The sequence below is a fragment of the Sorex araneus genome, chromosome 6, assembly GCF_027595985.1.
Source record: "Sorex araneus isolate mSorAra2 chromosome 6, mSorAra2.pri, whole genome shotgun sequence".
Taxonomy (NCBI): Eukaryota; Metazoa; Chordata; class Mammalia; order Eulipotyphla; family Soricidae; genus Sorex; species Sorex araneus.
Genome location: NC_073307.1, coordinates 124562062 through 124706240, shown reverse-complemented (window position 1 = coordinate 124706240; position 144179 = coordinate 124562062). Strand labels below are relative to the sequence as shown.

Genomic DNA, 144179 nt, shown 5'->3' with positions numbered 1-144179 from the left:
CTTAGATGCTGTCAGTCATAAAATGTAGCATGAAGTATATCACTTAGCTTATCCATTTTTATTTTCCAGAATCCAATTCCAAGTTATTCGAAGCCTACAAAAAGAGGTACAGAAATTTTATTTAAAAAATTGAGGGTCAATCTACAAAGAAAACTATAAAAAGCGACTCCATGAAATAAAAGAGGACATGAGAAACTGGAAACAATACCTGCTCATGGTTAGGGAGAATCAATATTGTCAAAATGGCAATACTCCCCAAAGCACTATACAGATTCAACGCGATTCCTATAAGGATACCCATGACATTCTTCAAAGAAATGGATCAAGCAATCCTAAAATTCATATGGAACAACAAATGCCCATGGATAGCTAAAACAATCCTTGGGAAAAAGACGATGGGAGGCATCACCCTCCCCAACCTCAAACTTTATTACAGAGCAGCAACAATTAAAACAGCATGGTACTGGAACATAGGAAGAGCTGCAGACCAATGGAAGAGGGTGGAATATCCCTACACACAACCCCAAATGTATGATCATCTAATCTTTGATAAGGGAGCAAGAGATGTGAAGTGGAGCAAGGAAAGCCTCTTTAACAAATGGTGCTGGCACAACTGGACAACCACATGCAAAAGAATGGGCTTAGACCTAGACCTGACACCATGCACAAAAGTCAGATCAAAATGGATTAAAGACCTCAATATCAGACCACAAACCATAAGTTACATTGAAGACAAGGTCGGCAAAACCCTCCACAATATTGAAGATAAAAATATCTTCAAAGATGACATGCAACTGGCCAACCAAATGGAAACAGAGATCAACAAATGGGACTGCATTAAACTAAAAAGCTTCTGCACTGCAAAAGATACAGTGACCAGAATACAAAGACTATTTACAGAATGGGAAAGGATATTTACACAATACCCACCAGATAAGGGTTTGATATCAATGGTATATAAAGCACTGGTTGAACTCTACAAGAAGAAAACATCCAACCCCATCAGAAAATGGGGTGAAGAAATGAACAGAAACTTTCCCAAGGAAGAGATACGAATGGCCAAAAGGCACATGAAAAAGTGCTCTGCATCACTAATCATCAGAGAGATGCAGATCAAAACAACCATGAGATACCACCTCACACCACAGAGACTAGCACACATCCAAAAGAACAAAAGCAACCACTGTTGGAGAGGATGTGGGGAGAAAGGGACCCTTCTACACTGCTGGTGGGAATGCCGACTAGTTTAGCCCTTTTGGAAAACAGTATGGACGATTCTCAAAAAACTAGAGGTTGAGCTCCCATTTGACCCAGCAATACCACTGCTGGGAATATATCCCAGAGGAGCAAAAAAGTATAGTCGAAATGACATCTGCACTTATATGTTTATCGCAGCACTGCTTACAATAGCCAGAATCTGGAAAAAACCCGAGTGCCCTAGAACAGATGACTGGTTGAAGAAACTTTGGTACATCTATACAATGGAATACTATACAGCTGTTAGAAAAAATGAGGTCATGAAGTTTGCATATAAGTGATCGGCATGGAAAGTATCATGCTAAGTGAAATGAGTCAGAAAGAGAGAGACAGACATAGAAATATTGCACTCATCTGTGGAATATAAAATAACAGAGTAGGAGACTAACACCCAAGAATAGTAGAAATAAGTACCAGGAGGTTGACTCCATGGCTTGGAGGCTGGTCTCTCATTCTGGGCAACTCAGAGAAGGGAACACCAAGTAAAATGTGGTCGGAAGTCATGTGGGGGAAGGGTGATGTGTGCTGAATGTAGACTAGAGACTGAACACAATGGCCGCTCAACACCTTTATTGCAAACCACAACACCTAATTAGAGAGAGAGAACAAAAGGGAATACCCTGCCACAGTGGCAGTGTGGGGTGGGGGGAGATGGGATTGGGGAGGGTAGGAGGGATGCTGGGTTTACTGGTGGTAGAGAATGGGCACTGGTGAAGGGATGGGTTCTCCAACTTTGTATGGGGGAAACATCAGCACAAAAATGTATAAATCTGTAACTGTACCTTTACGGTGATTCACTAATTAAAAATGAATAATTTTTTTAAAAATTGAGGGTCAAAAGAATAGTACGGCAGATAGGGCACTTGCCTTGCACACAGCTGACCTGGCTTCAATCCCAGCAATTACCCTGAGCCCCAGCTGAAGTGATCCCTGAGTACAGAGCCAGGAGTAATCCCTGAGCACTGCCAAGTGTGGCCCCCAAATTTAAAATAAAAAAAAATAAAATATATGGGATCAAGTTCTCCTTATATCAGCATGATAATTTTTATGGTATTAAACAGTGCTCAGAGACCCCTGGACAATTCCTATAAATCCAGAAATTTTGACAACCAGGCCATAGTTCAATTCTAGAGCCCTAGGGCCCAGGAATGTAGACTTGTTTGGACACTGTGGTTGGTACCTTGGTACCAGAGATTACCCTGGCTCCCAGTACAAGTACTTTAGGGAAAGATGCTTCTTCTCATGATTCCAGTGAATTTATATAAGATTTGTTTTTCTGGACTTCTCATATCTTTTAATATTATTATATGCATTATCTATCTTAAGATATTTAGATATTTAGATATTAAGAGTCTCTTGCCCGCGCGCCTGGCTGTCTTCCCCGGGGCCTCCTTGGAAGGGATGGGCTCCAGCTTCCTTCCTTGCCCCGAGCAGAGCTCCTGGTGGCCAAAGACCTCTGGGGCCTAGCCACAGCCATTCTCAATGCCCCTCTCCACACGTTAGGATGAGCCTCACGCATAAAGGAAACGGCAGAGGAACCCAGGTGTGTGGGACCCAAGGCTGAGACCTCCAAGCCTGCTCAGATCAGGACTGGGCCTCCCCTGCCCAGATTTCTCCTCTCCCAGTAGCTAGACGGTCACACCCAGGGACTGCTCCTGGTGCCATATAATCCTGTCAATGGCCAGCATCCAGAGACTTAAAAGCAAGCTCCCAGAAGTGTGCTATCTTATAGCCCACTTCTCCCTCTGGGAGAACCTGGTAAACCACTGGGAGTTTCCTGCCCCCATGGGAGAGCCTCGCAAGGCCCACATGGTGTATTAATTTGCCAAAACCAGTAACAAGCTGGGTCTCATTCCCCTGACTCTGAAAGAGCCTCCAGTATGGCGTCATTGGAAGGACGAGTAGAGAGAGGCTTCTAAAATCTCAGGGCTTGGACGAATGGAGACGTTACTGAGACCACTCGAGAAATTCGACAATCAATGGGATGATGATGATAATGTTGAAGATATTTAGTATACACATTGGCCTAATTTAACTAATTAGGGACTCTCATTTTAGAGTTTAGAGTTTTGGGTAATGGAAATGGGGGTTTGGCATCACACAGAATGGCAGAAAAAGTCATTTTAAAAAGAACAACTTGATGAAAATTTTATACACAGAATATATTGTAAAACTCATACCCAGAAATACTTTTTTGTGTTTATTTTTCTTTAAATTTATTTTATTGAATCACCATGTGGAAAGTTACAAACTTCTCAGGCTTATGTCTCAGTTATACAATGCTCAAACACCCGTCCTTTCACCAGTGCCCATATTCCACCACCAAAAAATCCTAGTATACCTCCCCCCCACCCCCCCATCCCCGCCTGCATAACTGATAAATTTCACTTCATTTTCTCTTTACCTTGATTACATTCTATATTTCAACACAAAACTCACTATTGTTTTTGGAGTTTCAACACACAACTCACTATTGTTGTTGGAGTTTACACCCCCCCCCAAATACGGCCCTACTGACAAGGAAGCATTTGATAATTAGTTTTCCATTGATGAGAATGAAGATATATGAAGTCGTGCGGATGCTATATACAGATGTTTAGGATTTCTGTATTTTAGTAATTAAGTCCAGGGAGATTTATGTTGGAAATTGCATCATTTCCCTTCCTGGGGCAGCATGGGGTTGAGGCTTAGTTCACAGTCTAGAGACATAGCTGCAAGCACTTGCTGGGACCAGAAGTAGTGTAGCTGGCCTTTGTATCTTGGTCATTCAGCGGCAAAGCGGCCATGCAAAAGCATGGCCACCCCGGTTGAATCTCGCCAGAGTGCGAGCCGGTATCAGCCCTGGCCCGTGACTGCCCAAGCATCCCACTGTTTCAAGTTCAAAACACATTTTTTTTCCTCCTTCCCGCTCCACCAAGTTTATACCTGCTTAAAAGGCCCATAATATGGCGGACACCATGCCGCTTCTTCCCACAAAGGGAAGAAAAACCGAGGAAGAAGGATATTTCCCCTCCTCGGCCGGCGTGGGGCAAAGGCTTAGTTCACAGTCTAGAGACATGGCTGCAAGCACTTGCTGGAACCAGAAGTAGTGTAGCTGGCCTCTGGATTTTGTCGTTCAGCAGCAAAGCGGCCATGCAAAAGCATGGCCACCCACCATACCCAGAAATATTTTAACTTAAAAATGTAATAGACACCAATTTCTGTTTTTCTTTCTGGACTTGTATTTTCCATATACTACATGATCATCTTTCAAAGAGTAGATAAGTGTGAGTCACATCAATGCTTCCTCTTATTTCTTATTCTTTGTACCCAACTAAAAAATAACCCAAATTAAAAATATATACAATTTAGTGATGCCTCGTATTAGACTAATGCCTTTTATTCTTCATAGTCCATTGTAAGTTATTCAGATCCTTATGCCAAGAATCTTGGGAAAAGCTCACAATGCTATTTTTGGTTCCTGAACCATAACAGCTAATTCATGCTTTTAAGTCACTTTATGATTTCCAATGCAAAACCATAACCAAACTAATTTCACCTAAGTTTGTGATACAGATACTCTGGTTTTGCTGACTTTGGTATATTAGGGAATACAGTCCCTACCCCAAACTTGTTTAGCTATTGTTAAAATTCCAGTCTTTCAGTTGGTCTAAACCTACCATTACAACTTGTCTCCAAGGGCTTGCTTTGATTTTTGTCTCTATTTTTTTTTCTTTTTGCTGACACCTGGCAATGCTCAAGGGTTACTCCTGGGTCTGCACTGAGGAATTACTCCTGGTGGTGCTCAGGGACCATATGGGACGACAGGAATTGAAACTGGGTCGGCAAATGCCTTACCCACTGTATTATTGCTCCAGCATTGCTTTGATTTTTGATTAATTGAGTCATCAATTGCATTGATGACTAGTGACAATGGGATATATCAAAAGTAGCAGCAATAATATGTGTTACTAGGATTGTGGAAAAAAGAACTTTCATCCACTGCTGGTGGGAATGTTTTTTGGCACAATGCCTGTGGAAAACATTATGAAGAGTTCTCAGTTAACTGAGAACTGAACTCTCATATTACCCCCCTGTTGCACTTTTGAGCATCTATCCGCAGGACATAAAAACTCTCTCTCACAAGGATGTATAGACACTACTACTTGTTGCTGCACTCAGCTGAGATAGGGAACCAACTTAAGTGTCCAAAAGAGATGAATTGAGTCATTAATTGCATGGATTAATTACACGAATGGGTTATGAAGATGTGATCTATATGTACACAATGGAATACTATGTAGCTGTAAGGAACAATGAAATCATGCAGTTTGCTGCAACATGACTGGAACTAAAAGATATCATGTTGAGTGAAATAAACCAGAAGGAAAAAGACAAACACAAGATGATCTCACTTAACTGAGTAATATATAATCATCATCATCATCATCCTGTTGATCATCAAATTTCTTGAGCTGTCTCAGTAATGTCTCCATTCATCCTAGCCCTGATATTTTAGAAGCCTCTTTTTACACGTCCTTTCCAATGGTGCCACATTGGAGACTCTTTCAGGGTCAGGGGAATGAGATTCATCACTGTTAATGATTTTGGCATATGAATACACCATGGGGAGTTTGCCAGGCTCTCCCATTCTGGCAGGAAACTCTCGGTCGCTTGCCAGGTTCTTCCAGAGAGAGAACTAGGCTATAAGATGTCTCTCACTTCCAGGAGCTTAGTGTTATAGTCTCTGGATATTGGCTATTGGTGGGATTACATGGCACCGGGGGCAGTCCCTGGGTGGGACCACCTAGCTACTGGAGAATGGGGAATGTGGGAAGAAGAGGCCCAGTCCCAATCCAAGCAAGCTTGGAGGTCTCAGCCCCGAGTCCCACACACCTGGGTTCCTCTGCTGGTTCCTTCATGTGTGAGGCTTGTCTGAACATGTGCAGAGGGTCCTTGAGCATGGATGTGGCTAGGCTCCGGAGGTCTTTGGCCATAGGAGCCTAGCCACAGGGTGGGCTCAGGGTGGGGAGGGAAGTTGAGGTCCACCCCCTCCGAGGGGCCTCTGGGGAAGACAGCCAGGCACGGGGGCAAGAGATTCTGTCAGAAGACGTATTATAGTAAAAGGGGGGTGCCTAGATCATCCTTGACTCCAGTGTCTATAGAGGAGGTAGACAGAGAAGGAAAGAAAGGTAGGAGGAGGAATAAGAGAATGAGAAGTAATGGGTGAACAGGTATTGGGGTTTCAGTTATACCAGTGATTTCTATTCAAAACACAGACTCAACAGAACTGAAAACATGAGGGATCTAAGCAGCAAGCACAGAAACTTTGTTATATGTGTGTTGTTGATAGGTGAGGCTGGAGTGAAGGTTGGGCTGGGGATGGAAACTGGGAGCACTGATGGGAGAAATTTGAAACTGGTGGAGGGATTGGTGTTGAAACTAAAATTCAGCTATCAGTAACTTTGTAAATCGTGGCTCCTTAAAAAAATTATTTAGAAGTTAAAAGTCAATAAAAGAGTGACATTTGAGCTGATTCTGTGCCTATGGAGAATTTTTGCCTCTTTTAGGTGGCAGCACTGAGAATCAACTCATGAGATAAGTAAACATCAAAAAAGCAAGTAACATTCTGTTGAATGTTACTCTCGTAAAATCTTTCTCTGTGCTCCTTTTCACAGTTGTAGCAAGTAGGCACTGTTTTATTCTTCCATGGTTAAATGGGACATATAGTCTTATTATAATTTGGGGAGAATTTCTAATTATTACTGTCATTCAACATTAGAATGGGTTAAGTTGACTGATTGTGGAGGAACAACCTCCATTTTTGTTTGATTTTTGTGGGCTACATATGGTCATGATTAGGACTTACTATGGGTTCTGTGTCCAGGGATTACTCTTGGTAGTGCTCAGGGTACCATATATGGTACCAGAGACTGAAGCTAGATATGCTACATGTAAGGCAAGTGTCCAACCCACTGTAATATTTATTGTTCTAGCCACAGGGCAACATCTCTATCATCAGAAGCTTTAAAGAAGAGGTATAGATCATCCATCAGCAATGTTATAGAAAAGAAGGGAACTGAGCTAGTGAACCTATTATCTGCCATAATTCATTCTGAAGTTCTGTATTTCTGTGATACCTTCTGGCTTTTCTTTTAAACGTAAACAACCTCAAGATTAAATAGATGTTTAGTTATTGATCAACAAAGCATAGTTGCTAGGCAGTACAACATTTTTACTATAAAAATCTATGATTGTGACACTGGGTGTGGATTAACTGGTGATTCCCCAAAACAGAAGGGTATACATTATCTTACAGAACATGTGAATGTGGAGTTTTGGGATGTAGCCTTAAATGGAAAATCTTGAAATGAGATCATCCTGATTATCCAGATGGGCCCTAAATCCAATGACCAGGTGAAGCAGACATAGACAGAGGAGAGAGTGCTGTTAAGACAGAGTCAGAGATTTGAGATCCATCACTATAGCCAAGGAGAGCCTGGAATGACCAGAATCTGGAGAACAAAAGTAGAGATTCTCCCATTGCACTATTGGAAGTATGTCACCTGGCTGATATTTTGATTTCAGATTTCTGGCTTCCAGATCCATGAGCAAAGAAGCTTCTGTTGTCATAAGAAATCACATTGTTTCCATTTATTGTCACAATCTCAAAAAGTAGACATACATTATTACATGTATTTTAACATTTTAATCAGGAATGACAATTGGTTATCATTTTCTGGAAAATACAACAGAAACTCTTAGGAGCTAGAGTGGAGCTATGTGCCACTAGATTAAGTCAGTCCTGATACTTAGATTTAATAAATCATTTCTAGATTGTCATGTGCTTCCATCAAAGAAGGTTGGGAATTCCCAAGGTTGGTTGGAAAATTGAAGCTGTTCAAATATATATATATATATATATATATATATATATATATGAAGAAGCTCAAAATTTACCTGAACATAAAGGAAAATGGAGCAAAAGCAACAAAATACAACATTTAAATATTGTGTTATTTAACAAAATGTAGGCCTTCCTTTTTCACTCCACAGTTATAAGTTATTATATACAAAAAAAAACCTAACTTGATTATCAGCAGAACATTCTTATCATTTTCACTCATGCATACCAGGTTTTCCTATAAATATTCATGGAAAAATTTTCCCTTTAACACATTCAAAACTCTTCTTGATGGTCTAGTCTTAGATTTTTTTGGCAACTGTTCAGTGTCAAGGGCACTGCAGTTTTTACAGAACAAAACATCCTGGCTATCTGCAGAAATGCAGCTGGAGATACAGAATTCACAGTCAGATGAAAAAGGCCAAGCTTTGATAGAATCCCGCAAATTTGAAGACACAGATACACACAGCTACTGTCCTCTCCCTACTTCAGGCCCTCCTTACTCCCCACAACATTCCCTCTCCCAGGCTTTGATAACTTTCCTTATTATTATTGTGGTTATCTTACATATGTAAATAGCCACAGTGTATATCTACTACACATCACACTGAAAATATTCACAAATATTTATTCAAATAACATGTGATACTTTCAAACAGAGACAAATTTTAAGTAAGTGGCACTTCTATTTATTGTCATCTAAATGACTCACCTTCTTTTTGCTTGGGCATGGTCAGTTGCCAATTCTCAATAGCAATGACCTATTCAGTATAACTCCATTTCTTCAGAGGGCAATGAGAGACATTAACAACATCATGTAGTATGACCAAGCAAAAGTCCTAAGAAATCTTGATCTCTACTGGATTAAGACATTGAATGAATGAATAAATGAATGAGTGAGTGAATGAATGAATGAGGACACAACCCAGGGCCTCCTATGTTACTTTCATGGAAGACATCAAAGCAAGTTAATTGATTCATTGTCTCATTAATAAAGTAGAAAAATAGGCAAGATCACTGAGATATTTTTCCCTAAGAACCGTGAATCTGAAAGTTGGCATCTGTCATTCTGCTGAGCATAAATCTCTTTAAATAAAAATGCTATTCCCTCATCTATTACTGTATGTTAGGAAGAAGTTGCTAGTTAATGTATATATCTGTGTGTTCCGCATATCTTGAAACTTTCTTGAAGTATTGTTTTGATGATAAAAACAAACAAGTATTGTTTTTCTGGTCTCTGTAGCTTCATGGTATATACAGAAGCAATATCATTTTTCTTTGATTCAAGTTTTTCATTGAATTTTCAGTAATTCTCACACACTGTAATAATCCATATAAAGAAAAAGCATCAGGATAATGGAAATGAATGTAGAGGTAATGCATAAAGGTGAAAGATGAATGAGAGTGCCCCGGTCAGTCTTAAAAAGCAGGGGGTTGATATTGGAAATAATTTAATCTGGTGATGGCCACAGATGTGGTAATGAGAAAAGAAGAGGATAAGTAAGGAACTGACCCAAGGAGAAAATTCTTTTTTTTTTTTTTATTTTAAATTTATTTATTTTTAATTAGAGAATCACCGTGAGGGTACAGTTACAGATTTATACACTTTTGTGCTTATACTTCCCTCATACAAAGTTTGGAACCCATCCCTTCACCAGTGCCCATTCTCCACCACCCGTAAACCCAGTGTCCCTCCCACCCTCCCCAATCCCATCTCCCCCCCACCCCACCCTGCCACTGTGGCAAGGCATTCCCTTCTGTTTTCTCTCTCTAATTAGCTGTTGTGGTTTGCAATAAAGGTGTTCAGTGGCCGCTGTGCTCAGTCTCTAGCCCTCATTCAGCCCGCAACTCCCTTCCCCCACATGGCCTTCGACTACAATGTAGTTGGTGATCGCTTCTCTGAGTTGACCTTTCCCCGGAACGTGAGGCCAGCCTCGAAGCCATGGAGTCAACCTCCTGGTACTTATTTCTACAGTTCTTGGGTGTTAGTCTCCCACTCTGTTATTCTATATACCATAGATGAGTGCAATCTTTCTATGTCTGTCTCTCTCTTTCTGACTCATTTCACTCAGCATGAAACTTTTCATGCCCATCCACTTGACTACAAAATTCTTGACCTCCTTTTTTCTAACAGCTGCATAGTATTCCATTGTATAGATGTACCAAAGTTTCCTCAACCAGTCATCCGTTCTGGGGCATTCGGGTTTTTTCCAGATTCTGACTATTGTAAACAGTGCTGCGATGAACATACATGTGCAGATGTTGTTTCGATTGTACTTTTTTGCCTCTCTGGGATATATTCCCAGCAGTGGTATTGCTGGGTCAAATGGGAATTCAATATCTAATTTTTTGAGAGTCGTCCATATTGTTTTCCAGAAGGGCTGAACCAGTCGGCATTCCCACCAGCAGTGAAGAAGGGTCCCTTTCTCCCCACATCCTCTCCAACAGCGGTTGCTTTTGTTCTTTTGGATGTGTGCTAGTCTCTGTGGTGTGAGGTGGTATCTCAAAGTTGTTTTGATCTGCATCTCTCTGATGATTAGTGATGCAGAGCACTTTTTCATGTGCCTTTTGGCCATTCGTATTTCTTCCTTGGTAAAGTTTCTGTTCATTTCTTCGCCCCATTTTTTGATGGGGTTGGATGTTTTCTTCTTGTAGAGTTCAACCAGTGCTTTATATACCATTGATATCAACCCCTTATCTGATGGGTATTGTGTAAATATCCTTTCCCATTCTGTGGATAGTCTTTGGATTCTGGTCACTGTATCTCTTGCGGTGCAGAAGCTTTTTAGCTTAATGTAGTCCCATTTGTTGACCTCTGTTTTTACTAGATTGCTTAGTTCCGTGTCACGTTTGAAGATACCTTTATCTTCAATATCGTGGAGGGTTTCGCCGACCTTGTCTTCAATGTACCTTATGGTTTGTGGTCTAATGTTGAGGTCTTTAATCCATTTTGATCTGACTTTTGTGCATGGTGTCAGGTCAAGGTCTAAACCCATTTTTTTGCATGTGGTTGTCCAGTTGTGCCAGCACCATTTGTTAAAGAGGCTTTCCTTGCTCCACTTCACATCTCTTGCTCCCTTATCAAAGATTAGATGGTCATACATTTGGGGTTGTGTGTAGGGATATTCCACCCTGTTCCATTGGTCTACGGCTCTGCCTTTGTTCCAGTACCATGCTGTTTTAATTGTTACTGCTTTGTAGTAAAGTTTGAGGTTGGGGATGGTGATGCCTCCCATCATCTTTTTCCCAAGAATTGTTTTAGCTATCCTTGGACGTTTGTTATTCCATATGAATTTTAGGATTGCTTGATCCATTTCTTTGAAGAATGTCATGGGTATACTTATAGGGATCGCATTGAATCTGTATAATGCTTTAGGGAGTATTGCCATTTTGACAACATTGATTCTCCCTATCCACGAGCAGGGTATATGTTTCCATTTCCTCATGTCCTCTTTGATTTCATGGAGTAGCGTTATGTAGTTTTCTTTGTAAAGGTCTTTTACTTCCTTGGTTAAGCTGATTCCGAGGTACCTGACCATATGATCATATCAATAGATGCAGAGAAAGCATTTGACAAGATCCAACATCCTTTCATGATGAAAACACTCGCCAAAATGGGGTTTGGAGGAACTTTCCTCAAGATAGTCGAAGCCATCTATCACAAGCCTACGGCAAGCATTATCCTCAACGGGGAAAAACTAAGGGCCTTTCCTCTGAGATCAGGCACAAGACAAGGATGCCCACTCTCACCACTGCTCTTCAATATAGTACTGGAAGTACTTGCGATAGCTATTAGACAAGAAAAAGAGATTAAGGGCATCCAGATAGGAAGGGAAGAAATCAAACTCTCACTATTTGCAGACGACATGATACTATATCTAGAGAAGCCTAAAACCTCTACTAAGAAACTCTTAGAAACAATAGACTTATACAGTAAAGTTGCAGGCTACAAAATCAATACCCAAAAATCCATGGCCTTCATATATGCAAACAATGAGGCAGAGGAAAGGGACATGAAAAAAGCAATCCCATTCACAATCGTGCCCCAAGGAGAAAATTCTTGACAGCCAGTAGAGTCTCAATGGAGTGGCCTTGAGCAACGACCTAGGAGGAGGTGACTGAGTGCCAGAAAGGATGAAGAAATAAAATACAGGAGCTAATGGGGTCTAGAGATGAAAAAGCTTAACCTCTTCATCCAGGAAACACAAATAAATTTAGTCTATTATAGGTTAGGAATGTGATGAGCAGAAATTACAGGACTCTGACCCTGACTCTTACCCTGACAGTCAAGCAGTGGAAGAATAGAGGTAAGCAAATAGAATGGGTAAATGAGTTATTCCAGGTAAGGTAGCTTGTCTTTGTCACTATGAGTTCTAGAATTGCGGTCTCTGGAAATTTTGGAACAACTGCCACTAGCTATTGGGCAAGATAGCTTATGAGTCAATGTCACTGTAGCACTGTAGCACTGTCATCCCGTTGTTCATCGATATGCTTGAGTGGGCACCAGTAACATCTCCATTGTGAAACTTGTTACTGTTTTTGACATATCAAATACACCACAGGTAGCTTGCCAGGCTCTGCCATGTAGGCGGGATACTCTTGGCAACTTGCCGGGCTCTCCGAGAGGGGTGGAGAGAGATCGAACCTGGATCGACCACGTGCAAGGCAAATGCCCTGCCTTCTGTGCTATTCCTCCAGTCCAAGTCAATGTCATGTAGCTAAAATTCAATGCTTTGTCTTTCCATCTGAATAAATTGGTGACCTAGGGCATCCCCCAAACTCACTCTTCTATCACAGCTTTTGTACTGAAGGAGCATGCGTTTCCAATCCTTGTGTAAAGAGGACAGACTGAGCAACTCCGGATCAAAGCAGTTTTCTGAAAACTGTCTCAGAATTTAGCTTGCCTAATGAACTCCCAACTATTTACCCTAAGTTTTCTGATGGTTGACTAATGTTTATTTCTAACAGAGGTACTATATTCGGCAAGGTACATTTATATTGATTAAATGAAGATATTTTTGCAAAAGGTGTAAGGTCAATTAATATATTTGATTTATAAAACATTCCAGATCAAGTGTTGGAAGTCATTTACCTCCAACCATCTCCATCTTTGACTGTGAAAGTTTGTATGTGTTTATTGGGAACGTAAGAAGTGTAAACCTTTTCTAAATTATATTTATCATAGATTATAAAAATTTAAAAAACAAATTAAAACATCTTCACAATTGTCTTGTCTCATACAGGAATAGCACCCTATAAAATGTTTAAAGGGCAATCAGTAGCTGGACTAAGGCAGTAAGCAGATAATCTGATTCTGAGCCCAGTGTTTATTCCATGATTATTTCCTATTGCATTTTAATATGAAATTTCATGCTGTCTCATAAATTTAATTCATTTTTTTCACACCAAATTGACTGCAAGAAAGATAACTCGCATTAAGGCTATATGTTGATGTGATGTGCTTCTCAATTTTCATTGCTGAACACCAACGCCTTTACTGAACATGTGACACTGAAGCTGCAATTTGTGTTTCTTGCCATCTGGCAGCTTCGGTTACAGTGCTCTGGTCTGTTGAATGGCACCAAACTGAAGTGTAATATGAAATTTTGGCAACAACAACAACAACAAAAAAAGCATTTTTGTTGCTACAGTCTGCCTGAGGGAACACTCAAGTGTGAGCCATTCGTGGAACACCCCATCCATGAGTATGTTCTATGGGTGTGTGGTAAGTCACTGTATTAAGCATAGATCTAGTTCTTTACTGGGAAATTCACTAAATTAAAATTTAACAGAGGTATTGACTTTTTAATTTGCATTCAAACAATAGAACTTTTGAAAAGAACAGAGCACATACATAACTGAGTTATAATGCCAGCCATTAATAGATATTCAGTACATTTAATTATTAAAAATATTGAAAATTTAAACCACAATAGATCAAAAAGAGACCTGTAGAAAGGAGGAAGCAGCATGATATGGTGAAAAGCACCAAGAGCTTCTATTGTCAAGTTTTGAAGGTTAGGTTACTTAATTGGTACAAAACTGGGTTTCTTCAGTAACAAAATTCAGGTGATCAAACCTCTCTTTTTAGCACAATTCAAGACAATAATTAAAATGATATTTTAAAGTCTTTGTTCTCAATTAAGGGACAAGGACAAATGCCAGATGATTTATTCAAGAGAGAGACACAAAACAAAAGAGTAGACAACTGCTGAACAACATCTAGCCCTTGGTCTTGAATTGCAAAAAGTAATTTACCAAATTGTGGAGGCCAGGAGATGGGGGAAATGAAGAGGTGGACTAGAGGTGGCGTAGGGACAGTGGGGGAGGGTCTTAGGTACATCGGTGGTGATGGGGAGCAGTAACTTTGTCTATCAGGACCATAAACTTTAACATCATTGTACTTATGTTATCTGGATTACAAAATAACACAGTGAAAATAGTAAACAAGTAAATGCATAATGAAATTTGTCAGTCTCATGTTTCACCTCCAGAACTTGGTAAATATAAATTCTTTGTTTTTTTTTCTCCAAAAAATTTTGTATTCACTGTCATATCACTGTCATCCCATTGTTCATCGATTTGTTCGAGCGGGCACCAGTAACGTCTCTCATTAAGAGACTTGTTACTGTTTTTGGCATATCCAATACACACAAGTAGCTTGCCAGGCTCTGCCATGCAGGCAAGATACTCTCGGTAGCTTGCTGGGCTCTCCGAGAGGGGAGGAGGAATCGAACACTGGTCGGCCACCTGAAAGGCTAACGCCCAACTGCTGTGCTATTGTTCCGGCACAATTTTGTATTAATATCCTGAAAAGGATGCCTTGGAATTTAAAATATTGTCTGTAGCATTTGCATATGTAGTCCCATTTTAGAGATTCTGATACTATTATGGATACTTTAATTTCAGTGTTTAAATTAAAATTAAAATTCAACATTAAAATAAAAATTCAACAAAATTGTTTAATGTCTGAAACATGGTTGCCAAATTGAGACCAAGTGAAATTATAAGGCACAATAAATACATTTTGCCAGTTACATAAAAATGTAATTTCTATTGGAAGGATACTTATACCTTAGTTAAGCACAATGAGGTTTTAAAGTTACCTAAAGTTAGTTCATTCCATGATACAAATTATTGTGGTGAGTTTGGCCTAGGAACGAAACACTAGAGAATTTTAGGTTTCTTCCTGTTTTAATGTTATAATCCTGAGCTCTCCCAACATTGGGGTGGGAAGATTTTAAAATAATAAAAACCTATAAAATAAAACCATAATACCCATCAATGGAGAAGAAAATTACGATTTACAGTCTATTAAAATGAGGATGGCAAAAATCTATAAAATTTACTCAAAAGACATATGCGCATTGCTGACAGCCAGAGGCTCTATCATCAGCTACTTGCTCTGTGAGCTATTAACTACGAAGCATCCCAACATTAGTGGGTAATTGCCTTAGAAAACCTAGTCTGGCATCACTTGAATGTGTCTAGTTCCTACTCATGACCCATCATTTGAAAAAGATACATCAGGTAAAGCATAAGCATAAAACATAAACTCCATAGTCCAATGAAATGACTCGTTTATCAAAATTATAATTGTGTCTTAAATCTATACAAAGTGGCAGAGAAGGTGGCAGGATGATATCCATATCCATGCAACTGCTTTGGCTTGCATTTTTCTAAATTTACCACCTGATTCCTTTATCCCTCTAGGGAAATGTGGACTGTGATAAGGGACATAATGACTTAGATAACACAGGGTGTCTTGTCATATCCCTTTAATCCAATTAGAAATTCATTCAGAGGCCCTGTGTGAGATATCTGTTGCAATCACTTTTCTCAGTCAATTTATGCTCAAACCCTTCAGCTGCACTTAATGTGCACTGCTCTTCAGGGACAGTCATGATTTTCTCTTTTCTCTTAATCTTTCAAACACCATACACATCAACAAGGCAACATACCTACCATCACCCAGATAAGTCTATCTCTTAATAAGCATTTTTAAACCAATTTCCTTCCTTGCCATTTTTGTTTGTTTGTTTCTCTCCCCCCCCCCTTTTCCTCTTTCTCTTCCTCTTCCACTTGTAGGAAAGAGAAGAGTTGAGAAGAGTTTCTCTAGTTGAGCCTTCATTGAAAGTCATCAAAATTTAGAAAGTTGACAAATCTAAATCACTTTCCAAGTCTTTTGGGAAAAATTTTATGTGGTTTCTTGAACTGGTAACAAGAGACAGTAAATTGACTTCCTTAACTGGTTACTTGCTGTTCAGTAGATTGACTAACAAGTTTGACTGCTATAGATTGAGGGTAGAAGTTCAGTTTTATTCATAATCTCACCTTTAAATGAGTTCTAAAATAACAGTGAAAAGTGGTGTTTCCGCATTTATCAATACTCTTCGTGTTACTATTAGTTTACTATGACTTAAGTCCTCTTTTTTTGTCAGGCCACTACCTTATCTATCTATAAATCCTGTACCATTGCTGAAATTTAAATAGGAAACATTTTTTTCCCAGAAAGGCAAATAGAGGTGTATTACTGTATCACTGTCATCCTGTTGCTCATCGATTTGCTCAAGCGGTCACCAGTAACGTCTCCATTGTGAGACTTGTTGTTGCTGTTTTTGGCATATTGAATATGCTATGGGTAGCTTGCCAGGCTCTGCCGTGCAGGCGAGATAACTTTTGGTAGATTGCCCGGCTCTTCGAGAGGGGCAAAGGAATCAAACCCGGGTCAGCCACGTGCAAGATGAATGCCCTACCCCCTGAGCTATTGCTCCAGCCCAAATAGAGGTGTGAATAAATGGTTCCCTTTGCCACCTTCCCAGCTTAATTTGGAATGGAAACCTTGACCAATAGTATCTGGTAGACTGCCTACTGCTAAGACTGTTCCCACAGACTCCATGCATCGCTGTTTCTGACTGCTGGAGATGTGCAAGGGAACAGCCTTCCGTGTAAGGATTTTGACTCACCACTTTAGCTGTGTCTTCTGATGTCATAGGACAGGGCATAGATTCTTCCCCCAGCACACTGTCTTTATCTGTTTCTCCTTGTCTCTCTCTCTTTTAATGGACCAACACAAAAGGCACTTGTCATCCTGAATACAAAATTGTTATCCAATGAACAATTAGCAGCAGTAGAGAGTTGGAAAAACAGGAGGGTGAAACACAGAAAAAGTGAGTAGGGTCCTTGAGAGGGATGGCTCACAAATCTGCTCTTTCTTAACTACTGTGATCTTAATTGTTTTTGGTATGTTAATATCAGGACATGTAAGTCACCAAGTGGCACTTAGGTTTCTCATACTGGTATAAATTGGCACTCTTTGATTCACTTTCTGAGACTATTCACGCCATAAGAGTCCCCACTGCTGTTTTGTAATTAGATGCATGAAAGAGACTCCAAACATACATGAGGTTCTAATACATACGTGAGGTTGTCCCATCAAAGTAGTTATGCTGGTGTTATGTTTTAACCAGTTCTGCACACATGGCTTTGAGGACATGAATGATAGATTGTAAAAAACTAAAGCTCGCCGAGGGGCGAGTGCACTCGCTGGCTCTCCGGGCGTCTCTGTCTCACCGCTCGCGTTGGGTGCCCTGGAACCGCAGTGTGTGGACTGGATCGGGATGGCCGGTGGTCAAGGACAGGCGAAGGAAGAACGAGGACCAAGCTGGTTGCTGATTAGTTACCGTTTATTCAATCTTCCATCTTTCTCATCTCCCGCAGTCCTAGCTCCGGCCTCTCTCTGGATCAACTGCTGCTTCTTTCTGGCTTCTCTGTCTCTCCCCCTACTTGTCTCTCCCACCTTGCCTTCTAGGCTACACCCAGCCAGGTAGCAAAATCAACATAAGAAAGCCCTTCCTGAGGGCAGGGCATTCCAAAGCCCTTCCTCACTCTTAAGGTTTTTTTCTTTTCCTTAGTCCAGGAACTTATTAACATTTTAATACTAATTATTTTTGTATGGACCTAGCAAGGGATACATTGAGGCTTGCAAGGCAGCTCTCCTGGCAACATCTTGCCACAGGCTCAGACCACAGCACTCAGTCCAGATTAATCATTCCTCACCCTAGCAGGGTCCGAATCTAGTATCACTGTTTGGATCATGACAGCATTTGTCCATGATCAAGCTGTTAACTTATAGTTAACCATTAGGCACTTTGGCCAGGCCCATCTCGATGCCAGGGTAGCACACAACTCACCGCTTGCCCTGGGTCCTTCTTGTCCCACGTCGTCGGGACCCTGCTTTGGGGATGGTAGGAAGTAAGGGCAGCTGAGGCTTAGGTCAAGAGAACAGATGCCCTGGAGGAAAATATCATGTAGAGTCAAATGACTCCCAGGTTACAAAAGCATAACATTTGTTAAGTCTTCCTGTGTCCATACAAAAAGGACTTGCTCTGAATAAACTATGCAAAGGACTCAAGGAGAAGAGAAAAACATTATTTACAAGTCAACAGAACACTAAGAAAGAAGCTACAAATAAACAAAGAGGAATAGGAGCACTGTAATGGGAGTAACTCAATAAGCCTAAACTACGTGAGGCTATGTTATCCTACACTAGATAATGGCTTCTCTCTGTGTTTCCATACAGGCTGAAAAGCGTGATGCTAGTTTAGCAGTTTGGTAGAATATGTGGCTTAACTTTGGGCAAGATTTGCAGGTGTCATTGAGACATTCTAGTCACTCCTGGACAGGATATGTCCATAATATTAGTATTTACTGTTTTATTGGCATATTGTCTACTTCAAAGATTGCACAATTTTTAATTATGTATTCTGATTTTATTGCAAGGTGTATAATGAACTCTGAGTTTACTTTAGTGTAAAATATATGTTTCCAGTTCCTTCTTCTCTCCTTCCTTCCTTCATTCTCTTCTTCCTTCATTCCTTCCTTCCTCATTCATTCATGTGATGATCCATTTCAAGCCATTAATTAAAGAGACATCCCATGGTCCACTTCATATACACAGTCCCTTCCTTTTATATTAAGTGTCAATAAATCTGAGTGTTTATCTCTGGGGTCTCAATCCTATCAGTTGGTCTGAGAGTCTATCCTTTTCCAGTACCACATAATCTTGATTACTTTAGCCATATGAGATAATTCAAAGAGAGGAAATTCTATTGCTTTTATCTTCTTTGTCTCAGAATTGCTTTGACAATTTAAAGAGTTTTATGATTTCATACAGAATTTCAGAGAATCTTTTCTATGCCTTTGAAGAATATCATAAAAATATTAATGCACATAGCATATACAATGCTGTAAGTTGGATGGCCATTTTGACTTTTAGTTTTTCTATCCATTAACATGGACTCTTTTCCATTTCCTGGTGTCATCTTTCACATCCTTAGTTGAGCTATTTCCTGAGTGTCTGATGTCTTGAGAAACTATTTTAAATGCGGCTGTGTTTTTAATTTCTTCTAGTTCATCATTTGCATATTGAAGTGCAACAGATGTTTTTGCATTGATAATGTAGCCAGCTACTTTGTTGTATTGATTTATTACTTCTGGGATTTTTTAAATAGAGTCTTCAGTATTTTCTATTTATATTATCAAGTCATCTACAAATAGTAAGAGTTCAACTTCTTTTCAAGTTTGTATGTCTTTCAATTATTTTTTTTTGCCTAATTGTTAGGTAAGAATTTTCAAAATCTATGTTGAATAAAAAGTAGAAAAAGTAGACATCTTTGCCCTGTCACTGACCTTGGATGGGATGTAAGGCTTTTGTTTTTCACTGTTCAGTATGGTGTTGATGATAGTTTTGTTGTAGATCAAACACTCCTGAAATTTATATGGGTTAACAAGCCTCCCAGAATAGCCAAACAAATCTTAGGGAAAAAGAAGATTGGAACACAGTTCTTCTCAACTTTCAACTTTACGACAAAACTGTAGTTATTAAAACAACATAGTACTGGTATGATTCTCAGATCAGTGAAATAAAATTGAAAATCCAGAGACAGATTCACAGGTATTGAACAGATAATTTTTGAAAAATGATCACAAATCACGGATCACGAAAGTCCATTAATCGTTGATTTCTCGAGCGGGCTCAGTAACCTCTCATTCGTCCTTTCCCTGAGATCTTAGAAGTCTCTCTCGACTCAGCCCTCCCAAGATGTCACACTGGAGGCTCTTTCAGGGCCAGGGGAATGAGATCCAGCTTGTTACTGGATTTAGCATATGAATACACCATGGGAAGCTTGCAAGGCTGTCCCATGTGAGCAGGAAACTCTCAGAAGCTTGCCAGTTTCTCCCAGAGAGAGAAGCAGGCTACAAGATATCACCTGGCCGCAAAATGTGGCCGTGTGCTTCTGGGAGCTTGCTTTTAAGTCTCTGGATGTTGGCCATTGATGGGATTACACACACCTGGGTCCTCTGCCAGTACCTTCATGCGTGAGGCCTGTCTGAACGTGTGGAGAGGGGCCTCCAGCATGACTGTAGATAGTTCCGGTGGTCTTCGGCCACCGGGAGCTCTGCTCGGGGTGGGGACAGAAGCTGGAGCCCATCACCTCCATGAGGCACCAGGGAAGACAGCCAGGTGTGCAGGCAAGAGATGATAAAAAATAAATTAAAGTGGTGCAGGGGTAGCCTCTTCAGCAATGTTGTTTGGAGTACTAGTCAGTTACATACCAAAAAAAAAAAGAATTAAAAAACTCAATGTTAGACCTGAATTAAAGAACTTGATATCAGACCTGAATTAAAGAACTGATATCAGACCTGAATCTATTAGTAACATTGAGAAAAACGCAGGCAGAACTTACTATGACATTGAAATTAGAGGCATCTTTAAGGAATCAAAATCTTTATGATAATCAAACCTTTAATTAAGAAGATAAATGAAACGACATGGAAGTAAACAACAGTGCTACATTAAATTAAGGAGCTTATCTGCCTCAAGGAAAGTAGTGACCAAAATATAAGGATACTCCACAGACAGGAAGAAATTATTTGCCCATCACTCCTCTGATAATGGGATAATATACAAAATATATAAAGCACTGATTGGACTATGCAAAAATGGAAACATCCAACCTCATGAAAAAAAATGGGAAAAAAGGATGAACAGAAACTTCCTAAAGAAGACATGCAAATGCCCAAAGTCATGAGGAAGATGCAAATAAAAGCAATAGTGAGATATCATTTCACACTACGAAGATTGGCACACATCAAAAAAAAGCTGTCACTATCCTTTTGTTGTTAATTTTTTAAAGTAAGAAGCTATGATTTAAAGTTACTGACAGTTGAGTTTTAAGCGTACATTAAGTTAACACCAATCCCTCCACCAGTATTAACTTCCCTCCACCAGTGGTCGCAGATTTCTTCCCAACCCCCATCCCAACCCTCACTCCACCACCGCCTGTCAATTTGACAGGCATATTTCAATGGTTTCTGCTTAGATCTCATGATTTTAGCTTTTTTTTAAACTTTCAGAAATATGGCTATACCTCTCACTCATATCACTGTTGCTATCTTGAGATATGTCCCTTTCATGCCTGTTTTGGTAAAAGTTATTATAAATAAAAGCGGAGTCAACAAAAGATATTTCTGCATCTACTGAAATGACCTTATCAGTTTTGTCTTTCCTTTTGTTAGTATGATATAATGCATTACCTAATTTGCATATATTGAACCATTCTTAAATCCCTGGGATAAAACCCACTTGTTCATGGTTTGTGATCCTTTTGATATATTATTTGTTACAATTCTCTAAAAGTTTTAGTTAAGATTGACTAAAATCTACTTATGACTGATATTATGCCTATCAAATTGACAGGCAGGGCTGAAGTGAAGGTTAGAGTTGGGAGGTTCTGGTGGGGGGAAGATGATACTAATGGAGGGATTGGTGTTGAATAATTGTATGCCTAAAACTCAACTATCAATAACTGTATGTAAGTTATAGCTATTTTAGTTAAAAAACATAACAAAAAAGGATAGTAACAGCTTTCCCCACCTAAATAAAAGTATAGCCAGGTAATGTTTTAAGGTACTTGACATTATATACAATTTCCTTCTGCCTTAAATTGTTTTCCCCCATTTATGCTTAGTTATTTGGCAGAATTAATTTCATGAAAGAACTTTCTTTTCTTCAGCCAAAAGTTTTTGGTCTTCTAATGTCCTTTTTCTTATTTTCATCTTTTAGCCTATTTTCCTGGCAAAATCCAGGGTTTGATCCTGGATAAACAGAAATCAGAAAGAAATCAAATATTGTTCAAATTTTTTATTCATTAACGCTGATTGTGTGTAGTATAAGGATTGCATTTATAATCACAAAAGTTTGTAATTTTTCCTCAATTACAACCATGTAGGAAAGTTCAACCTTGGTTGTGCATACCCTTTTCTGAGACCAGCAATTTTTGGAGGAGGGGGGCAGACCCAGCAGTGCTCATGGGCTTCCCCTGGCTCAGAATCAGGAATAACTCCTGGCAGTGCTCTGAGAACCACGTGGGAAGTCCAGGATCAAACTAGGTCAGCTGCAAGCAAGTCAAGTGCCCAATCAGCTGTACTACCTCTGTGGCTCTAAGACCACCAATTTTAAGCCCGACTTCCCAGGCAGCCAACTTTGCTTCTGAAGCTGGCACCTTGGGTGAAATATTTTATTAGAGTCACAGCAGCTTCCTCCTTCACTGATGGATGGACTTGTGTGTTGTTTAGGGTGTTATTCAAGTCAGCAAAAATTCTCTAACTGCTCCTAAGTGGATGCATCCTATTGTATAAAAACACAAATGAGTGTGCTCCTAAGAGAAGTGCTCTTCTTTCTTGAATATTTGGTTGAAAGCACTAAAACAATGAAAAAAATGAAGGAAAATGCATGATTTTATCATTCCTTACAGCTAAGTAGGATTCCATTGTGTGTGTGTGTGTGTGTGTGTGTGTGTTGCAGTGTGAATCGAACTGGAAGATATCATGTTAAATGAAGTAAATAAAAAACAAATACAGGGTGAAATACAAATATCAAATATTACTTACGAGTGTTATTTAGAGTAACCAGATGCGTAAATGTAATGGTTTAAGGGGGGATGTCTAGATTACTCCTGGCTTTGGGACACAGGGAATAAGAGACAATAGAGTGAAGGAGAAGGGAAGAAGAGATAGAAGTAACAGAAGGGGTAAAGGGAATTCAAGTACATCAGGGATGTTAAGGAATGAAAGAGCTAAATTGCTAAACCACAGAGTCAACAACACCGAAATCATGAGACCCACACTTGAATAATTTAATTAAATTATAAAGGTGCCTGCTAAGAGGGAAGTTTGGTACTGAGGGTTGTCAGATGGGGAGAGGGAGGAGTGGAGAAGAAACCTTTGAATACTGCTGGAGGGAAGTTAACACTGGTAGTGGGATTGTTGAGGTAATATTGTCAGAGCCCTACTATGAGTAAGTTTGCCATTCACAGTGATTTAATAAAATAAAAAAACTTGGGGGGGAGAAAATAAAAGAATAAGGGAAATCAATTATATGAACAGAGAGGGGGGAAAAAGGTCCAGATAGTTCCCCCAATTACATTAGATCTTTGAAGCAGATTTCAGAACAATAATCTTAGCAATATTTAGAGACCTGAAAATATTATCTCAGCAGACAATCAATGAACTTAAAAGAGCCTGATCCCTTTTGCTGGGATTAATTGCCCAAATCTTGACCATGACCATGAAACAGTCTTTGCTAATAAAAAATTAAGTGCTTATTATAAAAAGAAAAATACAGAGAAATAGGAAAGCTACCAATCTTCCTTACACTAGACTTGGGAAGGAAGGAAATGCATTTTTTTCCCACTAGATTTTGGTTTCCTTGATTTTAGACATAAACATGACAATAAATATAATTGCCTCCAGGCACATTTTATAAAAAATCCCATTTACAGAGGTTAGTGGTCATATTGCAATTTGAGTAAAGTTCATAAATAATGTATTGACTTGGTGTTCTGTGTACTTGTTTTATTTTGAAAATAAATTAGCCACTGTTTTCAGTTCCTAATTGGAGCTTTATGTTTCCAGGGAAACATTATTTCTTTTCTTATTATTACATTCTATTAAATAAATTCTTTTCCCTTTTCATATTTCTAATTTAGAAAAAACTATTCTAAAATTTTCAAGTGGTTATAAAAATAAAATCAACAATATAAGAAGCTAGCTCCCAGACCAAACATTTTATTTATTTTCACAATTCATTTCTCTTTCTATTCATTTTTCACTTTTATAGCATTTTATTTATTTGCTTATTTGTTTGATCTCCATCCCTCTTGGAGAGCCCGGCAAGCTACCGAGAGTATCTTGCCCGCATGAGCAGTGCTGTCGAGCTGCCCTTGGCGTATTGGATATGCTAAAAACAGTAACAACAAGTCTCACAATGGAGACATTACTAGTGCCCGCTCGAGCAAATCGATGAGCAACAGATGACAGTGATATAGTAATCCAGTGATTTCTTTGATAGCCACATTGTGTGTTCAGGACTTAGTCCTGACTCTATGCTGGGGATCACTTCTGGCAATAGTTGGGGCACCATATGTATTGCTTGGTGGATCATATGTGGTGTGAGGGATTGAGGCAGAGTTGATTGCATGCAAGGAAACTACCTTAATACTGTACTATCTGTCTAGTTCCTATTGAAGCATTTTAAAAGAAATCCAAGAGGCGTTATTTCAACTTTTAGGGTTCAATATCTACTACAAAACCCTATGGGTAAGTCCTTGCATCACAATAATGCCTTTATCAAAACTAATGAATTTAACACTAATCCTTGACACCATCGAATCTTGATACCTAGTTCAGAATCAAACTGTACCTGTTATTTTATTTTTGTTACTTAGGTTAGTTATTTTGGGGATCACGCCTGGTGGTGCTCAAGAATTATTTCTTGCTTCATGTTCAGGGATCATTCTTGGCAGGCTTGGGTGCCACATGGGCTACTAGAGATCGAACCTGGGTTGCCCATGTGCAAAGCCAGCACCTTCTTCACTATTCTATTGCTCCAGCTTCTATTTTCTTAGTGTGAGCTGTATAAATTAGAATCTAGATCAGATCTAGATCAGTACCCCTCCCACCTCACACCCATTAGCTAAGATAATACTAAATCCAAGCCTCTACAATGTTGGTAAATATATACCATCTTACGTTCATTTACTTTAACTTTTTTCACAGTAATTATTGTTAAAAAAGGGAGAGAAAGAGGCAGTATAAGGTTAAAGGAGTGCGAAGCATGAAACCACCTATGGTTTGATCCCTAGTAATGCACCTGGTCCTCAAGCACCTCCAGGAGTGATCACTGGATGTTATCAAGATTAAGTCCTGAGCACAAAGTCAGGACTAGGTCCTGAGTACTGCTTGGGTGAGGCTCCAACTCCTATTTATAAAAATCTCATATATGATGACCTAATGTATATTCCAATAATAGATGCATTATTTTTTTACTTATTCCATATTTATAATTATCTTTTAAGTAGGAGTAATCTCCAGGGACTGTCTCCCCATTAAAATCAGGCTTAAACCTGCCTCATGAGCTGGGGAGAAGGCAGCTGGAATAAAGATGGGATCACTAAGTCAATGATGGTTGGAGAGATCATTTGCGATGGGAGATGAGTGCTGAAAATAGAGAAAGGACCAAATGTGATAGCCTCTCACTGTCTATATTGCAAACTAGTATGCCCCAAAGTAGAGAGAGCATGGGGGGAATTGTTTGCCATAGAGGCAGGGGGAGTTTGGAATGGGGGTGGGGAATGCCTGGGACATTAGTGATGGAAAATGTGCACTGGTGAAGGGATGGGTGTTCAATCATGCCTCCATTCCCTACTTTTGATCTTCTTTAAACTTTGTTAACTTTTAAAGCTCTTTTGTGAGAACTAGGAAATATGCATTTGAGAGAAAAACAATGAGCTTATTCTAATACATTTATGCCAAATTTTCTGCCATGACTTTTATTAGTTTTCTGTTTAAATTTATTTTTGTATCACTTGTATCAGTTGTCATCCCATTGCTCATCAATTTGCTCAAGTGGGCATCAGTAACATCTCCACTTGTCCCTGTTGCATGCTGGTGTAGCCCAATGGTGTCTGCTCACTCCAGGAACATGAACACGAAGAGCCTCAAACCATTCGTTTAGGGTCTTGACAAAGAAGTCTGATCATCTTGTAGGTGGGCAGCCATGGGTTCTTTTGACATCCGGTGGAATCCACTGGGTAACAGCTCTATTCCAGCTGTCATCTCCAAATCACATTACGTGTCCGACCCATCTGACTTTTGACACCTTGGCAAATGAGACAGTGTCCCTGATTCTGGATAGTCAATGGAGGTCAGAACTTTGGATTCCTTCTCTCATTTGAGTGAAACATGATATTCCAAGCAAAGATCTTTCAATTCCTCTTTGGGAGACCCGGATAGTATTCTCATCCTATTTTTGTAGGGCCCAGGTCTCTGAGGCATATGTTAGTGCAGGAAAAACAGTGGAGTCAAAAAGATGTGCCTGGAGCCGGAGGTTCTTCGTCTTCTTAACAACTTTTTCGACGCTCTTGGAAGCACTCCATGCTGTTCTCTTACTCCTGCGCATCACAAGTGCCAGGTCATTTGTCATGTTGAGTTCTCAACCCAGGGAAATTGATAAATGTTAGACAGAGCAGCATCTTGAACTCTCGTGAAACCTCAATGAGGTTGGTCACTGTGTGGATATGGTCAATCGTGCTGAATCCAAAATCAATATAGACACTAATACTCAAGTCAAATAGAGACACACTACCTGGCTTGCTCACATGGCTGTCCTTCATCTAGTGTTCTGCCAATCCTATTCAGGATGACTCGAGTGAGTAACTTGTAGACGACGGACAACAGGCAGTTTGGGCAATAGTTGCCGATGTTATGGATGTCTCACTTCTTATACAACAGACTGGTCTTGCTGGTTTTCCATTGGGACGGAACCTTGCATTCAGACAGGTAGTGTGTGAAGAGCCAAGCCAGTGTATTGATGAGTTTTGGAGGCAAATTCTTCAGGTGTTTGTGTCTGACCTTGTCTGGACTGGGTGCTGTATGCTTCTTTACCAAGGAAATGGTGTGTCAAATTTTGGAAGGAAGAACATTAGGAACAACGACAACATATCCACCCTGTGGAATTTGGTATGTGGGCAGGTGCATGTGGCTATCGAAGAGATCTGAATAGAAGTCATGGATAACCTTCTCCATTGCCTTTCTGGAAGATGTGATAGATCCATCAGGATGACATAGGGCAGTCATCTTGGTCTTATAGTTGGTGAAGGACAGGCGGGAGTTGCGAATACTTTTCCCGGCTGCTGCCACATCGGTGAACACTACTGTACTCTCTTTGAGGCCTTCCTTTATCGCTTCTCTGCTCAGCTTTGCAAGCTCAGATGTTAGCTTGTGATTGCCAAACTACGCTGGTAAATGAGCTCGAGAGTTTCCAAAGACAGGCATCTTTTTATGGCTTTCTCTCTCTCAGCATTTCTCTCACAATCATGGAGATGCTGAACCCGTCGATGGTATTTCTCATCAATGTTTTCAACGATGGCATCTTCCTATATTGCTGCAATGTGCCAAAGAGCTCCCAGTTGGTGGTAGTTCTGGGAGTTCTCGTAAACTTTGCAGCCCTTTTTCACCTCTCCGTGAATTAGAATTTTGCCTAAATGAGACAGTTGTCTGATTCCATTTGGAATTTTGGGACAATAGCAATGTGGGCCAGGCAAAACCATCAATTGAATATGATGTAGTCAATTTTATTGTGAAACTGTCCACCAGGAGATTCCCATGTCCTGCATTTAGATTAGGCCTTCTGGAACTGTGAGTTACCATGGATGGTCTTGGTCAATATGATGAACTGAGACAGTCTCTCACCCTGTTCATTCCATTCTAGTCTGTGGGTCCCGATGTGGAGTTCTTTGGGCAGCCTTCTTGGTCCTATCTTTGCATTAAAACCATAAAAAAACCATAAAGACCTTGTATGTTTGATGGTTCACCCCTTGATGGTTCAGCACCTCCTCCCTCAATGGTTTAGTGCCTCATTGTGGCAAGGGGGTGGCAACTGTCACTATCCAAGAACAAACCAACAGATAATGCCCAGAGATGCAGGCAGGTGCAGGGCTGAACTCCTTTTATCGACTGTGTCTATCTGGCCAGTACTTTCTGTACATGAGCAGCACATCCATGCACTAGGTGTGTGGTATGTTTGTCAGCATGCAGATCATTACAACATGCCACCCACACAGCAGAGCCTGGCAAGCTACCGTGGAGCCCCTAATACAGCAGCATTGAAAAGGATGAGCAAGGAGAGTCTGCTAAAATCTCAAGGTCGAACGTAGGCTGCCAAAGCAAAGAAAGACTAATATGACTGTCTGCACTTTTAATGCACATGTACTGGCATCAGAAGCATCCATCAAAGACCTGATGGTACAAGTGCAGAAGATCAAGTACAATATCATTGGAATGACTGAGATGAGAAGGCATCAATCACATCACACCGTTTTTGACACTAGAGAAGAACTGTTCCTCGGAACTGTTCCTCGGGATAGTAGAGGCATTGGTGCTGTCCTTGTCCCCAACAACACGAACTTGGCCATAAGCATTGATTCGTTTGAATACCTAACAACCCAAATCGGACGATTACATTTGAATAGATGTGGCTCATTGCTGGCGGTTTCTATCTTCATCGTCTATGCACCAACATCCAACTACGATGAAGAAGAAATTGAGAAGTTCTACATGGAGCTGGAGAAGTTCTATAAAGAAGACCACACCTTCTACAAATTTATTTTTAATTTGTATTATTTATTTTTCTTCTGTTTGGGAGGCACAGACACCGCAATATTCAAGGGTTATTCCTAGCTCTGCATCCAGGAATTACTTCTGTCTGTGTTCAGGAGACTCTATGGGGTATCAGATACGAAACCTGGGTAGGCTGCATGCAATACAAGTGTGCCCTATGCACTACATGATTGCTCAGGCCCCTGATTTATTTCAGTTTTAGCCTTAAATGGATAGAAATTTTAACACATTGCTGGTACAGCCTACCATGTTTGTTATTAAAATCTTTATCTTAATTTTTGGGGTCACACCCAGTGATGCATCAGATGCAGATGCTCCTGGCTCTGCACTTAGGAATTACTCTTGACAGATCTTGGGGGACCATATGGGGTGCCGGGGATTGAACTCAGGTCAGCCACTTACAAGCAAACACTCTACCCACTGTTCTGTTGCTCTGGCCCCTTGATATTAAAATTAAAACTTCTGTTTTTTTCATTCACATTTTAAGTTTTGCCTTTATCTTTTTTTACGTTTAGCTTTTAAAAAATATGATTTGTATTATCTGCGTCTTTTGTGTTTAAAAAATGTAGTATGTGCATTTGCTAACCAAACTAAGTTTATTTATTTTAATAAATTCCATTTAAATTTAAGGTTTTACATTATATTTAATATGAACCCTCACACATTTTAAATATTCTATTGTATTATTTCACAGTTATCTACTGATATCTATATTTTTAGTATTTTTTCATCCTGGTAATTTTTTCACCAATGCTTTCTTTAAATAGGAATTGGGGTTCCAGCAAGTGCTTGCACCCATGTATGGAGACTGTGAACTAAGCTTTTGCCCCACGCCGGCTAACGGAGGAAATAACCTTCCTTCTTGGTCTCTCTCCCCTCTGGGAGAAGGCGTGGTGTCCGACATTTTGTGGGTCCGTTGAGAAGGTATGAACTTTGGCGAGGAAAAAAAAAAAAAAATGTGTGCTTTGAACTTGAAACAGCCGCGGGATACAGGGCCAGCCCCAGTCGGGGCCACGCGGCCGCTACCGCGGCTGCGCGACATTTTATCTCTTCATTCACATCAATGGAAAACTTATTATCAAATATTTCCCTATTAATAGAGCTGTATTCTTAGGGGATAAATTCCAAGAATAGTGAGTCTGTTTTGAAACTCTAAGAACAATAGTGAGTTATGTGTTGAAATCTGGAATTTAATCAAGGTAAAGAGAAAAGGAAGTGAAATTATCACTCACCTATGGGGTGGGTTGGGGGGTGAGGGGTGGTCTGTATACTGTTTTTTCTTTTGTTTGTTTGTCTGTTTTGTTTTTGCTTTTGTTTTTGTTTATATTGGTGGTGGAATATGGGCACTGGTTAAGGGATGGGTGTTTGAGCATTGTGTAACTGAGATATAAGCCTGAGAAGTTTGTAACTTTCCACTTGGTGATTCAATAAAATAAAATAAATAAATAAATAAATAAATAAATAAAATGTAAAAAAAAAAAGATTATTTTTTATGCTTTTTTGGTTGATATTGTCTAGTAGTTTATTAAACTAAGCAACAAAGATGACTTTCTTCTTTTTACCTTCACCTCTTCCATTACCCAGTTTTAATTGTAGATATTTCATTCAAAACTCCTTTTGCAATCTTAAAAGTGTCTGTATTTTTTCTTCTTTATTTTTCTTGAGGTTGACACCGCTGATACAATAAGCCAACATATTTCACTTTTATCTACTTTCTTTTTCTTAATTATATAAACTGCTAGTTTTACCAAAGTATATGAAATATACAAACTATTTTTTGCCAGTCAATTATATTATCCTGATTTGAAAGTTAATTTCTGGATTTGCTATAGCCTAGTCACATGGCACTTAAAACTTATCTTCTAATATTTTCTTTAAGGAGATTTATACAGGGCCAATATTTTTTAAGTGATAGGAAGGATTCTACAGTAATGAGGGAAGCAGATTATTCTGAGACGTCCTAGAATAAGTACGTATCAGATATCAACAGTGTCAAGCCCATATAGCAGGCAATTTAGAGAAAATTAAAGGTTCTTGTTCTTTAGAAGTTTACAGCTTTTTTAATGCACTGCTATTTGGCACAACAAATATCAGGGTTATGCTAAGGCAATGCATGCTCCAGCCATTTTTACCTATATTTCTGAACACCGAATTTCAGATCCTTTAAGACCAATTTCTTTCTATCTGGTCTATTGCCCACCATATGGGAAAGAGTTGTAATAACACAAGTGAGAATTGATGTTAGGACTAGAGAAAATTAATTGTTGCCATAAAAGCCTACTGAGCCATACTAAACCATTTTTATAAAAATCCCAAATCTACCCTCGATCATATAGCAATTCTTTAAATAAACAAATTTCTTTTTAGAAGTTTTCTAGTGCTCTGCCAGGTAAATTATACTCTCAACTATTAGCATTACTCTCTTTCTAACATAAAAATGGACTTGATCTTTGTTCCTCTTAGTATCTGTCTTTGTTCTTAATGGCTCATTATTTATTAGGTGAGATTAGGGAAAAATCTATATCTATCTGTCTACCTAATACTTCCAAGCTGTTATATTAAATTATAATTAATATATGATACTATTTTAGTATTAGGCATACAACAGAATGATTTCACATTTGTGCTCATAGAGAAATTATCACCTCCAAAGTTAACATCTTTTCTTAGCGACCTCCAAATTTGAAATGTCATATTATTGATAATAGTGTTCAGATTGTGTATCATATCTCCTTGATTTACATTTTTTAATGCAACTGAAATTTTATATTGCTTGATCCACATCACAACTTTCACCCAACATCCAAACATTCCCCAATCTAATAGACGTTACTCTATTTTCTGCCTCAATCAGTTTACTTTTGCTTTGTATTATTGTTTCTTTTAAATTTTATTTTCCATTTCCACATACTAGGGAACCATACAGTATGTGTCTCTCTCTGACATGTTTTACTCACCACAATTCTATCAAGGTCCACTGATGAGAGATGGTGATGTCACAGAGAGCAACATTTTATTCTCCTTTTTTTTTTGTTTTTTTAAGCCACACCCTGATATACTTGGGGCTTACTCCTGGCTCTGGATTCAGGGATCACTCCTGGCAGGGCTCAGGCGACCATATGAGGACCAAATTTGGGTCAACATTATGCAAGACAAACGCCCTACCTACTGTGTCAAGGTTGCAGCTCCTTTTCCTTTATTTTGAGTAGTATTCTACTGTGTACCTATAACACATCTTTATTAGTTCATAGTTGTTGGACACAGGTTGGTTCCTATATCCTGGTTACTGTAAATAATGCCCTAGTGAATGCAAGGATGCATACATATATGTTTTCAAGTGGTTTTCTGGAGGTCCAGGAGGTCCCCACTGACAATCCTCTGTCAACCAGGTTGGTGGTTTGCTACAAAGTCCCAAGGGTGAATGCTGCTTGGCAAACCCCAAGGTGCCAGGGATTATTAGGAGTCTACTGAACAATGGGACGACAGTGCTACTGTGCTACTTGGTGGTGTTGAGGGCTTCCTGGGCTTATTTCAGTGATGTTTGGGAGATTACAGTAATTGCATACTAGATTTGTTTCCTAATCATTGTACATTCTCCCAGCCCTACAACAAGTATTGTAGGATAACATTGCCAGAGGGAGCTTAGGTTTATTGGGTTACTCCCATCACAGTACTCCCATTCCTATGTTTTTGGGGTTTTTTTGTGACCTCTTTCTTTGTGTTCTGTTATCTTGTAAATATTGCTTTTCTCTTCTCCTTAAGTCATTTGCACAGTTAATTCAGAGCAATGTTCTTTTTATATAGACACAGGAAAATAGTTGATGCTATGCTTTTGTAACTTGGGAGTTGATTGACTCTGAATGATATTCACCCCTAGGCATCTGTTCTCTCAACTTAAGTCTCAGTTGCCCTTACTTCTTAGCACCCCAAAACCAGGGTCCTGATGAAGAAATGGACAGACCCAGGACAAGCAGTGAGCTACCCTGGCATCAAAATGGGCCAAAACAAACCACCAATTTAATACATAACTGTAAGTGAAGAGCTTAGTCATGGACAAATTATGTCATGATTCAAAGAGTAATAACTAGAGAAGGACCCTGCTAGGGTTTGGAATGATTAATCTGGCCTGAGCACTGTAGTCTGAGATCTATAGTGAGATGTCTCTAGTAGAGGCACCCTACAAGCTCAATGTATCTCTTACTGTGTCCATACAAAATAACTAATATTAGGAAGTAGAACTAACATGTTAATTAAGATGTTAATTAAGTTATTGGACTAAGGAGAGGAGAAACACCCACAGTTGGTATTTCTGCCCTTGAGCCTTATGGATGATCAGAAGGGCTTTTGACATGTTGATTGTGATACCAGATGAGGTGCGGTGTCTATCCCCATTGCACGGAGTTGGCGGGAGAGACTAGAGAGAGACCAGAACAGCAAGATGGAGCATGGAGAGACTAGCAAGGGGGACAGAGAGAGAAAAATGAAAAGGAAGAATTCAGGAGCAGGTGCAAGGAGAGACGAGAAAACTGGCTGCGAGAGGGAGCACAGAGATGAGCGGGAGAGACAGGAGGAGACAGGAATGTGGGGCAATGTGAGACTAGACTGGGGAACTTAGAGAGATTGGAAGAGGTGCGTGGGGAGGATGGAATAAATAGCAACTGATCACCAACCAGCCTGGCAGCTTCGTCTCCTCCTTAGTCTGCCCAGGACATCAGCCATCCTGGGAGGGAAAGTGGGCTGAGACCACTGAACAAGGGCCGTGAGAGAGAGATGCGTGGTGTCTCCCAAGCCACCTGGCGATTACACAGAGGATATTAATGCAGACTCCTATTTTTGACAATATTTAGGTGATATATATTTCTGGTTGATGAAAATACCATTATCAGGATACCATAGATATAATGAACTCATTTAATGGCAGTAATTAAATCGAGCAGTCTAGGTTCTGTGTATTCAGAGATAAAAAGCATATTAACTTTATAACTTAATTTAATGATGAAAATAAACAGACTAATAAATGATTACAATATAATGTCATTATAAGAGGTTTGCACATTTATTTTGGGAGCACTGAGAAGCTCTCATTTAGAAAGGATTATGAGAGTATTCTAGAGCTGACTTTTAAAGAATAAATAGAAGTCAGTGAATCACAGAATGTTGATGGAGGGGTTTTTGTTTTGTTTTTGAAAGACTACGTAACACATGTATCGAAGTCACCAAAGTAGGATATGACACGAAGTGCTGGTAAAAGTGGCTGTTCTCTGCAGTGTAGATGGAGCATGTGTAGTATGAATGCAGCTGTTTGGGAACTGAGATTTAGAGAGATGGGTGCAAACGTGCACCTCTGCCAACTTCCACACATTTTTATAATCTTCAGTAAGATTATTTTCCCCCACAAAAATATTTGGGCTGGAGAGATAGCACAGCGGTTGGGCGTTCGCCTTTCACGCAACTGACCCAAGTTCGACTCTTCCGCCCCTCCCTGAGAGCCCGGCAAGCTACCGAGAGTATCGAGCCCACGCGGCAGAGCCTGGCAAGCTACCCGTGCATATTGGATAGGCCAAAAACAGTAACAATAAGTCTCTCAGTGAGAGACGTTAGTGGTGCCTGCTCGAACAAATCGATGAGCAACAGAATGACAGTGACAGTGACAAAAATATTTAAACTGAAAATTCAAGGAGAATTTCAGAGATGGCTCAAGTGGTAGAATACTATCACTGTCATTGTCATCCCATTGCTCATCGATTTGCTTGAGTGGGCACCAGTAATGTCTCTGTTGTGAGACTTGTTTGTTACTGTTTTGGGCATGTTGAATATGCCACCGGTAGCTTGCCAGGCTCTGCCATGCGGGCAAGATACTCTTGGTAGCTTGCCGGTAGAATACGAGCCTGGAATATTGTAGTTCAATACTAGGACCATTAGGACCTCAGTTCAATTACTAGGACCACACAGTCAGATGTGGCCTTGACTTCCAGGTACTGTAGTGACTCCATGAAACCAAACTTGAAATTCAATAACCGATTACATTTTATTTTATTTGGGGAGGAAGGTGGAGGCAGTGTTTATGGCTTACTCATAGCTCTGCATTCAGGGATCACTCTTCTCTGATCTCAGTGGACCATATGCGGTTCCAGGGATTGAACCTGGGTCGGTCACAAGAAAGTGCCCTACACAATGTACTTTTGCTTCAGACTCTCAAACTACTCATAAATTTTTTTATGGAACGGAAAGGGTGTCGGGGCCCTTGAGTAGAGTGAGGATGGTACACTGGTGAGAGGTGTGGTGTTGGAATTATGTACATAAAAAATTGTCATTGACAATATTATAAATTACAATAAATAATGTTAATATTTAATATTAAATATATCTAATATAAACATATTATGCAATATATGGTTAATATGTATATTATTTAACAAGTTTATTATATTAACTATTTATCAAAGAATTATAAGTTTCCAATAAGTATCATGAATTCTGTTGCGCACTCAGGAGACAGTATTTAATAAAAACAATTATGCTTCCTCCTTATTACAATTGTAAGGCCAATTTATATTCTCTAGCATTTATATTCTAGAACCCAATCTCTATAATGAATTTGTTCATGCCTTATTGCACTGGTTTGCCCTAGTTGGCCTGGAAACACTTTTAAATATACCTCAATCTTAAAAAAAAAAAATTAAAGGTAATTCTCCCTTTTAAATGCATCATTTTCTACAGCTGAATTCCCTTGTTTCTCTTCACCAAAACATCTTCCTTCTTTCTCCTATTTCCCCCTTCGAAACTCTCTTATTCTGATTTCACTAGCGCAGTTTTGCTCAAGGTTGCAGTCTTCACCTTGATAAACATATGATAAATTCTCATTTCTCCTTCTATTCAACCTCATAACTGCAACTGGGCAGGAGTGTAGGACTCAAGACATAGTTACTTGACCTATGTTCAGTCACTTCCTCTCCCTCTTAACTCTTTCTATTATCTAACTGGCTACATGTCATGTAGGTGAGATTTAAAATGACCACTTGTATTTAACTAGATTACCAGGTGTCCTACTCAGTACTCTTATTTTGATTATAATGAAGTAGAGTTTGTTGACTATATCAGTAGTATGAAAGAAGTAGAAAAGGGGGCAATCTCATTTTTTTAAAAATAGTTATGCCATAGGGCATACATATCTTTGACCTCACTGGCTGCAACGTGATTATATAGTGACAGCTAACTAACTATACGATATTATAAAAAATGCGCTACTCTTTTTCTTGATTGCCTTTTAGATAATCCCTAAAATTTGGAGCTTTGTTACTAAAGAGAGTGCTGATACTGGTATAAGTAAGTAGGGCTCTCTTCTATTATGTAATCATCCATACATTTCTATCTTTTCCTTTTAATCCAAAGCATTAGAATATGGGACAGTATATATAAGCTGGGATAATGTATATTGAATTATTTCAGAAAATCTGTATTTCTTTGGGTTCTTGAGAGTAAGTAATATTACCACCGTGACTACCAGAGGTATTTAGTGTCACAATTTTGTTTTGCAACTCAGGAGCAACAGGAACCTCTGTGTCCCAGGTAACCTCAGTTCCTAAGCACATTGCACTCCTTTCCTTTCCCAGAAGATCAGAAAAACATCCAGACCAGAAAAACCTACACTTGTATTGATAGTGTATCCCTTCCTTGCTGTCTGATTGATTTCCTCTTACATAAACAAGGATTTGCAGAACTGAACACAAGGATGTATATTCCCTATGCACACACAGTTTTCTAACCAATTAAACAACATATGTAAATAAGGGACTAATTGAAAGTTTGATTTTTTGGGGAACTTTCTGTTTATTTCCTCTATTAAAGAATCACTGTATACCCAGCACATAGAACATGGCCTAATGCTCCATAGACATTTCAATGAACAATTCATCCTGGGAAGTAAACAATACAGTTTTGGTGGGGATATCAGTTTTAGGAAAATAGGTAATGTTTCAAGTGGTTGAGGAGAATGTGAGAGAACTACCAACTTTGGAGTGTAGTGTTAGTAACCCATTTGATATCAGTTAATATACATTTTATGGGTTAAGTATATTAATTATTTTTCACCAAAAGTGACTGATTACTAATATTCAGTCACAATAAATAATAAGCAGAGTTTATCTTATGTTCAAAATTTAGAATGTTTTTAAAATTATTATTAAAGGCATGGGACATTTTTGCTTTGGGGGTTCATTACACAAAGGAGAATGAAACTAATTACTTTTAGTGTCTTGAATTAAAAAATATAAAGGAAATGTGTGTTAGAATCGAATAATTACAATTTCAAGCACTGTCTTTTTGATATGGAGTGGTGGCAGCAATTTCTTATGTAAATCTCATTTAATTTTCATGAGTATATAATTAAAAATAGCATGTGAAACTTGCAAAGATGTTACTATGCTTATCTTAGAAGTGATAATATTAAAACTTAAGGAGTTTAATGACTTCCCTAAACATTGAAAGAAAAGTAGAGAAAAAGTAGAACAGGATTTTAAATTGCATTATTCATCTAATGTTCTAAAAAGGAAAGAAAAAGTACATCTGGATATTCTCAATTCCATTAATTAACATAATTTAGATTACCATAATAATATTAGGAAAAAATTTTCATCTCATTTCATTTAACTCAGAGGAAGAAATCAGTAGGTGTTTGTATTTTGTTAGTAATGTTTTCTTTAACTCCAGCTGCCTACACTAAGTAAACCATAACTTCAGGTAGGTGATGTCCTGAATTCACATAAATAATAGATACAAAATAAATTTATTAAAGGAATAACATTTTGCTTTGGAAAATAATAGGTGCATTTTAGTGTGACTCGAATATCAACCAAGTTTCAAGCAGCAAGGTGTGGTAGAAAAAGTCTGGGTACTGAAACACACAAATCAGAAACTGGTTCTAGCCTTCTCTGAAAATTAGTTTTGTCATTCACAGTATAGAAATGATAATGAATTCTTCATATTGTGGTTGAGAGCACTCAGGATAGACTCGCACTAGGAATTAAATGTATCTGACTGAAAATGACACACTTTTGATCAAATTTCACAAATTTTAGCAGACTATAACAAGATCTATCTAGCAGAAAGGAGAGAGAAAATTTATTTGTGGATCTGAAAGGAGAATGAGAAGTATTGGTTAATACCCTCATATAGCATAGTAACTGAAAATTAACTAGAGCCATATAAAGAGTTAAAACAAATAAAATACCAGTAATTTTGAAAGCATATTTTCCAGAATACTCAGAAGAATATTGGTAGGTATTTTCAGAAAATTTCACTAGTCAGATAAATTTTAAGAAATATTAAAGTTTTCAATGTTAAGGTTTTTTTTCTATAAGATTTCAATAGCCTACAAAAATATATCATGGATTTCCAAAGAGAGAGCTGGAAATTAAGATATGTACCATTTTTCAGTGTTGTAAATTCTACAATTTTTTTTTACTTGTTTGTTTACTTTTTAAGAACCAGTGTTAGTAATTCTAGAATTATTATTTGGTAGCTAGTAAGAAATAAGGGAGGGTTGCTATTTTTAAGTCTGAATGAAAATACAAAGACTTCAAGGTTGTTAGTAACACTCTTCTAAACTTCATAAAAGCAAAATAGGTAGATACTACAGTTTGGGGTTTTTCTGTCATTGATAACACAGTGTAGTGAGTTAAAATGTTTAGAAATAAAGTCACTCATGAGAAAGATGCTCACTAAAATTAACAGTAAATGCCATTGTCCAATGAGTGTTAAATGCATATAGCTGTAGGAAGTGAAAGAGCTGGTCTTGGAGAAGAGACTGAGGTCGTTATACCACAGTTGAGGCTGAGTTGCTAGAACCATCTTTCTCCTGGTATAATGATTTCACTCTCTTATTCAATTAATATTTCATTTCTAATGACACTAATAAATAGTTCACTCTAAATGCTGTGTCATAAGGTTGATCTCATAAAAGGGAGAATGGAGAAGGTACTGGTTCAGATGCAACTGCTTTTTATGGATCTGTACCTGGGAAAAAGGTCACAAGAGGATGAAATGATATCCTAACTGGTACTTTGCTGATTATTATCAAAAGGGTTGTAAAGGTCATCTATTCATGATTTATAAGCAAGGCATAATAATTGTTGAATATAAAACTACCTGGATGAGCAAAAGGCTGTCAAGACACATAGACCAGACTCATATTAAGTTTATTATATTTAGAATTTATCTAAATCTGAATATAAGTGAGTCACATCAAATCAGATTTTACTTGGATGTTGTTTTATGTTTTTTTAAAGCATAGATAGGTGGAAAAATATATATCTTAAACCATGTTATATGTGAGGTTCAGATTGTAGCTATCTTAAAATTAAGTAGACTTACATTTTGAACAGTGATTCTGAGATTACTGGAATTCACAATTTAAATGCATTATACAACTACATTTAAACTTAGCTGTATGTGCTTATACAAATACTTTGGACAGATTATGACTGACACACAATATTTTTATGAGTGACTGGAACGATAGCACAGTGAATAGGGTGTTTGCCTTGCATGCGGTTGACTTGGGTTCGATTCCTCCATCCCTCTCAGAGAGCCCGGCAAACTACCAAGGGTATCCTGCCCGCACTGCAGAGCCTGGAAAGCTACTCATGCATATTCGATATACCAAAAACAGTAACAACAAGTCTCACAATGGAGATGTTATTAGTGCCAGTTCGAGCAAATCAATGAACAATGGGGACGACAGTGCTACAGTAGAGATGATAATTTTCTCAGTATTGATTAATATTTTTTTGATCATTTAACTTCATGTTCTTCAAAGGCAAGTAGTAAGATAATATTTCTTTTTTTCTAAATTTTATTTTTATAAAGTAGTTCACAGCACTTGATTATATATTTTTTTAAATTTTATTTTAATGAATCACCATGAGAAACAGTTATATACTTACAAACTCTCATGATTACATTTCATCATACAATGTTCAAGAACCAGTGCCCATTCTACACATTTGATTACATTTAATGTTCAAACACCAATTCCATCACCATTACACCTTCCCACCACCATATTTTGGATGTTTCAATCCTGAACTCCAATACCTGCCCCAAAGCAGAACCAAAATAATTTATTTTGTATATTTTTTGGGGCAGAGAGTCTCTTGCCTGCACGCCTGGCTGTCTTCCCTGGGGCCCCTCGGAGGGGATGGGCTCCAGCTTCCCTCCCCACCCCGAGCAGAGCTCCCTGCAGCCGAAAACCACTGGAACCTAGCTACAGCCATGCTCGAGGCACCTCTCCACATGTTAGAGCAGGCCTCATGCATGAAGGTACCGGCAGAGGAACCCAGGTGTGTGTAATACCATCAATGGAAAAAATCCAGAGAGAGACTTAAAAGCAAGCTCTCAGAAGCGCGAGGAGGCTTTTTGGCCATGTGATATCATGTAGCCTGCTTCTCCCTCTGGGAGAAACTGGCAATCTTCTGAGAGTTTCCTGCCCACATGGGACAGCCTTGCAAGCTTCCCATGGTGTATTCATATGCTAAATCCAGTAACAAGCTGGATCTCATGCCCCTGACCCTGAAAGAGCCCCCAGTGTGACATTGTTCAAAGGGGGAGGGCAGAGTGGAGATAGCCTTCTAAGATCTCAGGGAAAGGACAAAATGAGAGGTTACTGAGCCCACCCGAGAAATCGGTGATTAAAGGGATTTTCGTGACTCGTGATTTTTTTGTTATGAATATTTCACCTAAAATGCTTCAGAAAAGCTTTCCTTAGGGGAGAGTGTGTGAAGATTGTTGTATTTCACCTAGGGGCCACTACATGCCCATCTATAAGAGATTACTAATATGTTGTTAAAGGTTGAGCCATATATATATATATATACATATATATATATACATATATATATATTTCAGTCTAAAAACGTAGAATTCTGACTGGTCATGTGACTCAGTGGTAAAGCACATGCCTCACACAGGAGAACTGAGTTCAATCCTGGGCATCACAAAAAATACCGTAGATTATAAAAACATAATTTTCTATCTTATTTTATTGGAAAGTAGATAATTTTCAGTTACATATTTCAAACTCATTTATTAGATCTTGTTAATTTTTACTAGATGGTAGTCATAAATATCAATGTTCCTTAACTTATATCACAATTTATAATTAGAAATGTTCATTTTTTATATTGATTTTGTTGATATTTTTGAATTCTTTATATATCTTGGAGAGTAAAACTTTATCTGATATGATGACTGTGGATATTATCTTCCATCCACTTGAGTCTCTTAGTTTTATCCTGTTTTTTTTACCATGTTTATTGAAAAAATATTTATTAATAGTATATAATAAATATTTAAATTAATGTAGTCTCATTTATTTTTGTTTCTTTTGCTTTTTTCTGGTGCCATCATAACATTGAAAAGACCATTTCAGAAGTTAAAAATCTTGATGTATTCTGCTTATATTTTCCAGTATGTACTTTATATATTTTGGTCTAATCTCAAGATCTTAATCCACTTTGAGTTTCTTTTTGTGTAAGTTGTGAGTTATAAACCCGACTTCATTTTTTTTAAAACATATAGTTGTACAGTTTTCCTACCACCATTTGTTGAAGAAGCTACCTTTACTCCACGTAGTACACCCAGCTCATTTGTCAAATATAAGTTGAGCAGAGATCTTGAGATTTGTCTGAGTACTCAATTCTAATTCCTGGATCAGAGTCTATCCTTATTTTAGTATCATGCTATTTTGATCATTACAGCTTTGATAGTATAGCTTTAAGTTTGATAATGAGATACATTCCAATTTTTAATTTCTTAGTATGGCTTTGCTATTCAGGTGCTTTATGATTTTGTGAAATTTGCTATTGATTTTTCTAAGTACTGGAGAATGTCATCTGAATTTGAATAGGAGTTGAATTAAATTTATATAAAATTTTGGAGCAATAATCATTTTTACAATATTGTTCTTTCCAATCCAGGCAGGAACATTGAATATTTTTTCTATTTCCTAAAGTCATCATATATCTTTTTCTTAAGTAATTTAGATATTTTAAGATAATTCCAAGTACTTTATAGCTTGAGACACTATTTTGAATGGAGTAGAATCTTTTAAAAATCTCTCTTGTAGTTCATTATTTGCATAAATGAATATGACAGGTTTGTTGTGTTGCCTTTGTAGCTATTCTAAAAATACACTCTGTTCTATTGACTATTTCTAGATGTCTTCCAGTAGCCTCTTTGAGGTTTGTATGCATATTATAAAGTTATCTGAAAAGATTAATAGTTTGGCTTATTCTCTTCTTATTTGGGTCCTTTAGGTATTTATTTATTTATTTATTTATTTTTATTTTATTGAATCACCATGTGGAAAGTTACAAAGCTTTCAGGCTTAAGTCTCAGTAATACAATGCTCGAACACCCATCCCTTCACCAGTGCACATATTCTACCACCAAGAACCACGGTAAACCTCCCCTCTACCCCCCCACCAGCAGTGAAAAAGAGTCCCTTTCTCCCCACATCCATGCCAACACCAGTTGTTTTTGTTTTTTTGGATGTGGGCCAGTTTCTGTGGTGTGAGATGGTACCTCATTGCTGTTTTGATCTGCATCTCCCTGATGATTAGTGATGTCCAGCATTTTCTCATGTGTCTCTCAGCCATTCGGATTTCTTCTTTGGGGAAGTTTCTGTTCATTTCATCACCCCATTTTTTTGATTGGGTCGGCAGCTTTCTTCTTGTGGAGTTCTACCAGTGCCTTGTGCATCCTTAATATCAACCCCTTATCGGATGGGTATTGGGTAAATATCCTTTCCCATTCTGTAGGCTGTCTTTGTACTTTGGTCACTGTATCTTTTGAGATGCAGAAGCTTCTTAGTTTAAGATCTCCACCTATCACCATGTACAAAAGTCAGATCAAAATGGATTAAAGACCTCAACATCAGACCACAATCCCTAAGGTACATTAAAGACAAGGTCAGCAAAACCCTCCACGACATTGTAGCCAACGGTATCTTCAAAGATGACACGCCACTGGCCAAGCAAGTGAAAATAGAGATAAATAAATGGGACTAGCTTAAACTAAGAAGCTTCTGCACCTTTTGATTAGTTTTTATTGACTAATTGTTGTTGCTGGTGTTTCTAATACTGTATTTAATAAAAGTGGAGACAGTGAGGGCTGCAGTGATAATACAGCAGGTTGGGTGATTGCCTTGCACGCAGCCAACCTGGGTTCAATTCCCAATATCCCATATGGTCCCCTGAACACTGCCAGGAATAATTCCTGAGTGCAAAGCCAGGAGTAACCCCTGAGCCTTGCATTGTGTTTGATCTCAGAGGGAATGCTTTGAGCTTTTCATCTTTAAAAATGATACTGGGGGACGGTGGGCAGAGGTGGTAGGACAATTGTCTTGCACAGAGGCAACCTGTGTTCAATTCCTGGCACCCAGGATGGTCACTGAGGTCCACTGGAAGTGATCCCAGAGCAGACAGTAAGGGGTAAACTCTAAGCACTACTGGATAAAACCAAACCAAACCAAACAAAAAATGACACTGACTTTGTGTTTGTTACAGAAGATTACTAATATTTTAAGAAAAATTCCTACCCTCACCATTTTTCTGAGTTCTTTTTTTATAATCATGGATAAATATTAATCTGGACAAAAGATTTCTTTGAATCTCTTGCTACGATCATGTATTGATATCCCTTTGTTGATATTGTGTATTAGGTTAATTAATTTCAATGTTAAATCATCCTTGCATGACTGGGATAATTTCAAATTGATCATGGTATATAATTTGCTTAATACATAGTTGAATTAAGTTCACCAAAATTTTGTTGAGGAATTTTTAATTGATGTTCATCAGGTCTGAAGTTATATATTTTTTATAGTGTGTCTCTATTTGACTTGAGTATTAGTGTCTATATTGATTTTGGATTCAGCACGACTACCCATATCCACATGGAGACCAAGGTCAACTGAAGTTTTGCAAGAATTCAAGATGCTGCTCTGTCTAACGTTCATCAATTTAAAGAAAGCTTTTGATTCTGTTGAGACTGAAGCAGTCATTGAAGCCCTAGCCAAACAGAGTGTTCAAACTCAGTACATCAGGATCATCTGTGAGCTATATTACAGATTCATTGCCAGGATCTCACCATTCTACAAGGAAGTGATCATTGATGTGAAGAGAGGGGCACAGCAAACAATAGCATTTCATCGAAACTCTTCAGTGCTGCCCTTGAGAATATCATGCGGTGACTGGAATGGGAAGGAATGGGAGTGAAGATAGACAGTTGGCAACTACACCACCTCTGCTTCGATGATGACATCGTTCTCATAACACCAAATATTAGCCAAGTGGCACAAATGCTGGCCGACTTTGACCAAGAATGTGAAAAGGTCAGACTGCAGCTGAATCTCACGAAGACAATGATCATGAGAAACGGACTAGTTCCTGATGTTCCATTTGCTCTCAACAGAATGAACATCTCCGAATGTAGCAGTTATGTGTACATAGGTTGAGAACTCAACATGACAAACGACCTGGCACCCGAGCTAGCAGGAGGAAGAGAGCGGTGTGGATCACCTTCACGAACCTTGAAGAAGTTGTTAAGAAGATGAAGAACGTCCAGTTCCAGGCACATGTTTTCGACTCCACTGTTCTTCCTGCACTAACATATGTCTCAGAGACCAGGGCCCTATGAAAACAGGATGAGAACACTATTCGGGTCACCCAAAGAGGAATCGAAACAGCTATGCTTGGAGTATCACATTTCACTCAAATGAGAGAAGGAATCTGGAGTTCCTATCTCCATCGACGATTGAGGATCAGGGACGCTGCCCTGTTTTTCAAGGCTTCGAAAATCAGATGGGCCAGACATGTAATGTAATTTGGAGATGACCGCTGGACTAGAGCTGTTACCGACTGGATTCCACGGAATGTCAAAAGAACACCTGCCACCCACCTACGAGATGGTCAGTTTTTTTCATCAAAATCCTGAATGAAGAGTTTGAGGCTCTTTGTGTTCCTGGAGCAAGCAGACGCCATTGGGCTACACTAGCACTCGACAGGGACAAATGAAGACATTACTGTTGCCTGCTCGAGGAAATCGATAAGCGGGATGACAAGTGACAAGTAATAAGTAGCTTCATGGAAGTTATTAGAAATGATTTCTGTTTCTTCAACGTTTTGAAAGAGCTTAAATTACAAAGGTATTAAGTCTCAAAGATTTAATAGAACTCACCAGTGACCCTAACTGATACAGGACTATTGTTTTGGAGGAGGTATTTTAATTACTGTTTCAATTTCCTTGTTTGTGACTGACTTGTTCAGACTGTCAACTTCTTCTTCATTCAGTTCTGGGATACTATATGATTCTAAGAACATGTTTATTTCTTCTAGGTTCTCTAACTTAACATTGTCAAGTTGTTCATAATATCTTGAACTTCTGAAGGTTAGAAGCCAAAGTTTTGTCTATTTTGTTTACTTTTTTGAAGAACCATGTCTTGGTTTCATTAAATCTTTACATTGATTCCTGCAGTAATTTCTATTTCATTGCTTATATTACTTTTGGGAATAATATTTTTTTCTACCAAGTATTTAAGATGTACATTTAGGTTGTGATTTGAGCTTTATCCTCTTTCCTAATTTTACCTGGTGTTTCTCTGAATTTCCCCTTAGCATAGTTTCTGCTGTGTCCAATAGATTATCATTAGCTTTAAGGAATTTTTAATATCTTCCTTGATTTTTCTTCTTTGATCCATTTGTTATTTAGCAGTGTGTTTTTCAGTCTCTCAGTGTTGGCGTTTTCTCACATAATTTTTTATGGTTAAATTCTATCTTGATGGTATTGTAGTCTGATAGGATGCATGGTATGATTTTATATTAATAAATTTATGTCTGTGTTATTCCTTAATATATGATCTATACTGGAGAATGTTCCATGTGCACAGAGAATTGTATTTGGCTTTTTGAGGATGAAAGACCCTGTGTATGTCCACTAATCCCAGTTCTTCTAGTTTAGGGCTCTTAAATCTTAAATCAAGACAGAAAACCAACTGATATTCTGTCTTTTTGATCTATCTAGTGGTTAAAGTGGAGTGTTAAATATTAAAATCTCCTACTACTATTGTGTTTCTGTTGATATGTTATAAAGTTTGTTAACTCTATATTTGTTGATTTAGTAATACTTCGTCTATTCTCTTAACTAGTTAGCAGTATCCATACCTATATCTAATTGCCTTCTTTAAATTGAGTGCTATTTTATACCTATATCTAATTGCCTTCCTTAGATTGAATGCATTTGGTCTAAGTATGCTATCTCATATTAGTGAGCCTATCATTGGCTTTTATGATTCTTTTCTATACTTTCACACTGAGCCTGTATTTATTCTGTGAAATTATGTGTCTTTCCTGTAAGCAGCAAGTAAATGGATTTCATTTCTTGACTATCCAGACACTCTATGCTTTGTGATGGGAGAATTTAATCTTTTGATTTTAAAAGAAATTATTGTGATAAAGAATTGTTGCCATTTTTCTGTGAAGGGTTTAGTTGTTTCTGAAATTGGCCTTTTTTTAGAGGTGGCTTTTCAGTCATTTATTCCTTAAATTTGATTCTTGCAAAACATTAAACAAAATTTTACTATTCAGTGATAAATATGTCATTTGTTTTATTATTGCATTGCTGGTCAGAGAAATGCTAGAGCGATGAAGTATGTCAATGTTGAATCAACCAAAATCCTCATTTTTACATTAATCTAAAATGAAATAATTTCAACATAAACCAACTAGCCCAACACAATACTCATAGTATTCTTTAGGTTGAAATGCCCACAAAAAATTTCTTCTATAGGGCATTTTACTACATCAATTATAGTTCTTATTTTGTTTTGTTTTGGTTTTGATTTGCGGGCCACATCCAGCAATGCTCAGGGCTTACTCCTGGCTCTGCACTCAAGAATCCCTGTTTGTGGTCAGGGATCATTTGGGATGCTGAGGATCAAACACTGTTGGTCATGTGCAAGATAAGAACCCTACCCACTGAGCCATCTCCCTGGCTCCAAGAAATTATAGTTCTTTTTTTTATATAGTGTAAGAGTACTGATATTTATTCAACCTTTGATTAAGCTGATTGAATTGGGCATGAACTACACATTACTATTTTTTTATTCTGAATGTTAATTTTATTATTTTATTATTATTTCCCCCATTTTTTGACTCACCATGAGATACAGTTACAAAACTTTCATGTTTGACCTTGGTTCATACAATCATCAAACACCCATCCCTTCATTAGTGCACATTTTCTACCACCAAAATCCCCAGTACTTCCCCTCCATGCCCTGTTCCAACCCTTTCCCTGCATGTGTGGCAGACATAAATTATAGTTCTTAAGTTTTAGGATTCACCCCAAATTGTATGAGATGCATCACACTAAAATCTCTAACGCTATTAGGATATCCTTCACACATCTTCATCATCCGATGTGTCATTGTTACTTGCTTCAGTGTCATCATTCTCAATAGTGGGTTTGAAAGTGCCTGTTTCCAGGGTCTACACTGAAAGTTACAGATCATTTTTCAAAATACCACATTTCCTCAGGCCATTCTTCTGTAACTGTTCACTAATAACTTGGAATTCTCTCATTTCATCCTCAGTTAAAGGAGCATACGTTTCATCATTTCACTGTCTTCTTGCCAGCCTATCACTTTTAACAATCTGTGTTCTACTTCCAGTGAACTTGAAAGAACATCAGTTTGTGGGAAAGTACAAGAAATGACTAGACTATTAGATATCACTGTGGCATTGCTACTCTCTTGTGGAATTTCACTTTCATCAAAGTTTTGGTTGATATCACTTTCTCTTTGAGTACTATTGCTATTATGCAAATTAAGTGAGTCATTCTTCTCTGAGCAGTATGAGTTTGATCTCTTCTACTCTATCCCTCTTCAATACTTTAAAAAATTTACTCTTTGAATCAGTGTGCATACAGATGAATTTGGTTAGCCATGTCTACTGATTAAGTTTGTCAACATGTGAAATGGAATTTGAGCAATTATACTTTTTACTGAAGTTGTGATTGGACTAAAATGCTTGGTAACTTAATTAAAAGCATTAAAATTGCCAACACTCTATGTAGACTCATAAAAGAAAGAATTCCTGACTATTTTTCTTTAGTTTGGCTTTTTCATTGTGTAGGTTTTATAGGGGGAGCAGCAGTTTTGGAATTAGGCCTTTATAAATATTTGGACTAGTCACATTCTAACTGTGTTGGCTATAGATTTCTGAAAACTGGGAATTCAGAGAGTTGCAAGTCTTTTGAATTACCTTTATTAATAACCAGCACCATGAGGCTCTGGATTTGGGATTTGGAAGCTCTTCTAAGAGAGGAGCTTGAGAGGTATTTTTTTTTTTTTTTTTTTTTTTGCAGAGGGGGCGTTGTGAGGCCAGTTTGGTATCTGTGTGTCTGATCATGTAGTTAACATACACTTGATTAAAAATTTATTCTGGTTTGGTTCTCTCATACTCAAGATTTGAAGTTGGAGAATCCTCAACCTTGAACAGTTTTCCTTCTCTCTTTCCTTCTCATTCCATTGTCATTGATGCTGTTTTCACACGGTCTTTAGCTTTTTACAGGATGGAAAATACTACTATGAGACTGGAAACTTCCACTATGATACATCCCTTGATGACTTAGATTGTCTGTAACATTTCTTCCATATGATGTCATCCAGTTTTTTTTATTTCCTTCCAAAACTGCCTCTAACTCTGGTTTCTCTTCAGAGTACATAAATCTATCACTTTCACAAAATGACCTCCAGTATGATCTCCAATATCAGAATCAGAGATATCTAAAGAGTTGTGTCATTGATTGTTCACATAATAATGATTTTCTTTTCATGAAAAAAATCTAGAATGCATCTTAAAATTCCTGGTGACTTTGTTGACAATGGAGGAGGTGGGAAATTAAGCTGAGCTGTTGCAAAGTCATGCTGTGCTATGTAGGTCCAGTCTCTCTGGCTCAGTGAGACAAGCTTCAGTGCTTCATGGCAGTCCAAAGTCCCATAGAACTGCACAGGAAGGTATGGGATTTTTCTCTGTAATCTTTCTGCTTTCCACTTTTGTTTATTTTCTATGTTGGAAATAATATGCAAGTTCATTGAAGACACTTAACATATGACTGTTTGAAATAGTTACTTCAAGGCAGCTACCCATATTTCAGTTTTGAAATCTTCATATGGCAGTTATGGATAGATAGTACAGCATGTAGGGTGCTTGACTTACACACAGCCAACCCAGGTTTGGTATTCAGCATCTCATATGGTCCCCTGATCCCCAAGTCAGGAGAGGTTCCTGAATGCAATGCCAGGAGTAATCCCTGAGGACCACTGGTTATGGCACAGAAAGAACAACAAAAATGTCTTCATACAACAATCTTCAGAATTAACCTAGTTCCTTTCTTTGTATTTAAGATTATAAAGTTTCTTTGATTGTTTTATGCTCTTATTGCAGTTGTAATTATCCAGTCCAGATGAAGCATCCAGGAGCCAAAAAGAAAAAAAAAGGGGAAAAAGAAAGAAAGAAAAGAAGAAAGGAAAAAAGAAAGAAACTCATGTCTGAAAAGTATTTCTAAACATCAGCATAGGCAGAGACACATAGCTTTATTCAATACTATTGTGCTGTTAGGAAGCTACAACATCTTAACCCCTACTTAAATGAAAGATAAAAGAAATATATTGTATTATTTCCATTTTTTAGAAAACCTGTATTATTATGATATGAAAAAGGGCTGAGGTAAAAAAATATTCTAAATTTTTAATAAAGGTAAAAGTAAACAGCCATGAAAGGGGTCTCTTTTCAAGCAGCCTATAGAATTGTTCACTATATACAACACATTTCCAAGATGATTCTTGCTAATCTTAAAAGTCTGGATCAAAACTATATAAAACATTGCAATTCCAAAATATGTACTTAAAAAATCCAGGGCCTTTTATGCAAAACCTAGGAGATGATCTTAATTTCTGAGTAATTCAGTCACATTCTATCACATCAGAGGTGTTCCTGCTATGTGGGTGCTGCTACACTTGATCTGGGGAGAATGTTTTCGATCCTTTGAATAAATCCTCTTTGGGTAATTTTCCTTTCCCCACAACTAGTTTCAGTCCCCATTTTTTGCTTTTTTGAAAATCATATTCAGCCTGCCATGGCAGGCTTGCTGGACAACTTTTTGTTATGTTTTGTTTTGGTTTCAATTTGTTCTGGGGTCACACCAGGCAGTGTTCAGGGCTTACTCCTAACTTTGTGAAAAGCGCTCACTCATAGAGATGTTCAGGGGCATATAATGTGGTAATGAGGGTCGAACTCTGGTTGGCAACGTGCAAGGCAAGCTCCCTGCTCACTGTATTATCTTGCCATCCCACAGCCCCTTTCGTAATTCTTGCAGGGTTGATATATAGCAAATGTCACCAGAGCTTATTTTTCTGAGTGTTTTTCATTCATCCTCAAATCTAAATGACAGCTTTTCAAGGCAGTGGACAATGGATTAAAAGGGTTTTTTTTGTACTACAGACTTTGAATATGTCAGTTTACTCCTTTCTTGCTTGCATGGCGTCATAGGAGAGATCTTTTTTCATTCTTACTTTGTTTTCTTTATATTTGAGGGTTTTTTCTCTCTTGATGCTTTAAGTAGCCTTTATCTTTTTTTTTTTTTTTTGCCATTTTGATTACAAGCATGCCTTTGTGTTGCTCTGTTTTAGTTTGTTTTATTTGGTTCTCTGGGTCTCTTGAAGTGTATGAAAGCTTCCCTCCAGAGACTGGAAAAACTATTGTCTCCTCCACCAGTAATTCTGCAACTTTCTCTTTTCCTTCTCCTCCTAGTACTCCAATGATTTGGAGACTTTTCTAACACCACTTCAGTATTGCTGCACGCTTGCATATTTGCCTTCGCATTTGCTGATATGGTTTTCCACATCGAAAATTCTATTACTATGACTTGTTTTATTCTTTAGCTCATTCAGTTCCATCTGTATAGATTATTTCATATTGTGAAGCAACTCTTCTTTGAGTTTATTGAATTTTTCTTCTAGTTATTGCTTAAATTTCATTTCAAGTGATTGCTTAATTTCCATTTCCATTGCAGAAAGTGTTGCTTTGAAGTCTTTATCAACCAGGATTCAGTGTTTTGATGAGCTGAGGACCTACCAAAACTTTTGTGCCTTTCTGGCAGTGCAACTAAGTTCCTTTATTTTCTCATTGCTCTGTTCTGTTGAGTCTTTATGGGTGCTAACAGTGGAATTTTGATTCTTGGTTACCTGAGTGATGATCATTTATACTAAATGGGCTACTGTTATTCAGATTATTTTCATTACATGAAATGAAATGAAGGTATTTTTCTGAAGGTTTAGATCTAGTACTTCCATTTTAGTTCCCAAGGCATGAGTATGTGTATTCTTTCACAGGATTAGGACAGTGTAGTTTCCTATCAGTGCATAGATTGTCGGTGCTATGTGAAGTAATTACAGCTGGGAAGATTGGAGGAACCAATGCCACAGATCACACTATTCTGAGTTTATATGTGGCCACTCATGCTAGGGAAAGTGGCCCTGGTTGCTGGGCTGAAAGGATGGGTGGCTTCTTAATTCTCTTCATCACATCTAGTTGAGAGGTTTTAAATTGATATCAGCTGACACAAACCCCTATGCTGGGGAATGGGCAGATGCAGACACAGATGCTGGCAGGTCTGTCTCTCTTTTATTAGACATTTTATAAGTAGACACTCAAATTACATGTTTTATTTAACATCATAAATATAAAACTATAAGAGGTATTCACACATTTATGAAGCATGTTAAAATCTTTAAAGATTCTCAGATAAAATCTTTGATCTTTTAAAAATGACTATTTCAATTATTTCTAAGTGGCTAGGTTTCAATCTGAAACACAGACCAATTTTCCTAATATACAATTATAATCTGGATGTCATCTTCAACAGATTTTGCTGATGTATCTCCTTCACAATTGCTGCTAGAAGGTTGTTATTGATTGCTTCGCGAGACTACTAATATTTGTTTTGGTTTGCTTAGGGCAATGCTCAGGGGTTACTTCTGGGTCTTCACTCAGGAATTACTCCTGGCGTTGCTTGGGGACTTCATTCAAAGTCAGTGCCCAATCTGCTGTAATATCACTTCAGTCCCGATATTGGAAAGTTACCCGTGACATATTAGATATGACAAAAGCAGTAACAAGTCTCACAATTTGTTGTCAGATGTTACTGGTGCCCACTTGAGCAAATTGATGAATAATGGGAGGACAGTGCTACTAGACAGTGCTACCCTACCTCTTTGCCTATACAGTGATTTAAAATACCACTTATGATATATTTGGATGTATAATATATGTATATATAATGGGTTTTTGTTTGTTTGGGGTTTTGGCCACACCCATCTGTGTTCAGAGTTTACTAGTGGGTCTGTGCTTAGGGATCACTCCAGGTATGTTCAGGAGATCATATGGAGTGCCAGGGATTGAACCATGGTTAGCCATATACACGGCAAGTACCCTTCCTGCTGTACTATCTCTCCAGCCCCATTTTTCTGTTCTGTTTTTTGTATTGTCAAATCTGATGGTGATATAAGTGATAGAGGAATCACGTGTGTTCAGAGGTTCAGGGAACAATATGTAATACTCAAGTCAAGCACATTACCAGTTTTAGTATCTCTCCATACTCTATTCTGATATTTTTAAATAAAGATGTGAAAAATAACTTGAATATATTAACTTACCCTGAATGTGATATAAAACTGTCTTCATTAAAAATTTATTTTATTTTGCAAATTTATTTTACAGTTTATGTAACAATTTAAAGTTTTGCTCACCAATCTCTCCTGAAATAAGATTTAAGCCTGAAGTAACTTTATTAACATTTTTATTAGTGTTCTTTTCACATAATTAGTGTAATGAATACATTAATACTTCATATGATATATGTGATCACAAATCTAAAACAATGGGATATTTTTGCAACTCTGCAGGAATTAAAAAATAAATTTTCCTAGATATTTCATGATACTCTATTTTGGTTCTATTTCATAACTCAGACATAAGTAATTAAGATTATATATCTTTGAACAAAGATAAGTTAGACAATAGATTTATTATTAGAATGTGAGAAATAGTCTAAAAACTATATTTTGCACTGTGTAAAAATTAAGTTGATGGAAACAAAGAGTAAGATGGGGTTCTTTTATACAACAACATAGAATAAAATGAGAAATAACTGATTAGATTTGATGCTGACAGAGATGAAAATATTCTCAGAGATGATTATCTTTTCTTCACTGTAGACATAAGCTCATTGAGCAACATTGTTCAGCATTTACTTTGTTATATATAAAAAAAAAAAAGATATACCGAGTCTCGGGCCAGGGCTGGTGCCAGCTCGAGCTCTGCCGAGATTCGACCCGGGTGGCCATGCCTTTGCACAGCCGCTTTGCTGCTGAACGACCAGGATCCAGAGCCAGCTATATGACTTGGGGTCCCAGAGAGTGCTTGCAGCCATATCTCCAGACTGAACTAAGCTTTTGCTCTATGCTGCTCCAGGAAGGGAAATGATGCAATTTCCAGCTTATATCTCCCTGGACTTAATTACTAAAATACAGAAATCCTAAATCGCGTGGCCACTACCGCGGCCGTGTGACTTTATATCTCTTCATTCTTATTAGTGGAAAACTAATTACCAAATGTTTCCTTGTCAATAGGGCCGTATTCTTGGGGGATAAACTCCAACAAGAATAGTGAGTTCTGTGTTGAAACTCCAACAACAATAGTGAGTTTTGTGTTGAAATATGGAATGTAATCAAGGCAAAGAGAAAAGGAAGTGAAATTTATCAGTTATGCAGGGCGGGTAGGTGGTTGGGTGGGGGGTGGGAGGTATACTGGGGGTTTTTTGGGGTTTTTTTTTGGGGGGGTGGAATATGGGCACTGGTGAAAGGATGGGTGTTTGAGCATTGTATAACTGAGACGTAAGCCTGAGAACTTTATAACTTTCCACATGATGATTCAATAAAATAAATTTTTTTTTAAAAAAGAAAAAATATACCAGGGATGGATCAATAGCACAGAGGGTTGGGCATATGCCTTGCACATGGCCAAACACAGGTTTAATTCTTCCGTCCCTCTTGGAGAGTCCAGCAAGCTACCAAGATTATCCCACCCATACGATAGAGCCTGGAAAGCCACCCGTGGTGTATTCAATATACCCAAAACAGTAAGAACAAGTCTCACAATGGAGACATTAGTGGTGCTCACTTGAGCAAATTGATAAACAATGGGATGATACTGCTACAATGCTACAATACCAGGGATGAAATTAGGAGTTTCTTCATCAAGACATAAACTCAGTGTGCCTATATTTGAGTGATGGTTTTATTTGTTTCAGGATCTCATTAATTTACTTTAAAATTGACAGTATTCCCAGTACTTTATTGAACAGAAGTGGAGAGAGTGGGCATCCTTGTCATATCCCTGATCTTAGAAGGAAGGCTCTTAGTTTTTCCCCATTGAGGATGATGCTTGCCATAGACTTGTAGTAGATGGCTTTGACTATTTTGAGAAAAGTCCCTTCTGTACCCATTTTGGCAAGAGTTTTTTTTATTATATACAGGTGTTAGATCTTGTCAAATGCTTTCTTTGCATCTATTGATATGATCATATGATTTTTATCTTTTTTGTTGATATGATGGATTATGTTGATTGATTTACAAGTGTTAAACTATCTTTGCATCCCTGGGGTGAATCCCACATGGCTGTGGTATATGATCATTTTTGATGAGTTGTTGAATTCTGTCTGCTAATATTTTGTTGAGAATCTTCAAATTTATGTTCACCAGAGACATCGGCCTGTAGTTTTCTTTTTTTTGTGGTGTTTCTCTTTGCTTTTGGTATTAGGGAGATGTGAGCCTCATAGAAACTGTTTGGGACAATTTCTGTTTCTTCAATTTCCTGGAAAAGCTTGAGAAGAACTGGCAATAGGTCCTCTTTAAATGTTTGGAAAAATTCATTAGTGAATCCATCTGGACCTGAGCTTTTGCTTTTGGGAAGACTTGATTACAATTTCAATTTCCATGATGTTAATAGGACTATTCAGGTATTCCAGATCTTCTTGATTCAACCTTGAGAGATTATAGGAATCCAGGAATTTATCCATTTCTTCTAGGTTCTCTCATTTTGTGGCATACAGACTTCAAAGTAATCTATGATGATCTTTTGAATTTCTGTGGTTCCTGTTGTGATATCCCCCTTATTAGGGTTCTCTCTCTTTCTTTGTGAGTCTTGCTAGTGGTTTATCAATTTTTTTAAATTTCTTTTAAATTTTACTGAATCACCATGAGATAGTTACAAGTTTTCATGTTTGGGTTACAATCTCACAATGATCAAACATCCATCCCTCCACCAGTGCACATTCCCCACCACCAATATCCTGGGTATACTCCCCTTTCCTACTCTCCCCCAGCCTCTATGGCAGATAATATTCCCCATACTCTCTTTACTTTTGGGCATTATAGCTTGCAACACAGACACTGAGAGGTTATCATGTTTGGTCCATTATGTACTTTCGGCATGCATCTCCTATCCCAACTGGTTCCTCCAGCCATCATTTTCTTAGTGTTCCCTTCTCTATTCCATCTGCTTTCTCCCCTCTGCTCATGAAGCCATCTTCCAGCTATAGGGAAATCCCCCTGGCCCTTGTATCTACTGTCCTTGGGTATCAGCCTCATGTGATGTTATTCTATACTCCATAAATGAGTACAGTCCTTCTATGTCTGTCCCTCACTTTCTGACTCATTTCACGTAGCATGATAGTCTCCATGTCTATCCACTTTTAAGCAAACTTCATGACTTCATCTCTCCTAACAACTGCATAGTATTACATTTTGTAGATGTACCAAAGTTTCTTTAATTAGTCATCTGTTTTAGGGCACTCGGGTTGTTTCCATATTATATTGTTTATCAATCTTGTTTATTTTCTCAAAGAACCAGTTCTTGGTTTCATTGATATTTCGTATTTTTTAAGTTATTTATTTTATTGAATCACCATGTGGAAAGTTACAAAGTTCTCAGACTTATGTCTCAGTTATATAATACTCAAACACCCATCCCTTCACCAGTGCCCATATTCCACCACCAAAAACCCCAGTATACCTCCCACGCCTGCTTGCGTAACCAATACATTTCACTTCATTTTCTCTTTACCTTGATTACATTCCATATTTCAACACAAAACTCACTATTGTTGTTGGAGTTTCCCCCAAAAAAGACAGCCCTACTGCCAAGGAAGCATTTGATAATTAGTTTTCCATTGCTGAGAATGAAGAGATATGACGTCCCGCTGTTCCAAGTACAAAACTCTTTTTTTTTTCTCCTTCCTGTGCCACCAAGTTCATGCCTGCTTAATAGTCCTCATAATATGGTGAACACCACGCTGCTTCTCCCCAAAAAGGGAAAAAAATACCTAGAAAGAAGGATATTTTCCCTCCTCAGCCGGCATGGGGCTATGGCTTAGTTCACAGTCTAGAGACATGGCTGCAAGCAGTTTCTGGGACCAAAAGTAGTCTAGCTGGCCTATGGATCCTGATTGATCAGCAGCAAAGCGGCCGCACAAAAGTGTGGCCACCCAGGTCAAATCTCGGTGGAGAGTGCACCGGTATCGACCCTGGCCCAAGACTGCCAAAGTGTCCCGCTGTTCCAAGTACGTATATTTTTTTTCTCCTTCTCGCGCCACCAAGTTCATACCTGCTTAATAGACCTCATAATATGGCGAACGCCACGCCGCTTCTACTTGAAAAGGGAAAAAAAAATGAGAAAGGATATTTCCTCTCCTTGACCGGCGTGGAGCTATAGCTTAGTTCACAGTCATGGCTGAGGCATGGCTGCTACTTTGAGTACCTTCAATATTTCAACAAAAAACTCACTATTATTGTTTGGAGTTTACCCCCAAAGTCAGACTTGCTAAAAAGGAACCATTTCACATTGCTGACAATTAAGAGATATTAGGTCATGTGGCCACTATCATGGCCATGCGGTTTTGGAATTCTGTATAAAGTCCAGGGAAAATTCTGCCAGCAATTGCATCACTTAAAGCTTTTACTTCCCTATTGTGGTGCTCATAAGATGGAAAAGCCTGGAGAGAGAAACCCTTCCCTCCTGGCGCTGCATGCAGCAGTGGCTCAGTTCACGGTCTAGAGGCATTTCTGCAAGCCGCTGGTGTCCAAAGTAGTCTAGTTGGTCTCTGGGATCATGCTCATACAGCAGTGAAAAGGCCTCGGATTGTTTTTTTTTGGGTTTCCATGTCATTAATTTCTGTTTCAAGTTTTATTATCTGTTTTCTTCTGTCTGGCTTGCGCTGCTTTTGTTAATCCTTTTCTAAGATCTTGAGCTGTGAATTCAAGTTATTTATTTGGGATCTTTCTTCCTTCCTGAGAAATGCTTGCAGAGCTATAAATTTTCCGCTTAACACGACTTTAGCTCTGTCCCACAGGTTCTGGTAGCTCATGTCTCCATTCTCATTTGTTTCCAGTTATCTTTTGATTTATTCCTTGATTTCCTTCCTGACCCACTCACAGAAACTTTCTCAAAGAAGAAATCTGAATGGCTAAAAGGCACATGAGAAAATGCCCTACATCACTAATCATCAGGAAGATGCAGATCAAAACAACAGTAAGATATCATCTTACACCACAGAGACTGACTCACATCCAAAAGAACAGAAGCAACCAGTGTTGGCATGGATGTGGAGAGAAAGGAACTCTCCTTCACTGCTGGTGGGAATGCAACTCGTTCAGCCCTTTTGGAAATTAGTATAGACGATTCTCAAAAAATTAGAAATTGAGTTCCCATTTGACCCAGCAATACCACTCCTGGGAATATATTCAAGAGAAACAAAAAGATATAGTAGAATCTGCACTTGTATGTTCATTGCAGCACTGCTTACAATAACCAAAATCTGGAAAAAAACGGAGTGCCCCAAAACAGATGACCGGTTAAAGAAACTTTGCTACATCGACACAATGGAATACTATGCAGCCATTAGAAAAGATGAAGTCATCACTTGCATCACTTGTCATCCCCTTGACCTTCGATTTGCTCGAGCGGGCACCAGCAATGACTCCATTTGTCCCTGTCACGTGCTAGTGTAGCCCAATGGTATCTGCTCGCTCCAGGAACACGAAGAGGCTCAAACCATTTGTTCAGGATTTTGACAAAGAATCCTGACCATCTTGTAGGTGGGCGGCCACATGGTCTTTTGATGTCCCTCGGAATCCAGTCAGTAACAGCTCTAGTCCAGCGGTCATCTCTAAATTGCATTACATATCCGGTCCATCTGACTTTCAATGCCTTGGCAAATGAGACAGCATCCCCATTTCTTGATCATCGACAGCAGTCGAAACTCCAGATTCCTTCTCTCACTTGAGTAAAATGTAATACTCAGAACATCGCTGTTTCAATTACTCTTTGGGATACCCGAATAGCATTCTCATCCTGTTTTCATAGGGCCCAGGTCTCTGAGGCATATGTTAGTGCAGGAAGAATGGTGGAGTCAAAAAGATGTGCCCGGAGCCAGAGGTTCTTTGAACTTTTTTGATGCTCTTGAAGGTGCTTCACGCTGCTCTCTTCCTCCTGCGCAGTTCTGGCAGCAAGTCATAGCTGCTGTGTAGATTTTCATTTCATTGAAAGCAAATGAAGTGTCTGGGACTAGTTCATTTTTCATGAACATTGTCTTGGTGAGATTCAGCTGTAGTCTGACATTTCCACACTCGAAAAGATGAAGTCATGAAATTTGCATATAAGTGGATCAACATAGAAAGTATCATGTTAAGTAAAATGAGTCAAAAAGAGAGGTACAGACATAGAAAGATTGCACTCCTCTGTGGAATCTAAAGTAACAGAAGAGGAGACTAACTATTCTGTTAATAGTAATAGGAGACTAAACACCGATCATTGATTTGCTGGAGCGGGCACCAGAAACGTCTCCATTGTGAGACTTTTTGTTACTGTTTTTGGCATATTGAATATGCCCCGGCCAGCTTGCCAGGCTTTGCCGTGTGGGTGGGATACTCTCAGTTGCTTGCCGGGCTCTCTGAGAGGGATGGAGAAATTGAACCCGGGTCTGCCACGTGTAAGGCAAATGCCATACCCACTGTGCTATCGCTCCAGTAAGTTCCTTTATTAATCTTGCTGCTTTCTGTAGATTTTGTCATTTTGAATATAATGTGTTTTGGAGTTTTCCTAATTTACTCTATTTTCACTGGGACTCTTTAGGACTCTTGGAGCTCAGTACCTGTAATCCTCAATTTTGGGAAGTTCTTATCAATGATTTCTTTACTGATCCTTCATCACATTTGTCTTCTGTTCTTTAGGGACTCTGATGATTCTTGCATTATTCCTCTGGAACTCATCCCATAGCTCCGTTGTATGCTGTTTATTTTATTTCAGTTGTGTGTAGGCAGCACTGGGATTTGAGTGCCTGGCTTTACACTTGCCTAGCAAGCACTTTTAGCTTCTAAGACACGGAAAACCTCTAAGTTTTAAATGCAACACAATCAGAAAAGCTTTCCTCATTTACGTCTACTCTTTCTGAATAGGTAACATTAATTTACCCTCTTTTGGAGTGGGTACTGAAAGGAGGTATAGTTGATGCATTATACCCTATCAGTAATAGTAAAGGAAAAAGTGCCAAAATGGAGGCAGGTTGTGGCATGGGAGGAAACTGGGGATATTGGTGGAGGAATGTGGACTCTCTTGAGGGGATTGGTGTTGGAACATCTTATGCCTAAAAATCAATCATGACTAACTTTGTAATTCACAGTTATTTAATTAAAATATATTTTAAAATTGAAAATGTTCCTTTTTGTATCTTTAATAATGCTTGTCATAAATTTCAATGCTATATATTTGTCTCTAATAATCTTCACTAGAATATGTAAATAAAATGCACCATGAGTGCAAGGTGCTTCTCTCATACATTACTTAACTCCAAAAGCTTCTAACTTGAACAGAAAGATCATGTAAAATATAAGAAATGGAAAGAGAAAGGAGAAAAGAGGAAAGGAATGGAGGAAAGAAAAGTAGAAGAGAGAAGGGGAGAAAACTTGTCAGAAAGAGGAGAAGAAGAGTACAAGAAAGAGGGGATGGGGAGGAAGGAAAGAGAGAGCACACCTGTTCGTATAAAGCCACCTCCAGGGAATTGCATGCACTGCTAACCGGAAGGCTGTGTACATATGTCCTTCTCTGGAAAACTGACCATTGACAACTTCCACCCACATTTTCACTGTTATTTCATATGATTCTTCTATACAATTAATTCATATTGCCCTTAAACACATTTTCACAATTCATCTTTACATAATCCTGTCTCTACACTTTTATTCATAATGAACACAAATTTTTTTCAGGAACTGTTTTGTTAAAATATCATCTTTTCCAGGGGACCTAATCAATTCTCAATTGATTCTGTTGTATCATTTTATTTGAACCTTACATTCTGTTCAATGATTTGTAGTTCTTCAGGTTTATATCCTAGGTATTTTATGTTGTAAAGTCCCAGGTCAAGAAGGATCTAGAACTAATTCATTTTCTTAGTCTTTTAAATAATCTAACTGGTTTTGGTTTGGGAGCCCCCATCAGTGCTCAAGGATTGCTCTTGCTATTGCTCAGTGATCACTCCTGGCAATTCTGGGAGTGATCGCTGATATGAGGGATATGCAGAGCTGAGGATTAAACCTGGGTCTACTGTGCGCAAAACAGGCACCTTAACCACTGTACTCTCTATCTCTTCATCCTATCCTAAATTATTTGCTGTTGCACCTGAACCATTGTATATCATCAATGACTTCTATTTTAATTTCACTCTCCTTCTATAAAGTAATCACTTGTATCACTTTTCATCCCATTGATCTTCGATTTGCTCGAGCGGGTGCCAGTAACGTCTCTATTTGTCCCTGTCATGTGCTAGCGTAGCCCAATGATATTTGCTCATTCCAGGAATAGGAAGAGCCTTAAACCGTTCATTCATGGTTTTGACAAAGAAGCCTGACCATCTTGTTGGTGGGTGGCCATGCAGTCATTTGACATCCTGTGGAATCCAGTCAGTATTACTATAAAGTAATAAATTATTAAATTTTAAATAACATTATTTTTTACTAATTTTTAATCTTGGCTTTGAAGATGGCTTCTTTCTGTTAGAAAATTAATTCTATCATGTAAGAGCTACTTTATACTAGAAGTATAACAATACTACCACAGACGATTTCAATCCACTTATTTGCAGAATATTGGATAGGCAGGTATTTAGCATCTTCTCTACACTTAACCATTAAACATTAGGAAAATAAATTGCTTTTTCATTTGTTGCTTATTTTCTCCTTCTACTATCATTACTGTTACAGTTCTATCAAAATAAGATGCTTAATTATGGTACCTCTGCATTGGGAGATTGTTAATGCAGACAAAACTGTTGACACATTGTAGCTAGGATACAGCAGAGTGAAAAGTTTAATCAGCTGTAAAGCCACAAATGGATTAGATTTCAAATATGATGGGCCATCACAGGAAATGATTATTGATGTAATTGTAAAAATAAGGTCTTGAGTGGGCAGGGAATTTTGCTGAATAAGAAAATATCCATTTACAATATTTTGCTCTAAAGGAGAAATATTGGCTATAACAAGAAGAGCTTAATGTTTCTCTCCCTAATAGAAATCATTTGGTCTCTGACCATGAACTGTGAACTTACAAAATACTATGTGAACTACATATCATATTTCTTCCCTGAGAGTATCATCTTAACCAGAACTCAAGACTGTTGAAAACATTGAACAATCATATGTCCTTGAAGTAAAATCCTTATCATTTTGAATTGTTCTATGTCAGCTTCACTGTATCACTGCATCACTGTCATCCTGTTGCTCATCGATTTGCTTGAGTGGGCACCAGTAACGTCTCCATTGTGAGACTTGTTGTTACTGTTTTTAGCATAGCGAATACTCCACGGGTAGCTTGCCAGGCCCTGCCATGCAGCCAAGATACTCTCTGTAGGTTGCCAAGCTCTCCAAGAGGGGCGGAGGAATCGAATCCGGGTTCCTACCACTGCGCTATGGCTCCAGCCCTATGTCAGCTTATCCTTGTACAAATAACATTAATGCAACACTTTTTCTTGCCTGAAGTTTTATTTTTATAAAAAAAATTTATTAGTGAATCACTGCGAGGTACAGTTACAGATTTACATACTTTCATGCTTGTGTTTCAGTCATACAATGCTCGAGTACCCATCCCTCCACCAGTGCCCATTTTCCGCCACCAATGATCTCACCCCCCCACCCCGTGCCCCCACCCCACTCCATCCCGCCTCTGTGGCAGGGTATTTCCTTTTGTTCTCTCTCATTTTGTGTGTTGTGGTTTGCAATGGAGGTATTGAGTGGCCATCGTGTTTGGTCTATAGTCTACTTTCAGCCCACATCTCCCATCCTGAGCAAGTCCTCCTACCACACTTAACTTTGTATTTCCTTCTCTATCTGAACTGCTTTTTCCCCCAACTTGTGAGGACGGTTTCCAAGCCATGGAGCAAACCTCCTGGTACTTATCTCTACTACTCTTGGGTATTAATCTCCCATTCTGTTACTTTATATTCCACAGATGAGTGCAATTGAGCTCCCATTTGACCCAGCTATACTACTTCTGGGAATATATCCCAGAGAGGCAGAAAAGTATAGTCAAGATGATATCTGCACTTGTAAATTCATAGCAACACTGTTTACAATAGCCAGAATCTGGGAAAAAACCTGAGTGCCCAAGAACAGATGACTGGTTAAAGAAACTTTGGTACATCTATACAATGGAATACTATGGAACTGCTAGAAAAGACAAAGTCATGAACTTTACATATAAGTGGATCAACATGAAAAGTATCATGCTAAGTGAAATGAGTCAGAAAGAAAGAGACAGACATAGAAAGATTGCCTGGAGTTTTAAAAAACACTATTGTACCCTCCTTCTAGTCAACTGCTTCCTTAGGTTATTAATTATATGCATCCTTCTAATCATCCAGGTATTAGTATAAATGACACCTCTGCAGAAAAGTGTGGGTAGTTGGTCACTATCTCATTTATTCCACTTTTCCCAGCATATTAGGACAACCCTCTACGTTCCTTCTCTTTATATTGGTCAATGTCTGAAATTGCCATTCTTCTGAAAAAACTAGGGAACTAGTAAGTATGCCACACACATGGTATTCATTTATATTGTTTACTTTTGTTTCTATGTAGGAATGATGCCTGAAATATTCCTAAAAATTCCTCTAAATGATGCCTAAAAAATTTCTAAAAAAATATTTTAGGATAAATAGATGGACTCTAGTAAGTAAATCATTGTTTCCCATAAATAAAGTATCTATGTTCAGGTTATGAAGGGGTATGGGTTGTTGTTAGTTTTTGCTGATGTTTGGGAGTACCTTTGTTCACTGTTTCAGTGTATCCCAGGCTCCATACCTGTATTGCTCAAGGTGCTTGGTGTGTTCATGGTGCTTACGTGTTGGGATTTGAGCCATGGTTGGCTACATGGCTGGCAAATACTTTAACCTTTATATTACTTTTCTAGCACAATCTTCTGGTTATTGAGAGAGGGCATTAAGACATTCAACATTTTATTCTAATATAATGGCTGGAGCAGAAGCACAGCGGGTAGGGCATTTGCCTCGAACCCAGGTTCGATTCCTCCATCCCTCTCAGAGAGCCTGGCAAGATACCAAGTGTATCCCGCCCACACAGCAGAGCCTAGCAAGCTACCTGTGGCATATTTGATATGCAAAAAACAGTAACAAGTTTCACACAGGAGATGCTACTGGTGCCCACTTGAGCAAATTGATGAACAACGGCAGTGCTACTGTTAATTTTTGGAAATAGTTACAATATTAACTGATAAAACTAGTTTGAATTCTTAAATTTTAAATGGAAATAGAATTCTTTTTTTTCTTTTTTTATTTTATTGAATCACCATGTGGAAAATTACAATGCTTTCAGGCTTATGTCTTAGTCATACAATGCTGAAACAACCATCCCTTCACCAGTGCCCATATCCCACCACCGAAAAAAAAAAAAAACACAATACGCCTCCCATCCCGCCCACCCCCGCACCCCTCCCCTTGTAACTGATAAATTTCACTTTACTTTCTATCTACTTTGGTTACATTCAATATTTCAACACAATCCTCACCATTATTGTTAGGAGCACCCCACTAGAGTCAGACCTGTTGTGAAGGGAAATGAGGTCCTCGGCTGTAAAAAAAGCACGCAACCCAGAGGTTCTTCTTGCAGCGATTTATTCAGAGACCTTCTCATGCAAAACGGGAAAAAAGAGGAACGAGGGACGAACGAGGAGGAACCCCACCTAGCTAGGCAGCTTCCCTCCTTATCTACCCCTCGCTGCCTGCTTATGCCCAAGTGTCTGCAGCTGATAAACTAGTTACAGCTCGTGGCGTGACAAGACATCCTGATTCCTTATCAGGTGTTATCTACGAATCACGGTGTAATTAACAAGAAACAGGTGTCCACGAAGCACGGTCCAGTGGCGGCTCTCCACACTCGGCCACGCGGTTTTGGATTTCTGTACTTTAACAACTAAGTCCAGGGAGTTTCTTCCGGATATTGGATCATTGCAAGCTTGTAAATCCCATCTGTGGTCATCACAATATGGCGGCCCCCACGCCCTTCATCCCCGGGAAGCGACAGGCGAGTGAGAGAAATACCTTTCCCCTCCTGGGCGGGCATGGGGTCACGGCTTGGTTCTCAGGCTGGAGACATTCTGCAAGTAGCTGCCCATGTTGAATTTGCTTCAGCTGGGTCTGGATTCACGCTCATGCAGCTGCGGAGGAGCTGCATGCGCGTTCAGCCCCCGGGGGTCACATCTCAGCAGCGGCAGGAGGGGCCGGTGCCTCCCACCTTCCCAAGAGCAGCCTCGCATCCTTTTGCTGCAGTTTTTGTCATATAATCCCATCAGTGGTCATCATGAGGAAATATAATTCTTAAAGAAGAAGAATAAGTAGGGGATTATTTATTTATGAAGTGTCTATCATGTGCCAATGGTATGTCAAATACTTTAGGCCGTCTCACATTTATTAGTCATAGTAATAATGAGTACAAAATTACTGTTTAGTTTAAATTTTATTTCTTAATCAATCCTGTCAGTTAAACTTATGGTGAATACTATTATTTGCTTCATTTACAGTGATAAAATAGCATCTGTGCAGGTGTAATTTTCACATTCAAATCAGAAAACAAACATTAAAAGTAAATTTTAAGAATCAGGTAAATGACAATTTAAATTTGAATTTAGATAAATGTCCTACCATTCATGCTTTTATCTTTTTTCATAAAATCATAAAAACCTGTACACATGTGTAGTTTATCTCCAGTCAAGCATTTGTATTTATTTTTCAGAGGCAAGTAATGGAAGTCTTCAATGAAAAAAAAATCATAATTTTTGGAGTACCCATGAGCTGAACTTGAATTTTAAAGTATGTACAAATAGCTTAATGTACATAAGCTCCATAACACTTACCATGAAATGATTGGGTCTACAAAGGATAGTGAAAGAACAGATTGTCTTCATTATGTTGGTCATCGTTATGTATGTCTGTAAACTCAGGGCTAAAGTTAGAAATGAAATGCAGACTGGTCATAATAACCAAGAAAGTCTCTGTAAGTGGAGCTTTTATTTGGTCTTGAAGATTAGGTAAGAATTGGGTAAGAATGAGGGAAACTAAAAAACTAAAGAAAATGAGAAAAAGAGAAAGGAAGGGTAGGAGAGGGAAAGTAGGTGCCCGTGGGAAGGAGGAAAGAATATTGCCATCAAAGACACAGACTGAAGGAGTAGGAATCAGAGTATTTGTGTACAGATGTGAAAATGTAAAGCACCACAGTAAAAATTAAAAGGGAGTTGGGTTAACCAGTTTTCTGTGGATCAGAAGTAGTCAGTTGTAATTCACAGCTAGATATGGGTCTGATGACACAATTAAATGTGCATCTTCTTTTCATATTCTTCCTTTCCATGGCATCTTCTTGGCATGGGTGTTGGTGGCTAAGGGTGAAAAGAAAGGATGGCCAGAAAGTCTGTCTCTTTCTCCATAAACATAGCAGGTTGACCACAGGAATCTTCAGGAAATATACAGAAAGAGTTATTTGACAGAAATGAGACACTCTGGAGATGTATTTTATATCCAAGAATGAAATGGATTCCTGCAGTGAGGCAGGGCAGTCTGCCAATCTAATTCATTGTATTCCGGCTCACTTTTCTATTTTTATGGCTAATTGCTTAAATAAGGGCCTCTTGCTTTACTTAATAGCCTAGAGATTTTTATGTAGACAGTGCACTTTCATAGACTAAAGAGACTAAAAATAATGTCTCACTTCCTAAAATTAATCCTGGCAGAAAAAGTCATTGTATAATGTAAGCTATTTGGGAGGCATTCTATCAATGAGAAAATTTGCTGCTATTATTACTTTAGTGGCTCTAAGATGAATTGGTGTTTACTAGAAAATTATCTTAGTGCACAGAAATTCTGAAGTCAGAGTTTTTACCAAATGTGCTCTGTTTAATTTTGCATTGAATTTTTAAAATGTAGTCTATTTTTTATTCTACCAATATTCAGTTAAATAAGTCCTTGAGAGCTATTATATATCTTATGCTTATATATGTTTATCATATTCTTATATGTGAATGATTTAATTTCATCTAACACTCATATAATTTTTTTAAAAACTCTGAGGTTAAGTTTATTTCTCAAGTTAGAAACAGCGAGTGGAGAGCTGGAATTTAAACCTATACTTCTCTGACTTTATGTTTTATATTCTTCCCTCCTCTTCCTGATATTTCTGGTTTCCAGGATTAGGAAATTCTCCTACCATGTTGGACAATAAAATTTCTTTTCTCTCTTTCTGCTTGTCTTCGTTCTTTCCATGCATAACTAATGAGATCTCAGTTCCACGTGTGATTAACGAGATTCCAGTTTTAGTTATTGTAGATTCAAAGAAGAATAAGTCAGAGAAGATGATCTGATTAACAATAAATATAATGGCGTAGGAGAAATGCTATACTTAGGCACATTACTGGAGTAAAAGTATTGACTCATTTTGCAGGTGTGAGTCATAAAAGGCTTCACAGAAAAATGACAAGGATCTGAGTCTTTAAAGCTAACTAGGCATTTTAAGAAGAAAAAAGAGACAACATAGAGCGACATCCTCAATTCCCAATGCAGCTTGTTGTATGAAGGTGCAACGGTTTAAGAGGCATCACCAGCAAAAAAAGTTTACCATTAGAAAAGCCTCTGAAGAACAACAGTCTAACGCAGTGTATTACAAATCCTTCTGGGTAATTAGTTTTCTGGAATACTGTCAAGCAGCAGCAAATATTCCTTTCTCAGCACTCTTGAGATTATCTGAAGAGCAGGGCAAATATTCTTGCCACGAAACAATGTTAATATCCGTAATTTGCATAAAACACTGAAACAACACCTGTATTAATTATTAAGTGAGCTGATTGCTTCCAGACACAGAATTTATATATAATTTTATTATATATGATATATATTATATATTTTATTATAATTTTATTTGATATAAAATTTTATTCTACAAATCCTACCCACATACCTAGCAAGATCTCCTTTGCTGGTGGGTACTAGGGTTTAGAAGTGCTTTAGCAGCTGTTTGTCCTAAAGCATGAACAGAAATAGGAATACATCATAACACTCCCTCTGCTGATGGTTACTTACACTCTTATCTCTTCTCAGGGAGGCTCTTTGGGATATTGAGTTGCATGTTCATTGTCATATTGATGGTCTTCTAAGATAATATCTGGATTTAAAAGCACAAGCATTATCAAGGCCCAACATCATTGTTGAAGGAAGATATCACCTTCAATTTGGTCGACACTCTTTTTTATCTGATATATTCTCCCTAGAATAGGTCTCCACATTGCCCAGGAATCTCTCTTGTTCATCCCTGAAAAATGACCTGTGTACAGCCACTTCCCATACAAATCCTGTTGGGCTGCTATGGTACGTCCAGCAGGTACCTGAACTCTGTCACCCCTGCTGGAAAGTGTGTTTTCTAGAAGAGCGGTACAGCTTTACCGCAGCAGGATGCATAGTGAAGTGCCTGCATTTGGATTAGTCACCTCTCACCATCTCATTTCGTTTCATGTCCACAATGAACAAATGGGTCTTAATTTAGACAAGATTAAGGTTTTCAAACCATTCTCCTTGAGCCAGTTTATTTAGCAGATTCTTTCAGAGCGCTGTGTTATTTATACTGTATTTAGCTTCTCCAAACCTGCAGGAGTTTCTTCTGATCCAGGGGTTTGTGAATCCCTGTGACTGGATTCTCAGAACCATTCTGAAACAGCTAATTATCAATATTTATCAGTTCTTAGTTTGAACTATCAGACTAGTAAGAGACAATTTTGCACAGGTAATTTTATTCTTATCATGTGTCTATCAATAGTGTTCATAAGCTATAATTTGGAGGATTCAGAATTCAGACACCTTAATTTAATATAACTTTATAACATTTCTTCAATTCTTTATATCACAATTCAATAGCTACAGAATAGTAGTCTTCTAAATATACTGAAGAAAACAGTATAAACATTTATAATGTTCCCTTGTGAACAGGCTTTTGTGCATGATATTAACAAATAGAACAAATAGAATAAATAGAATAAATGTATACTATCTAATTGGAGAGAAAAAAGTCATCTGTTTAAATAAAATCATGTTTATAAATGAACTCTAATTTTAGTTGTATACTTTCAGACCTGATTAATAAGATGAAACAATTTTTCCACCTTTTTTCTCTTAAAATATAAAATGTGGAGAAAAAAGCCAACTATGTACAAATTAACTTAGCAAAGGGGAATAAGAAGCAAGCAAAGGATACTCGAGTTAGACCACTGTCATTCTGAGATGGATTTTCTGTTTGTGTACCCAAGCACAGAGACAGGATGTGGAAACCAGAATCTGAAAGACTGGGATATGGACTATGGAAGTTGCTAAATCTAGATTTAAATATTTGTTCCAGTCTCTGATAAGTTGTATGACTCAGGACAAATAGCAATAAGGAAACTAGCAAGAGAAGACTTCATGTCTGGATTATTAAAATCGTCTTTTTCTATTCAACTTTATGGGAAAAAATAACTGTAAAAGGGAAGGCATTACTACCATTTTATAACCCACTATGTGAAACCCTAGTATTTTAATTGTAATTTATAACATTGTGTTAGTATAGTGCTTAATTGTGTACTTGAAATTGCCCTACTTGCTTGGCATCTATTAACTCCACTTAATTGTCAGGACACACCTATGTTCTGAACATACACAATGTATCTAATGAACATACATAATATACAGAATGTATGTTCAGAATAGACATTATCATGATTCCCATTTTATAGGTGAGGAAAGTGAAAGGCAGGGAAATTAGATGACTAGCTTCAATTTTGCAGGCTTGTGACACATTTCTCTTTCTCATTGTGATCCAGTACATTTGTTTTTATCCTGCTCTTCTGCCAGCCCCACTCTGACAGATGAAATTGTCTTCTTCCATTCCAGGGTATTGCTGGTGTCACTTTTCGAGCTCCAGACTTGGAGACCAATAAACTTTCCAAATGTAAGAGAGATGAATCTATAAATGCTTAAGAGGTTCCACTGGCTTTCCCAAATTCTACTCTAGACAGTGCCAGGAAAAGACCAATAAAGCAGTATGTACTATATAATGAAGATTTCTTAAAATGGAATATGTATTTCAAAATAGGAAGAAGTAATGGCATTTAAGGCTAAGCAAAATAAAATAAGGTAAGTATTATCTTATCAGATTAAAGTTTACATAGATCAAATGTAAAAAATCTCAGAGGAACAAATGTGTATTCTCAGATCCCTGTAATCTTCAGTAAATTTTTTTTCTAAGTTAAGGTTTTATTTCTTTCTATGTCTTTGAAAGAACATATGAATTATCTCATCAATTACGAACCTTTAAAGACATCTTAAAGTTGAACATAAACACAAACACACATGACATGGTCTCACTGGCTTTTACAAATGAGCACACACTGACATGAAAAATAAAAAAGTAAGTACTTCCCAACTATAATGGCACATTGAGAACAACTCAAAAAGATTTGTTGTTAACACCACCAGATTATCAAGAATAAGCACAAAGCATTTTTCTCAAATTCATGCTGACTTTTCATGCTCCCAGGCTGCCCACCCCCCTCTGCCACTTTTAAAATCATGTGTTGATTTCTGAGCCTTCATATTACAAACACACCTTTGGATGAATTTGCTGGTTGACTTTGCTGATTTATACTTAGAGCATGCCCCCACATCTCTGACAAAATGACACAGTACTCTTCTATGGTAAATAGATCCATTAACAGACATGATAATGGTTCAAGGTTACCTTGCAATTTCCTTTGAACACACTGTTGATGTGCTGAGGCCACTATTTAATTGACAAAAAAGGACCAAAAAACCTTCCTTCAGTGGATAGAGACTGAGGTCTCTATCAAATGATGAGTTACATACCATCATTTGACAAAGAATCTTTGTCAAATGATGGTAAGTAACAATCGATGACAAATGACTTTTGCTGGAGTTTTAACTTGGTTTCATAAAATTAGCAGATACTATGGAAGGGAGTTCAAGGCAGTACATTAATTGCTGAATAATGTACTAAATTAAATGCTGTCATTGAGGGGGGTGGGACACTGATGTATATAACTCACAGTAAACTCTATCCATTTGTGCAGTGGTTACTGGTTGAAGGTGACAGTGATTGGATTAAATATGAGGCTTGGGACCCAAACTAGTTTCTTTCTTAATGTCTGCATTTCCCGTTATGCTGCCTCAAATTCACTCTCATTAGTGTTGCTTCCCAGTCCCCACGGTAGGTAGATTATCCCTGTTTGTCTGATCTTTGTTATTGATTCCAGTTTTCTCAGACTGATGACATTGTTTCATGTCAGCCTCAACCTGATCAAAAGACCATAAAAGTAAATTCCTAAAAATTGTAGACTTCATGGGTAGTTTCACTTTTATAAATCTGTCAGTGGTTCTGAATCCCTATCCAAACAGTTTCCACCTAACGCCCAGTTGCACGCGAAAAACTCTGGCAAATATATAAATGCCTGGTATATTAGAGCTGACCTTTTCTTTGTTTTTCTCTTGGGTATTAATGCAGAAGAAGAGGTTTTATTTTCACTGTCAATATTTTCATTCATCTGATTGATATCGGGGATACTTCATCCTATTACTAATTCTATAATTTTATTTAATCTGTAATGGATGGTTATAGGAGAAGGAGAGTGGGAAGGCATGATAGAAATAGAAGTAAAGGTTATTTTGAATTTTACTACTATGATAGAAATAATCTTTGGGGTCAGGGCCATGAATGGACAACAAAAAGGACTAATAACAGTTCAACTAAACTAGCCCGGAAATTAAGTTTACATGTCTTATAAATCATACAGTTTGAGGTACTGCCCAACCCCAGTTCAATTCCCAAGTACCATATATGGTCTCCTGAGACTTCCAGGGGTACTTTTGAGCACAGGCCTACAGTAAGCCTTTAGAACCACTGGATGTGGTCCCAAAACTAAACAAATTAAAGGTTTAGCATGCTTAGACAACACACACACACACACACACACAAAACAGATGCAGATGCTACATACCCAGGAAAGCAAGAGGACAAATCTAGAAGTAGATTGTCCAATCCCTCCAAAGAAAAGTAGCACTGTAGCACTGTCGTCCTGTTGTTCATTGATTTGTTCGAGTGGGCACCAATAAAGTCTCCATTGTGAGACTAGTTGTTACTGTTTTTGCTGTATCGAATATGCCATGGGTAGCTTGCGAGACTCTGCCGTGCGGGTGGGATACTCTCGGTACATTGCCAGGCTCTCTAAGAGGGATGGAGGAATCCAACCCGGGTTGGCTGCATACAAGGCAAATGCAATACCCACTGTGCTATTGCTCCAAAAAAAGTAAGAAAAGGTATTGAAGGAAGAGCGGGCAGGTGGGGGGGGGGGTGAGGTGTCGTAAGAGAAGGAAGAGGAAATGAAGATGGAAGGTCATTGAATTGAGGATTATGACCTGGGATATGGGTTAGTGGTAATGTGCATGCTTTGCATGTAAGAAGCCATGGCAACAAACAAACAAAAAGGGTTAATGAGGAACAGATAAGGAACTAGGTGCAAGTTCTGGGTCAAAAAATTCAGAAAGAAGAAGCTGAGTTGAGCACAGATCCAGGAAGGAGCAATCCATGAACATAGCTAAATACGACCTGAACAACCCAGATCCAAGATACAGAGCAAATTTTGTGTTCATAAAACACAGTTCCATTGATTTAGTTCTACTATATGTTCAACATTGGACTAAGTTTTCGACATACAGGAATTTATTTATTAATCTCTGTATCAGTACCATATGGTATCAGCCTTATTCATACTATCATCTGAGGAAATTGAGTTAAAAAAATTAAATAATTTGCCCTACTCCTACAACTCAGTTGTTAGATCTATGACTGTCAAACAGCAGAACTAATGTTTCCGTGCAGACTATTTCTTTCTTTTACACTCTTGGGCCCAGCCTTGGCAGCAGACCTCCGCTACCCAACTGCCGCCACCACACTCCAGGCTGATTTCCACACACTCAGGCCGAGCCTCACGCGTGAGCGAAGTCCCACAGAACCCAGGTAAGACAGAACTTTGTGACCTTGGATTCTGGGCTCAATGGGACCCAGGAGCAGAGATCCTCTGCCTGCTTCCCCCATCTCCGGTGACCCAGAGGTCACACCCATAAGCCACCACCTGCCAGCAGCAGATAAGCTCCTCACCAGCCACCCTACAGAACTCACGGCTGCTTCTCACAGAGTGAGCATGAGTTGAGGACCCAATAACCCATGGCACTGGACTCTTTGCACCAGGCAGTTTTCACTCAGCTTGCTCCAGAGGTCCCCCTGTGGAGGGTGAGAGCCCGCCCTGCCCCAAGGAACCCAGCCCCAGCAGCCTACCTCCACTACCCAACCGCCACCATGCTCCAGGCTGCTTTGCACACACTCAGGCTGAGCCTCACACATGAGTGAACATATTCCTGGACCGCAGCTGCATGGCACATCATCATAAAGGAAAAAACATATATATATATATATATATATATATATATATATATATACTTATGATATATAAGCCCGGCAAGCTACCGAAAGTATTACACTCTCACGGAAGAGCCTGGCAAGCTCCCCGTGGCATATTCGATAGGCCAAATACAGTAACAATAACGGGTCTTATTTCCCTGACCCTGAAAGAGCCTCCAATCATTGGGAAAGATGAGTAAGGAGAGGCTGCTAAAATCTCAGGGCTGAGGCAAATGAAGACATTACTGGCGCCCGCTCGAGTAAATCGATGAACAATGGGATGACAGTGATACAGTGATGCACTCTTGGATAAGGGAGAAATCTTTGTAAGTACTGTGCTTCTCACCCTGAATAAACCTGAAACCTTTATTTACCATGTTTGGTGCTTCCTAAAAGTAGAGACACCTGAGCCCTATTTTGGGATTATGATCCAATATGTTTGCATTGGCACCTAGAAATTTGTATTTGTTGTATTTTATATTTTCTTCCCATGTGTAACACAGTCTGATAAATATTATTTGTACAATAAATTTTATGTCTTCAAGTACTAAAAATGTATAGAGACTAGACATTATTTCAAAACCAAGAGAAATCTCCATGTTGTAGAACATTCAAAGTTTACTTCAATCCAGCCTAGTTTTTGCTGATGTCCTGTCACTCTGCCTCAATTTACACCATTGGGAGATTATGAAGGAAGGAATTGAGTCCCTGTAAATTATTCAGTTACAATAAATAATTTCCTAATTGGCAGATTGTCTGTCATCAAAATTATCATCTCCTCTCTGGGGCATTGCATGTGCCTTGCATACAGGATTGTGACTGCCACTATGCCCTGTCACATCTGGATCATATGTGACTATATGGAATGGCCAAATATGGTAGTATTTAAAGCAAATTATTTCCCTAGTTCCAAGTCTTAAAAGTCCCATATATTATTTTTCCTTAAACACACCAGTCTGATATCTCTAAATACCCACCACTTCCACCCAGTACCTTCATTTCTGATTCCAGAAACTAACCTTGACTACAGCAATTTTGCAGTAGTATTAATCCAGCACCTCCCACTTTCCATTAAACCACTGTAAATTATAGGGGATAAACCTTTCTGCACCCAGCTCTGAGATATTGTTCTTGATTTCCCTATGCTATCAAGAGACTTTTCCCAGAACTTCTCTTGTTGTGGCAGGGTTATTATGGTTTATTCTCATTCCTTCCCAGAGCTCCTTCATATTGCAGGGAACCTAAAAACCACTGGGCTTCCAACCTCTGTTAGCTATTCCCTTGAACCAAGCTGTTGGCCAGGAAGTTTATGGAGCAGACGAATAAATACTTCCCAAATCAATCTGGCTGCTTAAAATTGGATACTGCCATTGGCAGTAACATTCTTAAGCATCTTCTTGGCTGGTATTTTTAATTAACACAGCTAAATGCCTTGTAGTATTAGACCAGGGCAGCAGGACAAAATTAACAGAGACAAAGGCAGAGATGTTGACAAAGCTGAGAACAAAAGTGGGAGACTTTTTTAAAATCATTTTTTGCAAGGTTAAACAAAGACTTCTCTAACTCTTTAAGGTACTGCCCCTTTTAGACATTGAAAATAAAGTCACAGACTCAAAGGATTTTAAAAATAAGGAATTGAAATTAATTCATGCCAAAACACTCTTCAAGTTAACCCTTGTAAGCAAAACTAGCTAATAATTATCGAATACCTACTCAGTAACTGTAACAGGACTTTAGACAACTTATGTCATTTTCCAGTGGACTCCAAGGTTATTTATTATTGTTCTAATATTTGGTTAAAAAACCTGAGAATCTTTTAGTAAATTTCAAGGGACTTAGATGTAACAAATAGTCTGTGGGGTCAAAATTTAAGCCTCTATATCAAGTCACCAAACGGACTTTACTATTATATTTTATCTAATCGGCAATGATTCTATCCAATGAGCATGTTGCTAACATAATATTTTGGGACATTCTTTCCAATTAAAGAAGCGTAGAAAGCTCTTAGCAGAGCACACATGAACAATCCATTTAAGACAAAATATGTGCAAAACATGCCATTGGTCTTGGCATGCAAGGGACCTGGGGGACATAGCTCTTTTTGTACTTAGTAAGAATTAGGGAGGATTATAACCAATTGGCATCAGAAGGTTTATTAATATTTTTACAGTAAAAATGAAGAAAGACCAAGAGACAAAGCTTAGTTTGGGAGAAAAAGGAAAGCATCTCTGATTTATGCAGTGTTTAAATTACAAAGACAGTGAAGACTCAGACAGACATTCTATTCATACCTGGAGCATCAGCCTTAGAGTTGGTGAGTATAAAATATTCTGGTACGAAGGTATAATTAGAAACAAAAATAAAAGGTCTGCTAGAGCTCAATTAGCTAGAGTTCAAAGTTCAATTAGCTAGATTACTCTTTTGGCTTTCATTTTGCTTTTCTGCTTTTCTGAACTGTTCTCAGGGAATGAAATCTCAAGGCAACAAGCTGACAAGATAGAATAAGATGCTCCCAGTATGTAGGTGTGTCCTGTTGCTAGCACACATGCGAACACACTGCATTTAGATGGTATGATCATGAACTCACCAAGTCACATGGTCTATCTTCATTTACATTTAGAATTAGTTGGAGGACATTGCTATCCAGGTACTGCAACCTAAATACTGTCACTTGGAACCAGTAAAATGGCTTAAAAGCATGAGGGCACGTTTGCAATTGGAGATGCTTGGTATTGCATGGTCTCCTGAGCACAGGCAGATACAAACCCCAAACACAAAGGTGGGAATATCTGTAAGAAACACTGAGTGTGACACCTAAACGGATATAAATACAGGCCCAGGAGATATGACCATGGGTACCTTGCAGGTAGGCAACATGGGTTAGATCACCAACATCACATATGGCCCTCTGAGTCTGAGTGATCCCAGAGCACAGAGTCAGGAGTTAGCCCTGAGTAAAGCCCAGTGTGGCACCCAAAACAAAAATAAAAGAGAAAAAGATTAAGTGAAGACAAAAGATGAAACACTGTCACTTAAATTCAGTGTTTCAGTTAGATCAAACTGATTATAATTGTTGAGGCGCATATGCTGCCTGAGCCTATGTGCTGCTGAGCACATATGTCGCCTGAGCACATGTGTCGCCCGCATCTCCCCTCTTGAGTTGTGTACTTTCATGCTTTCATACTTTTGTGTCTAAAGCTCGGTTATGTGTAGGAGCTTCCTCCACCCTTGGAGAAGCCCGCTCTCTCTCGTGAACGCGCTCTCTCTTGAACTCTTACCTCTCTCTCCCTTTCTTATCCCTTCCTCCTATCCTCAAAAGCCTCTAACTAAAATCTGTTTACTTCAAAAAAAAAAAACTGATTATAATTGTTGATTTCAATGGGCTATTTTGGGAGTTAATTATCGTAATTTTCAAGTTTTTGTAGCCTGTAAATTATGGTGCCTTTAAAAATGATCCCCTTTATTTTAGTACGCATTAGTATTTATATACTGAGCAATATCGTGAACTTATCTCATGCATACACAGAAATATTAACTTTTGAATATTCATTCATTTCATCTTCACACATCTGATAGAGACTGTCATTGTCACCGTCATCCCGTTTTATCGATTTGTTCGAGTGGGCACCAGAAACGTCTCTCATTGAGAGACTTATTGTTACTGTTTTTGGCATATCCAATACGCACGGGTAGCTTATCAGGCTCTGCCACGCGGGCTCAATACTCTCGGTAGCTTGCTGGTCTCTCTGAGAGGGGAGGAGGAATCAAACTCAGCTCGGCGGCGTGAAAGGCGAACGCCCAACCACTGTGCTATCGCTCCAGACTATCCATCTGAAATATGAAGAAACAAAACAGGGTTTATAAGCACAGAAAAATATTATTTTTCATTCAAAATATTTCTTTAGAACATTCTTTGGGGCTGGAGTGATAGCATAGCGGTTAGGCTTTCGCCTTTCACTCGATTCCTCTGCCCCTCTCAAAGAGCCTGGCAAGCTACTGAGAGTATAGAGCCCGAACGGCAGAGCCTGGCAAGCTACCTGTGTGTACTGCATATGCCAAAAACTGTAACAATAAGTCTCAATGAGAGATGTTACTGGTGCCCGCTCGAACAAATCGATGAGCAATGGGATGACAGTGACAGTGACATTCTTTGAAGTGCTTTTCTCCTTTTATCATTTTCTTTCTGTTCTTCTTTTTCCCTTCCTCTTTGTTTTCTTCAGTTTTTCTTTCTTTTTCTATACTTCCTCTCCTCTTTCATATAATAAGAGGAAAATGCTACAATTTGAGAGTGTATGCTGAGTCTTACTACAACGTAATCTTGGACAGAAATATAACTGTGTCTTTTTGTATCTATTTTCTATAAACACACAAACTGGTAGTGAGATAAAATGAAGCAAAGGTTTTATAAGTTAAAGTTAAGATACTATTGCTATTAAAACTGCTACATTATTTCTAAGATCATCTCACAACCACAGTCCCAGGTCTATGATTCTTCATCTCTAATAGAAGCTGGCAACCAAACAGAATAATGACTCAAAGAACCATCTAGAATCAAAGAATGCAGGCCAGCAAATTGGACTGCAGCCTTTATACAAAACAGGGAATGAAAACAGCAAAGCCTTACTTTGAACAGTCTGATTTATAGAAGCTGTAAATCTGTATTGAATAAGTGCTAGAGTCTCCCTGGGAATTTGCCAAGGTAGAAAAGGAGGCAAAATACAAAATGTGAAAATGTAGGTAACTAATGAGAGCTATTTGTCACATCCTATTAACTGAATTAAATGTGTATTCTTATCCAGAAATGTCATTGAGTCTCTGCTTCAAGAATACAGGGAATATGTCAATTAAACTAGGACTATTAAAACAATAAGCCTATCTGTTTTGCTGAATAAATACCAATTGCTTATGAGCTTGAAGAAGTTAGGTATTGGAAGAATAGGGATATAGTTTGAAAATATTCAAATAGTCAGTAGCTCTTTGACCAGAATTCTAGAAGATTTAATGGATTTGTAAAAGTCCAAGTAGTTTTCATTACTTACTTACTTACATTACTTACCTTGTGACAGGCACTGAACTAGGCTCAAGTGGTACAGTAGTGACTGCTATTCACAAGAAACCTTTTACTTACCTTATTAGTTGCACTGGTTGTAATGAGAGTTCTTAGAAGAAGACGAGAAGGGGAAAGAAAAGCTGGAAAAGAAAGAAAAGGTGAAATTAAAATGGTGAATTAAGGGTGCATACGGCTAGCTCGCCAGGTTGACAGTTAAGTGAAGAACATACCACAAAGTGTTCTAAAGTGATTCTAGGGTTATAATTATTTGAGCATTTACATTCTAGGGTTCTGTTTGGGGTAAGATAAGTTAGAGGTTTATGAGGAGAAATTTTTTTCCACTGAATTGTGGAAAAAATTCTCTTTATTTGTGTATATGAGGGGAAAGGCAAACTAAGAACAATCTTGTTTCTCAACTAATGAATTAAATGATGTTATGTAAAATGTTAATCATTAATCAGTTTTAAAGAGTTCATAACACATATATTTACAATATTTTTTTTGCCTTTTGGGTCACCCCTAGCAATGCACAGTGGTTACTCCTGGCTCTGCACTCAGGAGTTACTCGTGGCAGTGCTCAGGGGACCATATGGGATGCTGGGAATCAAACCCAGTTCGGCCATGTGCAAGGCAAATGCTCTACTTTCTGTGCTATTGCTCCAGACCCACTTTGCATTAATTTTGTGTTCACGTATTTTAACCCCCCCAACCTATATGTCAATGCACTTTGTGACTCCAAGAAATACAAAATCAAAAATTATGTTACAAGGTGTAGGACTAGGGTTAGCCTTTAGTTGGTCAGACTATCAGAATCACTCAATCAGTGGCACAATTCTCACAGAAAATGTAAGAGTTGAAATACTTATATAAGCAATACAGTGAGTTATTTGTGTATTCTTACTAACTGGAGGAGTATAATTTGATTGTCAATGCTGCCATAAGTTCTCTGAATCCCTGTTCTAACACTTTGCATTATAATTTTGCTCGTAATATTACGAATCATACTTTGACATCCCATACTTACAAAATTCTATTTAGTTGCCATGATATATTTGATAGTCATCAACAAAAGACCATAATGGGCTTATTTTACGGGTGCACAAAACTGTATATGTTTTCCTTTTCAGAAGATAGATCAGTAATATAGTTCTCTGCTACTGTGTGAATGAAAAATGCCACAGTGCACAGTCATTTATTATATCCCAAATTGTTACTGGCATTAATAACTGTGGGGCTATGACTGTGCTTGTTGTGTCAGTCAGATATATTCCTGCGATTACCTTTTGGATAATAGCAGCAGGTGGTCTAATGTAAAATAATGACCTTAAAACAAAGAATTCCAAACAATGTGATCCTACAGAGAAATCAATAGCAGAAAAGCAGGGCATTCTCTCCATCTTCCCATATTTCCTAGGGCTTAGTTCCTAGGAACTTTATTAGATGTGTCTTGGTAGCAATGAGAGAGATATAAAAATTAGAATGAATATGTTTCTCCTTTCACTCTTTTGGTCTCTGAAGGTCTGAACGATGTATTTGAAATGGTTGAATGTAGTATTCAAGTGGATAATTTAGCCTCCTAGTGTGAAATTATTCAACTCAGAGATGGATCATAACATAGGTGGCTTTTTTGTTGAGGAGGGTGTGGAGAAGAAAGGGTTTTTCCATTGCTCTTAATTGTTAATAAGAAATAGAAAAAAATCACATTCTAACCCAATAAGAGATTTTTCTTGCATGTTGCCACACCAATTCTTAGTGAGCAGTTGTAAAATGGCATCCTGGCTTATAAGCCATACTTGCTTGATTGTGTAGATTAGAAAACCATTTACTTATACACCCATTAGTATACAGTCTTTATCACTACCACATCTGGGAGTCTGACATTACTTAAAAAAACACAATTAAATTTGAATGCTTCATACTAGAACTTTATTATAAACTTGCTATTTCCTTTCCTTAATTTCATCTCATTACTCCTAATTGTAGTTTCCTATCATAAACAGTTCTTCACTTATTTTAGCCAGGGAAGTTGCAATAAAAAAACCAAACCTTTGTTTCTTCCACCAACCCGTATTTTAGTCTTTTGATTAGGAAAAATAGATTCCATGAAACCCATACTTTGAATTTCTAGAACACTTCTATAGGCAGAACTCCTTTAACAATGAAGCTCCTCTGTGGATGAATGTAATGTAGCACAGTAGCACTGTCACCCGGTTGTTAATTGATTTGCTCGAGCGGGTACCAGTAACATCTCCACTGTGAGAATTGTTGTTACTGTTTTTGCCATATCAAATACGCCACGGGGAGCTTGCCAGGCTCTGCCGTGCGGGATACTCTCAGTAGCTTGCCGGGCTCTCTGAGAGGGATGAAGGAATCGAACCCAGGTCGGCTGCGTGCAAGGCAAACTCCCTGTCCGCTGTGATATCGCTCCAGTCCGATGGTTTTCTAGTAGACTATTACAAATATACTTAAATTCCTTCAGACAAAACCTAACTGAAGACTTGGATTTTGATAGCACACTCAGGTCCCCCGAGCTGGGGGAGGGTTGGAACCAACCATGAGGTCCCAGGGACTCGGCAGCAGTTTTGGTACTTTGGTGGTTAGCATAGCATGGTTACACACACTTCAAAAAACGAAAATTAATATTACCTCAATAAAAAAGTAATGTAACTGCAACTAAATGTATAGTGAAAAGCAAGCAAGACTAATAGTTTGTATCTTAGTTTTTGCTCGTCTAGGTAAAGGTGATTATATTCCACCTAAACTTATTTATCAAATATGCATAAATCCTCATTCTAGATATTAACCTATAATGACATTTTTATACCATGTATTCTTACTCAAATATTTTTAAATGGTGCTAAGGAATAAGGATTGTGGGGGTATTCTAAGGGTTGGTCACTATGCTTCGAAATGAAGCTGTATGCTTATATTCTGTCTTGTAAACCGCTCTTGAGATATCCTTTCCATCGCTATTTAAAACTACACAAAATGTGGTACATACAGAGAGGTTAAATATTCTGCTCAAGTAAAAATGAATAAAGAGCAGGAAGAAACAGGATAGAGATTTAAGTACAGATATTTTCAGACATCATAGTCTGGCTCAATAGCACAGCAGGTAGGGCATTTGCCTTGCACGCGGCTGACTCAGGTTCGATTCCCAGCATCCCATATGGTCCCCTGAGCACCACCAGGAGTTCCTGAGTTCCTGAGTCAGGAGTAACCCCTGTGCATTGCTGGGGGTGACCCAAAAAGAAAAAAAAAAGGCAAACTAGAGGCATCCACCTTCTGTATTTATGAGACACAACCTTGAAGAAGCCTAAAATGTGGTGAGGATTGAATAATAAGCATGGTATGGAACTGAATCTTCAAAATGGGTTGTGTTTGGAAATTGGAATTGGTATGTGATGATTAATTTTAAAATCAACTTGAATGGTTAGAGGTGTTTATTGTTTCTCAGTGTGCTTCTGAGGTTGTTTCAGGACCTGATTATCATTTGAATGGTATTCAGTACAGTAGGTTGCTCTCCCTAATGTGGTTGATTGCCAACCAATCTTTAGAGACTTTGAATAAGATAGGAAAATAGCTAATTTCCCCCCTCCCACTCATTGGTTGAGCTTGAAAATCATATCATCTTCTACCTTTTGATTGGCATTTACATGGCATTTACATGATAGACTTCCAGAATTCTCAAGAATTTAGAAGGACTAAAATTATATCAATAATATTCTGGCTCCATTTGCCCAGCTTTTAGGTAGCAGATAATGGGACTTCTTAGCCTCCATAATTGGATAAGTTTATTCCTTATAATAAATCTTTCTTTCATATGCTCCCTCTTCTCTTCTGGAGAGTTTTAGCAGAGAAATAAATAGAGTAAACAGAGCTATTACCTAGCTAAAGATCCGTTTACTCTCTTCTTAAAGGATAATACTCAAGAGATAGAAATAATAATAAAAAATTTGTTTTTTCAGTGGCTAGTAACCTGAAAATATGGTAGGACTGTTTTCTTCAAACCATCTTACTCTCAAACTAAGGTTGATTTAAAAGATTGGTAGTAGTCAGCACAAGCAAAAAAGGGTAGTGACCTAATGGTGGAGAAGGAATTCAGTTTTGTAGTTTTCTTCTGAATTTAATGGTTTGTAAAGTCACTGGACATGCTGACCTTTATAGTCTGTAGAACTTAAGAAAATGCAACTATACAAATTCAGCCTTAGTTTTTCTATGATGTCATCAGGGAAAGGATGCATTACTGTTTGTAATTTTCCTCTCCTCCATGATTGACTCCTAGTTTAACACTAAATAGTGTCTATAGAAACATTTCTGAACATCCTGGGAAAACATTATTTGAATAGTAAGACAGACAGGACATTATTATAAACTACAGAACACATTTCAAGAAATAAAAGGCACAAAAACTGGAAACACATCCCCTGCTCATGGATTGGGAGAATTAACATTGTCAAAATGGAAATACACCCCAAAGTATTATACAGATTCAGTGCAATCCCTATAAGTGTACCAATGAAATTCTTCAAAGAAATTGATCAAACACTCCTGAAATTCACCCATGAAAAGCTAAAGCAATTCTTGGGGAAAAAATGATGGGAGGCATCACCTTCCCCAACCTCAAACTGTACTCGAAAGCGGTAATAAATAAAACAGCATGATATTGGAACAAAGACAGATCCACAGACCAGAGGAATAGGGTTGAACATACTTACACTCTAGCACACTGTATCCCTGTATTACTGTCATCCTGTTGTACATAAGTTTGCTTGAGCGGGCACCAATAATGTCTTTGTTCATCTGTCATCTGTTCATTGTGCTAGCATAGCCCAATGGCATCTGCTCACTCCAGGAACACCAAGAACCTGAGATTTTAACAGCCTCTCCTCACTCATCTTTCCCAATGCTGCCGCATTGGGGGCTCTTTCAGGGTCAGGGGAATGAGGCCTGTTATTGTTACTGTTTTTGGCATACTGGACACATCCTGGTAGCTTGCTAGGCCCTGCCATGTGGGCGGGACTCTCAGTAGCTTGCTGGGCTCTCTGAGAGGAAAAACTGCATCACTCTCTTCCAGGAGCTTTGTTTTATAATCTCTGGATCTTGGCTGTTGATGGGATTACATGGCACAGGGAGGGGAGGCAGTTTGTGGCTGCCAAGTTACTGGAAAATGGAGGATCTTAGTGGAGGAGGCCCAGTCCTGATCTGAGCAGGCTTGGAGATCTCAGCCACCATTCCCACATACCTGGTTCCTCAGCCAGTTCCTTCATGCGTGAGGCTCATCCAAGTGTGTGGAGAGTGGCCTTGAGCATGTCTGTGGTTGGGTTCTGGAGGTTTTTGGCTGCCGGGGTTCTGCTTGGGGCAGGGAGGGAGACTTAACCCACCCCCCCTCCAAGGGGCCCCATTGAAGACAGCCTGGTGTGGGAGCAGGAAATTCTGCCGAACATCCTTACACATACCCTCAAATATATGATCATCTAATTTTTGATAAGGGAGCAATAAATGTGAAGTGGAGCAAGGAGGCCTCTTGAACAAATGGTGCTCGCAAAATTGGACAGCTACGTGCAATAAAATCACTCAGACCTCTACCTAACACCATGCACAAAAGTCAGATCAAAATGAATTAAAGACCTCAACATCAGACCAGAATCTATAAGGTACATTGAAAAAAAGGTCGGCAAAATCCTTCACAACATTAAATCTAATGGTATCTTCAGAGAAGAAACTGGAAACAAAGATAAAGAAATGGGACTATATTAAACTAAGAAGCTTCTGCACCTCAAAAGAAACAGTGACCAGAATCCAAAGATAGTCTACAGAATGGGAAAGGATATTCACCAATACCATTCTGATAAGGGGTAATGTAGGATAACATAGCCTCAGGTAGTTTAGGTTTATTGGGTTACTCCCATCACAGTGCTCCCTTTCCTCTGTGTTTATTTGTAACTTCTTTCTTTGTGCTCTGTTGATTTATAAATATTGTTTTTTACTTCTCCATGAGTCCTTTGCACAGTATATTCAGAGCCCATTTTGTATGGGCACAGGAAGATAGTAGTAAATGCTATGCTTTTGTAACCTGGGAGTCATTTGACTGTACATGATATTTTCCTCCTGGGCATCTGCTCTCTCTACCTAAGCTTCAGCTGCCCTTACTTCCTAGCACCTAGCACTTCCAAGTATTAACTAGATTCAGACTCTGCTAGGGTTAGGAATGATTAATCTGGCCTGAGTGCTTCAGCCTGAGTCTGTGGCAAGATGTTCCCAGGAGAGCTGCCCTAGAAGCCTCAATGTATCTCTTACTGTGTGCATTCAAAAATAACTAGTATTAAGATGTTGATTGAGTTTTTGGACTGAGGAAAAGAGAAAAACACCTTAAGAGGTATTTTGCCTACAGGCAGTCAGGAAGGCTTTGTTTGGAATGCCCCTAAGTGATGTTTCCTTTGAACCTGGTCAGCCCTCAGGAATGGCTTTCTTATGTTGATTTTGCTACCAGACTGTGTGAAGAAGGAAAGCAGAATCCTGAGAATCCTGAGAGGAGGCGGTGAAAGGTCATGGATTGAGGAATGAGGAGATAGAAAGGAAGAGAGATGAGCAGGAGAGACAGGAGGAGACTGGAATGAGGGAATAAGGGACAGTGTGAGACTAGAATGGGGAGACCAGAGAGACTGGAATAAACGGCAACTGATCAATCAACAGGCTTGGCCCTCGTTTCCTCTTCTGTCTGCCCCATGGCTTGGGCCACCCTGGCTGGGCAAGCGGCTTGGGACCACCCTCAAACCAGGGTGGCCAATGGGGAGAGCCACTGGGGCTCTCCCCTGGCCACGCCCCTGGCGGAGATTTTTTTACAGGGTAATATCAAAGATATACAAGCACTGGTTGAACTCTACAAGAAGAAAACATCAAATCCCATAAGAAAATGGGGTGATGGAATGAACAAAAACTTTCTCAAAGAAGAAATCCGAATGGCCAAAAGGCACATAAAAAAATGCTCTTCATTACTAATCCTCAAGGAGATGCAGATCAAAACAACAATGAGATATCATCTCACACTGCAGTAAATCTACTTCTAATATTTCTAGCAGTGTCATTCTGTATGAAGACAATAAGAGATATATCAAACTTAAAGTTTCGTTCTTCCTGAGGATGTCTCACTATATATTCCAACCACAGTACTTTGGTCAGGTTAGTCTTCCTAAACCCAGCAGGGTCCTAGTCTCATATTTACTTTTGGATCATGACAACATTTGTCTATGACCATGCTTTCAACTTATAGTTGAGTATTGTGACACTTTGGCCTGGCCCATTTCGATGCCAGGGTAGCTCACAGTTTGCCCTGGGTCCATTCAGTCCCTCATCAGGAGCCTACTTTGGTGGTTTTAGGAACTAAGGGCAACTGAGTCAAGAAAGAAGATGCCCAGGAGTAAATATTGTTGGAGTCAATCAACTCCCAAGTTACAAAGCATAATATTAATAGTCTTGCTGTGTCCATACAGAAAGGACATTGCTTTAAGGTAAACTAAGTTCCCTGCTGCAAGGCTGAAAGGGCAAGCCCATTGTTATCCTACATCACATCACATAGACTGGCACACATCCAAAAAAACAAAGGCAATCAGTGTTGGTGTGGATGTGGGTAGAATGTAACTCTCATTTGCTGCTGGTGGGAGTGCCAAATGGTCTAGCTTTTTGGGAAAACAATATGGACGTGTCTCAAAAAACTAAAAATTGAGCTCCCCTTTGACCAAGCAATGCCACTTCTGAGAATATATCCCAGAGATACCAAAAAAGTACAGTAGAAATGATATTTGCACTTGTAACATAATAGGAGACTAACACCTAAGGACAGTAGAGATAAGGATCAGGAGGATAGCTCCATGGCTTGGAGCCAGTCTTACATGCTGGGGGAAAAGGCACCTGGGATAGAGAAGGGACCACTAAGTAAATGATGGTTCGAGGGCTTGCTCAGAGTAGCAGATCAGTGCTGAAAGTAGACTATGGACCAAACATGATGGCCACTTAGTACCTGTATTACAAACCATAACACCCCAAAGAAGAGAGGGAGTAAGAGGGAATGTGCCTGCCACAGTGACAAGGGTGTGAAGGGGTGGGGGTGGCGGGAGGGATACTGGGAACATTGGTTCTGGAGAATGGCCACTGGTGGAGGGATGGGTGCTCGATCATTGTATGACTGAAATAAAATCATGAAAGTTTGTAAGTCTGTAACTGTATCTCATGGTGATGCATTATCACTATCATTATCACTATCATCCCATTGATCCTTGATTTGCTCGAGCCGTCCCAGTAACACCTCCATTCATACTAGTCCTGAAATTTTAGCAGCTTCTCTTTATTCGTCTTCCCAAAGGTGCTGCATTAGAGGCTCTTTCAGGGTAAGGAGAATGAGACCCATCATTGTTACTGTATTTGGCATATGAATACACCACGGGGAGCTTGCCAGGCTCTTCCACAGCCCAATAATACTATTTCTAAAAGCAAAACCAAAACATATTGCTTGCATTTATTGATCATATTTATTTTTTAAATTTTAAATACTTAACTATAGAATGTCTCTAAAATTCAACTTTTACTTTTTGATAAATTGCTATCTTCTTAACATCTCAAAACAAATTTTAAAAGGAAGATAACGCTAAACAAGAAATCAATGAAACTTACTTTGGTTGCCTGCTGAATTATACTATACCAAACTTGATTCTGCAGTAGCATGTACTTTTCTATCAAATGTCCTTGTACTGTTTGGTCTGTCTGTGCACCAATCATGTATCCCACATCTTCATAAAATGTATGGACCTGTTTTGAAAAAAGGACAAAACGCAATTCACATACACACTGCAACTAATTTTGTTGAAATGCTAGAACTTTTATTTAAAATTTTTTCAGAGACCCATGATAGAGTCCAGGACATGGCTTGTGATACTTCCATTAAAAAAGCTCATAAATGCTGCTGGAATTTTGTTCAGGTTCAGGTTAGAGAAGTGATGTCATTTACTGATGAGATTTTAAACAACATTAACACTATAATTTGTGATCTTCAGCCTCAGCGGTTATGTGGAGCTGTTAGCATTTGTTGACTTCAAGTGTCTGTGTGCATAGGCAAATTTAAATAAAAGTTCTAAAAAGATTCATTATAATAAAATTAAAAATAAGTAAATGAATAAAATACTTTAAAGCCAAGTTAAAAATTTTGTTTTTAAAATTTTATGAATTTTATTTAGTAAAAATATATTAGAAAGAAAGAATACATTTAAAATAAAAGTAGAAAGAATAACAAAATAAAGGCTGAGAGGAGAATGAAGGAAAATAAGAGAAGAGAAAGAATGAAAGCAATTAAATAAATGAATCTGCAGTATTCTGTGTGAAAATAGTTGCTGTATTCTCCTAGTTCCCTCCTGCTATCCACCACCCAACATATGCACATACACAGATACAGATAAACTCACATCTAAACACCTAGTCCTATAGCTGTGACCTATCACACTGTTTTCTCGTTGTTCATCGATTTGCTCGAGCAGACAGCAGTAATGTCTCCATTGTGAGACTTGTTGTTACTGTTTTTGGCATATCGAATATGCCATGGATAGCTTGCTAGGCTCTGCCGTGCAAGCAGGATGCTCTTGGTAGCTTGCTGGACTCTCCAAGAGGGGTGGAGGAATCAAACCTGGGTCAGCTACATGCAAGGCAAACACCCTACCCAAAACGCTATCGCTCCAGTCCTACAGCTGTGACCTAAGCACTTAATATCTGGACTGCTGATTGCTCAATGGTAAGTATGGAACCTCAGGTTGGAAGGTTGGATGGCTTTTAGTTTTAAAGACGTCATTATGTGGGCATGTTTTTAGGTTAATGCAGCTCTTGAAATTTTGTTAACATTATTTAAATTACCATATTTGTTGGAGAAATGAGAACTTTCAGTTTTCCACTGATAAAGAATAGAGAAGTAATGTAATGGACAATCACAAAGAAGAGTATTTAGATACAGGTTTCATGAAAGAGAATAAAGGTAATACTCAATAAGTGGTAAGAAGCTATGCCCTACGGAGATTGACAAGAGGCAAATTTTAACCTTCAGGAGTCTGATGTGAAATCTAAAGGTGTTTTATTGTTTAATTTTTTAATCCTACTTAATTTTCTCTTGGTCTTCAAGTAAGCTCTAATTTGGCAACTTATGTTTTATATATTCAAGCTTTTTCAAGGCCTGCATAGTTTACTATTGCTGCACTCACAAATAACCATAAGTTTAGTGGTTTAGAACAATACATACATATATAATTGTTCAGTTATGAACAAAAATCTAAAAAGTCTAAAAATAAACCTTATGATAGATACTATAATCAAAGTGCTACCAGGATGGCATTTCTTGTGAAAAGTAAGAGAAGAATCAGTTTCTTTTCCAGTTTTTGAAAGCAAATATATTTTCTGGCTCATTGCATTTCTGACTCCAGTGTTTCTCCTTATGCTTTTTCTGACATTGACTCTCCTATGTCCTTCTCTTCCTTATAAAAATGCTTTTTAATATATTGGGTTCACCCAGAAAATCTAGGATGATCTTCCATTCTCAAAATCCTTTAATAAAAAAGTCCATTTTGCCGTTATTCAAGGTAATATATTCCAATTTTTTAGGAATTAGTACATAGACAGCTTTGTAAAGTTATAAATCTGATGTCCATAAAGCTCAGTTCCAATCTCTTCTCTACTCATAGGATTTCCCCAAGGATTTTTTTTTTCTCAAAAGAAAATAGAATCAGCAGACCTTCTTTTCCTATATCCTACTGCTTTCATTATCTTAGCTATGAAAACCTTCTACTCAGTCATATGATTATGGTGCAGGTAACTTGTGTGAAGTAGGGAAAGAGATATCAGTGTGAGAGGGGAGTCTATTGCTTTCTTTCTTACCCACGTTGATCACTAAGGAAGCACCTGGGGAAATCTAAGACAGATGAGACTCTTCCATAAAAACTTTCATGGTACTGGTGCAGACCTTATGTTTTACCAGCATCATGAGGCAATAGTCAAACTAAACCTGGATTCTACTTGATCTGCCTGATGTGGGAGAAGATCCCTGCCAACTGATTTCTTGAGGAGCCGTGAAGCCTATGCTGGAGTGAGGAATTACTTTTTGCAAGAAAAGAAAGCCAATCTTGAATTCTTTTAATTTTATTTTTCTGTTGGTGGAGACACTGTGGTTTATAATATTGTTAATCATGACTTCCTGTATACCTAATTCCAAAACATCAAATGAGATTTCATCAAGCTAAAATTTCCTGCACAGTTAAGGAAACATCAAGTATAACTAAAAGACCAGCTGAAAGGGGAAACTTTTTTTTTTCATTCAACACATCAGATAAAAGATTAATATCCAGATTTACAATACAATAAAAAAATCAACAAAAGCAAAAAATTGGTCCTGAATTCTTAGCCAGGCTGGAGTTGCCAACAGAAAAGAATTTCAGGAGGAATTAAATAGTGAAGTATCACTGACACTGCTACTGTCATCCCGTTGCTCATCGATTTGCTCGAGTGGGCACCAGTAACGTCTCCATTGTGAGACTTGTTGTTACTGTTTTGGGCATTTAGAATACACCATGGGGAGCTTGCCAGGTTCTGCTGTGGGGGCGAGATACTCTCAGTAGCTTGCCAGGCTCTTCGAGAGGGGCGGAGGAATCTAACCCAGGTTGGCCGCATGCAAGGCAAATGCCCTACCCTCTAGCTGGGATACAACATACTGGCTATTCATTTCTCTCTGTCTCAGTGCTAAGAATTTAACTGGGGTCAGTAGAACGCAAGACAAGTGCCTTGCCTGCTTTATATTTCTCTGAACCAATCTTTCCCATCTTTTAAAAAATGTAAAAGAGGGAGTTAAAATTAAAAAAAACAAAAACTAAGGCAATTCACTTTTAAAGAGGTCCTACTGACTCTGACTTTTCTCTGTTCTATTACCTAAAGAAGTTTATTTGACCCTCATAAGTAAATATTTGAAGTTGATTTAGTGTTCCACAAGTATTGTTTTGTTTTGTATGTTTGGGGACCCCACTTGCAGTGCTCAGGACTTACTCCTAGGTTTACATTCATGGATCACTCTTGGAGAGATTTGGGAGACACTATGGGGTGCCTGGGATAGCACTCTCTCTCTATGGACCTTATGGCTCCAAGATCTTAATGTAACGTAAACACAGGTTCATTTAACAATGACGTACACCTGAAACTTATATAATGTTATTATGCAACATTAGATCAATGGAAATTACTAGAACAAAACAAAACAACAGACAAAAGCTATAAATAAATGAGATCACCAATTGAGACAGAAGAAATGTTCAAATACCAGGTAGAACAGCTTGGAACAGAGACATAGGTCTATCTCATTTCAATTCTGTTCACTATAACCTTCAAATTTTAATCTTTTAAATAAAACCAAATGAAACTAGAGCACTAGAATTAAAATTATACTAACTGCAGGGCCAGAGCTGTGGTACAGCAGGTAGGGTGCTTATACTTGACCCTCCTGGGTTTGATCCCTGTCGCTGCATATAGGTCCCTGAGCTTACCATGAGTGATCCCAGAACTCAAAACCAGGAGTAAGCCCTAAGCACTTCTGGTTCTGCATGCTCCCTGCCAAAAATTTATGGTAGCCACTTCTGCCCATAAAACAGAAGTATCGAGCACAGGACCACAATGCTGAATACTTAAAAGAGATTTATATTTTTAAAAAGATCTAGGAGACTGGTGTCTGCAATCTTCTTCAGACTCACAGCTAATAATTCTTTGTAATTAAATATATTCAGTAATCAAAAGATATTATTTATTTTCCCTGTGTGAAAAAAACTGGCTAACATTTTAGTTTGGGGACTTCTTATCTCTTCTGTTAATCCCTGCATTTTAACTTTAATTTTCTGTAATATTTTAATATATATCAGACCTCCCTGTTTCCTCTTTTCCTATCTTATTTAATCTGAATTGGGGGATGTGCACTAGAAACTGAATGACACAGATGACAGGGACCAACTTGTATGGTTGTTCTTTGTGTCCAGCTTTTACTCAGAGATTTCTGTGTGGAGAACAACTTTCCTCAAGCCAAAAGCCCCTTTCTAAGACTTTTCTCTGTGCTGAAACTCTGCAATCAAGACAAAGTTGTTTTTCAAGCAATGAATCATGTCACAATACTGCTTTGTAAAGGATCCCCTATGTGCCTGAAAAGCAGAGGACTGGACTCGTGTGTGTGTGTGTGTGTGTGTGTGTGTGTGTGTGTGTGTGTGTGTGTTGAGAGGTTGCTACCTGAGTATCTCAGGAAGTAAGTAACAAAAACTAAATGGGTTAAAGAAGCTACTCAAACCCCAGTCCAAGAAGCATGAACAGGAGAAACCCTTTGGGAGGCAGGCATAAAGGCTTCCAGCACCAGCCCAAAAAAGACTGAACCCCTGAGGATTAAAAACACAGGCAGGAATAAAACACTGTGATAAGCATATGAAAGACGACCAACCATCAAAGGTTCTGAAGTCATCCTCTTGACAACAGAGGACCAATAAACTCTTATCTTTATAGAAAGCCAAGGTAGAGCAGTTTGAGAAACAAAGTAGCAAGCCTGTAAAGAGAACTGTGCAAAGGCGAGCTGCACACTTTCCCCATTCCGGGATTCTTACGCATCTAAACCTGGAATTTGTATATTCAGCTGTTCCCTCTGAAGAAGCACGTGATTTCTTTGGAATACAGTACTCTCTCTACCTTCCTCCCTCATATACTTAAATCAAGATATTATATTTCACTGTTTGGGAACTCTGTCTGCTTCCCAAAGACAAACAGACGAATGAAGTGAAGGACATAGAAGAGGCCCATGGGAGCCTCTTCCGCCCAGATCCCCATTTTCCAGTAGCTAGGCGGTCACACCCAGAAATTGCCCCAATGCCCAGTGCCGTGTAATCCCACGGCAGCCAACATCCAGAGACTATAACACTAAGCTCCAGGAAGCGAGAGACATCTTATAGCCTAGTTCTTCTTCTGGGAGAACCTGGCAAGCTACTGAGAGTTTCCTGCCTGCAGGGAAAAGCCTGGCAAGCTCCCCCTGGTGTATTCATATGCCCAAACCAGTAACAATGCTGGGTCTCATTCCCTGACCCTGAAAGAGCCTCCAAAATGGCACCTATGGGAAGGATGAGTAAAGAGAGGCTTCTAAAATCTTAGGGCTAGGACCAATGGAGATGGTACTGAGACCACTCAAGAAAACGGGATGATGATGATGATGATGATGATGATGATGATGATGATGATGATGATGATGATGATGATGATGATGAAATAGGAGAAGTTTATTGGGGTGTGCTCCCGGTGGCACTTTGACAAACTTTGTTTGAGAGTGTGATAGAGCCATGCCAGGGAGAGATGGGAGAGATTAAGGGACCTTTTAAGTTGTCTTGGGCAGGAAAAGGGAAGAAGGGAACAAAGACCAGTGGAATCAGTGCACATTGTCTGGGCTGTTATCTGTAAGGGATGGATGTAAAGAAGCTTGGAATGTAGCTTGGTGGTTTCCTGTCACCCAGGTGGGCCATAAGTTTTGTCTTCCACACTGGGGGACAGGGTGACCTTATTCCGGGAATGTTGCTGTCTCATCAACCTGTTGCCATTCAATTCCTAGCAAACCTCACACTTCTTTATTTTTTATACAATCATAGATGATGGATCTGGAAACCCAGGCAGAGTTTAGGACTGATTTTCCTTTTCCGTCAGAGCAATGCCTCGCTGGTCCTTCAGATGTAGGGACCAGCTTCTGCACCAAGAAGATCAACTGGGGCTCAGGAACAGTTTCAAGAATACCTGTGGGACTGGTAGAATGGAGGCATCAACTTTACCATTCCATATCCCCTGAGGTAGACTGTAGTGCTCTCTCTCATCACCTTCCATGCTCTCTTGCTTCCCACTTTTGGGAACACCACGTTTATCTATTAGAACTTAAGCTTTTTTTTTATAAGCATAATTATGTGTTTCAATCCACAGTTATGCCTCTTTTGCATTTTTTCTCTTTAGCATTTTGATCCTGAGGATAATACTAATGTCCTCATTTCTACTTCAGTAAGTAGTCTCTTAGCAGGGTTCCTGTGAGATCTAGCAAACTTTGATCCAAGAGACACTGCACCCAGGAAAGTGTATGGCATCAAGGGATTGATCTACATTCTCCTTGCCATAGCCACTCTTTAATTTATTGAACAAATTTTAGGGACATAAGAGATCATGACTTCACTTTACTTATTTTTACTGGAAAATTAACCAGAAACTATTTAGATCAAACATAATTCTCAGGGTGTATAGTATTCTATTTGACAACACTTATTTCATTCAAGGGTGGGCACCAAAATGGCGTTATCAGTAGATGAACAGAATTGTTAAGGACCTTAATTTTATCTCCACTTTTAATTTTTCATTTAGGGGAGGATTTTTCCTCTACCTTATATAGTTTTGGTACTTGTAGAATTACGTTAAGAGAGGACAATATACAGATGAAGTAGGATGTTAGCTTTCTTGGGAGTAGGGGGACTTTTCCTATAGCAATGCCCACTTTGGTAAATGTTTTTGCTTGATCTGTTATAACTATGTGACATGAACACTTTTTCTATGGTCCAATTATTGCTATGAATGTAAGGGGTACTGGTACTTAATTACAGTATCAGATGACATATTTCAGTTTTCTTTGAATCAGAACACCGTAAGTATGTATCTATGGCAAGATGGAAATAATAAAGGACCAAGTTTAGCCTAGAAATGAAGGTGGATTAAAATAACTTTGATGGTAGGTATGGCCATAAAAATCATAATTAGGCTTACAATAAGTTTGTGGTATCTTCTCTATAGATAGAACCCAAGTGTTTGGTACACATAAACCCACCTGTTCTAGGGACACTGGCATCCTACATAATGTCCATTTGTGAGCAATAGCTTAGAAAAATGCTTTAATATTCCAAAGGATAATCAAAAAAACCTGTGAGGGCTTAGTTTTCTTTAGGAATAAAGATTCATTCCCTCTATGGGAATGGAGGGTATACCGGGGAAATTGGTGGTGGGGAATGTGCACTGGTGGAGGGATGGGTGTTTGATCATTGTGAGATTGTAACCCAAACATGAAAGCTTGTAACTATATCACGGTGATTCAATAAAATTAAAAAAAAAGATTCATTCCCTCTAAACCATTCAGTCCATTGAAGTAAAGAGCAGCATTAAAAGCTATTTTATTTATCTTTTATTAACTGTGTTTTTTTTTATTTGTGCGTGTGTTGTGTATGTGTATATGCATATAAGACTCCATTCAATTAGAGGAAATAATGTATAATTATGTGAACTGTAGAGCAAGAAGATAGGTCCTTAATGAGACTAATATAGTCTAAAATTCTTTGATACCAATAGGCGGAACAAACAATTAAATAATCAGATTCCGAACCCACCCACCACAAATATACAATGAAAAATGAACTGAAGCTATGCATAAATTAAATCATTGAATCAGAAAATGTAAGACTAAGTATGATAGTGTTAAGTGGATACAGATGAATAGATAAAGATAATAAGGGAAATATTATAAACTAACTCTGTGCTGAGTAAATCCAGCCTCATAAATAAAGAAATATTTTTATGAGCCATCTGGAGGCCCACATCACATCACCAAATCAAGCCAAACTCATTCATCTTATAACAAGTATTTTTTGTTTGTTTCTTTTGGGTTTGGAAGCTCACCCAACAATTCCCAGGACTTACTATTGGTTCTGTGTTCAGGGACCACTCGTGTGATACCAGGATTTGAACCAGAATTAACTACATACTGTACTGTCACTATATCCCATAACAAATATTTTTTTCAGTCCTTCATAACTTACTTTAACCTTTCTGGGTTTGCTACCTCTAATCTGAATTCAGCATCAATTATTTTAATTACATTTTTAATTAGTGAATCACCTTGAGGTACAGTTACAGACTTACAACTTTTTGTGCTTTTGTTTCAGTCATACAATGCTGGAGTACCTATCCCTCCACTAGTGTCCATTCTCCACCACCAGTGATCCCAGTATCCCTCCCCCACACCACCCCATCCCCCCAACCCCACACCACCTCTGTGGCAGGGCATTCTCCTTTGTTCATTCTCTCTCTCATTTTGGGTGTTGTGGTTTGCAATAGAGGTATCAAGTGGCCATTGTGTTTGATCTATAGTCTACTTTCAGCACGCATCTCCCATTCCCAGCAGGGCCTCAAACCACAATTTACCTGGTGTTCCCTTCTCTATCTGAGCTGCCTTTTCCTCCAGCATATGAGGCCAGCGTCCAGGTCTTGGAGCCAACCTCCTGGTACTTATCTCTACTATTCTTGTGTGCTAGTCTCCCATTCTGTTACTTTATATTCCACAGATGAGTGCAATCTTTCTATGTCTGTCTCTCTCTTTTTGACCCATTTCACTTAGCATGATACTTCCATATTGATCCACTTATATTTGCATATATGTCATGACTTATATGCAAATATCATGACTTCATCTTTTCTAACAGCTACATAGTATTCCATTGTGTAGATGTACCAAAGTTTCTTTAACCAGTCATCTCTTCTTGGGCACTCGGTTTTTTTTCCCAGATTCTGGCTATTGTAAACAGTGCTGCAATAAACATTTGAGTGCAGATGTTATTTCAACTACACATTTTTGCCTCTCTGGTATATATTCCCAGGAGTGGTATTTCAGCATCAATCTTTTTAAAGTTGAATTGGCTTTGAAGCAATTTTTTCCATTTAAATGTTAGATTTATCATTGTTACTTTAGGGAAGTTGTACCCTAAACTAAATGGAAGAGAAGTTTGCTTGAGTGAATTTAAGAGAATTGCTAATACCCAAATGAGAATATAGTTTCCAGAATGATGGAAAGTTATCATTTATATAAATGCAATGGATATATACAAACCACGAAATTAAATGTAATAATTGTTGTCACTATTATTATTTGTATATCATCTGTCTTTGGCAGAAAAAGATTATTTTTTGTTATATAATTATTATTTTATGGGAATTAACTACCAAGCTCTTAGAGTGAGAAGACAATGTATGGCTGAAATTCACTCATAAATTATTCAGTTGTGTAGAATGAATAAAATCTTATATAGCTTCACAGTTACTTAGGAATAAGCCCCAATTAACATGGTTAAAACCTTGGATATGACATCAAGGAGATGCTTGTTATTTTCTTTCTTTCTTTCTGGGTTTTCTGTCTTATAACAAAACTTCACTTCAGACCCTGGGGTTTTGTTAGAAGTGGTTATTCAGTTTTATTGCTTGAAAAGAATGATCTTGCCTATATAGTTCCTTTGTAACACTGCTTTGGTCTCAAGGAGGTAATATTTAAAAATGTGATTTCTGTTATGGAATAAAAGGACTGAGTTCTACATCCGGGATAGAAAGAGGAACATGGTGGAGGACTACACTGTGTTCTGTTTCAAGAGCTGTAATCTCAATACCATTTTTTTCCAGGAGACATGGTGAATAATGGAGGGAAGATAGCAAGCTAATCACAGTTTTCTGAAAGGTGAGTTTTCATTGCTACAATACAGCAATATAATTGGTAAAAGGCTTGTCCATAGAAGCCACTTGAGTTTCTAAGTATCTAATATTAAGTTCAAACTGAGTTTTCCAAATTTAAATACTTGATATACTCTACCTTCAAATGGCTTTTAATCTTTGAGTAAATGGTACCATTACTACAGCCCAAAATTTAGATATTTCTTTGATTTAAGCATTTACCTCATACCTGACTTGCAATTCACTAAATACTCTTGTTCTCTTTATTTGAAATATGCTATGAATGTGATCAATACTTCTACTATGAATATGATCATCAATTCCATTATGAATCATCACTGTCATCAATACCATCCTGTTGTTCATCGATTTGTTTGAGCAGACACCAGTAACATTTCCATTTATCCTAGCCCTGAGATTTTAGCAGCCTCTCTTTTCTCATCTTTCCCAATGATGCCACATTGGAGGCTCTTGCAGGGTCAGGGGAATGAGACCCATCACTGTTACTTTTTTGGCATATTGAATATGCCACAGGAAGCTTGCCAGGCTCTGTCATGTAGGCAGGATACTCTCAGTAGCTTTCTGGGTTCTCTGGAGAGGGAAAACTAGACAATAAGAGGTCAAATGGCTGTGAATATGGACGTGTGCTTCCAGGAGCTTTGTTTTATAGTTTCTGGATCTTGGCCATTGATGGGATTACACGGCAGCGTGGGCAGTTTGAGTGTATGACTGCCTAGCTATTGGAAAATGGTGGATCTGGATGGAGGAGGCCTAGTCCCGATCTGAGCAGGCTTGGAGATCTCCGCCCCGGGTCAAGCACACCTGGGTTCCTCTGCTGGTTCCTCCATGCATGAGGCTCATATGAATATGATCATTATTATCACTATCTACTATGAATATGATCATTAATTCTTCTATGAATATGATTGCCACTTCTAACACATGCAATGAATGTGATATCTTTTCTCATTTGAATAATTACTATTCTGAAAATCTTTCACCTATTTCTATTCTTGCTTCCAAGAGTAAATCCCCCAAAAGGCATTTAAGATGTTTGTTTGAAAAAATAATACAATCATTCCTGTGATCATAAATATAATATGAATATATAATTATTAGAAAATATAATATGGAACAATTCTTGTTAAGAAACTTCTATGCAATATTTTGCAATATTCATTTTAACTCTATAAAATTATTTAATCCTACACCATCCCCTATAAACCCTGTTTTGGCAATGCTAATTTTACTGGTAAATAATAAATATAGAACTTTATTTCTATCCCAGAGTCTTTTATCTACTGAGAATATATTTAAAAAGTTTATATTCCTTTAATTTATTCAAATTTTAATTTATTCAATTTTTCTGAATGAAAACTTAACTTTGTGTAAATAAAATCTTAGTGTAACTTATAAACAGTCACCCGAGTTACACAAGAAATGTAGAAATGAATGATTCTTTGAAATGTCCACCGTTGACCAAGATGGAGCTACACTTGTATCACTTGTCATCCCGTTGATCTTTGATTTGCTGGAGAAGGCTCCAGTAACATCCCCATCTGTCCCTGTTGTGTGCTAGTGTAGCCCAATGATATCTGTTTGCTCCAGAAACAGGAAGAGCCTCAAACCGTTCATTCAGGATCTTGACGAAGACGTCTGACCATCTCGCTGGTGGGCAGCCACCTGGTCTTTTGACGTCCTGTGGAATCCAGTAGTAACAGGTCTAGTCCAGCTGCCATCTCTGAATTGCATTACGTGTCCGGCCAATCTGATTTTTGACACCTTTGCAAACGAGACAGCATCCCTGATTCTTGATCATCGATGGAGTTTGGAACTCCAGATTCCTTCTCTCACTTGAGTGAGACATGATACTTCAAGCATAGCTCTTTGGATTCCTCTTTGGGATACCCGAATAGTGTTCTTGTCCTGTTTTCCTAGGGCCCAGGGCCTGGTTTGTTTGTTTTTTTTTTCTCTTTTTTCCCAGAAAAAATAAAGGAGCTACAATACAACTTAAAATCTGGAAAAAATATATAAAAATACTTTACTTCCAAAATAACAAAGCATCAAATAATAGAGCAAAATGACTACTGAGAAATAGGAAACAAATAAGAAAAATCTTCTGATTTTTGTAGTTCAATGCCAGGAAATCATTTACATATATATGTAAATAAATATGTATATATGTATATATATATGTATGTATATATATATATAGGCTGGATAGCACAGCGGGTAGGGCATTTGCCTTGCACGTGGGAGACCCAGATTCAATTCCTCCACCCCTCTCAGAGAGCCCCTCAAGCTACCCATGGCGTATTTGGTATGCCAAATACAGTAACAACAAGTCTCACAATGGAGACGTTCCTGGTGCCCACTTGAGCAAATCAATGAGCAACAGGATGACCGTGACATATATTATGTGTGTGTGTGTGTGTGTGTGTGTGTGTGTGTGTGTGTGTAGAGAAAACGGAATTTAAAAGAGTCTTTTGTAATCAGTAAACTAATAATATGGGGCAAGGCCACTGTGGAATCTAGGGGTGGCAGAGTTCATGAAGCACAATTCCAGAAGAGAATGGATTCTAGAAATATCAGAATGGTCCACGGCAACAACTTGGTAAGACATTGATCAGCAAGATCAGCAATTATATAAAGAATTTACTCAGGATCAGAGAGAAAGATACCAGAAAAGATTAGGTGGAATTGCATTCATTGTGGGAAAATTAACCCTGACCTAAATGCTACTCAGACTCTTCCTAACAAGACTTCAAGCAAACAAACAGACAGAAAAGACAAATTAAATAGTTCTGAGTTGTGAATTCTGAGACAGATGCCTGATGTGAATAAAGTGTGTTGGGGGCCAGGGGATGGGGGTGAAGTCCTTGGTAGGGCATGTTCAATGGCCAAGATGTATGTAGGATAACATTAGTTTGTCCTTTCTGTCTTGCCACAGGGAGCTTGGGTTTATTGGGTTGCACCCATTCACAGTGTTTCTGAGGCACTCCCATTCCTCTTTTTATCTGTAAACTCTTTCTTTGTGCTCTGCTTCAGCAGGTCAATCACCTTCATCTCCTAATCAGATCCTGTTCACTTGTAAATATTACTTTTCTCCTCTCCTTATGTCCTTTGCATAGTTAATTTAGAGCAATATCCTTTTTGTATAGACCCAGGAAGACAGTTAATGCATCTGTTTTCTCGACTTACTCCTCAGTTGCCCTTACTTCCTAGCACTCCAAAAGCAGGGTCCAGACAGGGACTGGATGGACTCAGGGCAAGCTGTGGGCTACCCTGGCATCAAAATGAGCCAGGCCAAAGCGCTATAAGTTAAGGAAATGGTCATAGGCAAATTGTGTCATGATCCAAAACCTAGCAACTAGATTTGGACTCTGTTAGGGTTAGGAAAGATTAATCTGCACTGAGCACTGTTGTTTGGAATCTATAGCAAGATTCCTCCAGGAGAGCCACCCTATAAGCTTAATGTATCTCTCACTGTGTCCATACAAAATGACTAATACTTAGAAGCAAAATTAAGATTAATGTTTAAATGATTTTTGGGCTAAGGAAAGGAGGAAAACCCCTAGGTGGTATTTTGCCCTTGAGCTGCATCTCCTGGAAGCAGGTGATCAGGAAGCGCTTTGATATTTTGATTATGCTATAAGACCTAGGTGTGGTTGCTTCCTCCAATGGGGGGAGGTTAAGAGAGACTAGAGAGAGACCAGGGCAGCGAGGTGGAGCATAGACCAGAGGAGACACAAATGAGGAGCTTAGTGAGACTGGAACAGACACGTTGGGAGAATGGAATAAACGCAACTGATCACCAACCAGCCTGGCCCTTGTTTCCTCCTTCATCTGCTCATGGCATCGGCAATCCTAGGTGGGGAAGCGACTCAGGCCACTGAACACAGGAGGCGAGAGAGAGCCACAGGATTCTTAGTTATTTGGTGATTACACAAGCTGCCTCCCAGTAGAGGACCAAAGAGATAGGGGATCCACGAATTGATGCTCAAATGGCCTATTTATTTTCTGAATAGCCTGTTATAGAGAATCTGAGGGGGTCTGAGGTACAGAACTGCATCTAAGTGTGATTGATCATTTACACAGGTAAAGTGTTTTGACAGCAGTAATTATTTTTTGTAGGGGGCGGGGGATCAACTCAAGGAGACGATCTCTCTGAGACTATACTGAGAAATTCTCTCAGGGGCAACGAGCATCTATATTGCTTTTCTTCCCTTGCTGCTAGTACATATCAAATAATTAAGTTTATTTTTTATTAATATTTGCAGTTGTTTGGATAAACATAGTAAGAAATATAGATTCCAAAACTCAGTCCTCTGTGCTGTGGGGCCTGAAGTTAAAAGCTGGCTGGGCTATTGCTGAAAATTCCAGACAAAGTCTTCAGGCTCATTTAGTTTTTCCTACCCCATGGGGTCCTTTCTTTTAGGTTACTGTGGGTTGGGTCAAGACCATTCTTTACGATTTCAAAACTGTCCTATATAGAAGCCAGGGTAGCCTTGGTGCTTGCCTCGGGTCCATCCAGAGATCCCTCGAAGGGATTCAACTTTTTGGGGTATTAGGAACCAAAAATGGCCACTGAAATCTGAGTCAAGTAATTATAATAGATGCTCAGTATTAAATATATTTCAGTCAATTGACACCCAAATATTAATAGTCTTTCATGTTTAACAGAAAACATTGTTCTATAGTAAAATGTGGAAAGATCATAGAGGCAAGAGGAAAGCAAGTAATTCACTGCAAATGCAAAATCCAGAGTTACCAAAAAGGTTTAACTTAATAAGTAACCAAACCTGACTTGGGGAATTAAGTAGCTAACATGAGAGATAAAGTACAAAAGGAAGATTAAAGATAAACTCAGGGGATTAGAATACATGTAAGAGCACTGTAAGCTTCTCTGGGGATATATCAGAACGGGTTAATTTACTGATGAAGCCTAAAATATTTGGGGTTACTATCCAATACTGAATAGAAAAACCAAAGTAGAAGAAGTATAAAGATTATTTCAGTACTCATACAATAAAATGCAAACTGTTCCACCCAATAACTACATTACAGGTCTACATAGAAAGCAAATTATGGCTCATAATAAAAATATCAGTAGAGGACCCTCTGCGCCTAAAGACTTTGATTCCAGAGATGTAACACATTCAAGCATCCAGCGCAGCATCCGATAGCAATGCACTGGGACAACGAACTGGGCTACAACTCTGTGCTGCGGGGGTGGATTTTTTTCCTCCCCACCCTGTCTTCCTGCACGGAAAGCAGCGGGCTGGTGGCACCCACGTGGCAGGCGCCATCTTCTATGACTCCAAACTCACAGGTATTCGGTTTTTACTTTTGGGGCTCCCAGGAACTCATGGGAAGGGGGCGTAACCGGCACGCCCTCGGCCCAGATAAATCCGGAGCCGCTGAGCGTGAATCGGACCCTCTGCGCCTAAAGACTTTGAATTCAGAGACTTCTTACAGCAATGCACTGGGACTGTGAGCGGGGCTATGTAATTTCTGGCAGAATTTTCCCTGGACTTTATACAGAAATCCAAAACCACGCCGATGCTGCCGCGGACGCGCGACTTAACATTTAAATTGTCAGCAATGTGAAACGGTTCCATTTGAACAGGTCTGACTTGGGGGGGGAAACTCCAAATAATAACAGTAAGTTTTTGTTGAAATAATGAAGGTTTTTAATGTAGCAGCCACCTCTCTGGACTGTGAACTAAGCAAAAGCCCCACGCTGGCCGACGTGGCGTGGCGTACACCATACTATGAGGTGCAGGAAGGGGGAGGAGGGGGAAAAAAGAAAAAAAAAGGAAAAAGGAAAAAAAGAGAGAGAGAGAGAGTATTATGAACTTGTAGCAGTGGGGCTACATATCTCTCCATTCCAGCAATGAAAAACTAATTATCAAATGTAGTAGGTCTGTCTCTCTTGGTTGGAAACTCCAACAACTATAGTGAGTTTTGTGTTGAATTATGGAATGTAATCAAGGTAAAGAAAAAATGAAGTGAAATTCATTAGTTATACAGTAGGGGGTAGGGGGTGGGGGCGGGGGGTATACTGGGGTTTCTGGTGGTGGAATATGGGCACTGGTGAAGGGATGGGTATTTGAATATTGTATAACTGACATATAAACCTGAGAACTATGTAACTTTCCACATGGTGATTTAATAAAAAGTTTTAAAAAATATATCAGTAGAAATTTTATCAGAAATCATATAGATAGTAGAATTAGAGGAAAATATTTAAACAATTCTATATTCATTCAGAAATAAGAGACTGAAGATGATAAGTTTGGAATTATAGCAGAGATAAATATCTAGTTATGAATGTTATGTAAAATACGCTAAATCATTAAAGTGGTTGTAGGGTATGTATTGCAGAAAAAAATAGTAAATATAAAGATAGCAAGATAAATTTTCCAAAAAAAAGACATGTCAAGAAAGAAAAATGAGAGGAAAATGATAAGTAAGCTGGGAAATAACTAAAAATGCCTTAGTGTGATCAAGATTTCAGAAATTTGATTTAAGTTTCTGAAAAGGGTGGAGAAATGTAAGATACTATATTTTAAAACATGGCAAAAATTTCTCAAACTTGTAGAAAGATAAAAACCTTTAGATGCAAATAGCTTAATGAATTCTAAATAAGAGACTAATTATATTAAAGTACATAATAAACATATTTTATCATTTTTAATTAATAATAATGATAAAATATTAAATGTAGCTATAGATAAATAAGTTTGTATCAAATGAAAAGATAAGGCAGAGTCATATTTTCCCCTTGGAATAAATGCAAATAAATTGGCAGATGACTTAATTAAATCAAGACTAATACAAAGATGTTTTCTCAGTGTTTCTATTGAATATTCAGGGAAAATTCTAGGCAGCAAGATAAAATGTTTTTATAAGTGATATTTGCAGTCTGGAGTGATAATGAGTGGGGAGCTTCTTTTGCATGCAACCAACCCAAGTTTAATCCTCTGCATCTCATATAGTCCCTGAGTCCCATCAGGAATGATTTCTGAAGATAGTGCTACATGTGAGCATTGCTGGATGTGACCCAAAAGCTTTTCAAAAAAGCAAACAAACGATATACGTATATATACAAATATATATATATGCAATATATGAAAGAAGCAAAACTGTATTAGTTTGCAACGACAATGAACATGTATGTATTAAATGTGACAATATGAAAAAAATACTATCTGAAAAATTAGTGAATCTTGTGAAGTTGAAAGACAAAAGATCATTTATTTCTACTTAAATACTGTGAATATTTAAAAGAGGGGTTTTACCAGAGTGTCCAAAAACAGAAGACTGGTTAAAGAAACTCTGGTACATCTACACAATGTAATACTAATGCAGCTGTTAGAAAATATGAAGTCATGAAATTTGTATATAAATGGTTCTACATGGAAAGTATCATGTTAACTGAAATGAGTCAGAAAGAGAGGTACAAACATAGAAAGATTGTACTCATCTGTGGAATATAAAATAACATAGTGGGAGACTAACACCCAAGAGTTGTAGAGATAAGGATTAGGAGGTCTGCTCACAGCTTGGAAACTGGCCTCACATGCTAGGGGAAAAGGCAGCTCAAATAGAGAAGGGAACACCAAGTAGAGGATGTCAGGAGGACCCATTCGGGTTGGAAGATGCGAGCTGAAAGTAGACTATAGACCAAACATGATGGCCACTCAATACCTCTATTGCAAACTACAACACCCAAAAGGAGAGAGAACAAAGGGGAATGCCCTGCCACAGAGGCAGGGTGGGGTGGTGGGGGATGAAGTGGGGGTGGTAAGAGGGATACTGGGATCATTGGTGGAGGTGAATGGGCACTGGTGGAGGGATGGGTAAACTATCACTGTATGAGTAAATTGCAAACACAAAAGTTCATAAGTTGGTAACTGTACATCACATTGATTCTCTAATAAAAAATTTACTATACTGTACTGTACTGTCATCTCATTGCTCATCAATTTGTTCGAGCGGGCACCGGTAACATCTCTCATTGAGAGACTTATTGCTACTGTTTCTGGCATATTCAATAAAAAATTTTAAAAAAATAAATAAAAGGGGGGTTTTAAAACATCATTTTTAATATTAGAATATAAAATTTAGGATAACTAGCATTGTCATTGTATTATATAGCATTCCTAAAATTACTTATTCCTGTGATTATTTTGTAAGTTTGCTTACTTTTTCCCAAAAAATGAAGACTGTATCTTGACTATTTGTGAAGAGTGGTATACTTAATTAGTAATATCTGTCAGAACTAAAGAAGAGACAGTGGCAGAATTAGCAATCATGTACCTATTTTTATTACTAATTTGGCTTAATGTAAGTAAGAAAAGTGAGCATAAGGGTATGAGTTGATGTTCCTGAATGTGGTTGCATTAAACCAAAATCTTTTCATTCTCCTTCTACTTAAACACAATTTTAATTTTGTTTGCAACTATCCTCTCACCAAAGCCTGGATGATGTTTGATGTCACTTAAAAAGTATCTAAGCCTAGTATCCAAAAATAGGATTCATTTCTTTTTCCTTATGAAAAAAAATGATTCTTAGATTATATCTGTATCATGACATAAATCTCAGTATCTTTTTCCAGTTAATTAAGACAATCCTATCAGGTGAAAGGTTATTTGCAAATCAAATTTTTGATGATTTATAAATCTAAAATGATATTTCTTATAGAGAAATCCAAGTTGTTGTTTTTTTTTAATTTCTTAAAGGTGACAGTCAGAAGCCTATGTTTCACATGCAGGAAGCCTTATTTCAATCTCAGAAGCACTGCAGTGAATGAGCACTGAGGTAGGAATAGCTCCTGAACAGGGCTGGGTATAGCCTCAAAATATTTTAATAAAAAGTAAATAAAAGTAGATTGAAAAGAATAGGTTAAAGGGGCTAATCGTTACCACATAATGTATTCATTTTCATGTATTATTTCTATACTCTTTAATCTCCCCTCTTCTATAGTAATTGCAGTTCTTTTTCCTTGCAGAGAGTCTCTTGCTCGAACACCTGTCTGTCTTCCCCGGGGCCCCTCGGCGGGGTTGGGCTCCAGCTTCCCTCCCGCCCCAAACAGAGCTCCCGGCAGCTGAAGACCACCAGAACCTAGCCAACCTAGCCAACCTAGCCATGCTCAAGGCTCCTCTCCATACGTTTGGACAAGCCTCACTCATGAAGGTACCAGCAGAGGAACCCAGATGTGTGTAATCCCATCAATGGCCAACAGCCAGAGACTTAAAAGCAAGCTCCCAGAAGCATGCAGCCATTTCACAGCTGCGCGATATCTTATAACCTACTTCTCCCTCTGGGAGAAACTAGCAAGCTACTGAGAATTTCCTGCCCACATGGGACAACCTAGCAACCATGGTGTATCTATATGCTAAAGCCAGTAACAAACTGGATCTCATTCCCTGTCCCTGAAAGAGCCTCTAATGCGGCATCATTGGGAAGGCCGAGTGGAGAGAGGCTTCTAAAGTCTCAGAGATAGGACGAATGGAGAGGATACTGAGCCCGCTCGAGAAATTGATGATCAACGGGATTTCATTGTTCATGATTCGTGAGTTCCTTGTAGGAATTCACTGACTACAAAGGTATTTGAAAGTCTTCCTATTTCAAAATTGTTTATGAACCATAGGCTTATACTTCTAGTACTAGAAACGCTCCTCCAAACCCCTATTCTTTAAAGGTCTCTGGGACCTTTTTCTCTCGTTTTATACTTAATTTATACTTAATTTATTTTTAATTTATAATTTAATTGAGGCAGCATGGTTTTAAATAATAGTAATAGTACTTATGCTTTAGATGTGAAATGTAACTGCACCACATTTTCTAGCAAAGGACAAATATCATTCCACTGCTTTCCCTAGATCCCATCTCATCCATTCCATCCTCACCTTTTAGTCTCCGTCCACCCCAGAAATTCGTAAATAGTAAATTTGTGAAAACCCAGTGTCTCTACCTTTAGCAAACAGTTTAGCAAACAGGCATTGTTCTGCATTACTCACAAATTTATAGGCTAGAATTTGCATGATTTAATGGAGGTTACTTAGTTACCTTCATTATCATTATCAGTATCATCAATGTAAAACTGACATTAAATTTTAAAATAGAATTTTAAGTAAAGATAATCATATATGTAATGCATAAAACAAGTGACAATGTTTACATCAATATTTTTCTGCAACATCACATACACACAGGCAATGGAAATTTATTTAGGTCAATTACATTGAATACACAGTGTTCTTAACTATGGTGGACAGTGAGCTATCTTTGTTGGAAGCTAGCTGTGCATTTATTTTTAACAAAGCCGTGCTAATTTTTGTCTTCATAACATTCTACAGAAAATCTAGATGCAGAATGCGAGTTAAGGAGTGAGTTCATGGAGCACTGCTTCTTTTTTTTTTTTTTTTTTTTTGGTTAGCCACTTTTTTTCTTCCCTTCCCACTAGAATCTATCTAACTGCAAACTGCAATTCTCTCAGATAAAACATTTAAAAATCAATTTCTCTGCAGCTTAGTTTGGCATTAGGTGACTTTCTTTATAATTTTTCTGAGGTCAATATGTGAGACACTTAAAATATATCCCTCTTGCAAAGCACATGATCTCTTTGCTTTACTTATTTCTGAAGTGTACCTGGTAATGGTTTTTATGTATTCTTATATTTATAAATAATGCACTGTTGCACTGTCGTCCCTTTGTTCATCGATTTGCTTGAGCGGGCACCAGTAATGTATCCATTGTGAGCCTTGTTGTTACTATTTTTGGCATATCGAATACGCCATGGGGAGCTTGCCAGCCTCTGTCCTGCAGGCGGAATACTCTTGATAGCTTGCCAGGCTCTCCAAGAGGGATGGAGGAATCGAACCTGGGTCAGCCTCGTGCAAGACAAACGTCCTACCTGCTGTGCGATTGCTCCAGCCCAGATTAAAATTCTTAAGCCTGTGAATATTTTAGTAACAATGGTGTATTTAAAATATACATACATATATATGCATATACATGCATATAGAAATTAGTGAAATACTTTTTAAAGTAACATGAAATCTGTGTTTTATTTTTATTGTTACTTGGTTCTTTCACAGTCCCTCAAATGCTATAGCATTTACTTTTATACCTTTGGGTGGAGGGGCAATATATAGTGTTGGCCTATTGAAGTGTTTGTAAGCTTTTAATTATAGACTAAATCTCCTTTATACTTCAAGTCCTGAAATACAGGGTCAATGACTACAATACAAACTTCCCATGTAAATGTTACTAAACTGTAATATCCATCACTAAATACAGTTGGAAATGTTTGAACCTTTCCTTGAACAGTTATTAGTGCATCAAATTATTCTTCAACTTAAAAATTATTGCACATCTGAGTTGCCTGCTCACATCTGTGCTTCATGTTTTTAATCACAATCACTTTTAATCCTAAGAAGCAATAAGAAGCAATGGATGACAGACAGTTTTGGATTATCTGAATTTATTTTATTTTATTTTATTTTATTTTATTTTATTTTATTTATATTATACTCCACTACCCAGCCACTACCACACTCCAGGCCACTATCTGGACACTCGGGCCAAACCTCATGCATGAGTGAAGCCTCACAGAACCAGGTAGAACAGAACTTTGTGACCTTGGAGTTCAGGTTCAACAAGACCTGGAAACAAGATCCTCTGTCTGCCGCCAACAATCTCCAGCGCCCCAGGGATCAAACCCAGATGAACCACCCTACCTGCGCCAGATAAATACCTCATTGGCCAACCTCCACTACCTCAACTACCCAGCCACTGCCATGCTCCAGGCTGCTTTCTGGACCGCGCAGCTGCAAAATGGCTGCACAATACACCATAGGACACTTAATACCCATTTTCCATAATTTACGCACCATATTTGATGGGGTTCAAATATGATGTGCACCATGGGAACACCCATAAGAGCGATTGGAGGCCGCATTAAAAGACTCCATCACTCTTGGAGAGCCGGGCAAGCTACCTAGATTACTCTGCCCACACGGCAGAGCCTGGCAAGCTACCCATGGTGTATTCAATATGCCAACAACAGTAAAAACAATGGGCCTTATTTGTCTGACACCAAAAGAGTCCCCAATACAGCAGTGTTAAGAAGGAAGAGCAAGGAGAGTCTGATAAAATCTCAGGGATGAACTAGACTGCCAAAATGAAGAAGGACTAAAATGACTGTACATTCAAGGCACATACGCTGGCATGGAAAGCATCCATGGAGGACCTGATGATGTAAGTCCAGAAGATCAATTATGACAACATTGGTCTGACCAAAACAAGAAGGAATCGAATACATCACTCCATTTCCGACACTGGAGAAGAACTGTTCCTCAGAACATGCGACAAAAGAGGTGTTGGTGGCATCAGTGTCCTTGTCAACACGAACTTGACCATGAGCATTGATTCATTTGAATGCCTAACAACCAAATCAGATGATTACGCTTGAATAGGTGTGGCTCACTGAAGGCAGTTTCTATCTTCGTCATCTACGCACCAACATCCAACTATGATGAAGAAGAAATTGAGAAGTTCTACACGGAGCTGTAGAAGTTCTATAAAGAAGACAACACCTTCTACAAGATCATTGTTGGTGATTTTAATGCCAAGATAGAACTGAGAAGATTGTCTGAAGAACTCCACATTGGGAACCATGGCCCAGAATGGAATGAACAGGGTGAGAGACTGTCTAAGTTCATCATGTCGACCAAGACTATCCATGGTAATTCACAGTTCCAGAAGGCCTAATCTAAACATTGGACATGGGAGTCTCCCAGTAGACAGTTTCACAATGAAATTGACCACATCATAGTCAATTGAAGGTTTTGCCTGACCGATGTTGCTGTTGTCCCAAATTCCAAATGAAATCAGACCAACTTCTCCTTCATGCAAAATTCTACTTCACAGAGTGTAGAGAAAGAACTGCTAAGTTTAAGTTTAAGAAGAGAATTCCCAGAATGACCACCAACTGGGAGCTCTTTGGCACTATTGCAGCAACGTGGGAAGACATCCTCATTGACAACATCGACGAGGAATATGCCTGACTGGTTTTAGTACCTCCATGACTGTTCGAGGAATGCTGAGAGTGGGAATTCCACAAACAGACGCTTGTCTTCGGAAACTGTCATGCTCATTAGCCAAAGTGGTTTGGCACGAGCCTCAGACAACCACAAGCTAATGTCCAACCTCACAAAGCTGTGCAGAGAAGCAATAAAGAAAGACCTCAAAAAGAGAAGAGCGGCAGTGTTGGCCGATGCGGCAGAAGCCAGAAAAAGTATTGCTCGCCTATCCATCACCAACTAAAAGAGCATGATGACTGCCCTCCAACATCCTGATGGATCTATCGCATCTTCCAGAAGGGCAATGAAGAGAGAAATTCACAACCTCTACTTGGATCTCTTCGACAGCCACATCCATCTTCCTACATGCCAAATTCTGCAGGATGATATGTCATTCCCAACGACCTACCTTCCGAAATCTGACATGCCATTACTTCAGTAAAGACATGTACAGCACCCAGTCCAGACAAGGTCAGACCTGAACACCTGAAGAATCTGACGCCAATACTCATCAATACACTGGCTTGGCTTTTCACACGCTACCGGTCTGTATGCAACGTTCTGTCCCAATGGAAAACGAGCAGAACCTTTCTGTTGTACAAGAATGTAGACATCCACGACATTGGTAACTATGGCCCAATCTGCCTGTTGTCCATTATCTACAAGTTGTTCACTCAAGTCATCCTGAATAGAATAGGCAGAACACTAGACAAAGGACAACCATATGAGCAAACTGAGTTCTGAAAAGGATTCAGCATGATCAACCATATCCATACAGCGACTGAGCTCATTAAAGTTTTGCAAGAGTTCAAGATGCCACTCTGTCTAACGTTCATCGATTTAAAGAAAGCCTTTGATTCTGTTGAGACTGAAGTGGTCATTGAAGCCCTAGCCAAACAGGGCATTCAAACTCAGTACATCAAGATCCTCCTCGAGCTGTATTATGGATTCACCACCAGAATATCACCATTCTACAAGAAAGTGATCATTGAGGTGAAGAGACTGAAATACCATTTCACTAAAACTCTTCAGTATCACCCTTGAGGACATCATTCCACAACTGGAATGGGAAGGACTGGGAGTGAAGATAGACTGTCAGCTACTACACCACCTCCACTTCGGTGATGACATTGTTCTAATAACACCAAACATTAGCCAAGAGGCACAAATGCTGGCTGACTTCGACCGAGAGTGTGGAAAAGTCACACTGCAGCTCAACTCAACTAAAACAATGTTTATGAAAAACGAACTTGTCCAAGGTATTCCATTTGCTCTCAAAGGAATAAACATCTATGAATGCAGCAGCTATGTGTACCTGGGTTGAGAACTCAACATGAGGAACGACTTGGTGCCAGAACTGTGCAGGAGGAAGAGAGCAGCATGGAACACCTTCAAGAATGTCGAAGAAGTCTTTAAGAGGACAAAGAAACTCCGGCTCGGAGCACTTCTTTTCGACTCCTCCATTCTTCCTGTACTAACATATGCCTCAGAGACCTGGGCCCTACGAAAACAAGATGAGAATGCTATTCGGGTATCCCAAAGAGGAATCAAAAGAGCTATGCTTGGAATATAATTTCTCACTCAAGTGAGAAAAGGAATCTGGAGTTTCAACCTCCATCAAGGATCAAGAATCAGGGATGCTGTCTCGTTCATCAAGGCATCAAAAATCAGATGGCCTGAACACATAATGCGATTCAGAGATGACCACTGGACTAGAGCTGTTACTGACTGGATTCCACGAGACATCAAAAGACTGAGTGACCGCCCACCAACAAGATGGTCAGACTTCTTCGTCAAAGCCCTGAATGAACAGTTTGAGTCTCATCCTGTTCCTGGAGTGAGCAGATACCATTGGGCTACACTAGCATGCAACAGGAATGAATGGAGATGTTACTGGCGCCCGCTTGAGCAAATCGAAGATGAATGGGATGACAAATGATACAAGTGATTATATCTTATTTTTTATTTTTATGGTTTGGGACCACATCTTTCAGTGCTCAGTTCTTACTCCTGGCTCTGTGCTCAGGAATCACTTCTGATAGGGTTTAGGGATTGTAATTGCTGCAGAACCAAATTCAAGTAGGCCATTGCAAGGGGTGCCCTACTCCTTTTCTGGAGCTTAATTCCTGTCTTTCTTTCAGTCTTCCTACTTGAAAGATACCTGTAAAATTACTTTTCTAACTTTTTGATACTAATTTTGATGAAAGAACCTATGTGACATTGAATGTCTCTAAGGAGGAAGACCTAAGGAAGTACAAAGTCAGACTGAAAGTCAAAATAAAACTAACACATTACTGAACTTTGAAGCTCTTTGCACCTATAACTACAGAAAATAATAAACATAATCTAGCACCTAGCCAGATTAATGAAATATTACATGCCCATAACCTGTTACAATATAGTTTGACTTTTCACAAGTAATTGCAAAGGGTTAGAACAAGAAAGAATCTGTACAGACAAAAGAATCATTTAGAGCCAAACTCAGATAGGATATGTAATTATCAGCAAGTTAAAAATAACTATGATTAACATGATAAAAACTCTAATGGAAAAAGTAGTCAACATGTAAGGCAAAATGAATAATATAAGCTGAGTTGAGAACAAAAAAAACCACTTGTAAATAATATAGCTTTAACAAACCCTGTGACAGGAATGAAGAATGCCTTTCATGGACTCTTGTGGACTACACACAGTTTAAGAAAGAATCATTGAGATTTTAAGTTAAGGTTAATTAAGAAAGAATCATCTATATTGAAGGCAAGTTAATAGAAACTTCCCAATTTTAAGTGAAAAACTATGAAAAAAAGATTAAAAGATACAAGAACTATGCAATCAAAAGGTAGCATAGCATGAACATAATAGGAATACCCAAGAAGATAGGTGCAATCAAGAGAAGAAATACTCAAAGCAACAATAGATAAGATCTTCAAAAAATGACAGACCATAATACAGATACTGAAAGTGCAGAGAACACCAAGCAATTAAAATAACAACACACACACATAGAACACACAATGCACACAAATTCTTGCTTATATGAAGAGAAGAAGAACAGAGAAAAATAAAATATCTAGAAAGGAACCAGATGGCTTTTTTCAAGGGTAAAAGCTTTTTTTCCCCAAGGGTAATAACTACAGTATAGTTATGACCAGAATCCAGAATAAATGTGAGCTAAAATATTCATTAATTTGGGGGGCTGGAACGATAGCACTGTAGGTAGAGCATCTGCCTTGCATGCGGCCAACCCGGGTTCAATTCCCAGCATCCCATATGATCCCCTGAGCACTGCCAGGAGTAATTCCTGAGTACATGAGCCAGGAGTAACCCCAGTGCATCGCTGGGTGTGACCCAAAAAGCAAAAAAATTGTTATTATTTTTTAATATTATAAAATTTTATGTAAAGAGAAAGGATCTCTTTCAAAATTAAAATAAGACTTCCTCTGGGGAAAAACTGAGGAAAGTTGGACCACGACACCCACCTTATATTAAAAGAGGTTTTTGACCACTGTTAGTTTTAGAGTGTGGGCATGAGGGACACGTGCATTCTGTGGTGGAGAAACACCTCCCCAGGCCCATCAGTGTTGACAGATGAATAAAGGAACGGGGAAACAGTTCCAGGCTGGTTGGTAATCAGAGACTGTTTCTCTCTCTCTCTCTTCTCGTACAGATTCTCCTGCTTCTCTCTTACAGCATAGTTATTTCTTCCCCAGCATACTTAGATCTCTCTCTCTCCCCTATAGCAGGGAAGTTATTTCTCCTCTTCCCCCATTACAACATCATTATATATTTTTCTACATAGTTAGATCTCTTGCCCAATACAGTGCCAATATTTTCTTCCCTATTTACAGCATCGTTATTGCTCCTTTTCCCCCAGCGTAGGCAGATCTCTCTCCTTACAGCATAGTTATGTAGGAACCATGAAGGGTGAGGGTACAAGTAGGTGGGGCTGAACATTCTCATAACAAGAAACAGAGGTAAAGCCCCTAATTCAGGAAAAGTACTAGGAGATTAACTCAGGGACAAAAATCTCATCCCAGGGTTCAGCACTCTAGATTACTAGGAGATCCGCTCAAGTGTAGGATCCCATCTAAGGCGTATTTCTTTCTCCTTTAATCAGGTAGTAATCCATTTAAACAATCATGGTAAGTTTACTTCTTACTACTAACATATCATTTTATTTTGTATCAAGTCATTTTGTATGAACACAATAAGAGATACATCAAGCTTAAAGGTTGGCTCTTCCTGGGGATATTTCGCTTTATATTCCAGACTACAGTCTTCAGCCCAGGTTAATCTTTACTAACCTGAGCAAGGTGCTTATTCAGTTACTTCTTTTGGGGTCATGACAGAGTTTGTTCCATGACCGTACTCTTATTGTATTTCTTATGTCACTTAGCTTGTCCTTTTCTGATGTAGTTTACAGCTTGCCCTCAGTCCATCCTTGTCCCTTGCTGGGACCCTCCTTTTGGGGGTATTTGGAAGTAAGGGCAACTGAAGCTTAAGTAAAGTAAATATGAGATGTCCAGGAGTAAATATTATTTTGGAGTCAATTAGCTTCCATGTTAAAAATCATAGCATTGACTGTCTTCCTGTGCCTATCAAAAAGACCATTGATAAACCATGCAAAGGACGTAAGAGAAAGAGAAAACTAATATAGGATTATTAGTGCCTGATGGAATTGGGTGTGCCTCAGGGGCACTGTTGTAGGAGTAGTTCAATAGACCTAAGCTTCCTTCAGGAGGAACAAGGACAAACCAATGTTATCCAAAAACCAACCTTTATATGAATATAAAATTACCAATAAAGTATTAGAACAATAAATCCCCAAACATATACAATTATTTGCATACCATAGTCTAGTGGAATTTATCCCAAGTATTCAGTATTGTTCATTTATTTTTATTAACCTGTGAAATCTTTATTAGAGTATACTAGACTTTTTAAAATTTATTTATTTTTAATTAGTGAATCACCTGAGGGTACAGTTACAGATTTATACACTTTTGTGCTCATCCTTCCCTCATACAAAGTTCGGGAACCCATCCCTTCACCAGTGCCCATTCTCCACCACCAGTAAACCCAGCATCCCTCCCAAACTCCCCAATCCCATCTCCCCCCACCCCACCCTGCCACTGTGGCAGGGCATTCCCTTCTGTTCTCTCTCTCTAATTAGCTGTTGTGGTTTGCAATAGAGGTGTTGAGTGGCCACTGTGCTCAGTCTCTAGCCCTCATTCAGCCCGCAACACTCTTCCCCCGCATGGCCTTCGACTACATTATAGTTGGTTATCCCTTCTCTGAGTTGCTCTTTCCCCAGAATGTGAGGCAAGCCTCCAAACCATGGAGTCAACCTCCTGGTACTTAATTCTACAATTCTTAAGAGTTAGTCTCCCACTCTGTTATTCTATATACCACAGATGAGTGCAATCTTTCTATGTCTGTCTTTTTCTTTATGACTCATTTCACTCAGCATGAAACTTTCCATGCTGATCCACTTATATGCAAAATTCATGATTTCCTTTTTTCTAACAGCTGCATAGTATTCCAGTGTATAGATGTACCAAAGTTTCCTCAACCAGTCATCCGTTCTGGGGCATTCGGGTTTTTTCCAGATTCTGGCTATTGTAAACAGTGCTGCGATGAACATGTAAGTGCAAATGTCGTTTCAACTATACTTTTTTGCTTCTCTGGGATATATTCCCAGCAGTGGTATTGCTGGGTCAAATGGGAGCTCAATATCTAATTTTTTGAGAATTGTCCATATTGTTTTCCAGAAGGGCTGAACCAGTCGGCATTCCCACCAGCAGCGTAGAAGGGTCCCTTTCTCCCCACATCCTCTCCAACAGTGGTTGCTTTTGTTCTTTTGGATGTGTGCTAGTCTCTGTGGTGTGAGGTGGTATCTCGTGGTTGTTTTGACCTGCATCTCTCTGATGATTAGTGATGTGGAGCACTTTTTCATGTGCCTTTTGGCCATTCATATTTCTTCCTTAGTAAAGTTTCTGTTCATTTCTTTGATTATTGTGATGGGGTTTTGTGTCATCTTTCTGTGGGATTTGTTGTTCTTATGGGGCTCCTACTTGTCTCACAGTAGCCCCTTTAGACCTTCTTTTTTTTCTTTTTTTTTTTTGCTTTTTGGGTCACACCCAGCGATGCTCAGGGGTTACTCCTGGCTTTGCACTCAGGAATTGCTCCTGGCAGTGCTTGGGGGACCATATGGGATGCCGGGGATCGAACCCAGGTCGGCCACATGCAAGGCAAACACCCTACCCGCTGTGCTATCACTCCGGCCCCTTTAGACCTTCTTTCAAGTTTGGTTTTGAATCTATGAAGTTCCTGAGCTGTTCTTTGTCCGAGAAATAGTGTATGGTTCCTTCGAGTTTGAGTGAGAGTTTAGCTGAATAGAGTATTCTTGGTGAGGAATTCATTTCGTTGAGTTTTTTCACTATGTCCCACCATTGTCTTCGGGCTCGGAGGGTTTCCTCCGACAGGTCTGCTGTAAATCTGAAGGGTGCTCCTTTGTATGTGATTTCCTTCTTTGACCTTGCTGCTTGCAGAATTGTGTCTCTATCTATAGGATCCATCATTCTGACTATGATATGCCTTGGAGTCTTTTTATTTGGGTCTCTGTTTGCTGGTACTCTTCGGACTCCTTGTATCTGGATGCCTGCCTTCTCCAGCTCTGGGAATTTCTTAGCAATGATGTCTTTGACTGTTTTTTTCATTGGGGTTACTTCCCTGTGGTTCTGGTACTCCAATGATTCTAATGTTGCTCCTCTTGAAGTCATCCCAAGGGCTCTGATTCGCTCTATAGCCATTTTGAGGTCTTTGGCCATTATTTGTTGTTGTCTATAAGCTTTCTGTAGCTCTTCTTCTAGGTCGCTGATTCTGTCTTAGACTGTAGTCATTCTACTGTTGAGGGCATCTAATGAGATTTTTAGTTCATCTACCGATTCCTTTACTTGTTTGACTTCCGTTCGTAGGTTTGAAATTTCTGCTCTCATTTCTTCCTGCATTTTCTTGGTAGACTGTTGCAGTGCTTCATTCATCTCCTCCCGTAACTTATTGGATATCTGTTCCATGGTTGCTTGTAGTAGGTTGACTCTCCTCCAGATTTCCTCTCTGAATTGTTTATCTGAGAGGTCCTAGATGTGAGTAGCCCCTGATGATGTTTCTGGAATCTTTTCTTCTCCCTGTCTTGGTAGAGGGGATTTTCGCTGCTTCTTCATCTTGATATGGAAGTGTAGAGTCTGAGCTTTGTAGTTCTTTATTCCTGTTTCCTCTTGTTTTGGGAAGGAGGGTTTCTGTTGGTGCTAAGCTTCCCTTATTCACTGATAGGTTTTATAAAGTTAGACTAAGCTAATGGTTATTTTGCATAGGTGGTTGAGATGATTAAAGTGATACTCAAAGAAATAGACAATACCTATTGTGCTAAGGTCAAAGATAATATCTGTGGAGATAATATCTGCGGCCTATCTGCAGCCGCGTTAGCTCTGACAAGAGGCCACGCCCACTTTGAGACCACGCTCACTGAGATACAGGCCATGCCCCCAGTATCTTCCTGGCGGGGTCGCAGTTTCTCGCAGGGCTGCGCAGTGCAGGGAAGCATTTCCTGGTCGGTAGTTGTTACCTGGTCAAGACGTTTGAGATGGGGCAGCGCTGGGCTTGATTGGCAGCGACGGCAAAGTGGGGGAAGAGGATGCAGAGGAGCCCAAGCCGGCAGAAAGCCAACTTGGGGGGCAGTTTCTCGCAGGGCCCAGTATTGTTAAATTTTTAAGTAGACTAATGTATCCATTAAATTTACTGACTGTAAAGGAAAAAATTGCATCATCTATATGATGTAGAACAGGTACAAAAATATATTTGATAAACTTAAATGCTTTTATGTGACACAAACTCAGCAAAACAGGAGAGAATAACTCTCTTATTAATAATGAAATATTACAAAATGCCTTCTATCCACTATCATAATACATGAAAATAAACTTGAATCTTTCTTCCATGTTAGTCACAGAAGATGACCATTCTTACCACTTCAGCTAATATTGTTCTAGAAGTCACTGATAATACAAGAAAAGGAAGCAAAAGATATATTGATTAGGAAAAAAATTAAAATGTGTTTTGTAGGTGTCATATTTATTTATATAGAAAAACCTAATGAACAAACAATAAAAACTCCCAGAACTAAAATGCAGTTACATCAAGATGGTAGGATACAAAGTTACCTTATAAAAGTCAATTGAATTCCAATGTAAAATGAACCAACAACAATCGTAATAAAATTTTTTTAAAGTATAATATTTATCAGCACCCCCTAAAAATGTATTAAATGTTTAGGAATACATGAAATCAAATATATACATGCTGTATATAAGAGAAGCTATAAAACTTATAAAAATTAAATATCTGGAAAGAAATTTCATATTTATGTAGAAAGACTAAATAAAACTAAGTCAGTTCTTCCTAACTTTTTAGATTCTTTAGAATTTTAGTCAAAATAAAAGCAAATTGTTTTGTGGAAATTGAGTAAAAACTCTAAAGTTGTTTCCTCGGAACTGGCCCTGTTATTTGTCAGTGGATGAATCCTTAAACTGTGATACTCACATAAAATGAAATATTGTGATAAAACGTGAAAAATAAAATAAAAACAAAAGTGATAAAATAAAATAAACTTTTCACCTACTGGAAGACATGAGGGAGACTTAAGTTCATGTTTTTGGACGAAATTAGCCAGCTTGGAAAGGCTAGGTACCACTTGATTTACCTTCCTGGAAAATGTAAAATCACTGCACAGTCAAGCATCCATGAGAAACTGGGTTTTCTTCAGATAGGTACATGAGATTTTGAGGACAGAGAAACTATTTGTGAGTTATGTATAACTGTACACTTATCAAATATCATGGAATTATACAACAGGTAAACCAAATATATAATAATGACATCATTTAATATTTAAATTATTTTATAATTATTGGTAGATTATAATAAATGTATAAAATGAATTTGTGTTCTTAATGATAGGGATAACTAGCTTTGCTTTTATATGGAAAATTTCTGTACTCTTTCATTCATAATTTCCAAAATACAAAGTTATTCCAAATTGCATTTATTAAAAAATCATATGAATTTTCAAACATAGCAGTTTTTCAAGTATTGACTTCCCTAATCATAAATACTATATCATATATAGTCCAAAGTTAGGCCACTTATTGTAAGGGATGGTTACAGAAGATAATTTTCAATCAAATTAAATACAAAATTTAATAACGTATAATCAATAATATAAAGAGACAATATATTACAAGTTTAATAATTAGCTGTTAGATGAATTACTATGGGGCATAATTTAGTTTTTTGATGATTCAGATGGCAGTTGGGAATCTTTGAAAGTCTAAATCAACATTATGGACGTTAATTATTTCTGTGACAAGCAGAATTTTGCTAATGGAGACCTCTTATTATGAGAATGCCTATTTTAATTTGCTTAGAAATATAAACTCATCAATAATTTTGGTTTATTTTATTAATAAAAATTAATTAACATAAAGAAATTAAGGTCATGTTTAGTACACTCTAGATTGGAAAGCAAACTCAGTTCCCTTCTTTACTTACCTAGATCAAAACAATTATTGCTGAACAAAGAATTTAAGAAGTGAGACAGGAAAACCATTGTGTTACTTGAATTAAAAAAGTCATATGACTTAGTATTTCTCAGTCTATGTTGTAACAAACTAAATCATGAAGATGTTCTTACAGTTGCAAATATCCTACCTGGATTCCTTTGAATAGGTCAATGGGTAAAGTTAGAAAACTCTTTGACTGCTAGTTCCCTAGAATCTGACATTATGTGTTAGAACATAACAAGTGTTAACTCCTGTAGTTATATAGAAAGTCATATTATTAAAGATAATTCTTTATTTTTTCATTCTGTATACTGCAATAGCATACACAGACAAACACTGTAAAGTCAAGATTCAAAACAAATTGGATAAGCAAGAGGAATTAAAACTAAGTAAAAAGCTAAGAGGATTACATCTGCTAGCAATTAAGATCTCCAAAATCCAGAGTTACCTTTTCTTGTTTCTCTGCAAAGTTTTATTCATGAAAACTGTTAGAGATCTCTCTAAGTCTGAGGAAGGAGTATATGCTAATTTAAGAAAGGATAAAAAAAGGATAAAAAAGATAAAAAATATAAAAGGATTCATTTTGCCAAATATTGTTCTCTGAACCAAATATACTGGTCATTTTGCCTGTGTAAATGGTGCTAGATTCCTCTTATCTAAATCCAAAAAAAGAAAACATACCAGATAGTCAATGAAATGCAAACAGAAACTCTCATATTTGCAAGCCAAATATTTTCATCTTCAGAGTACCCATTTAAGAGAGAAAGAATCAAAGGTAATAAGTACATATTGAGGTTCTTCTCATGTCTGAAGTTATAGAATAACTGTATTTATTTGAACAAAATAAACAAGCAAACAAAAATTAGAGATTCTCTTCTCATTTACACAAACATTTTTATCAGTTAGTCTTCCTCTTTGCTCTCTAATACATGCTCATCCTTGTCCTCAGCCATCAGGAAAAATAAAATAACTTACAGACACTTTAATGCGAGATCATTCCACCATAAAATGTACTTAGACACACAATTAAAAATATAAAGTCTTCTTAGCTCAAAGGCAGATAAACTACTAACCATAAAACCAATGCTCTACGGACTCACAGCTACCAAAAAAAAATAATTATATCCTAGTTGCTAAGCCAATATTTAAAACTATTAATAGAGCTCTCTGTGACTCCTTGCCATTTTAGATAAAGTCTGTATCTTCACCCCACTTAAAGTTTCAAAAGCTAGCTAAATCAACAAATTACCAAGCCTTTTTTTCTTACTGCTTTCATTAAGAGTTTGACACTGTTTATATTTTAAACCTATTTGAATTAATGCAAAGAAAATCTTACTGTACACACACAATCCATTTTTGCTTATCTTTTCACAGTTTTCTTACATTCCAATTTTACAAGGCTTGAAATTCAGCATTGGTGGTATATCTGGCAGATATTTCTTTCTAACTCTATACAACAAGCCATATTATTTTAATTTGGTTAAAAGTTTTTTTTATTATGGAGTATCTTCACAAAGGGAGAGAAAAATAGCTTATTAAAAACAGTACAGAATTTGAGGTATGAAAGTTGAATTTAAATTCTGGTACTCCTTAGCTATCATACTTTGAGGAAGAATCTAACTTGAGTCTCCTCATGTATAAAATGATGATAATACCTGTACTTCCTTCAGATGGCTAATGTGAGGATATCCTGGGCTCATATCATGCATGAGTGGAAAAATGGCTGAAAGACCAGGAGCTCATGTTTTGTGAGAAAACAGGTTCCAAATCTAACACTCTTCAATTCATAACCATGTATGATGACTAAGCATCATCTTATATGTGTTCATGTGTGCACACACACACACACACTTCATCTGTTAGTCCTTAATGCTACAATAGAACTATTAACTTAAACTCTGTGTAAGTTCTAGATTCTGAGATGATGCATTGGTCTTCAGTGATTTGATGGATTTCCAAGAGCATTCTTTGGAGCATTCGTTTTGTAGGATAACAGTGGTATGTCCTGTTTCCCTTGCTTTGGTTTATCACAGTGCTCCTGAGGCACTTCTATTCTTCTGTGTTTATCTATAAACTCTTCTCTGTGCTCTCATCCTCTAATCAGACTTTGTTAACTTGTAAGGACAGGTTCCTCAGACATCTATGATTTTATATTTGTGAATGAAATGATGCTTTTCTCCTCCTCTTATGTTCCTTTGCATAGTCTACTTTAAAGCAATGTCTACTTTGCATAGTCTATTTTAAAGCAATGTCCTTTTTGTATAGATGCAGGAAGACAGTTAATATTATTCTTTTGTAACTTGGGAGTTAATTGGCTCCAAATAATATTCACGCTGGAGTATTTGCTTCCTCAACTTAAGCCTCAGTTACATTTAGTTTCCAGCACCCCCAAAGCAGGGTCCTGATGAGGGACTGAATGGACCCAGGGCATCAAGTGGGCCAAGCCAAAGCCCACAATACTTAACTATAAGTTAAGAGCGTGGTCATGGACAAATTCTGTCATGATCCAAAGTACGATGGATTAGGACCCTGCTAGGGTTAGGAAAGACTAATCTGGCCGGAGCACTGTAGTCTGAGATCTATAGCGAGATGGCCACAGGAAAGAAATCCTATAAGCTTAATGTATCTCATATTGTGTCCATACAAAATGTGTCCATACTACTATTATGAATTTATGTTTGTTGGAGTAAGGAGAGGGGAAACACACCCATACTTTGCCCTTAGGCCAGATGTCTTGCTGGATAAGAATCTGTCCTAGAAGAAGCTTCCCCGAGGAAAGGACCATTCGCTCATTAATTGTATGACAACACCTGTGTGTAATTGTTACCCCAACCCTTCATGCAGAAGGAGAGGTGTGAAGGAGCAGGATCCAAGAGGAGGATGAGGGGGATTGTGGGGTGAGTGGGGGTGGGGTCAGAAGCAAAAGGAGAATCAGAGGAGAACGGAAATGAGATTGGAATAAATTGCAATGGATACCAACTGGCCTGACACTCATTTCTTCTTTCATTCACCCATCGCCATCAACCACCCAAGGGTTGGGGAAGCGGCTCGAGACCACTGAATGCATGTGGCAAGAGAGAGAGAACTTCTGCATGGCCTTCCGTAATTTATTTTTTGACTATACAAAGTTTCTGTGGGAATCATTTAATGTTTGTTGCAAAACAGAGTAGAAGCCAAGAGGGCTGAATTTGTATGTCTTCCAGAACACAATTCACCCATAGACCAGAACTGTTGTCTCTTTTATAATTTTAGATTCCATGTTAGATTTCATTGAAATGAAAGTATTTTATTGTTGAAAAATGTAATGTTGAAAAATTAATGTTCTCTTTCAAACTCTGTTCCTTGTTCCTCCTCATAATCCAAATAAGTGAAGTCTGAAGGGACAGGGAGCAGTGCTCCTGTGCCTGGGGTTTGTGATGGCAACTGGAGGCTGCTGAGGTGTGAGTTTGGACACTCAATAGGCCCGGGCTATTCAGAGTGTCAAACAGATGGCCTCATTAAGAGTGTTAAACAGGCAGCTCAGAGAACAAATTGATCACTGTCAACTCTCACCCCAACTACTGCACAGAAAAGGATCCATTAAGTTCTGAAGTTTTGACTAGAGGATAAACAACCTATCAGACTCTTGAACCTGAGAACTGTAAACTGCAGTGCAAGGTTGGGGCTAATCTGGTCACTGAGAAAGAACAGCTGCCAACCCATAGCCACTCACTCAGAAACCTTCCCACCATGCTTTCTGCCATCTGCCAATCTTTCACACTTGAAGTGTATAGCACGAATGTTGAACTATTTACAAATGTTTAGCTACCCAAAACTAAAACCAGTACTTTCTATGTTGTAATTAAACATGTATTCCTATTTACTGATTTTTTTGATGTGTCCAATCTGCTGAAAAGTGTGTTTAGTGTATTTTCCATTTCATTTATTCTATGTTTCAATTCCAGAATTTTTATTTATTTTTAATAGATTTTGTTTCTCAGCCAGGAATTTTTATTTCTTACTGTCAATACATTTAAAATATTTATTTGAATAAACGTAACAGTAAGCTTAATATACACACCTGGTATTTCCAACAAATATGTTATCATTGTATTTGTTTCTGTTAACTCTAATTTTGGGGAGAGGGGTTTGAGTCCCGTTCTCCTATTTCTTAGCATATTTGGTAAGTTTTAATTTTACAGTAGATTTAAGGAATACTATAGTGTGGATAGAGGGGATTTAATTTTATTACTTTATAGAATGTGCTTTGGTATGAAAATCTGTTATTTTAGTGTACTGTACTATTAATGGTACTGATTTGTGTTTATAATATTATGAGTTGGTCTGAATCTTTTTTAGGAGTCATCCAAAATAGCTCTTGTTCTAATATCTGCCTAGCCCTACTATTAAGGAGTAAAACTTTGTTGAACTCATTCTTCCCTCTCTCTTCACTCTGCTAATCCCACCACCATCATTTCCAAAATGTTTAGTACAAGATCTCCAGCCACTGTTTTCTGCCTTGCTGTGCAGTTTCACTGCATGAACACCCAGCTTAAATTTGACTAAAGCCTCAAAATCACTTCCATGGAGATTTATAGAACTTTCTCCAAAATTTTTCTTCTGTTGTTACCTTATCTTGCAATTTCTGTCTACCTATGTGGACTCTATAATTATGAACTATTTACACATTAAATACTCTCTCGTTAGCCTCCATTGCCTTTTTCAGCAAACTGAAAAGTAAATCCAATTTTGTCTTCCTTCTTTTAAGTATCCCTGTGTTATTTTCCCATTATAAGTGTCACCTCTTACAGTTTTTATAAAGGATATGTGGAGAGACTGTCCTTTTGCATCCTCCATTAGTTTGGCAAATGGTTTCAAAAAATAAAATCTTTTTTTATTGATGGATACTTGCCTGCACGCCTGGCTGTCTTCCCCGGGGCCCCTCGGAGGGGATGGGCTCCAGCTTCCCTCCTCACCCCAAGCAGAGCTCCTGGCGGCCCAAGACCACCGGAACCTAGCTACATCCATGCTCAAGGCCCCTCTCTACACGTTCGGATGGGCCTCACGCATGAAGGTACCGGCAGAGGAACCCAGGTGTGTGTAATCCCATCAACGGCCAACATCCAGAGACTTAAGAGCAAGTTCCCAGAAGCGATATCTTGTAGCCTACTTCTCCCTCTGGGAGAAACTGGCAAGTTTCTGAGAGTTTCCTGCCCACATGGGACAGCCTTGCAAACTTCCCATGGTGTATTCATATGCCAAATCCAGTAACAAGCTGGATCTCATTCCCCTGACCCTGAAAGAGCTCCAAGTGTGACATCGATGGGAGGGCCAAGTCGAAATAGACTTGTAAGATCTCAGGGAAAGGACAAAATAAGATGTTACTGAGCCCGCTTGAGAAATCGATGATTAATGGGATTTCGTGATCGTGATCGTGACTTTTTATGGGCTATAGAAGTGCTAAATTCATTGTAGAAATTTAAATTACCCATTTTATTTTCAATAGTCCAAAATCTGAGTATGCATAAGTGAGATGTTAGTGTGGATTCCAGAACTTTAAGGTAAAAATCTGAAAGTACTATTTCTACAAATATAATAAACACTTTGGTTCTAGTATATACACAAATAAGAGTGCTGCCCTTTTGTTGGACACCAAAATAGAATTGTTTTTATCAACTGAATTAGATTCAATTAAAAAGAACTATTTTTGAAAAGAGTTTGATAGTCTCCTGTCATTTCTTTTTTTTTTTTTTGCAGGATGAATAAAAAGTTTCATTAATAGATTTTTGAGTAGGTCATTGTTTTCTTCTTGCTGATTTCCCCAGAATTCTCAGGGATTCAAAATATCTGGGTCCCACATTATTACACCCACAATCCTTACTTTCTGTTATTTCTTTATAGTTTACCTCTGGATTTTAAGGTGCCCCATAAATATTACTTAGCAGAACCAACCCTTCATGGCCTGAAGAATTTTAGTACAGTTTAAGAACTACCATGTAGTTCTAAGCTTCTGTCTGGTACTGACCAGAAAGTATATCTTATGAAATTTAAGACAAAGTGCTATAGAAATATAGATGTGCCAATGAAATATTATGTTTTTAAACCACATGCTCCTTACTGTATAGTTTACGAAGTGCTTATGAAAAGAAAAGCACCACATTGCTTCTAAATAACACTATTTTTGTGATGCAGATTCTGCAAAAATCAACTTCAGTTTTTCAAGGTAATATGTGTCATCATCAAGACAGGCACTTCCTGAAAATGAAAAATGGAACTCTAACTGCGTTTCTAATAGCAATTATGCAGAGTTTCACCATAGAAAATGCTCATCCCTGTCATTGTGAATCTTCTTTTCTGTGTTTAAATTAAGAATAGAGTAAGATTATGACTAATTCTCAAGGCAAAATATATACTCAACATAGCTTTTCAAATGTTGGTTGTAATAATTCAGAAAGTAGAGAAAACTCCAGGCAGATGAACAACCTTCTATTTCCCTCTCCCTCCTCTACCTCTCTAATCCTTCCTTTCTTCTCTCTAATATGGAATCTTCCATATAATCCCCTTACCCAGATCATTGTCTTCAGGACAAAGTTAAAGATATTGGATGTTCTCTTTTGGAGATGTTTCTTCTGCTTATGGGTGCTTGATTAGGTGCAAAGGATAAGCTCACGAACCTGTAAAAAAATTGGTGCAATTAGTCTTAATTTTAAATTTATTTATTTTTATAATTTCACATATGTGTGTTGGCCAGGTTTCCACCTGATAAACAAAATTAGTAGGAGGTATACATTGAAAGATTCATGTAGGGCTAAGGAAATAGCTCGCAAGGATATAGTGCATGCCTTGTACCCGTTTTCTATTGCTGCACAATGCATTAGGAAACATGGATTTTCTCCATTTCTATGAGTTAGGAGTCTAGGCACTGAAGTGTTTCTTAGTATATTAGTGTGAAGTGTTTCTTAGTATATTACCAGACTGAAACCAAAAGTTACGTGAAGTGGTGATATCGCCGGATTTTGAATTATAAATTCCCTGGTGGGAGAATACAGTTCTTGGTAGTGATAGAACTCAGAACTTCTGCTTCTAGAGCTTCTTGCCATTACTTAAAATATTACTTTTTCCATGATATCGAAGTTTTCTTCTTTAAACTGTGTCGAATAATTTTGGTTTCTTTATCTTAATTGATTTTTAATGGAATCACTTCTAATTAGTCTGATCGATCTACCGTTGCCTCTCTTTTAAGACTCAATGTTTAATATTGATAGATAAGGAGTGTTAAATGCATTACAAAAATCATTCCACTTTTTTTTCTTTTTTTGTTTGTTTGTTTTTGTTTTTTTAATTTTTTTATTTTTTTGTAGTGAGTCACAGTGAGGGTACAGTTACAGATTCACACCTTTTCATGCTTGTTTTTCCCTCATGCAATGTTCGAGAGCCCATCCCTCCACCAGTGTCCATTCTCCACCACCAAAGAACCCAGTATCCCTCCCACCCCCTGATCCCATCCCCCCCGCACCACCCCACCTATGTGGTGGGGCATTCCAATTTGTTCTCTCTCTCCTTTTGGGTGTTGTGGTTTGCAATAGGGGCACTGAGTGGCCATCGTGTTCAGTCTCTAGTCTACTTTCAACATGCATCTCCCTCCCCGCGCAGGATCTCCAATCACATTTTACTTGGTGTTCCCTTCTTTATCTGGGATGACTTTCCCCCAACATGTGAGGCCAGCCATCTTCCAAGCTAAGGAACCAACCTCCTGGTATTATATACTATTATTCTTGGGAATTAGTCTCCTACTATCTTGTTTTATATTCCACAGATGAGTGCAATCTTTCTATGCCTGTCCTTCTCTTTCTGGCTCATTTCACTTAGCATGATACTTTCCATGTTGATCCACTTATATGCAAAGTTCATGACTTCATCTTTTCTAACAGATGCATAGTATTTCATTGTATAGATGTACCAAAGTTTCTTTAACTAGTCATATGTTCTTGGGCACTCGGGTTTTTTCCAGATTCTGGCTATTGTAAACAGTTCCGAGATGAATATATAAGTGCAGATGTCATTTCGACTATACTTCTTTGTTTCTCTGGGATATATTCCCAGAAGTGGTATCGCTAGATCAAATGAAAGCTCAATTTCTAATTTTTTGAGAATCGTCCATATTGTTTTCCAAAGGGGTTGGACCAGTCAGCATTCCCATCAGCAGTGTAGAAGGGTCCCTTTCTTTCCACATCCTCTCCAACAGCGGTTGCTTTTGTTCTTTTGGATGTGTGCCATTCTCTGTGGTGTGAGTTGGTATCTCATGGTAGTTTTGATCTTCATCTCCCTGATGATTAGTGATGCAGAGCATTTTTTCATGTACCTTTTAGCCATTCGTATCTCTTTCTTGGAAAAGTTTCTGTTCATTTCTTTGCCCCATTTTCTGATGGGGTTGGATGTGTTCTTTTTGTAGAATTCAACCAGTGCCCTATATACCCTTGATATCAACCCCTTATTGGATGGGTATTGGTTGAATATCCTTTCCCATTATGTAGACTGTCTTTGTATTCTGGTCACTGTATCTTTTGCGGTGCAGAAGCTTCTTAGTTTAATGTAGTCCCATTTGTTTAACTCTGTTTTTACTTGATTTCTTAGCTCTGTATCATCTTTGAAGATACCTTTATTTTCAATATTGTGGAGGGTTTTGCCGACCTTGTCTTCAATGTACCTTATGGATTGTGGTCTGATGTTGAGGTCTTTAATTCATTTTGATCTGATTTTTGTGCATGGTGTCAGGTCAAGGTGTAAGCCCATTCTATTGCATGTGGTTGTCCAGTTATGCCAGCAACATTTGTTGAAGAGGCTTTCTTTGTTCCACTTCACATTTCTTTTTTTTTTTTTTTTTTTGCTTTTTTTTTGGGTCACACCCAGCGATGCTCAGGGGTTACTCCTGGCTTTGCGCTCAGGAATTACTCCTGGCGGTGCTTGGGGGACCATATGGGATGCCGGGGATCGAACCCGGGTAAGCCGCGTGCAAGGCAAACGCCCTACCCGCTGTGCTATCGCTCCGGCCCCCCACTTCACATTTCTTGCCCCCTTATCAAAGATTAGATGATCATACAAATCATTCCACCTTTGCCACAAAATAAACTAAGCAGGAAAGTGATTTTCTTTTTTTCTTCTTTTTTTTTTTTTTTTTACTTACTGGGTCATACCTGGCAATGCACAGGGGTTACTTCTTAGCTCTACACTCAGGAATCACCCCTGGCAGTGCTCAGGGGACCATATGGGATGTTGGGAATTGAACGTGGGTTGGCCACATGTAAGGCAAATGCCCTACCCACTGTTCTATCACTCCAGCCCCAGGGGAGTGATTTTCATAAAATTCATTTTTATTATAATGAGAAAATATTATATAGTTCATGCAGAAATAGGGTAAGTTTAGGGGAATCATTTTATATTCCTGTATCCTATAGAATCAATTATTTTTATACCATAACATTCTTTAATTTGAGGCAAGGTAAAAGTATGAGGATAAAATGAATTTCTTTCAGTACATTTAGAAAGGCTCTGAACTGAAAAGAATAGGTTAAAATTGGATTTATGAAAGCAATAATCACCAAGAATTATTCTGAGCAAAGAATTTGTTCAACTAAAATAATGTGCAATGGAACCAAGATAAAATCAAATTGAAAAAACTTTGTGTGTGTGTGTGTGTGTGTGTGTGTGTGTGTGTGTGTGTGTGCATTAACAAGTTTTAGAGATTTAGAGTTTTGGCTGGAGCAATAGGCAGTGGTTGGGCATTCGCCTTTCATGCAGCCGACCTGTGTTCGATTCCTCCGCCCCTCTCGGAGAGCCCGGCAAGCTACCGAGAGTATGGAGCCCTCACGGCAGAGCCTGGCAAGCTACCCATGTGTATTGGATATGCCAAAAACAGTAACAATAAGTCTCTCAATGAGAGACGTTACTGGTGCCCGCTTGAACAAATCGATGAGCAATGGGATGACAGTGACAGTGACAGAGATAATCATAGTAAATGGTATAAAAGATCATGGGTAGACATTTTTGCATTATCTCTAAGTATGAAATTAAGAAGATACATTTGCTAAAGGATATGGTCTTTTCTTAATTGGCTGCCATTCAAATACACAATTGATCATTATCATTTTTTTTAACACAATGAGTGTGTGGCCTGTATCAAGCACTGCATCCCCAATATGTGATCACTACAACACTCTATGCAACCTCTAAGAGCACAACTAAATGCATGAATACTACATCCAAGCCTATGAGTCATTGCACATCGTTGCAACAAAACAACAAAAAAGTAAAGGGAACTGGAAAATCAATCAATAAAATTTAACACTGTAGATCATCATCATCATCATCATCATCATCATCATCATCCCATTGATCGTCTCCATTTGTCCTAGCCCTGAGATTTTAGAAGCCTCTCTAAACACTGTAAATAAAGAATATTGAATATCAGTCATTGTGAAAAATGCTATGAACCAGCCAATAATCACCAAATTTTACATTTTTTATACATTAGCAAATCATTGCCAAAATTAAGTTGTAGTTCTAAAGCATTTAGAAGCTATCATTAAATTGTTTTACTGAATTGTTTATAATTTTGTCCATATTTTGAGCCCACCCAGTGGTGTGTAAGGCTTGATTCCTGGCTGTACACTCAGGAATTATTCCTGGGGAAGCTGAGAAACTTTATAGGGTGCTAGGAATCAAACCCAAGTTAGCCACATTCAAGGTAAAGTAAGTGCCTTACCCCTTGTGCTCTCTTGCCCTAATTTAGTATTATAAATCCTTGAAGAATGACAATAGATGCCTGCTTTCCCCAATCTCTGGTGACCCAGGAGTCACACCCATAAGCCACCTCCTGCTGGCGTCAGATAATCTCCTCATTGGCACTTGCCACATGCAAGGCAAAAGGCCCTACCTGCTGTACTATTGCTCTGGCCCCCCAAAACTATTTTCTAATTTAAGCAGGAAATATTTTTTTTCATGTTTATCTACTCTATTGTCCATGCCCAATCAGTCAAACCTTTGCTTCTGGAATTATTCCGTTTGACAAGTTTCAAGCTTTATGCATAGGCTTTCTGAAGGAAACAGAAGTAGTGCTTAAATCTGTAGGCTCACTTACAAATTGTGAACTCTTGTTGAGCAATTGTCCTATTTACGATTGAGAGAAATCATACCTTTTCCCTGCCTAGCACCACTCATGAGAATTTCTAACCTTCTAATTACTCCCCAATATTTACTCAATGGATAATCATCAACAGATTAACTTTCAGTCATGCAAATGTGCAATTAAAAATGTAACTCAATAAAGTGCAATTGTGGTGGAATACATTAGCACTTTTAAAATAGTCTAATAGCAATTGAAAGAAAAAAGCTATTTGGGAGAGAATTTTTGAGTTTATCATGATTGACTGTAAAGGATCTCACCAAGAAAAGCTACACTAATTTATACATTGAATACAGCAATGTGATTAATCACTCATTAAATAATTAGTTTTACATTTTAAGGTGTGCATAAAATAGTTTCACAATGTTTTAACTAATTTTGCAGTATTTTTTGTGGTTTGCTATTGCACCTTTTGCCCTCAAAGTAAGTTATGACTGTTTTCTAAAACTTTTTATTTAAGGGTTGAATCAGGCAGTGCTTGGGGACTGCTCCTGTCTTGTGCTCTGAATTCACTCCTGGCAATGTTCAGAGGGCCATCATATGCAGTGTCAGGGATTTAAATGGAGGTTGACTGCATGTGTTGCAAGCGCCTTACTCCCATTCTATCTCTTTGACCTCAAAGTTATTATTTTAAGGATCTCCAGTTTTTCCTCCTCCTTTGGAATCCCTTATAGTTCAGATCAAGACTTCAGGAATCAATGGAAGGAGCAATAGCTAGCCTTCCTGTTGTATACTAACTCCTGTATTCTAATTGCTATACCGGAACCAGAGTGATACCTTTGAAACAGATCAGATGATGTTTCTATTTTGCTTAAGTATTGTCCATTGAGAACCTGGGTGAGGGGCTGCAGGTGCCACATCTGGCCTCAAAGAAGAAGCCCCTAAGGCAATGCAAGAAGTAGGCCAAGGAGATGGATGAGGAAGATAAGACATTCAAGCAGAAACGGAAGTAGGAGCAGAAAACACTCAAGGAACTAAAAGTCAAGGCCATGGGAAGGAGCCCCTGGCCGCTGGTGGAATTAAGAAATCTGGAAACAAGTGAACTGTTCCTTGTGCTGAAGGCAATGGTGATTTTTAATCCTATTACTGGATTAACTGTGTATCTTCACTTGTCAGCAGTGCATGGAATAAAGTAACTTAGATTCAGTTGTATATGTTTAAAAATAAACTTTTGTGAAAAAAGGAGAAAGGAGACAGAGAAGAAGAAGGAGGAGGAGGAGGAGGAGGAGGAGGAGGAGGAAGAGGAGGAGGAGGAGGAGGGGGAGGAAGTGGAGGAGGGGGAGGAGGGGAGGAGGGGGAGGAAGTGGAGGAGGGGGAGGAGGGGGAGGAAGTGGAGGAGGGGGAGGAGGGGAGGAGGGGGAGGAAGTGGAGGAGGGGGAGGAGGGGAGGAGGGGGAGGAAGTGGAGGAGGGGGAGGAGGGGGAGGAAGTGGAGGAGGGGGAGGAGGGGGAGGAAGGGGAGGAGGAAGAGGAGGAGGAGGAGGGGGAGGAGGGGGAGGAAGGGGAGGAGGAAGAAGAAGAAGGGATTGCTCATCCTCTGGTTCTCAATTATTTTTCCCTTAGCTGTGAGGTCAGTATACCTAGCCCAGAATCCCACCAAAGTGTACTCTTTTCAAGTGTTTGTTATATCCCATGTTCTGTATCATCTGGAATTAAACCAACTCATTAAAAAAATATTGTACACTGATATATTTTAAGTAAAATTCTTTGAATTAAGCAGATCAGGCTAGGTGGATAGAGTGTGCATGGCATTCAAAGTCTTAGAGTGGACTGAGAAGTTGTGGGTATAGCACTGATGGTGCCCAGCACGCCTGGGCCTGAGCAACATTGTGTGTCCAGGCCTGAGTATCAAATCCACAGTCACACAGAGTGGAACTGAAGAGCAGTGCCAAGAGTGGCCCTGGGGAAACTGAGCACTGCTTGGGGGGAGTACCCCCTCCATCTATTAAGCCATGAAAAATTGAAAGAAGAAGCAGGCCAATAACTATTTTATTGTTCATTTTCTTTAAAATATATTCATCTCTCCTTTAACTTTGTTGTCTTGCTAAATAATTTTTAAGGTAACTCTGTATACATATTATATGTGGGTTTTTCTTTCCCTTTTTTTGTATATGAGTTAACCAAGAATGCCAAATGTGAAACACTGAAAATGTCTCTTAATAGCTAATGTCAACACTAATATTGATATGTTTGATATATTAGTCATATTAAAATCTTCAGGTTGAAGCTGACAAAGTAGTCTAGGGGATAAGACACTTGTCTTGCATGTGGTCAGCTGGAGTTTGGCTCCCAGCACCACAGGAGTCCCCAGGGACCATGGGAGGTAACCTTGAATGGAGCTAGTAAGTAGTCTCAGCACTGCCAAGTATAACTCCCTCCAGTGCAACAAAATTAAATAAGATCTTTAAGTTAAGAAGGACCGTAATTATTATATCAACACAATATTTTAGAGAATATCTAGTCTATGATATCAATCCAGAGACAGAAGACAAAATCATATTGTTTTCCAGTCTCCCACAACTTTTTTATGATGTGGAAGCACCTTGGACCACATTGTGTAAGTGCTATGTGTATATTTGTTTGATGTTTTCATACACTCCTTATGAGTCACACCACTCTGCCCTGTCCTCCCAATAATACATGCTGCGGAAAAACATGTGCTTTGAGGCATATTTGTCTACTCACCATATATCTCTCGTTACACTCATACAAATATCTCAAGAGTAGCAGACACATGGTATGTGCTCAGTAAATATTTGCAGAAACCATTGGTATATGTGTAACTCAAGAGAAGGAGCCTTGAGAAAGTCAGTTACATTTAATTGATGGATGTGAATTTATTGTTCCATTTGTTTATGGAGTAAAGTTATAGATATATGCAGCCATTTATTACTGGCTAGGGCAGAAAATGGCCTAATTATTTTAATACACTCTGTTTCCATGTAATGGCTTCTGTCTATAATAAATTCCAAGATCATACCATTATTAAGCATCCAAATACAAGCCTCCATTTATTAGACTGCTTTACCTGGGTTTTTAATCTGATCAAAAAAATACATCTCAATTGAAAAAAATGCATGCTATTATCCTGTATATTTCTCTCTCTCTCTTCCTCTCTCTCCCTATACACACATACATATGTATTTCCATAATGTTTGCCATATTATTCATATTCAAAATCAACCTTGCTATGTTGACTAACATAATTGCTATTTTTAATGAACCCTGGGAATTTAAAATTATGTTAATTAATTGGCTCCTCAGAAAGGCACTAGTTCCTCTGCCTTAATAGTGAGATCGCCCTTCCTGGCATGCTTTCCCTCAGCTTTTTGTGCTCTGGTTATGTTCCCAGAAAAGATAATAGAGGTTTTAACTTTTATTTTGGATCATTAATTTCACTAAGTCATTTGGACAGCAGGATATTTAAAGCTTCCTCAGCAATTTGAGAGAAGGAAGACTTTGAAAGTGCCTCAGTCGAATGCTTCTTACTCTAATATGATACTTTCATTAGAAACAGACTACACTGCCCACGGAAGATTGATAAGCATTTGATTGAGCCAGGAATGACAGGATAGTATTAAAGCTTTCACAAATACATAGGTGAAAAGACAATTATTTTCAAAGTGCCATGAATAAAAGCAGAAGCTTAACATAGATGAAAACAAACTATTCAAGGTAAGTGTATAATGTAGTAGAGAATTCCTACATAATAAATAAAGGATATACATTACAAACCTGAGAGTCAGAGATAGAATGAGAATAAGGATTAAAGTACTCGATTGCATGTGACCAATTCCAGTTCAATCCTTGGTACCAGATAACCCTGAGTATCATTAAGAGCTAACCCTGTGCTGGAAATAGTCTCTGAACATTGCTTGATATGACTCCTCATTAAAAAGCAATAGTTAGATATTAATTTGGTAAAAAATTAAAAATGGTTTACTATTAAAAATAATAGTTCTTTTATAAAATATTAGTAGAAGAAAAATCTTAAGTGTCCTCAAGGATAAGATTTTGGTATTTCTACCTTCTAGAACTATTAATTTTGTATGATTTTGAATTTTTTTGACACACCCGGCACTGGTAGGGCTTGCTCCTACCTCTGTACTCAGGGATCAAAATTTGCACATTTCTGGGGATCATATATGGTACCATGATTGAACCCATGTTGGCTGCATGCAAGGCAAGTGTCTTACTAACTGCACTACCTCTCTGGTCCTCCTTCTAAAACTATTTAATGAAGATGTATGTTGTGGTCTATAGTGCTAACTTTCTTTTTAATCTGCATTCACTCGTAATAAGGTGACCTGAACTCGGCCGAACTCAACTTGAACAAGGTGCACTGCCACAGAATAGTTCATCTGTAGATACAGAAAACAGGTATCATTCTTTACAGCAACAAGTTTGAAAGCTCCATTTTTTTCTACTGTCCACTAACATTATAGCAAAGACAATGTAAGCAACAGTTTATAAAGATTTCCTTTATACTTTCTTCTTTTTTAAAATTTATTTATTTTTTAATTAGTGAACCACCATGATGGTACAATTACAGATTTACACATTTTCGTGCCTGTGTTTCCCTCATACAATGTTCGAGAACCCATCCCTCCACCAGTGCCCATTCTCCATCACCAATAAACCCAGTATTGCTCCCAGCCCCCAATCCTATCTCACCCCACCCCACCCTGGCTCTGTGGCAGGGTATTCCCTTTTGTTCTCTCTCTCCAATTAGGTGTTGTGGTTTGCAATAGGGATATTGAGTGGCCATTGTGCTCAGTCTTTAGTCTACTTTTATACTTTCTTCTAAAAAATGTAAATTTTACAGTTAGTTTTCTGGTGATGAACTTTTTCCGTATGCCTACATGTAAATTAATTTTCTTATAGCCATCCTAACAAGTATGTTATTTTTTCATTATGATACTTAGATATGCCAAAAATAGTAATAATGATGGTCCTCATTCCCCTGATCCTGAAAAAGCCTCCAATATGCTATCAGGCTACACTAGCACATGACAGAGATGAATGGAGACATTGCTGACACCTGCTTGAGCAAATCGATGTACAATGGGATGACAGTGATACAGAGATACAGTGATGATACTGGTGGATTTGTGATTCCTTTATGGCTAATGATAAATATGTTTTTATGGTTATTTACCATCCTTAGGGAAAACATCTATTCAGAATCTTAGCTTGATTTTGCTTAGGTCATTAATTTATTTTAGTGATAAAGATTTTCATATATTCCAAGTAAAAGTTCATTATCAGATATATTTACATATTCCTGTGATAGTACAACTACCCTTTAAGCACATAATTTTTAATTTTGTTGACACATAACTTATCTATTTTTTCCCTTGTTGCTTGTACTCTTGGCATCTTATATAAATCAATCAATCACCAGATTTTTGGTCATGAATATTTCCTTTATACTTTTTTCTAAAAATGTGAATTTCTGGTGCATGTAAACTTGATTTTTGTGTGGTATAAAGTTTCATTGTATCACTGTCATCCCATTGATTATCCATTTGCTCAAATGGGCACCAGTAATGTCTCCATTTGTCCTAGCCCTGAGCTTTTAGTAGCCTCTCTTTACTTGTTCTTCCCAGCAAGGCCGCATTGGAGGTTCTTTCAAGGTAAGGGGAATGAGATCCATAATTATTACTGTATTTGGCATAACAAATACGCCAAGGAGAGCTTGCCAGTCTCTGCCCTGTGGGCAGGATGCTCTTGATAATTTGCCAGGTTCTCTGAGAGGGAGAACCAGACTGTAAGAGGAGCTTTGATTTATAGTCTTTGGATCTTGGGTGTTGATGGGATTACACAGTGCTGGGGGCAGTTTGTGGGTGTGGCTGCCAAGCTACTGGAAAAAGGGGGATCTGAGTGGATGAGGCCCAGTCCCAATCTGAATAGACTTGGATATCTCAGCTTCGGGTCCTGCATACCTGTGTTCCTCTTCAGGTTCCTTCATGCATGAGGCTCATCCAAACGTGTGGAGAGTGGCCTTGAGCATGGTTGTGGCTGGGTTCTGGAGGTCTTCGGCTACCAGGACTCTGCTCAGGATGGAGAGAGGAACTCAACCTCCTCTGAGGGGTACTGGTGAAGACAGCCAGGCGTGGGGCCAAGAGACTCTGCATGGTATAAAATAAGGGTCTAAAATCATTATTTTTTATGTGGACATACACATGTTTTCATTCCATCTATTGATGACCATGCTTTTCCCAGTATAAATTCTTATATACTTTCATCACACATAATTCAACTGACCATGAATGACATTTTTCCCCTCTATATGCACTTCTATACTAATGATCTATATTTTCAGTCTTACTCAAAGACTACCTTGATTATCATAGCTGAGATAGTGAATGTTTTCTTTTATTAAAGAATCTTTAATTTTGTCACATGCTTCTTTTCCTACATTTATTGAGATAATCTTGTGACTTTAGTCCTGTGATATATTGTATCACATACATTTGTTTTCACACAATGGACAAGATTGGAGGTTAGGATAACCCCGTTTTTGCTATGGGGTATATGTTCTATGTTGTGTGATTTGATTTTCCATTTCTTTGAAAATTGTAATGCCTATTTTTCTAAGAGGGGTTGGTACATAGTTATCCTGTAAAATCTATCTGTTATTTGTACCTCAGTAACATGGCTTGAGGCCCAATGTTATTGGGAAAAATAGAATTTTTGTCTTCCAGGAGACCATGTGTATATGCAGCATAATGAAACAAAAGCAAACCTTCTTGGACACTGTGCAGCTTGCTGGAGAAGTACCACCACAGTCTGGTGTGTGATGCTCTGATGAGCACACAGCTATGAGTGCCACAGCAAAACACGTGTGCAAACTCTGGTCATCTCAACAACAAAGAAGGGGATGGGAAAGTAGGAGAAACTAAAAACTATTCCTGTGATTAAAATTTCTTGGAGAAACCATATGGACATTTTAATCACTTTATTTGAATTGTTAATATATGGTCTAGAATGAATCCATTGTTTCTTGACTGAAAACTCAACACTCTAGCTAATTAGATAGATTTGAAATGGTATTTGGTGGTGTTTATAGGCACAAATTGGTGTAACCCATCCATCCCAATTAGACTTACAGACTTATTATGATTTACCAAGTTACAAGGTTAAATTTCCTCTATTGTACTTTGCCTATAGTATTATTCAGAAAGCTTATACTCAGATGCAAAGGATCTCTTTCTGATGGCAGCTAGCCAAATTTATTCAACCTGCTGTGGACCCATGCAGAGTGGCGTATGGCTTCATTAGCCTTAGAAGTTCTCTTGACTTACATTTTGAAACAGCTATCTCTCAGCTACACCACAGTATACATGTATTTTCAACTTTGGCAGAAGCCTGACTTTTGTCTGCTGCTGAGATACAAACTCTGTAGCATCTCAGATCCTCTGCTGTGACAAAAATGTAAGATAAATGGAAGACCAGATGGGGATATGGTTGCCTGCCCTGTTAGATAGATCGATACAAATGGGAAGCACTTGTAGATTTCCAAAACTATCTTTAGGTCTAAGACCATTTCCCTTGTTGTATTCAATTTTTTAAAAATTTAATGGCAATAGCTATTAATATTATCAGATTAATGATGCTCAGACCTTACTCCTGTCTTTGCACTCAAGGATCACTCCTGGCAAGACTCAGGGGGCCGTATGGGGTGCCACAGAATTAACCCATCTTTATTCCTATTTTCATTGTAATACTTAAGTTGAAAAAAAATAAAACAAGATTTATATATAATATTTTCTATTTTTGAAGTGATGTTTAGATTTTCTTTCTCTGTAGAAACTCCATATAAAGATTTTTGAAGGAATTGTTCATTGCAGTTTCTGAGCTTGAATATTTTATTTTGTGTACATATTCCACCCAACATCGGAGGTCCTCATTCGTTACATATAATAATTTAGCTTACAATTTCCAATTAATCTTAAAAACATGGAAAATCATACTGAAATGTGAAGATAAAAATACTCAAAGTAAATGTGAAGGAATAAGTTCCTCCAATGATGGTTCACTATACTGTATGACTTAAAATCCACTCAGAGTGAATTTATAACCTTTAAAAATTCCTCATTGAGAATAAAATATTCTGATTTCTGATTCTCTACCTTCTAACCCTTCTGTTTTAAAGCTTAATTTCTGCTTATTATATATAATTGTTCTTTGTATTTGATCCATTCATCATTTTCTTTGCTATTTTATTTTCTCTCTCCTTATCCCTTCCTCATAAAAACAAAATCTAATTTATCTTAATGAGAACTAAGACCACCTAGATTATGCTGTTTAAATATCAGGATTGAGAATGAGAGCACCTGTGGTCACTAATGTAACTATTTATTCTAGGGAAGTTTTAAACAAACAATTTCACTGTTTGCTTCAGGATATTCCTGAATATCAATTTATCTGAACAAACAGTTTGCTCATCTGGGCAAATACTTCTCATACGATAATGGATTGTTCAACCGGGCAAATAGCTTGATTGTTAAACAAAGACTTTACTGATCAAGACTGCTTCAAGATATTTACCCTGTTGTGCCCATGGGACATAAGCACTTGTGTCACGCTGTTATTCAAATCCCAATGGAGCTTACGTCCCAAGTCTTACAAATATGTTTGATCCCTCCTTGCGAGATACTAAGAAGTATCTGTCTGACATCTACTAGTTCAGTTGGTGTTTTGAGCTTAATTTCATTTATTGAAGGCTTTTATTAAAGTCCAGAGTCAACAACATCAAATTATCCTAATTATGTTAGTGCTAAAGATAGATAATCTCCATTTTAAAAAAGAGAATATTTTGACTTGTGAAACTGAACATCCATAGAAAGCCTGAGTCAGGACTTACTGAACGACTTAAATGTAGTCATCAGAACTTTAGCTGTATTCTCTCATATTTTGTTCCAGGTGGCTTCTTCCCAGATTTACTCTATTATGGAATCTGTTGTTTTCAGTTGGCAACACACTTATTATTTTAAATTTTCTCATAAATTGACATTTAGAAAAAGATTCAAATCCAAGAAATCTAAAAAGTATGGTCATGTCAGTAGGAAAAAATAAAACAGGAAAGGAAAGCAGACCAAAACACACATATTGTAAACAAACTTTGGACAACTAAAGTTGAACCCTGAAGGAAAACTTTGAGCAACAAAAAATATATGTATCAAAGTTATGACACTATCGGGGAATATCAGACACTTGTCCACCAACAACTATGGTCTTTGCTTATTGGAGACACAACCATCCTGATATACCTGAGTTTAAGACCACATGGCTTCAGGGACCAACAGGATAACATAGCAGCTGAAGTGCCTTGTGCCTAGCTAACCTGGGTTTGATCCCCACAACCCTGTATGTTCCTCTGAGTACTGCCATTGAGTTTTTCCTGAACATAGAGCCAGAACATAGAGCACTTCTGGGTATGGCCCCAAAACAAAAACAAACAAAAAGACCACGTGGCTTCAGACAAAGTTTGTAGGCAGTGACCATCCAGTCTACACAACTGGAAGTGGGAAATCTTGTGGTCAAGTCAGAAGATGCAATAAATAACATGGACAGTGTACCTAAAGGAAATATTCAGATTTCAGACTCTGATTCTGTATAAAGTAATTTTTTAGGAGGAGATTAAAACTCAGGCCTTAAAATTACTATAACTTTGATCATTACAAGTTCTAGTGAAGTAAGATGATCTATAATAAGCTTCTTACAGAATCCTGTCATTTCGTTAAAGGGAGGAGATTCCAGAAACCTTTTCAGAACTCTAAATGTTAATAGAGTTTTCAGCCATCTTGAGAGTGTTTTAATTTTTTTTTCTTTTTGGGTCACACCTGGCGATGCATAGGGGTCACTCCTGGCTTTGCACTCAGGAATAACCCCTGGCGGTGCTCAGGGGACCATATGGGGTGCTGGAAATCGAACCCGGGTCGGCCGCGTGCATGGCAAATGCCCTAATTGCTGTGCTATTGCTCCAGCCCCTGAGAGTGTTTTAAAGTTAAAAAAAAATCTCAATATTAGCAAGAGCCATGAGAGTTTTTGTGTTTTGACTTGCTACTCTCATTCTTCTCCTCTGAGCTCCATATAAAACTAGAAATCTAACATCTGCAATCATGTAGAAAATCAATTCTGCATGGCACTCTATGGAAATAGTAAAATTGAAGTTCCATCAAGTCTTTTCAGAGAACTATTTTTTTACCTTTTATATACATAGCTAAACATAAATGTTCTATGACTTGGTTATTGGAAAATCATAGTATATATCCAAAATAACCAATATATGTTTCCACAAAAGTTTATTTACAAATAGTCATAGTAGCATTCACAATCACAATCACAATATCCCATTAATCACCGATTTCTCGGGCGGCCTCAGTAACATCTCATTTTGTCCTTTCCCTCAGATCTTAGAAGCCTATCTTCTTGGACCTCCTAACGATGTTGCACTGGGGGCTCTTTAGGGTCAGGGGAATGAGATCCAGTTTGTTACTGGATTTTGCATATGAATACATCATGGGGAGCTTGCAAGGCTGTCCCATATGGGCAGGAAACTCTCAGAAGATTGCCAGTTTCTCCTAGAGGGAGAAGTAGGCTAAAGATATAGCTTTAGCCATAGTAGCACTAGTAATAATATTTAAAAACTGGGTGGAAGAAATGTCTATCAAATGATAAATGAATTAACAAAATGCAGTATAACTACATTTTAAAATATTACATGATTAAAAAGTAGAAATGTTACATTGAATCATGATGAAACATAAATCTTGTAAACATTGGGATCAGGCATAAAATGCTATATTGTATTATTCTGTTTGTATGCATCTTCCAGGAATCTTCATGGAGACAGAAAATACAATAGTGGTTGTCAATGGCTACTATTGAATGAAAATGAGGAATGACTGCTAGCGGGTATAACATTTATTTTTAGGATACTAAAATCATGCTGAAATTAGACATTCATGTCATTTGAACAATTCTGTAAATATTCTAAAGATCATTAACTTTACATTTGTAAAATAAACACCTCTCAATCATGAATTCTTTGTAACTGTATCTCACTGTGTCAATTAAAAAAATTAAGTAAACTACCTCAAGATTTCAAAAATGCATCACTGTATCACTGTCATCCTGTTGCTCATTGATTTGCTCAAGCGGGTGCCAGTAAAGTCTCCATTCATCCCTGTCATGTTCAGGCTCAGAGGAATGAGGCTCATTACTTTTATGTAAAAATACAAAAACGCGTGGGCACAGATGATGTGATGTATGTTGTGTTGTTCGAGAGTTCTCGGGGTGGCATTTTCTCTCTCTCTCTCTCTCTCTCTCTCTCTCTCTCTCTCTCTCACACCTCTCGTATTCGGTGCTCTTGAGCTGCTGCGTATGGACCGGATCTAGATGGCTCCTCCCTGTGCTCTGCTTCTGTGTGTGCAGCTGTGCTCTCTTCTGTCTGTCTCTATATCTCTGCCTCTGTCTCTGTAGTCTCTCCTCTGATCTCTTCAGACCTCTCTCTGTCTCTGCTTCTGTGTCTGCTCTCTTGCTTCAGTGTCTTCTTTCTCTGTGTCTTCTCCTGCATCTTGTCTTGCCTCTGTGTTGTCTCTCCACTTCTGTCTCTTCTCCTTCCTTCTATCTTATCTCTGCCACTTCTGTCTTCTCTCTCGCTTCTATGTCTTCTCTCTCCTCCACTTCTGTGTCTTCTCTCCTCTGTCTTCTCTGCTGCTTCTGCCTTGCCTCTGTCTTCTTCTCCCTCACTTCTGTGTCTTCTATCTACTTAGGTTACAGTCTTAGTTTATAGAGCAATTATATAGGGTGGTGACACAAAGGTGGGTTGAACATCAACAAATCAACAAAGACGGGTAAGACCATTTCTCCAGGAGATTAACAAAATCTCATCTAAGGAGATTACTCCAGATTACTAGGAGATCCACTCAAAGGTGGGATCCAAACAAGGGTGTGTCACTTTCTTCCTTCCTCAGCTAGTAATAGACTTAAATAGTTGTAGTAAATCTACTTCAAATATTTCTAGCAATGTTATTCTGTATGAGCACAGCAGAGATATATCAGACTTAAAGCTTGGTTCTTCCTGAGGACATTCACTATATATTCCAGACCACAGTCCTAAGGTCAGGTTAGTCTTCCTAACCCCAGCAGGGTCTTAGTCTCATCGTTACTTTTGGATCATGATAGCATTTGTCTATGACCATCCTCTCAACTTATAGTTGAGTATTGTGGCATTTTTGCCTGGCCCATTTTGATGCCAGGGTAGCTCTCAGCTTGCCCTGGATCCATACCATGTCTCATCAAAACCCTGATTTTGGGGTGCTAGGAACTAAGAGCAACTGAGTTGAGAAAGCAGATGCCCAGGAGTAAATATTATTGGAGTCAATCAGCTCCCAAGTTACAAAGCATAATATTAACTGTCCTTCTGTGTCCACACAGAAAGGACATTGCTATAAAGTAAACTAAGTTCCCTGCGGCAAGGCTAAAAGGACAAACCCAGTGTTATCCTACACTGTTATTGTTTTTGGCATATCGAAAATGAATATGCCACAGGTAGCTTGCCAGGCTCTGCCATGAGAGATTTTGCATTGATCTCTTCTGGGAGCTTTGTTTTATAGTCTCCGGATCTTGACTGTTGATGAGATTACATGGCATGGAGGTGGGGGGATGCATTTGTGGGTGTGGCTGCCAAGCTAAGCTACTGGAAAATGGGGGACCTGGGTGGAGGAGGCCCAGTCTCGATTAAAGCAGGCTTGGAGATCTCAGCCATGGGTCCTGCATCCTGGGTTCCTCTGCCAGTTCCTTCATGCGTGAGGCTCATCCAAACACATGGAGAGTGGCCTTGAGCATGGCTGGGGCTGGGTTCTGGAGGTTTTCAGCTGCCAGGGCTCTTCTTGGGGCAGGGAGGGAAAAACAACCTGTCTCCCTCCATGATGCCTGGGTGAAGATAGCCTGGAGCGGGGGCAGGAGAGTTTGCCAAAAAATGATATTTCAAAAAGACATCTGCATTGCTATGTTCATTGCAGTGCTGTTCATAGTAGTCAAGATTTGGAAATAACTCCAGTGATTAAGAACTGATGAGTAGTTAAAGAAACAGCAGTATATATAGAGTCTCTTGCCCGCTTGCCTGGCTGTCTTCCCCAGGGCCCTTTGGAGGGGATGGGCTCCAGCTTCCCTCCCCACCCCAAGCAGAGCTCACGGTGGCCAAAGACCACCGGAGCCTAGCTGCAGCCATGCTGGAGGCTCCTCTCTACACGTTCGGACATGCCTCATGCATGAAGGTACCAGCAGAGGAACCCAGGTGTGTATAATCCCGTCAACCTTCAACATCCAGAGACTTAAAAGCAAGCTCTCAGAAGCACCGCAAGCGGCCGTGCGATATCTTTAGCCTACTTCTCCCTCTAGGAGAAACTGGCAATCTTCTGAGAGTTTCCTGCCCCCATGGGACAGCCTTGCAAGCTCCCCATTATGCATTCATATGCAAAATCCAGTAACAAGCTGGATCTCATTCCCCTGACCCTGAAGAGCCCCCAGTGCAACATTGTTAGGAGGGCCACGTCGAGATAGACTTCTAAAATCTCAGGGAAAGGATGAAA

At 38.4% G+C, this 144179-nt stretch overlaps 2 pseudogenes; one reads left to right on the top strand and one right to left on the bottom strand.

The window, feature by feature from the left end:
* Positions 1-28444: 28444 nt before the first annotated feature.
* Positions 28445-110043, top strand: LOC129405954 (craniofacial development protein 2-like; annotated as a pseudogene).
* LOC101557152 (vasculin-like) lies at positions 47338-48664 on the bottom strand (annotated as a pseudogene).
* Positions 110044-144179: the final 34136 nt, after the last annotated feature.